This window comes from Colius striatus, chromosome 8 (genome assembly GCF_028858725.1).
Source record: "Colius striatus isolate bColStr4 chromosome 8, bColStr4.1.hap1, whole genome shotgun sequence".
Classification (NCBI taxonomy): domain Eukaryota; kingdom Metazoa; phylum Chordata; class Aves; order Coliiformes; family Coliidae; genus Colius; species Colius striatus.
The window spans coordinates 34,112,386-34,256,564 of NC_084766.1; the positions used below are offsets into that span (position 1 = coordinate 34,112,386).

The following is a 144,179-nucleotide window of genomic DNA, read 5'->3' on the forward strand; positions in this document are numbered from 1 at the left end:
ATTTTTCCATTCTCTGTGACAAATGCTTGACTACATGATTTATGATGCAGATTCATATACTGTTGCTTTAGAAACAAGGGGGTTGACCTTTTCAGTTAAGTAGTATCAATGAAATAGTAATGCTTACTTAATAGAAAAACAGCCTTGTCTCAAACTTTCTTTGCTCAAAATAGAGCAAGATGTCAGGAATGGTTCACAAACTGCATTTCAATCAAAACCTCAAGAGTTAAAATTTCAATCTAAACTGAACCTTGAGTTTTATTCAAAGAAAGGAAAAAAAAACCTCCTTATATTGTTTTTAAGATACTTCTGTCAAGCAGATCTCTGCCAAGGTCAGCTTTAAAACTGAGTTTTCAGCAGCCTCCAATCATTCTTCCCTGTGACTCTGAACCAAAATCACAAATGACTTTTCAATTTCAGCATTCAAGATCAAATCCTTGTGAAATTTAAAGGAATTCTAAAATGAGGTCTCATATCTGGTATCTGTTTATCATGATAAATTGGAGCTACATTCTGAATGCAGCAGAAAAGTCATCTGCCAAAACAGAGTAGAGTCTGGGATTGCAGGCATGGAGAATCCCACAAGGCTTTAGACAGCAGTGAGATGTTCAGAGCAGAGATTCAGCATCTTGAAAAAAAAAGAGCAACTTGAGTAACACAGTAGTAGGCTGCTGTCTGTTCATAGATGAGCTGTCAGAGGGGAGATGCACACGTGTGAGCTTGGATCCACACCCAGATCAGGCTTTTGGCTGTGGTACTGAAGATGTGCCCATATGCAGGAGTGGCTAATGATGCCCACAGTGGTGCTCTCTCTCACATGGCAAGATCAGGATCTTTAAACATGGTATTTTGCTCTTACCTCCTTCTACACGTCCCATAGGTATCATAGAACGGGTAGGGTTGGATGGGATCTTTAGAGATCTAGTCCAACCCCCAGCTATAGATACATACACACTACCTCTGGATTACCTCTGTAACCAGCCATATATGAAGTTGTGCCTTCTGAATTAATAGATTTAGCATCAGCTAGAATAAAATCTAAGACTTGAGAAAAACAATTTCAAAGCAATCAGAATTATCCAAGGAGCCAGGGATCATGTCAGTTTTGGAAATGCAAGAAGGAAAGAAGAAACATTGCAGGCTGGGGAAAAGAACAGCATGTCTGTTAGGAAAGGAAACCGTTAAAGTAAACAAGATTCTCTCATTACAAAAGTATTTGAACAATGGTTAGTTTCAGTTTAGCTGCTGAACTTTTCAAAGACTGGGTGTACTCGCAACACAAGGTGTACCAGCCCTAGAAAGCCATCCATCAAGGCAAGCCAAATGTTTTTGCACTTGCTAATTGAGCTTTTTTACTTCAGCTGCACAATTTCAAATTGGAAAGTGTCATAACTCTGCTTTTAGCCTGGGTCTGCAACCTTTAAAGTTGAATATCATTTCCTGCATCCCATCACTACCATCCCCCACACCTTTCATAATATACACTTCACTTGTTACATGGAACTGCATAAGTTTCTGGCTCCCAAGGAAAACATTAGGGAGTGGGTGTGCTTCCTTCAGATTGTATTGTGCATAAAGATAAGCCAAACAGAAAACAAAGAGCACATTATAAGCAACTGGAATTGCAGCTTCTGAGGTTTCCAACACTTAAATAAGTTAAAACTAAGGTGGATATTAATGACAAGCAGCCACTTTCTTGATTAACAATTGTACCATTGCTTTTTACTGAACTAATCAGGAGAGGATAGACCTTGTTGATAATGATGCATTTGGCCACAGCTATGCTTGTGACGTGCACTACAGCATTACTGACTTCCACCTCACTGCTTAACACCTGCTGTAGGAAATACAACCTAGAATAGAGATATATGGGTACATTTACTTCACTAAATGGGATAACAGGTTTGCCACTTCAAGAAGCTGGTTCATTGAAGTGGAAAAGGTGAGATGTGTTAGTCAAGGCATGCTTGAAATGGGTGCATGTTATGCACTCAGTTGTGTTGCATACAGCCCTCCTTTACAAGCTTTTATCAAAGAAACTCTCCCACCTCTGGTGTTTGCAGAAAGCTTTTGATGCTTGGCAAGCTGAGCATCTTTGAGTTTAAAAAAAATAACTTTTGTCTTTGTCAAATTCTTTTTTGGTTCATGTAGATATGAAATTGTTAAAAATCTCAATTTCCTTTCTCTAGCCTGCCAAAATAGTAATTAAATGGCTAATTAAAATCTCAAAGCAACACAAAGTTTGGCAGGATTTTAGCTGTAAGTGATAGTGTCTGCAGGTTAAACTATTTGCTTTAAATTCCATTATCCTGGAACATACTACCTAAGAACAGTTTGTAATCTACAGGATAGATCAAGAGCAAGGCTTTAGAAGAGAACTGTGCACCTATGAGGACTTCATCCAGACTTTGGGGTTTCTTTACAAGGAAGAAGATGGTATCATAAAGTTGTTCTCAGAACCTTACTTTACTGTGAAGGTGTGTAGAATAACTTGCCATGAACTGAATAATGGCTTGTTAAAACACTGTAGAAATTAAGGACAACATGGGGCTATTTGGAAAGGCAAAAGTTTACTCACCCTGACACAAAGGACAGTTTTTCCATATCTTCCTCCCCTCCTCCAATATTAAAGTTTGGACAATGCTAGAACTGCCACTCTGAACTATCTATTGTCTTGTCAAGGTGAGAATACCAGAACTGACCTTTGCAAACTGTCAAATGTGTCCCCTGTACAATGTCAAAGCTGTCCCCAAGTCAACATTTGCACTGCAGATGATGTAGCTTTTAGTGACAGGAACAAATCAAGTAAATATGGATGTGGAGATTTCTAGAGTTACTACAGAAATACCTCTCATCTACCAAGTAGTGCCTCCAGGATTTTAGGATCTCTTGATTCATATTTGAGTTATGTCTCTTTAGGAGCTCCGAAGTCATTTGTAAATTTAGATACACACATCTTCATAAATGAGGAGAAATAAGAACATCTCTGCATGAACCAAGTACAAGAAATTACACAAAGCCATACTTTTGCCATTGCTTTAAAAAAAGGATACGTTATTAGCAGGCACAAGATATGAGAAATCCAAAGTCATATGCTCCAGAGTAACTGTGCTGCCCCACATTCAAATACCAAGGGGGAAAAGATGAGAAGCAAAGCTAGCCCACAGCTGACTCTTCTAGTTTTGTTATGTGCTACCCTAATCCAAACCAGCATAGAAACATAAATCTCCTGGTTTGGGGCTTGTAGGGTTTTTCTTTTAAATCACCATTCATAAATGTAAGCTATAGAGAAGGACAGAGTAGGGAAAAATACCAAAGCAGTCCAATAATTCAGTTACATACCTTAAGAGTGCTCAAAGTAGATATAAAAAAAATCTTATAATTCTTGTAATTAAGCACTAGATAATCCACATAGACCCTGCTTGGGTCATATTACAGAGATAATATTGTCATGAGAACGATTGAAAACTGGCACAGTGTAACACATGTTTCTCTGCACCCTGCCGATACCCAAAAGTAGGGAAGAGACCCAAAAACGCACATTTAAAGTTGATGGTATAGGAAATTTAAAAAGGCATGGGTTTAACTGCATTAGGAAGGAAAACAAACTGTGCTTCAGAGGTCTGCTAGACTGAGACAAAAATTGACTTTCAGAAGCAAGATGTCAGAGAATACTGGGAGAAAAGGCCTAGAATTGGAGGGAAACCATTTTTTCCTAGCTCTGCAAGAACTGCTTTGTCACCAAACACTTATCATGGATAAACTAGGAAGAACCTTTCTTGCCCTCAAGTATCAATTCTCCTACAAGTTCAGGATCACTAAGATGATACAGGATGTTGGATCTATGATTTTTAGAAGGAAATCTTGAAGAAAATGCCCTTATATAAAACTCAGCTTTTCAGTTTGGTTGGGTTTTGAGCTTCTTATAATATGACTCACTTGGGTTCTTTCCATATCTGGAAATCTTTCTAATTTCACTCTTTTACATGATCTCCCATATTCCTAATTCTAGGAAGTGTTTTTGCTACTTTTTTCCTAAGGCATCAATGCTTAGTGATTGTGGGAGAATTCCAGGCTTCGTTAGAAGAAGTGTCTTCTATTGCTCATTTGTGAACATAAAGTCTAAAGGTCCAAACCACAAAAGTTTAATAAAAAGGATCTCAGATTTCAGCTGGTTTAGCATCAGGCTAAATATTAGAGACAGGGAGGACAGACATGTTTTATGTTATGGGTTAGTAATATCGAGCTGCAGACTTTATTATTATTCTCAGGTAACAGTTTAGACTTCTATACTGCACACTTTAGATTCTCATTATGCCATAACATAGTGCCCTTGCAAAATAAACAGTGCCCTTTTAAACAGTGCTCTAGTGAAAATGTCTATGGATTAAAATTGAAATTATTAGAAAGAAATTAAACATTTAAATCCAGTGTTCCAGGATTGTTTTGGCTCTGGACTTGGATCAGTAAGAGTTGTTCTGAGCTACTGAAAAAAAAAATCTGTATTAGAGATAGGATGCAGAAGAGAATTCTGCTCTGCAAACAAAAGCCACACTAGGATTTTGACACAACATGAAATGAGCTAAGAAAAGTGTCCAAGATTCACCTTGAAAGAAAATTGAGATGTCTGACATGGAAAAAGTAAAAAAACTGTTGGTCAGCTTGCTAAATGCAGCTCATACAACCCTCGCTCTATTTCCCTTTCTATTTTCATGCACCACAAGCATCAATCTAGATCCCAGATGCACCATTCTGAGTAGTAACCCTTCCCAATTGCTCCCCAGAGGGATGATTAGAGCCCCATCTACTCCAGGAGATCCATGGACAAGTTCTAGTCAATTCTCCTAACAAGTCTAGTCAAATTTGGCAGAGATTTTAAGGCATGGCATATGTGCACATCTTCTGTGGAGAAAAGGTTCTTTGCTCAAAGTTTGCCTCTCCTTCCTCTTTTCAATTACCTCCACATAGTTTTAACTTGGGATGTATGTGCTCTTTGCACATTTCCTTTCCTTAAACAAGAAACACCTCATAGCCAAAAAATCACCACTTTTATGGCCATAAGCCAGGTCTTAACCTAATAATGAGATTTGTATTGAAAACAGGAGTCTAGTACCTATGTTCCTAGTTTCTAGGGTGCTATGATGCATAGTACAGCCATAAGCTATGCTACATTTGGTTTACAATATTGTCTTATTTCACATGACAAAGATTGAATGTAACCAAGACTTCTGTGTCCTGGGGTTTCATTTTGTTTCATATTTGTTTCATGTCCCAGTATAGCACAGAAACGGTGAAAAGCAGATACAAGTATTAAACTCACAGCATGGAAGAAGGAGTTTGAAGCAGGATCAACTCCAGAGAGACATTCAGGAAGAATAAAGGAATGATCAAAGTATGCAACCTCCTCAAGACTTGGTTAGTTAATGTCATCACAAATTGGTGAACATGAGGTATTAAAACAAACAGATCCTTTCAAGTATGTGAATAGATTCCAGGCAAAAAGATCCAAGTTGAGCTTCTGCACATGGCAGGCTTTTCAGCTCCACATTGCTGCTTCTCCCACATGGATAACTCTGGGTTTTAAATCCATTTTTATAGCCTCTTCTATTGTCATTCCAAATGTTTTAAGGCTTTATGGGAGATGGATGGCATCTCTTCTTATTTTAGTTCCTCCAGAGAAAGGATCTGACTTTTGGACATGGAAAACTGTTAATTTTAGGCTTTAACAATATCTTTTGTGAAAAGCCAGGGAGAACAGGGTAGAGACTGACAGCAGAGGTGTTTTCTGTACCTTAGCAGATTATGCTTTCTCTTCTCAGCTTCCCTTGCAAGTATGCCTGCAGCAGTCCCCATCATCGTGCTCAGCTTTTCAGAGTGATGAGAAGGAGAGACAATCAAAGCTGCCCATCTCTTTTGTAGGAGAATTCAAAGAATTTAGGCAAGTATTACTCAGAAACAAGCCAGTAAGTTTCATTTGCCTCAGCTACTGGGAAGGAGAAAGGTCCCAGACCTTTGTGAGGTCCCAGCAGTTCCTGTAATTGAAATTAAAAGCTAACACCTCACACATTTTTCTATTTGCAAGCTGAAACCCTGCTTTTTCTTTGCCCAATTATGAACTGAGGCAAAAATTCTCCCTCTCTAAAAGTTGAATAAATTTGAAATGTAAGTGAATTCCTGCTTAAATATTGACACAGAACAGTATATTCTCTACTACTCACTGTTTTGGTAGCAATTAAAGTATTAGATAACAAGGCACATGTACACAGCTGGATGAAGAAACCTCAAATTTCTGAGCAGCGTTCCAGTTTCAAGAGTCAACATGGAGTCAAAACGACCTTTATCTTGCCAGTGTTAACAAATTTAGATTGAGTACACAGATATCAAATTCTTTGCATGATTTATCGACTAGGTAATGCTAATTTTTGTACCCATACAATTTGTATAGTCTCATTTTACTAGGTACCATATGAGGTAACATGTCAAGCACATACCAATATTGAAGATGAATAGAGCTGTTGGGTTTTTTCATGGGTTATTTCCCTCCCCGACAAATAACCTGTGAACAACCTGATAACTGGAAAAGCACATGTTTCCCCTTGCAGATCAGATAGGCAATGGACTCCACCAGGATGTTGCAGAGGAAACAAATTTGATCTTTGAAGCAAGTGCCCTATTGTGAGTAGGATGGAGTAGGAGTCAACAGGGGAACAAGGACTTGCCTGATGCTGCCTGCAGGCTGAGGTCTCAGGTCATGGGCATTTTTATGAGGGAGAGCGAGAGATATGACAGCTGGGAACAGTAATTTTCATTCTGCAAGTCATGAAGGAATGAGAGGCTGATATTAAAACACAAGTCTGGCCTGCTTTATATAAAGCAGTGCTCGGCACAAAATAGGCATTGAGATGGAGGCAAAAGCGAAACATTCATTTTCTCAAGTTTAAACCTCTTGTTAGAAGCCCTGTCACACCATCAGGTTTCAAAACAAACCTATCTATTTCCAAATGTCCTTCAGCAGTGGATTATAAGTGTAGATATTTACATCTTCATATTAAACGTTCTGAAATGGTTCAATTTCCATTTGTAGGGTTAGTCCAACAACCATCTCCATCATCACCTCTATCATCTCTACCTCAACTGCACCGATGCAGCAACTTGCAATGCCCTGCTAGAAACTGTATTAGTGGAGGGATAAAACTTATAAAACTGAAAGCAAAAAAATGTAGGTGTAACCAATACACAGACCTATCATTATAGAATGGATGCTCAATGAGCCCTAGCAAGGAATTAACTGATTACACACCACTCAGTGTAAAAGGACCCATTTGCCAGCTGCAGTATGAAAAAAAACCCCCCTCATATTTCACAAAAACTCATCCAAGGCCTTTTACAGTATTTAGCAATGAACAGCAGTATGTAACAATGCACTGAAGCTCTAGTTCATGGGATATTACCCCTAATAAGCAGCAGCAAAGCTGTAGTTCAGAGTAAGATATTTAATCGTACCCACAACAATAAGGAGAGGCAGTCATAAATAATGCTTGTGTCCTGGTAAAAATCAGGTTCTTTAGTAGCAGTGCTAGCTTTTTTTGCATGCTGGAACATGCTGCATCTCTGACTCCTTCCTATGAAAGCTCAGAATAATTATTTTTGAAATTAACCAAACACAGGTTTGCATAAAAGAAATCCTTGAAGTACACAATTCCCTGAATAGAGCTGGGAGGTCAGGAGGTCAGACACATGCTCCCTCTCACTTCCCCACCTATATATTGAAATATCATTAGCAAATTACACACTGAAAGGCACACACACTATGGCTTTGTAATTGTCACTTTGAGTGTTTCACCAGCATTGTTGGCTTTAATAGGTTTGCCCAAATCTAAGGATATGATGAGAAGCTCAGAGACTTGCTTAACATGCTCGTGGGCTGTGCACACGTCTAACTTATGGGATGGGGTTTAAGCAACAGGATGACTTAATGCATAGGCTTTGCTGCCTGCAGCAGAAATGCCCAGGCCTCCAGGGAACATACATTTGCCATTGCTGCTTTCCTATCCATTTGTTACAGCAAACAACAAATGCTTGCTTCTCCTTGGGCAGTTCAAAGTCGCTTCATCTGTCTGGGGTGTATTGGGGTAGCTACAATAAGTTTGGAAGCCTTTGTTTAATTTTCCAAACACTTAAAAATAGCTTGTGAGAAAGATCCACCACAAAGCAGGCAGTTAAGAGTTTACAGTCCTATTTAATGGCTATTTTTTCTTAGCCTAGACTGTGTTTCACGAAGGAGAAGATGACAAAAATAGTCAGGAACTGAGTGTAACATTGAACAGGATCCAACCCAGGTTTGCTCAGGACATTGCTAAATTTGTATTTCTAATGAGCAATGTAACTTGCAGACAGGGAGGGCTGAGAAAGCATTTGAATGGGGTTCTACAATGCAGGATACCTTACAGGAACAGATACATGGTTTGCTTCTGCCTGCCCAGGAGTCCTGAGGCTCAGGGGAGTCTTGTTCACCCTTAACCTTTGGTCAGTGTGGCAACAATGACTATTTCAATTAACTACAGTTGTCAAAGCTACACAAGCACCCAGAGAGGATCTTTTAAGGCCCCGTGTGAGCTCATTTTTGGCAAAGTGCCCCATCCTGGGACACAGGACTGAACGCTGTTTTGACTTCCCATGGAGCTCCCTAAGGTAATGGGTAAAAAACATCTTTTCACCCCTTGTCAGTGACAGAGAGGACCTGCAGAGCAGCAGAACATTGCCATCACAGGTCACGTGCCACAGCTGGCTCTTTGCAGTGGCAGAGGCCCTGCTCTGGCTCAGAGAAATTCACTCTCTGCAGAGAGAGCAGCCGTGCTAAGGAGACAGCAGCAGAGAGCTGCCAAGGAATGGGTGTCTCCTGCCCAGCTGGCCCTGGCACGAGGGCAAGCTCCTTAGACACTTAGAAAAGCACAGCCAGCAAAGTTGTGTGCAGATACATGCTACGCCAGCACAGCCCCAGCCCTCCCTGTCCCTCCTCCTTAGCCAGCCCTGCACAGTGTGGGCACTGCAACAATCACCCAAAGAATTACAGGGGAAAAAAAAATAATCAGCTACTTTCAGGCCCAGGGGCTGTAAAAAGCTGAGCTCACCCTCAGCATTCTGTCCCAGCAAGGCAAACCTCAAACCAGTGCTGGAGAAAGCCACGACAATACAGCAGCAGGACCTGTTCATCACAGTAGCATAATGAACACTGAATTAATCCCCCATCCCAGTGATGTGTAAATGGGAGTATTCAATACAAAGGGTTCAACTCTGCTTTTGCTCTTCCTTGTGCAAATCAATAGCAATTGCATTGGAGTATAATCAGGATCAGGCTGGCAGGATATATGCAGCAGAAATAAAACATAACACAACTCTTGAAATTAAATAGAGGCTACTGTTTGTAATTGCATGCCTGCTTGTCTTTGGATGGCTTATTCAACCCTAACATGTGAAAGCAAATATTTGTATGCATTCCTAGAAAGCAGGTCACAGCATTAGGTATAAGCTTATGAGAAAATACAGTCATAAATTGAAAAAAAAACCACCAAAAGCGTGATAAAATCCAACTTAGCAAAGAAATTACTCCAAACTGCCTGATTAGCAGAGCATTCTGAATAGCTTACATGATGCATGTCTGGTGACATCAACATTTACAAATGTATCCCTTAGAAATTGATCAGATGACCTTTTCTCTGAGATAATTTGTTGTCTGCACACCATGGTTTCACAGAGCAGCTTGATGACTACACTATAACTATTGCTGTTGTGTGTGTATAAAAAACTGCTTCAGAAGCCAGAGGGGCCATCAGTGACTATCACAATGTAATATTCAATCTTTCTTCAGCAGATATTAAAGTGATAAACTGATGGGAGCTTAGAAATGTAATAGCACAGATAGAAAAGACAAAGAGTTCACCTACATTTACACAATTTTCTTTAAAAAGCCAAAACATATTTACATGGCTTGCTCAAGCTCTTGATCAAGGGAAACACTTGGGCAAAGAGAGTATGGTCACTCCACCAATACAAATACACACAGGTACCAACCATCACAACTTTTAATATTCATACCCCAGAGGGCATGTTTTCCAACCCTAGGTCTCTGAAACATCTCAGTCATCATAGAAATATATGTATTCCTGAAATGCTTCGAATGTCCTTTCCAAAAAGGCACCAAAATGCCCAGAGCAAACCATCAGCCAAGCACCTCCTCAGAACTGACAAAGCAACACGGGGCCTTGGGCCAGTAGCCCATTGATAAGGGCATCCTACATCAACAGAAACAAGCCAAAATGGTCTTCCCAAGAACACAGAGACACATAGCATGCAAGGGCATGGCAACCAGCAGGTGCACTCACCTTGGCAGAGGGCTGCACATGGCCACAGCACAGGGTAGAGCCCTTCCCAGGGCAGATGTGTGTAATTGGGCCCAAAGGCCTCTCCTCACGTAACCTCCTCGGCCGGGGCTCAGGCTGCGTCCCTGCTGCCAGAAAAGGGCAATCCCTGCCCTGTTCTTCCAGCCCATGGGCCAAAGCTGTCCTGCTAAAGAGAAGAAAACAGACATGACTGATCAGCTCAAGGAGTGATCCCTGTGAAATCACAGATTCATATCAGTTGGAAGAGATCTTTAAGATTATCAAGTCCAACCACTGACCTTACTCTGCCCCGACAATAACCCCTGTCCCTCAGCACCTCTTAAATGTCTCCAGGGACAGGAACTCCACTACCTCCCTGGGCAGCCTCCACCAGTGATGTCTAACAATCTTCTCAGTGAAAAGTTCTTCCTAATCTCTGATCTAAACCCCCTCTGGTACAACTTGAGGCACAACTTTTTCTCCTGTCTAGTAGGAGGTCCTTAGCTGCTAGCAGAAGACCAGCAACCCACCCCAACCCACTGGCAGACCAAGGCAAGCCCTGCCAGGCCTCTACAAGTCACTCCCACCAACAAGGAACACCTGAGCAAGCAGGGATCAGCCACGGCACTTGTGCAAGTACCTCATCACAGAACTTCATCCACCTGGCCATGGTTAGCGCCAAAACCTCCCTTCCCTCTGAGAAGGTGCATACAGTCACACCTGAGGCACCTGCTGAGTCACCTCAGCCTCAAAGAGCTGCTTTGGACATCTCACAGCCAGCTTTTGGAGTGCAATACCAAATAATTGGAGTTACTGTAGTGTTAGGTGGAATGTGAGATCTGCTGACTGTTAATTACCCTAGAGTTACAGTAATTACTGTGACAGTTATAATAATATACTGCAAAGTATTTCTTCTGAAGAAAAAAAGGAGGTTTCTCTGCTGTTTTCTGCTATTTCAAATGCATCTTTCAGGACAAAAGAAAGGCATCAACAAAGCAACATAGAAAAGTTAGACTCCTCAACTCCTAAATATCCCTGATTTTACAATATAGAATGCTAAAGGTACAGTTACCAAGCTTTTCTTCTTGAAGTCACATCATTCTGCTTTCAGCAAATGCTTTGAGCTTTTACATCACTTTGGAGTAGAATGCCAGACAGGTGTTTCTCATTTGACTAATGGTAATTAAGGTAACAACAGCTTTAGCATGGAAAAGACATGTGCATTTGGAAGAAAAATGTAATAATGAGGTGAAATCAAAGGGTGTGGCAAGGAGTTCCCAAAATTGTAACAGAGGTTTAAAGCTCATATGGGGAATACTATCAACCACCCCATGGCAGCTATGATCTGGGAATATAAAGATTGCTTCTAAAAGAATTGTCTCAGACTGGCACTATGGCTGAGGACCCCACCTGGAAAGCATCACTACACTGGCACTTGCAGGTTTCTTTGCTTCTTCCTCCCCCACCACCTATTTAGCCAGTTCCAGGAAGGCTATCACCATAATTTTCCTTACAGGATCACGGATGCAAGAAAAGACTTTACACACAGTCCCACATCAAGAGGTGTTAGATTGCTTCTCAAACTCTGTGCTTTAAAATCTAGTGTAAAAATTACTCTTTAAAAACAATAATCTCACCTCCTGTGAACTATGCATAACCTGCAGCCTCTTGCTAGGCTGCCCTCCAACAGCAAAAGTTGAGAGTGGATTTGAAAAGCCACTATGCTCAAGGGTATATTCAACATTGTGAATAAAAGATTTGCTTATTACTTGATACCTTCAGAGCACATGAAAATCCTGAACAGTAAATATAGTGTTTGTACAAAACTATTTTGTAATCAAATGGCCATAATCAGATACCATGACAATAACTGGATAACATAGGAGCAAGCAGTTGGCAGAAAATAAAGTACAGCTCACAAACTCAGGCTCTATATAAATTGATGCAGCTTCCTTGGTTTATATCCTTCCATTTATATCCTTTTCTTCATTTACACTTGCAGATGCTCTTTGGTAATTCAAGAGTTTAAGATTTGATATGTCTTGGGGAAGAGCCCATAACCCTCAAACATGTGCACTGATAGCTAACTGATCAATACACCGATGGCATTCAGCTGTGAATTGCAGCTGAGTACAACCGAGGGCTTGTGATTTAGCTCTGGGAAATGAGTATAAAGTAAATTAGAAAAAATAATAAATCCCTCAGAAAGGTAAACCTAAACTAGTAATTTGGGATTCTGGCTACTCCAGTACAATAAAGGAAAATAGATCTTAATTTGGAATATCAGCTTTTGGCTATATGACAGTTAGCTGCTCTGGAAACTAATGCTTTTCTGGTGGTATATGTGCTTACTTAGGAGTGGAATGAACTTTCTGATTGCTCAAATGAATGCTCATGGCAATAAAGTATTTGACAGATTTAACTTCCCTGAATGCAGAGACTCCATGACAGATTACAACCTGTTTGGATGCTTTCATTATGAAAACCATGCCAGGATTTCTTTTCTTGTATTTCTTTCTCTTTTTTTTTCATCTGTTGTTCATAAAGCTGCCAAATGCTCTGTGCTAAAGCCATTTTACTTGACACTGAGCCACCCTCACATATTCAGCTATATTTTCCAGCCACTGCTACCAGTTTGTTCTGCCTCACTCCATTAGACCAATAACCTGCATTTACTCCCTTATGTAAGACAAAACAAGCACACAGAGTTCATCTACACTAACAGAAACCTTGGTGGCAGCAGAAGTCTCTTTTTCCACAAAATATCCACTTCAATCTGTGGTTTTTTTCAGATGATGCATGACAAATTTGCACTGTCTTGTCTGAAATTAGCATTTATGCAAATCATTAATAAACACCTTTTTCTTATTTTGCTTCTAAATATGTAGTTTTGGTCTCAGAAATAACATGTCAAATGATTCAAACATGAGGCAATCATGAATGTTGTTGGTTTGACAGCAAAGCTCCCCAGGCAAGGTATTTGTTCAGTGGTTTAGCTTTTTTAAGAGGTTGGACTAGATGATCTCTAAAGATCCCTTCCAACCCCTACCCTTCTATGATTCCACTGGCACACCTTCACCCAACATCTCTCTCCTTTGATACCACCTACAGACTTCAGAATGGAAGTGGCTACTCTCTGGGTAAAACGAAGCTTTCACCAAAAAGCAGGAATAAATATGTTTTTCTATACTTCCCCCAACTAATTTTCTGCAGTGCTCACAAGGTAAAATTATCAGCATTAATCCCTTCCTTGTTACCACTTCAGCAGCTGTTTTGATCAGCCAGAAGTGATGCACTCACTTTTTTCCCCATCCTTTTTGGAGAGTGGGGCAAGTATTTAAGATGCAAATACAAAACTTCTGTTGAAGCAAATGATTTTAAAGGATGTTTTTATACACAATCAGGAACAGTAAGACTGCAGTGCTCTTGGTGTACGACCTCCAAAGAAGGGGGAACAAGGCCAAGGTGAATTCAGTTCAAAACCCAAATAAATATTTGCAGAATGTTTTGGCAAATACTCACCAGGTCTAGTCTGCATCACATTTTTAATCTGTGTCCATTCCACATTGCCAAGCTGATGAGACACTCCTGCTGTCTACAGTGCTGTCCAGAAAGGCATTTTCATAACACAGAATTTGGAATGTGATTAAACAAACAAACAAACCCTCAAGAATCAGTTGTCAGCTGCTAAAAGTGATTTGGTTATATTCATTTTGGACCTGCTCCTCCTCAGGACAGCTTTGGCTTGAGCACTGCTTGCACCAACAGGGAGATGAGCCCAGAAAGGTAACTTGGGACTTTGGCATGTCCTATTTATGCTGATTGTGCACCTGTACCCAAGGAGATACCTGCTCTGTGGCCCTGTATCTGGGTCTTGCTTAGCACGGGCAGTCAAAGCACCTAAAAACCCTTTCCCACAGGCCACCTCCACCTCATTTAAGTGTAAGCCCTGATTCTGGTGCATGAGCTTGATTTCAGTGGTAATAAAGGACGTGCATGAAGCAGCTTGTTGAATTAATGCCAGGGTTTTACAGCAGAGCTGTAAGGGACAGGGAGCTTCTCCATGTAGGAGGTTCAGAAAGAGTGTGTTAAAAGGAAGAAAGCAGTTATCTCTCCAGTCACATCTCCCAAGTTTTATTCCCACAAAAATGTAATAGGAAGAAGTGAAGACTGCAGTTCTGACTATGCTAACGAGTTTCAGCCTTATCTGCAGTGTCCATGCACTTATTCAAACAATAGAGGAGTTAAAAGCCAGCAAAAATTAGCTTTTCTCTTAAATACCTGAAGCATAAACCAAGTTGCTCATAATACTGCTGAGAAAGAACAAGCAAAATTCATACATGGAGCATACTTTACCTTCTAATAAATGATATACAGTATGGTCAGGATGGAGTGACGCAGAGTATCAGGAGATAATCATTCCTCTTCTGCATTAAAACATGCATGTTCCCTCTCTCCTCTTTCTCATCCTTGTGATTACCTTAGGGTAACTTAGACTGCTTGACAGAAGTTAAAACAAGGACAACTCCTTCAAGCTGGAAGTCTGATTTCTATCCTTAACCATTTAGTTTTGAAACTACCCCCAGCTGTTAATGCCTCCTAATCTCAGGTGGGATGCCAAGTCATCAAAAAGAAAAACAAAAGAACCCAAACAAGATGACTACAGTGAAGACTGTAGTCATGGCCAAATCACTTTGAATGCCTCTTTAAACTCCCAAAAGTCCTCACTGGAGTTCTCGTATTGCTGCAGGCAGAGAGCAGGATGCTTCATCCAGGCAAGTGAGCTGGATCCTTTTAAACCTCTGAGGTTGCTGACATTCTTGATGTATTATGTGCCAAGTTTGTATTATTGTATCTGGAGTTTAAAAACTGTTTTTAGGCATCCAGATATGCTGCTGGTCACAAGTGCAATTTGAAAGTAAAGGTCCAATGAGAAGAATTTACCTAAAGCTTGCTCCAATAAGTTTGCATTAACTTAGAGGGGTTTTACACATACCTCTGACAGACTCAATGACAAAATTCCATTGATTATAAATTCATTTTCCTCTTTCTCAAAAGCAAAATGTTCTACACTGGTCAGATTGAAGAGCCAGTCTTCTCAGATACAGACAAGATGCTGCCATGCTGAGTGTGAAGATTGCTTCTACCACCAGAAGGCAACTTCTCCATGCAATTAATTCCATTCTTATCAATCAGCTCTTGTGATGGAAAGAATTTTATCTGGTAGAAGCTGGACAGAGAGCTGGTCTAAGAACTTTCAGCATCTTGCCAACTGAACACACAACACGGACACTACTGTGCATATCCAAGGTCTCAAACTATTTGACCCTTACCGACTTCTCTGACCAAGTATAGATAAAACACAACAAAAATAGTCTAGCCAGCTCAGGAATGCTTGTATTAGTTTAATTAGATCTCTGGTTTGGGACAAGTTAAGAGCCAGACTCAGTGTAATTGAAGGAGTAAGCCCTCATCCAAAATCTTTGTTCACAGTGTATTTCTCAGCAAGTGTCATTAGAGGAGCTGGGAGGAAATTAATTCCTCTACTAGAGCAAATCACTTTTCAGATACGGCAGTGATGGTGTTTTGGTGATACATGGAGTACATTGGAACCCTTCATAAGACTTAGGAAAAGACAGAAAGACTCTGTGCTCTATCTGCAAAGACAGATGTAAGAGCAGCATATGATACTGGTCAGAGAAGGCTGAACTCAAGTGGGTCCTTTTCATTGCCTGCCAAAACAGAGCAGCCTTGAAACATTCCCGTAGGAAGAGGAAGATTTAGAAGTGTCTCTGTGAATCCCGCTGTTCCAGCTGCTTCTCAGACTCACAACTTCAAACTACAATCCAGCTGCTGGTATTTTCATTCCAATTAAGTTTTGAGTGTTTTTTAAACAAAATATTTTCATAGACCAACTATTAAGAGATTTCATCATGATCTGATTTCCAACAACAAATGCTTACTGAACTGCAGAGGCTGAGGCTGAGAGATGAAGAAACGTGTGTTTGGAGATTGTAATAATGCTAAAAAGATTTAACTTGGCAAGCAGAAGCCCGAGAGCTCAATTTGCCTCAAGGGATTCCAAAGTATCGAGGGCTGTGGTAAACAGTAACCCAGACCTCCTCTGTAAGCTGTCCATTAATAAGGGACCTGAGGGACACATTATAAAATTAACAATTGGAAAATTTAAAACAAATCCAAAATCCAGCAGAGTGTGTGCTGTGTCCAGGCTATATGGCCAATGCAGCAGCTGCCTTCAGAAGATCATATCACAGAAGCACTGGAAGTGGTTTGTTGGTTCTAAAATAGAACAGAGGATCCTTTTTTAGGAGGTAAGGTGGCAGCCAGTAAGGCTGGGATGGAAGCTGCTTGCTCCTGCAGCCAGTAGTGTTGGTGTGGGTCCAGCACACATGACTTGGGGAGCTTTAACAAGGATGAGGTTCCCTTTGGGGGGAAAGATGTGGGAGAACACACTTTTACCCATCAGCTGCTTCTTCCTCTGATATGCGTGGTTGGTACTGCAACAATGGGTTCACAGAGAGAAGATAAACCTTACAAGCAACATTCCTCTCAAGGACTTGGTTTCAGAGCCATAGTACCTTTCTCCAAAGCTCCCCAGCAGCCCTTCTGGAGACAGCAAAAAGCAGCAAACTGCTCCAGGCACTGAGCACCACCGGTAGCAGTAAGTTGGTGGACTCAGTAGTCCAAGAATCTGATCCCGAATTGCAACCAGCAAACCTCCTATCATACTAAGTTTAGGATACTTCACACAGCAATTCTGCCCATATCACACCAGTTACCACAAGATCCCAGACAGTCCAACGCCTTCCTGTGAATTAAGGGAAGCAAATATCGCTGCAGCAAAGTGGGTCCTTTCTGTCACTCCTGACTGCTGCACCCGCCTGCACAGCTAAGGGCATCGGGTTTCTGTGGGATAGCTGCATGATTAAAAGTGGTCAGCATGTTCCTTTCATGTGGAGCTTCTCTGTAACTCATTACTGTCATGACATGGCCAAATACATACTGATAATTTCCTGCAGACTCATGGTCCCAGCGTTCGGAATGTCCACAGCTATCTTCATGTCACAGAATCACAGAATGGTAGGGGTTGGAAGGGACCTTTAGAGATCATCCAGTCCAACTCCCCTGCAGAAGCAGGGTCACCTAGATCAGGTCACATAGGAACATGTCCAGGCAGGGCTTGAAGATCTCCAAGGAAGGAGCCTCCACACCCTCCCTGGGCAGCCTGGGCCAGGGCTCCCTCACTGAAACAGTGAAATAGTTTTTTCTTATGTTTAAGTGGAGCTTTTTGTGTTCCAGCTTCATCCCATCACTCCTTGTCCTGTTGCTAGCTACTATAGAAAAAAGGGATGTCCCAGCCTCCTGACACTCACTCTTTAGTTATTTATAAATGTTAATAAAATCACCCCTCAGTCTCCTCTTCTCCAGACTAAACAGCCCCAGGTCCCGCAGCCTTTCCTCATAAGGAAGATGTTCCAGTCCCCTGATCATCTTGGTGCCCCTGCGTTGGACTCTCTCCAGCACTTCCCCATCCCTCTTGAGCTGAGGAGCCCAGAACTGGACACAGGACTCCAGATGAGGCCTCACCAGGGCAGAGTAGAGGGGGAGAAGAACCTCCCTTGACCTGCTGCCCACACTCTTGTTGATGCATCCCAGGATGCCATTGGCCTTCCTGGCCATGAGGGCACATTGCTGGCTCATGGTCAGTTTACTATCAATCAGGACTCCCAGGTCTGTCTCTGCAGAGCTGCACTTCAGCAGTTCGACCCCCAGCCATGTCCATGGCTATTCCACCATCAGATGATGTTCCCTGGTGCATAAGACCCCCTTTTTTTTTCAGCATGGTGTGTTAAAAGCCAGCCATTACACACTTCAAATACTCTTTGCCTTTCGAAGTATGGCATGAAGTGGTCATTTAGAGACGGAGACAGCTTCCTCGCCGTGTTACACTGGCACTGTGAGAAGTGTAACCATGTGGCTACTGGCAGAGGCCTATTTTTAACAGCATCAGATGCACATAGATTTTGCTGAGAGAGATCCTTCTTACTTTTTTATGGTGAGTCTTGGCTATTGGCTCCGTAGCAGATTCAAACTGGAAGATGTTTGGATAGAGATGGGATTGTAATGAAAAATAAACACATGAGAGTGACTACTGGCCTTTCTTGACTATCAAACACAGACAGGTGCCAGAAAAACCAAAAAGATCTCTTAAGTGACCTAACATAGAAATCAATCAAAAAGACAAATGTGGTTTTTTGATCAGTTTTGTTTATTGGTGTGAGAAGTTGAGTCCCATCTTCTTTCATTGTCAAAAAACTCTCCGATTTTTTTCCATTGGGTTAAAAAGCTCTTGGGACATCCCTATCTCAGCGTGTATAGGAATATATTGATCTTCTCTACACGAAATCAACCCAATATGTGCACTGCATGAGGAGCACAGGTACTATTCTCTAAGTATCTTTCACTTTTCATACTATATGGAGTGCACACACTAACTTACACACGCAACAGACACAGCAAGAAGCCTGACAATGCATTTCTTAATGTGTGTAACCTCCAGGGCTACTAAGCATTCCTCCTCAAAGGATATCCCATGGATGGAAGAATAAAACCTCAAAATGATTTGAACACACTACATGAATATTGCAGCTGCTTTGAGAAGAAAAATGAATTGCATTCAATAGAAAATAAACCAATGAAACTATCAAATAAACACGATTTAACTCCTTCTACCTGATGGCAGTTTCCTGGGAGCCAGTATGGATATAGATAGTGGAAATCAAGAACTCCAAAGCTGTTTGAGAAAGTGGGTTTTTATGGTATCTTTGCTATTAATTAATGAAGTGCAAATGTCTCCCCCCTCAAAAAGGAACATACTGTTCATCACTGTTGTGCCCCTCAGAGTGAAAGCAAAAATTATACCAATTTAGTGACTTACCACTGTGCCATCTGATGCTCCTTTTACCCCTCTCTCCTACCCTAGGATTAAAAGTAAACCCCTAAATTCTCGTCTTCCCCTTGGCTCTTCTTAAAAAATACATTCAGGCCTTTGGGGGTGTATTTTGAGAGCCCAAAAATGCCCGAGAAAAGCTGTCATCCTTTCCTTTGTTTTCACTTTGCTCTCCTCAAAACCTCAACTCTGATGACGTTTGAAAAGGGTTTTGTGAGCGGTGTCTGGAAACTTCAGCTGAACTGATTGATTGTGTTTAATTGCATTTCGGTTTCATCAACGCAGCACCGTAAATCTGCCGCTTGTCAAACACAGGGAGTTGATTAAGGGAGCAACGGCCGCCTGTAGGCGAGCTGCAAAGAAACCTCCACAAAATATGAAAGTCTTTGAGGATGTATATTTTTTAACCACTAATGTGGCGTGTGCTCTGGGCAGGAGGTGGAGGAGGCTCCAACAGGAAAGACAACAAACACACTGCTACAAAAAGAAAGTGACTGCTGCCTCTTCCCTTCTCATCTGTCTGCAATGAGTGAAAACAAAGCCTAGAGAAAACCACAGCAGATTTTTTCCTCCTTGTTTATGGCAAGACCAAGAATAAAGGGAGTTGAGCACATATACTATGTAACTGTTAAGCCAACTTACAGATGTGGAAAAATAGAGATTATGAGAGTCAAGTGACATCCTTCATATTTAGGGCAGTCAGTAGCGAAAGAGAGGCCAGATGTGAGATTCTGAGGTGACTTTAAGTTTTGTTGGAACCATCCTAAGTGTAACTGTAGTTTCCCTGACTCTTAAGGCAGATGAGGATCCGCAGAGTATTTGTGAACAATGGAGCAAAAAGTCAAACGAGGAGCAAGCAAAGCTCTGCCAAACACTAAGGGGAAAAAAAACCCCAGTACTTTTGACTCACAACAAAAACATTTCTCCTTCAGAATTTTTATCTGGTTAGTAACTTTTTTACTGACTCTTCCAGAACCCTGTCATGATTACATCTACTACGTGACTACTGAACATTTATATAGCATTAGCTCCACGATTTAGCAACTTGTAGGGCTGCACCTTGAACTTCTTGCACAGATCTAGTCTATACAGAGAATGAGAGGTAAAATATGCTTTTTTTTTACTGAAAAATACCTCAAAAAGTGCTATTGAACATTAAAAACCAAACCCATGGATTATACATCATTGACCAGATGATGAATATTACATCTCCTCTGACATGAATGAAGCCTTGGATTACATCATCTGAAGAAGTCCACCGTTTGTTATAACAGCTGTCAGAGAACAAGTCTTGGAAATTTTAAATGAGAGGGAAAATATGAATTTGGAAAAGTATATAGGCAGGTCTTTATTACTTACAATTCCCTAGCAGAAACCCATGGGTTGGTTGGTTGGGTTTTTTTCCCCCCCAACTCTGTGACCCAAAACATGCCAATGCTCTTTTAAAAAAAGCCTTACTTAAAAGCAAATGAAATATAGTTGAGAAAATCTGTAAGAAGAGGCAGCACTTGTGGAAGAAAACGCTTCAGAAAAGATGGATGGTGTCAGGCAAGTTACATGCTGGCAGCTTCACTTCAAACCCTCTGGCAGCTCCACGGGAGATGAGCACGCAGGCATTCCAGCGGACGTGGTGAGGAGAAAATGAAGTTTCATAAGGAAATGCCTGGAATTAGGAGCCAGTGCCAACAGCACAAGTTTCTTCTCCTCTCACCTCTTTTCTCGCAGCATGTTGCTCACTTGTGGCAGACCTCTGCTCTCCCTTCGGCTGAGGGCCTCGCCCCAGAAAAGGCCCCTCATCTCACAGCTAGTTTTGTACCATCAGAAGCTCCACGCACGGGCTCTGTCCCATCTCTGCAGAAGGCATCCTTTTGCCAGGGTGCTGAGTTGCTCTCCTCGGGACACCCTCTCACAGCCAGCCGCAGGTACGTGTGGGTAGATCCCTCAGGAAGACCACCACTAGCCTTTCCTGCTGGTGACCCCTTCTCAAGTGCTCTTGGCCCTTGGGACTTAACACATACCACTTGGAATTCAGTCATTACGTAAGAAGAGGCAACTCTGTTTTCTCCAGACGTATCACACTCACTCTTTCCAGACCAGGATGTAGCCTGCTCCTCTGAATACCCCAGCCATCAGTCCCTCTCTTACTGAATTCAGGAATGCAGCAGTACCCAGCTGTCAGTTTGTGCATCTCTGTGGCAACGAGCTTTTGGTAAAGAAAGCGCTGTATGCTGCTGAATAGCCCTAAAAAAATTATAGTTGTGCCAGGGAAACGTGTCTAGACAAAATATTCTTCTCTAGGATGTCTTTAAAACAGTCCTTGGCACTGGTTTTTTTTTTAATAGACTCTAAATCAGGTTGGTTCCAGGAGACTGGGCCATAGATTCTCCAGACAGTAGTGACACTGGGGCTCGCATGCGCTGTCTTGTTTCTCCACTCTCTGCTTATTGCCTCAGACAATTCAAAGGCACCCTGCCATAGCAGAAGAGATGAGTTGCTCCTCTGCCACAAGGAATTATTGGTTCACCCTAGGAATCCTTTGAGGCTTTAGAAAAGCTTGCCTAGTAATTCACCATTGTGGGAGGAGGCATTGGTACAAGTCAGTGGAAATGGTCTCATCACGGTCTCATCACAAACCCTCCCGAGATATGCTGGCTCCTGGCTTCACTCACAGTAGTCTTGGTTATAGGAGACAACAGTTGCTTCAGCAGGAACAAAAAAGCCTGACAAAATACTGATAGATGCCCTAAGGAATATAAACATCACTGGTACTCAGAAGTGTATTCCTCAAGAAATTCTGGCACTTGGACAAAAAGAGTATCAGCCCCAACTGGAAAGAAAACATTTTTAAAGTGCAATTATCTGCAGTACTTGGGTGTCACTTTGAGTTAGTCTAAGCCTTCTGTTTTGATAAAATCAAAACACCCCATCTGCCTGTGTATATCATTGTCTGCTATTCAACAGTTGCAACATAAAATGACTTCATTTCCTTCTGACAAGATGACTTGGATGATAGGGTCACGTCATTCTGGTAAGGTCAAATCTTTATCTTCTGCAAGACATGTGTGCTTTACAAAGCTTTTGACAAAAGTGTTTTGCACTGCAGAGGAATTCAATCAGATCTTTTTCAGCCAGCTGTGATAACCAAAAGCAAGCCAGGAATGGGCTTTTAAAATCCAAATGCCTTCATAGAGGGGATTTCTCTCTCGTTAAATGCATCACTACATTGACTTTACTGAACAGTACGTCGCAGTGACAACCTCAACATGAGCCAGTACAGCTTTCCAGAACTGCTCTGCAGACCTGAGTTACCTTTGGCCAATAACACAGATTTGCAAAATCACAGAAAAGTTTCAGCTGGCTGGGACCCCAGAGATCATCTTGGCCAACCTTGTGTTGAAAGCAGAGCCTTAGATTAGGTTATCCATGGCTCTGTCAAGTCTCTGGCTAGGCAGATTCCACTGCTTCTCTAGGCAGCTTATCCCAGTGTCAAAGTGGTGTCACAGTGAAGAAATTGTTTCTAAAATCCAGACTTAAACACTCTGAAGCAACTGGTGACTCTTGCCCCTTGTTCTGTTGCCACGCACCTCTGTGAAGACTGTCTTCATCTTCCCTCTCCTTTAGGAGTTTTATGGAAAACCTGGTTAAAAGTTATTTTGTCTAGGTAAAAGGAGATGAAAAAAATGACAACTTGCTCCACAAAGCATTTGATTTAAGCTGCTTGAACATTCAGGACTCATAGTGACAAAAGCTCAGAAGTACACAGATGTATTTAAAGGCTTGGAAGGCCTGACAGTCTTTCCAAGCACAAATTGCTGTGCTTCATCATACAGAGTTATTACACTTACTGTGGGGAAAAAACCCAATCAGTTATTTCATAATAATTAAGTCAAATTATGCAAATACAGAAGTCCCTGATTACAGAATGGACAGATGATCGTTCAAAAATGGGTGTTGGGCTTCCTCCCTCCCCAGCTTTTTTGCTCTATGAACAGCAACTCAGTTCTTTCCCCTCGAGTCTGTCAAGCTACTTAAGAAAATCCAAATGAAACTAAAGGATATTAAGGTGCCTGGAAGGTTTCCTAAAGGCCTTGTCTTCTTATCAAAGAGCTTTTATGGAAGAGAACTTTATTGTTAAAAAGAATTTTACTCTAACAGCGTTTGATTCACCCTGATCAAGACCACTCTTAACCTCCTTTTGGTTTAATTCATTAATTACATTGAGATCACTAAAAAGAAGGTCCCCAGACCGCAGGGTTTGTTGTTGCTCTTTTCTCAAGGGCTAGACATGACAAGTACTACATATTTTGTACACAGCTTTGCTCATGTTCCTTCCAGAAACAGGAACAGTAAACCTGCTTTTTGACAAGTTTGAAACTCAGAACGCAGTTCAACTCTTACTTTTGTAAAAGAACAAAAAGCCAGGTATGGAATGACATGAAATCATAGAATGGTGGGGGTTGGAAGAGACCTTTAGAGATCATCTAGTCCAACCCCCCTGCAGAAGCAGTTTCACCTAGATCAGATCACATAGGAACATGGCCAGGTGGGTCTTGAAGACCTCCAGGACATCAACAACAGCAGAAGTGACAGAACATAAGCCCTACTCTTATCCAATGTATATAGCCCACGCTGCTTGATACATTATAGTAAAAAAGTGGGGAAAAAACCCATAACAGGCAATATAAATTCATTTATGAGACCTGAGCCATAGTAAACCTGGTTCCTACATCCTTATTTTCTTATATATGACACAGAGCTGATTTGAATCAATGCTTAAATGGGGGACCAAAAGCAATCAGGTGCCACAGGGCACTGAATATACACATAATCCTCATTATCCACATTGACATAAACTCATTTCCTGAAATAATGCTGCTCTTCAATATTGCTTCTGTTACTAACAGCAACTTCAGTTTTAGATGAGACAGCAACTACAATTCCTAACCCCTTCTCATGAAAAGGACAGGCATGGCAATTCAATAAAGAATATTTCCCCTTTGGACAAATTTCAATGCCAGATTTCATTTTCTGCTGCCTAGTTTCCTCTTGCAAGCCCACACGTAGTGGATGTGCTTCTTCTGCCCCAGAAACTGAGCGCTTCTGTCCTGCTCTAGAGCCATCAAACCAGTCATCAGGCAATGAAGAAACTCTTCAGATAGCAGGAAAGAATAAAAAACACTCATCAAGGGATTACACTATATGCACAATATGCTTCAGCCAATGTTTGTGAAATGGTCTGCCTCCAAGGTGCAAAATCTTTGAGAGCCAAACAAAAAAATGAACAAAGGCAAAGCAAATAAACTGTTTAAACAAAATCAGGCTAACCAAAGAAGTTTACATTCTTTAATATCACCTTGCCATTGTGTTTCCAGGTGTTCACGTACATGATGTTGAAACCAAATCAAATATATCTTTACTGAAGATGCATGTAAATTCAAGACAAGCAGAGCAAGATGCAAGATCTTCCACCACCTTTTAGGAGAATCTTAACCCCAGACATGGGTCGTTAAGATTACTGTGGTTTCTGTCAGACAGTAGCTACCGTCGCTGCTACGAGTAATAGCCGTCGTGGGGAAAGGGAGCTGTTCCTTTTTAGCAGAGCCAGAGGGAATTTTCAATCAGATAATTCTTAGTTGGAAAACACCAGCTTCATTTCTTTTTTAGAAAGCTTCTTGGATTCATATGGGATTTCTGGTCACAGCAGAAAAAGAAACCAAAGAACAATTTGGTGTCTGGAGCGTTTTTACAGCATGTAGTGAAAAACCAGGTTCAAAAACCGCTTTCTGGCTAACCCACAGCAGTAATGTGACCATAAAGTTGCCATTTTTGTCTCAAGCACTGGCTGTTTTGGCATGTCTTCTTTCTGTTTTCAAGCAAAATACCAATTTTCTACTCTTTCCATGAAGACTCTCTCTCTGTCTGTGATGATATTTTGTTAGTCTCCTATACAAACGGTCCTCCAGCTTCTCCAGTATAAGCAAGAAACCTCATCAATTAAAGCATCCAGCCCAACTAACTCAAAAGAGAATCTATTTTCTGCCTACACTGCAAACACTTCAAACCATTTTCTCCCACAAACACCAAGGACTGTGTACATTTACTCAAATAAACCCCGTTATTCATGAGCAGACATTGTCTTTCTCCTGAAAGAATGGCTCTGTGATATGGGATGTATGAGAAGGTCAAAAGGAAGCATTTCTGGACACGTTCCATCGCTTGATGTTCAGGAAACCATTTTGTATGACACAAAGGATTAGGAAAAATAAGCTGCATGACATTTATTTTGCAATTTTAACATTAATATCTGTAGAAACATTTCATTGTCAGTACAAAAGTTAACAGATTTTAATACTTTTTACCCAATTTTTCTTTCTTTTTTAAAAAAAACCCAACCCAACCAAACCCCAAAACCAAACCCAAACAAAACAAAACACCACCACACAGAACAGTGTCATTTGCATTCATATTGCATGGCCATATCAGTGTGAGCATTCCCAAAGTAAAAACCACAAGACTCCTGTAAAAAGATACAAACAACGGGGATCTTTTAGCAGAGGTCAGTGCTACACTTACTGTTATGGAATGGATCAGAAGGAAATACCGGAGTCAGCATGAATTAATCCCTTAAAAAAGCCGCTGATATTCCTATGGCAAATTGTCATTACAAACAACTTCTCTCTTTTTAACTCAAGTTACAACAGAGGGATAGTCTAAAAGGCAAAAAAGACTCAGGCCAAAAGATCTGGAACCTATTATCCAACTCAGGGAAGAGAACTGTAGTTAATGTGATGCATGTGCAACTCAGGGTAGAAGCTCAGCTCCTTTAACGTTCTGCTATGGTCAGGGACAGCTTTGCATCTTTCCTTACTTTAGGAACCCTCTTTAAAATATTCCTGGGTGTATATGTGGAAGGCTTCTGCTTTTTGGCCACGAGAAACAAACACTGCTGAAGAGTTAAAACTGTTAGAAGTGACAGGTATGGAGAATAAAAGATTTTCTTGTTAAAGGACTTGGTTTTGAGAAGAATAATCATCTGACAGCTGCAGTTGTAAAACACAAATAAATCAACAGTTTAATTCCCCCAAATTAGTTATATACTGTAAATATTTCTTTTTTTTTTTTAAAAGATCTGAAAACTAGTAAAGTCTGAGCAATATATCTACTAGTTCTCTGTGCTGCCTGCATAGAAATGCCATTTAAATTACAAAAACACAACAACCCTATAAACGATTAACTGTTTTGTACATTACCAATTAGTTAATAAATTAATGATATACCATTTTCCCTGAAAGCAAAGTATTTTCCACCTTTGGATGGTGAAAATTAAGAAATTCTGTGTAAGAACAGCATTTAGCAAATAGCTGTTAAAAAAAGAGACTAATTTGCTAGGTGGATTGGGACATCCATTTTTTTCTTAAATCAATACAAAAAATAATTCATTGTAAATATATATAATATATATTTATACATATTTTGAATATATTTACATACATCCAGCACCTATATACTGCATTTGTGCTCTGTAAGTGTGTGCCAACATATATTTTCTCCAAATATTACAAAATAAACAAGGAAGGCAGACCCAGAGTTTGCCTCAAGTCCAACTGGTCCATTGTACAAAGTCCGTTGTGGCTTACAGGGAAGCCAGAAAACCGATAGTGACGGGTAGACACAGCTCAAAAACATTCTTCTTGGTTGGGAATATTTAAAAGTTGCAAACTGTGAGAATCTTTAGAAAGGTTCTGACCGATTTCCTCCAAGTTTTCTTTCCTTTTCACTTTCCATATTTCCTATGTACAAGCAGAAACACTAAGGTCCTGGAGAAAAGGTTGTTTATACGGTAGGTAGCTTGATGTTCCTTTCCTTTATTCCTCTGTGTGATTTCTGTTCATGTTTTAACGCTTCCATTCATGTGTTGGTACTTGGGAAGACAAGGTTCGTAAGGCATTGGATCGGGAGAGAAAACAGAGTCATCACCTGACGAACACGAACTCCTCGTGTCAGGGTAACTAGGTGAATACTGTTCCAGAGGTCCACTGAGGTCCAGATACTCCTATAACAAAAGAAATGGCATTTTTAGACAGTGAGGAGAGCTCACAAGAACATGTTAGTTACCACTGCTCTGATTTGGCTCCATTGTATAGTGGGGAAAAGAGAACAGCTTGGATACGCTGCCTGTTTCTGTAACGCGACTACATTCAGAAGTGCCCGTTGTTTAAGTGTCTCATAAAACAAGGAGCTTGAAGAGAGGAAGAAAAAAGCAAAGCAGCAACACAGTGCTTTTCTGAAGCCCAGCATCATCAGCATTAGCTGTGTCAGTGGAAATAAACATGCCAACCACATCAAAAGAAGCCTTTTGCACTCGCAATGATAAAAAAATGACATTTCATCCTAAATAGAACCATTTTTCTTCAGCACATGGTAGCAATTTGGAGAGGGAAAGATACTTCCAACTTTATATTCCTTTGGTCAGTTTGAATATCTGTTTTATATTCTGTGATATTACACTTGTGTTTAAACACGCAGTGGCATACATGTAAAAAAAGAAAGAACTGAAAGGAACACAACATTAAATCCACCAGATTTGGGGTTTTTGCTACATATTGGGGGGTGTGTGTGTGTGTGTCTGTGTCTTCCAGAGTAGCCATGACCAAAGCAGTCATTAAAAAAGGAAATAATATCTGCTGAATCCAAGCTTTGAGTTAAGGACTTTTTTTTTTGCTAGAAACAACAGTTTTGGCATGAGAAGAAAGTTATTTTTCCCCTTGAAATGTTCCTTCTCTTTCAACTTCTAAAGGCAGCTGCATTCATTTAAACGCAATCTCTTCATTTGCGAAACCACAAGTTACGATCCTACTGATGAGACAAGTCTTCCACCTCAGTCTGCATTTCATGCTGCTGTGCTTAGGTTTGGGGTAATTTAGTTCTTGGTTTAAGCTGGAAATTCAATCATTACCATATTACAGTTTAAAAAGTCGTCACCAGTTTAAAAGGGAGGAAGAGGGGGTGAAATCTAAGTTTTAAGATGCTGACAAATACAGTAGGTAGCAAGAGAAGGCAGCTTGGATCTATGATTACTGCCTAAGCTTTTAGAAGATCCACAAAGACAAGCTTAACACACATTTACACATTAGCAAACCACTCCTAAATGACCAGAAATAATCAAGCACTTTCCAGACAGACAGAAGAAGAAAGTACTCCAGTATATGAAGGTTTCATCGTGGGATATCAGGCATGGCTCATCAAATCAAAAGGCTTGATGTAATTTGGTGATGAATTCCATACTGAAAGTGGGATTCCTGATCTCCAGCCTCATCCACTGTCAAGGGTCAGTCATTAAAAGAGCGTAAGAAGTTTCCAGTATCAGGATAGCTCCTGGTGTGTTGATATAACACAGCCATGAGGCTGACTCTTGGTGACCTGTGCTCATGGGGACTGGGGAAACATTGCACACTACTCTGAAGATCATGGGGAATAGGGCCTTCTGGAGAGGAGGGAACACAACAAAATAATGCCAAGAAACCAAAACACCAACCCAACAGGTGATGATTCAGCATGGAGAACAGCATTACTATTTAGGCAGACATAAAAAACCAACCCAAAATCAAAAGGAGACATCCTTGGCTGCTCCAGCAATTGTTTGGGGTAAACCAGGCTGACCCTGTATCAACATCATCACTTTGAGGGGGGAAAGGAAAGCGCTACTGTGGAGAGGTAAAGCAGAAATACTGTCAGGATGATGCAGAAAGGACTTGTGCTTCAAGGACAACTGAGCAGAGCACAGAAAAGCAGAGGTCTCAAAAGCACAAGCTACGGAGTAAAACGGGACACGCTGGAGTTGTCGGGAGACACTGAGTGAGAACAAGAGTTTTCAGGAACATAAAGTGTGCTGCAAAGACAAGGGAAATAATTTGCTTTCTATGTCCAGAGTAAATAGGCCAAAGCAATTGCTTATGTTGAAAAATTAGAGATTAGGAAAAACTTTCAACGAGTAAAGCTAATGAAAGAAAGCAACAGCCTGTCAAGGGGTGATGTGGAAACACAGCAGTGGAGATCTTTAAGGACAAGTTACATAAACATCTGTCAGGAATGACAAACGTATAGTGGATCCTGCCGTAGGCTGAGCAGAAGGACTGGATGTGTTCCTGAGCTTTTTCCAGCCGTTTTTCCTATGATTTTAGTCTGAAGTAATTTACATAACCCTAAAGGCCTTTTCAGGTTACCTTTGAGATCATTCCAGGTCCATGAGCAGTACAAAACTGGGAACGCAGGATGGTTAAACACACTCAAAAAAGGAAAGCAACACGCTTTCCCAGGCTCGGGACTGCAGCCCACAGCCTCCCTCTTGAATTTGCAAACGCTTAGCCAGTCCAAGCCACCCAGCACTCCACAGTGGCAGCCAGCCCACCTCCAACTAGTCTTGGGAAATCATATATAATAAATCAGGCAGGAGAAGATGCAGTCAGTCCTGAACGAGGGGAAAATGGTAACGGTACGCAGATCTGTGTCGCTGACTCCGTAGGGAGCACATATTCCTGCCTCATCTCTGAGCCACCCTTGAAGGTGCCATTTCTTAGAGTAAAGCTTAGAAAACAATATCCAGATGAATCCATGGCTGCAACTGAAGCCAAAGTCCTTTTCAACTGTATCTACTGGGCAAGTGATGATCACAAAAAACGGCATCTCTTACTCAGGTTCCCCTGTCACCTCTCTAGCATACGGCCTTTCCTGATGCTGCTTTGATAATCCACCTCCCCAACAATTCCAGGAAATTAGGAAGCAACATTGAGGATCAATATAAAGCCATCCAAACTTTTGTTTCTACCCCCACCCCTTCCTTAAGAAGAAGAGTTACAATCACAGCTAATCTGAAAACTGTATCTTGAAATGGTCAAAACGAGTTGTTACAACTTTCCTCTGTCAGGCTTTTGAGGTTTGGTTGTTTTTTCCTCCTCCCATTACACATAGAATTCCTCAGAAATTATAGGCATTTGTAAATTAGTTCTAGGACACCAGGCCCTTTCTCTCAAATGAAGTTTCCATCGAAAGAATCAACATTTCCATCACTTGTGATCTTCCTCAAAGGTGCATGCGATTTAGTGGTAAGAGAACCGATCCCTGTGTGAATTCCCTAATCAGTGTGTTCCTTGCTAAAGCTAATAATATCTCAGACCTTTGAAAGGATGCTCTTCAAATAAAACGTTTCTGCATTCATATACCCCAACCTGAAGCAGTGTTAGGCAGGACCTTTGGATAATTGGATGGCTGTTTGCACGTTCCCTGTGGGTTCTCGTTCCCTCCGCTGAGAGCTCTTTCACCGAACCTAATTCACTCTCAGACTTACTATCTGAAATCTGCCACTGACAATTTCCCCTCTTCTGACCTAGATATCATGGATGGGGATCAAACTGAGCTGACAAATGAAAAACACCACAAACTCTGCATCTCTCCTTCACGTGAGACTCATGTGGCAACACAAACACTGCTTCTCAATCCACTGCGTGTAGTCCCTCGATTCTGCTATGCTAAAAGCATCACGATGCAATGAGAAATAAAGAACCACACTCTAAAATGAGGTTTTGTCTAGTTTTGTAAATCAAGGCTTAATGGCAAGAAGCCCAAGGACTTCACAGGATGCAGAGTTTTGCTGTGTGTAACTTCAGAGGACAATGACAAACAGCACGAGAAGAGAACCTGAGCAGGATTTCCTAATTGCACTTGTCTCCTGAACCATTTGTCCTGATCAGCAGCTTATGGAGGGCAACAATTTACCTACCTCATTAGTTGTGAGAGTGAGAATCCGATCCAAGTCTTCTACCAACTGTTTGAAAGTTGGCCTCTGTGAAGGCACAGCATGCCAGCAATCTCTCATCATCATATAGCTGTAAGACAGACACAGTTTTCTTGGCTTAATTAAAATCACATGTCCCTCTCGGAAACCTTTTCATACATAAGTCAATGACCTTTATCACAAGCAAGGCAGCAAGCACCCACAGCCCTACTGACTTATCCAAAATTGTGCAACACTCCCTGCCCTCAAAGGTGCCATTTCCACTCCTGTATCTCCCATGACCAGTTTCTGAATCACCTTTTTGTGGCCCTGATTCTGTAGCTTTCTGTCCCAGCAACCCCAGTGGTACTGAATTACAGATGCCTAAATATTGTTTGCATGTTAGGGACTGCAATGTTTGTGGAGAAATTAAAATGAAGGCAAAATATTAAAAATACTTAAGGGCTATAGTGCAAAATCAGAAAGGGAAAACATTCTCCCCTCATCACCAGGAGACAGTACTGGGTTAATGCAAAAGTTCCTGGATGTACTTTGATGTGACCAAAATCAGCCTGATGCACCTTACATAGGATCAGTGGAATGTGTGTCATGGGAGAATGTTCATGTTAATGACATTGAAGTAAAACAGACATGGGTGTAAACACACTGACAAAGGCTGGCTTGTAGATGAAGTCTTCTTTTTTCACTGGGACCACTTCTGTGTAAAGCAGGGACCCTGCCAAACGTTTCCCAAGTTCCTTTTTAAAACTGGAGATGTGTGTGTGTGTATAGATACATAAAGTAAAGCAATTCTGAAAGTGTTTGATTCTGCCAGGGGTAGCATTAACCATGTGAATTCAGTAGAGTTTGTTTCCTTCAATCCTGGTACAGCAAATAAAGGTCCTTACAGTTCATTGGTGCAGTTGGCAGGTTTATCCATTCGGTGACCTTCTTTAAGCAGCTTAAAAAGTTCCTCCACTGGGATTCCTGGGTAAGGCGATCCTCCTAATGTGAAGATCTCCCACATTAACACACCAAATGACCAACTACAAACCAAAGAGAAAACTGCATTAGTAGATCTGCCTTACTGCTGAAGAGAGAAGGTGTGTCTGCTGCAGGTGCAACGATTGCCAGCCCCTCTCAGGAGATGCTTAAATGAGCACCTGCTCAGCTCCAACTATCCATCCATGAAGTGCTTCAGATGCATGGGAATATAAAATAGGGATTGACACCTTCTGCCTTTCCCTGATGTGCTCTAGGCATCCCAGTCTCCAGGGATACTGCAAAGAACAGCGTCTTCACTGCTTAATTGTTTACAGAACATTCCAAGCTGAGCTGGACTGTGACTCTGTGGCAGGGTATTTTGGAAAAAGCAGACTGTTCAAAACAAAACTGTTTTGCATCATTCTGTTGGGTTTGGGTTTTTTTTTTCCCCAATTAATTTTTGTTAGGAAATGAAGGGGGATACTTTTAAGCCAGTTTTTCTCCCTGCTTTGCCACCACCTCCTCCAGAGCCTGCGACATCACACCTTGGTGTCAACCCAGGGCTCTTTGGAAGGCAGCATGGACAGGTGAGCAACAGCACACAGCTTGCAGTGGCCTTTAAGCTTCTTTGCAGCACTGTATTTTACTAAACTCCTTACACAAACTTACACTAATATTATCTTTAGCCATCTTCAAAGCCACCCTGGGGCCAAGAGTCTCCAAAGTTCCAGCACTGAAATCCTCGTGCTTTCTGGCTGCTGAGGACTCAGGCTTTCAGTTCTCAGCCAGTGAAGTAGTTTCCTTCACCTTCACTTAAATATTTTGCCAAGATGTTACTTGAAAATGAAAGTTTGATCTGCCCTTGACCTATGTATATAGTTTCCTTTTTAAATAACATAAAGATTGCAGGAAAAGCTACAGTAAATGCTTTTCTTGAGGAGACAGCAGCTTGGCAAGTGCACCCAGGTTAAAAGAAAGAATAGACACCTCTTATTTTCTCCACCCTGCCCTTTTTCTTTTTAATCCCTGCACTGACATGCATAACCTTTTACACCTGTGCTGGGATGCATCCAGCCCTTTACAGTTAACAGCTTCTCTCAGAGAAATAAAAAGCATAAGCCCTTCATCTGCATTGCATAAAAGAAGTACATGTCTACTTCAAGCACGTCAGTAACTGTAGCTGAGCCTAGGAAACTGAATAAATCCCCAGCAGTTGCATCAGCCAGCCACTCTGTGCACACATTAAAAGATTCTGAAGTGTCAGAGTCCAGTGATTTCCTACTCCATGTGAAGTACTGCTGGGAAGCAACACTCCTAACAGTCAGGAGTATATGCAGCCTGTGTTTGCAGTACACCTAATCTTAGCACAGATTTTTGTGGGGAGTTTTCAAGAGCTTTCTTTTCTTTCTTTCTTTTCTCTTTTACATTTTTAAAGAATTAAAAAAACACAACTTGAAGGAAGTCCAGAGTATGTCAAAAGCCAAGCAAATTAGATAGACTCTTTGTAGCTGCACATCCGTAAATAAGTTCAAGGGGGAAAACTTCCGCACTGACAGGAGGAGGTTAGCGTTTTCCACCTTTCATGTGCTTTGAAGCTGGGCAGATTAGTAACAGAGCACTGGTTAGCAGTCTACCATAAAATCCTCACTTTCTAAGGGTAAGTCCTTGTTCTATCTGTTAACATGTGAAACAGAACGAAAATGCTTAAAGGTAAAAGGCAGCAGGCAAATAGATCTCAAACACCCCAAAAACTTTAACAAATACACACCAAAACAACCCATCTTCCCACCCACTGAAAAAAACCCATTCAAATGAGGCCACTTACACATCACTTTGATGCGTGTAAACTCTGTCAAACAGAGCCTCTGGAGCCATCCACTTTACTGGAAGCCGTCCCTGTGAGTTTGATGGGGAAGGAAAGCAAAATTGAAACGGCAGCAATTTACAGGAGGATTTCAACACCAACATTTTTAAAAGACTAAACAATTCTCAGAGAAGGGTCTGCTAATGCAAGCCAGGACTGAATTCATTTTTAAAATGTTCAGGGAAAAACAACAGTAAAATAGGCTAAAGTTAAAGAAAAATGGATATAAACATTGAATATGAAATAAAAAGCACTAAGGGTTCCCAGAAAGTTCCCAGAGTGTTTGCTAGGAGAGGATAAGCAGATCAAAATCAAAAAGATCATTCCACTACGGCTCTTTAAAGACAAAAAAACCCCCAATCAATAATCCTCTGAAGAACAGGCCTCCCTGCAAAAACAGGTCAATCTCTAAACCCAAGAATTTCGTTGTCCTGTTGCATCTTTTGCAGCGAGCCAAAGCTCCCAGTCACAAATGCCTGTTGCTTTGAACACAAAGCCTGATCTACTCAGAGACCAGAAGTCACGTTAAATTAGACAGGAAAAAGGTTTGACTCCCTCCAGGACTGACATGCCCATAACCTGGTTGCTCATCTTGGGAAGTTGGCACATATTTCCCTCGTAATGCCATTAATGCCCCAGTGCTTTATTTTCATGGATAAGACATTTACCATGGTTGTTAATTAATAGTATTAAAACTATTAACCTCTGTAGAACTTAATGAGCTCTGCAAAGTCCCCATCAAAACCCATGGGTAGCTTGTCAGAATCTTAAAGTGATCCTCTGTGAAGGAGGTATAAACCAGGCATCAATAAATGTATTCAGAACCTTTTATCTTCTTGATTCAGTAGAAGTCAAACAATCAAATGGTGACAGAGTGGGGAGTAAAAATCAATTTTCTCAGCCTCTAACCCTACTTTGATACTACCCCTGTAACTTGTACATAACCAGCTAAGTCCAGGCAAGAGGCATAATGCTGTACATGGCGTTACCACACATAAACAGGGGGGTTATGGTTATTGTTAGCACTGTCTATACACTGCAAGATCCTAGGTTTGGTACCAAATAAGCTGCAAACAACAGCATTTCCACTTATTTCAAGTGACTGGAGTCAGGGACACACAAGAGGATTCTTGTAACTCATAGGATATACAGTCTCTTTGGGTATCATTTTGACTGTCACAGTAAGAGGAGACAGAAACACTTGTGTCCTTGATCCCTGTTTTCTGCCTGTGCAGAAAAGTTAGGCTGCTGTATGAGAAGCCCATTAAGTTTATAACCATAGTTTTGAAGTGAATCATTCAAAGAAATACTTGTTTCCAGAGAAAGAAAACCATCCACTTACATTAGTAGTCTTTTTATAATAATCTATATTGTTGATGTCTCTGGCTAAACCAAAGTCTGCTATTTTCATGACATTGTTTTCAGTTACTAAAACATTCCTTGCAGCCAAGTCTCGATGGATACACTGGGAAAAGAAAAGAGAAAAGGTCCACTAGAATCAACTGCTGTAAAAGTGAAATTATTTCTACACCAAAACTCAGTCTCCTTTACAGATTTTTAACCTAAATCACAAGGAGGGAAAGCCACACATTTACTACAAGCCTGTGAAATACAACTGTCTTAATTACTGCAATCCATCCCCTCAGCTGGTGTTTCCAAGTTGAACAATGGCCCGAAGAAGCCTCTTGGAAAAGCTTGGTTTAAGACTATTTTGCCAAGGCTCAAAAACTGAGTGGTGCCCCAACCTGTGCCATGCTGTTTGTGTTTCACTCCCTGTTAACATGTGCCTAGGAACAGGTATTGCAGCACTTTCATTACAAACACAGTTAATTAACACTTTATTAAGTTGCTTCTCTTAAATTCAAGCGTCTCACCAGAGCCAAAACCTGACAGTCTGCATCAGTGCAACCATTTTTAATACAAAATATCTTAACATGAGAGATATCCACAATATAGACCTAAAACAGATGCCTGGGGTGTGTGTATTTACTTCAGCATGAGGCTGTAGCAATTCAACTTCTTTTAAAAGCAAGCAAACCAACCAAAAACCTCAATCCAACGCAATCTGGGCTGGGCTTTTTAAACAGCTTTGATACTGAAACTAAAACTGTTATCTCCCCATAGGTTTTTTTTCCTCCTCCATGTCAGCATTATCCTGAAAACTTGCAACTGAGTGTTGTGACTGCTCTGGATACTGTTCCTGTGTTTAAGCAGCCTTACTAGGGTCGATGGCAGGAGAGTATGGTAAGAAACATTGCATTTGGAATCCCTCCAGGATATTCTACTTCTTTTCAAGTTAAATAGCCTTTTTTTTCCCCTCCTTCCTCAATTTTGGATTGCTTTTTATATTGTCCTGTTTATGTCAGCATGTGCACAGACATGCTGGACTGAACCACTACAAAAAACTGTACAACAGCCAATTTCTTTCTTGCATTATAACTTGCCCCAGCAATTTTCCAAGATCTCTTATCCTGCATGGGTAAAATGAGTCTACAAAGCTTCTGCTCCTTACTGGGTTAGTCATGGGGAACTGCCAGGAAAAACCTGCTCCAGCAAATGCCTTCATGTGCAACAGGAGCAGACAACAGTACGTGCTTTCAGCATCAAATCCAGACTTCTAATTCAGCATTGACGGTGCTACAGTAGCAGAAACAACACAGACCAGCCTTCCTACTTCCCTGTCCCCCTCCTCAAACCCTGCAAGAGCATCCTCTGAGACACTGGGAACCCAAATCAGATGCCCAAATAGAAGCACACATTGTTGTCTGAGATAGCCTGTGGTATCCCAAGGTATCTTGACGAGCCTTTCTTCCTTTTCGGTCTGAGTCATTTATTGGACTGAAATAACAAGAACACTGGCCTTCTCACAGCTCCTGCATGACAGAAGTATCACAAGAAGACCAGCTCTCTTATTATCCCAGCTCAGTAAATGGATCCCTACAGGGAGAAAAAAAAACCCACTAGTGAAATACAAACAGTAATGGTGGAGTATCTGAAGAATGAGAATGCACAGTTCTACTGTGTGCTGCCTTTGTTTTCCCTCTGTCTTGTGCAATGTCTCACATTCTGTCAAGTTCAGGACGGTGCTGACCAAGTGTTTTTGCAAAGGACCTGGACCAAGGATGAAATGGTTCTGCTGTGTGCAAACACAAGACCTTCCTGAGAGTGTCCTACAGCAGCACTTCAGAGCTTCTCAGGTGGACGCTTGTTCTCAAGATTTGCCAATCAAAAGACGTAATTTTTCTGTTCACAACAGCTGTATTTTCTTGGGACATGGCTCATTGCCAGGTAAATGCTTCATTCATCTTAGAAAGACATATCCTAAGGTGCTTTGCTTAATGCAATACTCAGGCTTACTTCGTTAGAAGATTTTGTCTTGGTGTCATGTGCATCTCCCTGTCTACCCTACTGTGCTGAGAATTACTGGTTCAAAACAGAAGGATAAAAGCAATGTTTTGCCTCCATTCCGCCTCCCTCCAACCTCTACAACTGCAGAAAAGCAGTAAGAAAATCATGACTCTACACAACAGGAATGGAGGTTTACACTCAGCTCCACCCTTGGGAGTGAATGTGACTGGAAATGGGTACAAATCCCACTACCCACTCCACACCTTGCAAGAAGCGCTTATCACCAATCTCTCCTGCTCTGGTTTAGCCATTGGGCTCAAACACCATTCAGGGTATTCAGGACTGCTTGTCCAACAAGCCACAGCCTGTTTACAGAACCAGTTATGCAGGGCTATTTAAGGTTTTATAACTGTAATTTAACCAAATTACTGGTAAAACCCCCATGTTTGAGAAATAAGTGTCTAGGGACACGACAGGATAAATAAGTTCTTTCCACAAGCTTGCCCCCCTGACAAGTATCAGCCTTAAAGCACCTAACACAAGTGACTAATTTTCTCCACCTATTTTTGCCTCTTCTCTTCACAATTTTTGCCCTGGCATCTTGTGATCTTCTCAGCTCTGCCTGTTACCATTCTGTAAATGCCCTCACCAACTAAATCCCTGCATTTCACATCACTGCATGAGCCTGTTTGGTCAATTTGACTGGAAACAGAAGGCAAATGGTGCCTGCTGCCTCAAGGGTGGAGTAATGTGACTTGTGTAAGCAAGTTGACCACCTGTGCTTGTGAATTCAAAGTGCGGATATGTCAGCAACGTTTACTTTCAACGAGCCATTCTGGGCCTCATTTTAGCAATATTATTAAACAGAGATTAAAAACATGAAGTGCACGAATTTTCCCAGTGATTTTCAAGAGCATGGCTTATGCAACTCGATTGAGAAAGGTCCTTCTCCCAGCAAATCCAAAGAACACGAATGAGCTGAGAACAAACCCACACTTTAAAAAGTGATAAAGGAACACGCACCACGCGCTTGGTGTGGTATTTGCCGAGTTCCACCTACTTTTTGTGAAGCCAGGTACTCCATGCCTCTTGCCAACTGGTATGTGCATGACACTAAGTCCTTGAAGGTCATCTGCTCTTCTGGCACCCTGTTAATATCAAAGGAATACTCCATGCCCGGCGGGCGCCGTGCTCGCAGGTACTCACGCAGGTTTCCTTTGGAAGCGTATTCCACTATCACGTACAAAGGCCCTGGGGAGAAGCAGAACCGTGTGAAAAATCCAGGGGAAGCTCGAAGGGTAGAATGTTTTCATCTAAAGAAGCTTTTGGTGTTCTGTAATAAATGAACTCAACTAAGAAATGCCTGATTGGGAAAAATCAGTAAGCACAACCTGAAAGAAAAGGAGGGCCAGATCTGGTGGAGTGAGTGGCCTGAGTCCCACAGCAGGGTAATGGCAGAGCTACAATTAGTGGCTGAAAGTACCCAAACCCTGATCCAGTGCCTGCTCCTTCCAGACCATGCCATGTACTGAGAAGCAAGCATTTTCTGACAAACAGAAAAACCATGAGAACCCAAGAAGGGGAAAGAGCTTCTTAAAGATTTTCTAATTTCCAGGATTTTGTGCCATTCTGCATCACTTTACGTGATATAATTAGCTTTTAATAAAAACACGGTGGTCTTTGAGGGTAAAAGTTCCACTAAAGCAGGACTGACAATTCACAACAACAGGCATTGATCAAACCCCTTTAAAATGGCATTTTTTCCCCTACAGCGAAGGATTAGAGAGTTTTCATGTGATACAGTACCCCTTTCTCATATTAAAGCCGCAAGTATAATGAGAGACAGGAGTTAAAATATTGCTGCTAAGCTGGGGAAATATCTCAAAATCCCATCACAGCTTGACTGTTTCCTTGAAAACTCTTGAAAAATTATGATTAATGAGAGTGCTGCAGACCTGTTGGAAGGTCCTGCCTCGCTTTCCTTTCTCTACTCACCATCCTGGGTACAGGCTCCAAGGAGATTGATGATATTTTTATGCTTCCCAATCATCTTCATCATCTCCATCTCTGACACCAGGTCAGACAGATCTTTTTCTGTGGCATCATCTGTACAAAACACAGGTTCAGTTCATATTTTCCAGCGTGCCAACCTGAACTTCACTACGGCTCAACAGTTGGTTTGCTTCAAAATGTAGAATGTGGGGTTGTTTTTTCCAGTTTCCCCTCTATGTTACACAAAGCCACATGCTATATCCTAACAAAAAGTAGTCTTAACTTCTTTGATGGACTAACCATCCATTCAGTGTTGTATGTCAAGTGGCAACACGGTAATATCACTCATAAAAATGCTGTCCTTAGCTGTCAAATCTCCAATAACTATGCCTTTCCCGCAAACTAAACTTACAATTACATTCCAAATAAATAAGCACCAACCACCTGGACTGAAGGGGCTTGGGTCTACACGTGGACAGCCATTGACACGAACTAAATCAAAAGCAGACTCACATGATGCTAATAGATCTTCTGGCTCCTAAATACTCACTGCTCAAGATAAACAGGCTGTCAAGGGCATAGATTTACACCCCAAACTGCTGAAGGCTGAGGTCAGCTATGTGCTCTTTGACCACCCCCACAATGACAAGAGTTCAGATGCCACAAAAGAAACTTTTGGTGGATGTGAACTGCCGTAATGCCCGTTCTGATCCCTAATCACCCAATTTTCTTACCTTTCAACATCTTCACTGCCACAGTCACTGCTTCTTTTGGCCTGTCTTTGTCAATCCCCACCGCTTCAGCCATGACAACTTGCCCAAAGCAACCTTCTCCCAGGGGTTTACCCAGTGTCAGCCTAGAGGTGTAAACAGGAGATTAACACACAGCATCTGGTGAAGGGATGCAGCCAGTGAAATTCCAGGGCTAAATATAAAAAACTTTCATCAACTTGCTGTAGCGTGAAGCATTTATCATATGGAACTAATGAGACTCCAGGCGTGCAACCGTTTCCACGCATGCTGCAGTGTATTTTCTTAGGGATAGTATAGCCAGTGTCTCAGAAAGGCAGATCAGTTGCTCAACCAGCTTTTGAGCTTTCCTTGCAGTAAGAGGCTGTACAAGAGGCTAGTGCTGAGACACAGCATGGAGGGGAAGAGCTTTCAAAAAGCATCAGACTGTGCCTAAAATTCAGCAGCAGCCTCCAGCACGAAAGCTTCTCCTGCCATTTTAACACAGCTGACTGTCTTCTTTTTCATATTGACTGAAGAGATGAAAGAAAAGTTTCTTTGTGCACGTTGCCACGTGGTCACTTTCAGGCAGCTGATGATTTGCGTGGTAAAGGGTGGTATTAACAGCAGGGGGGTGTTTTAAGTATTATTAACTCCTGTGATATAATGGCACAGTACAAACAGAATGGAAAAATCCAACGTGCTCTCAGGCAGCTTACTTTTTAGCTCAAAATTCAGATTCTTGCTTTCTGTCTGGGGACATGGACTGTGAACACTAGCCTAACGATCTCTTGCACTGAAGGGATTAGACAGGACAGGAACAGCAAGTCAGCAGACCCCACATTTGGGCACAGCTGTGGGTAATCACCACACTCTTTACAGTTCTCTTTGGTGGGGCTGATGAGATGGCCAGCCAGCCACTTTAATGGGGAGAAATCAGGGAGGATGAGGCCAAGAGAAGGGGAAGGGCATTGAGGCTGGCGAGGAGTGAAGGCCAGGGAGGGGTTGCTGCTGTGAGGACCCAGGTAAAGGCACTTGCCATGCTTTGAAGGACTGCCAGGAGCCTCCAGTTCCGTGCTCGTGCTCCAGCAGAGGCAATGCTCTCCTCCCCACACAAGCCAGGCACAAAGGCAGCACCCCCATGGGACACAGTCTGGCAGGTCTGAGCATTCCCTGCAAACTGCAGTCTCCAGGGCCTCCCCACCCACAGCAAGGCTGCTCCTCTGATCCTCACACAGCACCCGGCGCTTTGAGCCCTTCAGGGGTGACACTGGATGCTGTATGTACCCACAGCTGGGTCAGGCACAGAGGCTACTTCTTGGCTGTGGGCTCTTTGCTGACACAAACAACATGTATGAGGGGAGCAGAAGATGCCTCCTCTGCAGCACCTGGGCTGTGCTCAGAGAGTGGGAAGTAGAGAATGGGGGAACCTGAAACTCTCTTATAATCACAGCATCGATGTAAGAAAGCTTTGTAAAAGAGTAGTCATGAAATGCACTTTGAGGGGCAAATACCTGACTGCAGACCCTGCTCAGCTGTAATGGACTGACACACAGATGTCAATCTCAGCTTTAGGAGGATAAAGAGATAAATGAAGCAAAAACCTCAAGCCTCTGGACATTTAAGTTCCAGACTAAATGTTTAAAGGCCACATTTGGGCTCCTTTATGCACAGAAAACACCATATAACTCCGTAAGTAGCATCATGGCAGAAATCAGGGAAGGTGCTTGGCATGTTTGATGCTGCTAACATTAACCAATGTAGAGGGCAGATTTGGACAGGCGTTTTCATAACCGAGTTCTTAAGGTCTTGCCTTTCCCTGGTGAACCACAAGATTCACAGATGGGACATACATAAGGACTCAGTCTTAAGAGCATGAACCTTTGTCCATTAAATACAGGAAGAGGTTGTCACATCACCAGCAGTGTTAGGCCAGGGCTAAGTGGTTTGAAAACCCCGCTTATCTGCTCAGGCACGAGACAGAAGTGAGAGGCGGTTCCTCCCAAGAGCAGCCCACAGACCCCTTGTCAAACGCAGCCTTTGCCTCAGTGAGAATTCCTCAAGCTGTTTTGGACTGGTTTCTAAAGCAAATGTGAGTTTAAAAAGGTGCAAACACCAAAGGGCAGCATGTGCTATGCTGAGGTCATCCTGCATTTTCTCCAGAACTAAAACTGAATTTAGGATCTTGGCAGAGAACAAACATTTGCATTGGAAACTGGTTAATTTATGTGCTATTGCCCTGCTAGGACGAAAGTAACAAACCCCTCATTGTGTGCCTCCTGCCCCCCAGTCTAATAAACTGCCTCTAAATAGCCTCCTTTCATTGCAAATCTGCTCCACCTACATTTGTGCCCAACGCTGGTTTTACATGTTTAGCGCTCTAAAATTTTCCGTGTTTAGTGTATCCCCCCAGGGTATGGGCTGACAGAAGTCCACAGACAGGCCCCCACTGTTGACTAGAATACTGCAGGTGGCAATTACAGCATTTTGCACTACTTTTCAGCTACATCATTAAAATAACTTCCAGAAAAGTTGTCAGAAGGTTCAAAACTACAGCTCTTCTATCCAAAAGTCACAACCCTGAACTTTCAGAGAGAGCTGTTTGTGATAAAAGGTGGTACTTTCCTCAAAGACTTTTTAAAGTTGGTCCTAACTTTAATATAGAATCATGGTTCTACCTGTGTTAATATTACCTTTTGTATGTGTTTTTTTAATATGAAGAGGCATAAAATCATTATTCTGAAGCTCCTTTTGTCAGACTTGCAAGAAATTGTGTAGCTATATGAATTTGCATCTATGAAAATTCAGCATGCTCTGCTTGAAACCTAATACTTGTGAGCCACAGAAGCTGCACACAATATACAAAATGTCCCACTAAATCAAAACAATATCATCATCCTCCTCAATACAGGCAAATACAAAATCAACACAAAATCTTGCACAAGGTCCTGAAAGAAAGATTGTCTAGTATCACATTCTAGACTTCTTCTGTCTCCTCCATGACATTACCTATTTTATAGGTGTTAGCTGATTTAACTCATCAACTAAGAAACATGGTGCGATATACAGAGGTACTGCTTGAGGAAAATCTTGACTGTCCTTCCACACTGCAAATATGTGGATATTTCTCCCAATCTAGATCATATTTTTATAGATACATACACATAAATAACAACATGTCAGATTCACTCTTCTCCTAACAGAGGAGCTACATTTACAAAAAGCATCTGAAAACCCACGAGAAGTCTGAAAATCAAATGAGAAAGATAGGCACAGAAAATGTAGTTTCTATTTAAAGTTCATTTCAGATAATTTAACTGGACGTTGCATGCAGAGAAGCTTCAGGTAACTGAGATCTTCTTTTAACTAAAGAAACCCTGGGAGACGTTAGGAAAGACGCATTTTCCCATACTGTGCCATGCTTTTCCAGATGTGCTGAGGTAGAATTAAGGGAAACAGGCTACATACTTATCTCTTGGAAACTCCCACTTCGGGTCTTCTGGCAATTCGTATTCTGAGACTCCTGCCAGCATGGGGGCATCAGCAGTTGAGGAGAGGCGAGTAGTTATCCTCACCAGAGGCGTGTTGGAATTCATGGAGGAGCTCGAGTCAGCCGATACCTGTTGTTGCAGCACGAGATGCAAAAACAACAACAAAACGGCAGAGATGTAATCTTGACCCAAAAGCTGAAAAACAGCAGTAGCTGTTAACCAAGCCAGCTCAGAACAGTGGGATTTGAAAGTGTCTGAACCTAGACTCTTGTTTCTGGTGTGCTCTTCTCATGTATTTACCCTCTCTTGTAAGCACAATGCTGACTCCTAATTGCTGCCAAGGCTGTACATCCATCCCATAGGCCAAAGACCCGGGAAGCTTTAAATATATTCACTCAGAAGATGAAGTAAATAAGCTTTTCCTTCTTTATGTTTATGAAATTAATGTTTTTAATCAGCTGAGAGGATTTATGTCACCAATCTCAGACACCAAAGTGGGCAGCTGATACCATGAGCAGACGTTACCAATGAGCTCCCTTCTCCCACTCACTTCTAGTTGTCCGTGTCACCCTTTCCCCTCCACCCCCAAATCAGTACCCCAATTTGCTGCTTTCCTGGTGTTACAACTGAATTGAAAAATGTTATTTCTGCAAAGACACGTTTTTCATCAGTACCAATGGCCAAGACCACACGCACGTTACTGTGTGGGAAATGCTGGGCTCTCTCACGTATTTCCCAAGCAGTCAATATTGAAAGCATAAAAAGATACCACAACAATTGGGAGATACTTCAGTTTTCAGTTAACTACATTCTTAATTAAGGATTCTGCAGGCAACGTGGAGAAGAGCTCACAAAAATGATTTAGAATGTCCAATGCTTTGAAATGTAATTCACTATGGAATATGATTTCTCATCGGCCTCAACGATCACATTTTCCTTAGGGCACCAAAGATACTTAATGAATACTGCTTTGAAAAAGGAGGCAACTATTCCCATCCATGGAACAAAACCTGCTTTGGTGTGAATGGTGTATCTTCCACAAGGCTTTCTCCTCAAACCTGTAAGCAGCAACCTGCTGATCTCAAGAGTTTCAAGTGAATACAAACACGAGACAAAAATCCTTGTACTGCCACTCTGTCCCCTCCTTTCAGCGTGAATCCTCCTCTCTTCAGGCCATGAGAGTCTTGGCCCAGCCCAAGTCTAGTGGCAGGGTGCAGGTTGTTTCCCATCCTCACATCAGATGGCAGGAGGTGCTTCTTGGCAGCACTGCTGGCACCCTGCCCAAGTTGGAAACCCTGAGCATCAGAGTAACTACCCCTCTCGACCTTCATCCGCATCACCTGAAGTCAACTTCGACAGCAGGTTTGCTTCTGTCGAGTGCCACCAGGCTACAGTTTTGTTCCAGATTAAAAAAAGCAACTATAAGCAAATAGATCCTAACAGCATTAGAGCAAAAATCTACACACACAGAGCAACATGAACACAAAACACTCTTGTCTCTTTAACGTCTGACAAACACAACTTAGTGCTCAGGTATTTCAAGTCCAACTCTCAATTACAGTGTCTCAGCCCACAGAATTACTCGAGCTCCTCAGAACGGGGCTGAAAGGCTTTTGCAACCATGTCATGCTCCTACACGATATGCTTTGATAAGACAAGGCTACAGCTCTCAAAATTCCTCACCATGACTCTGACAACCTGTTTTGTTTGAGAGCGGTTTTTGCAGGTCGACATCCTCAAACCCATCTCATCAAAGGGGGATGGTTTCTTGACATGTTTCTCTAAGATCAGAGATGGAAGACTGGGAAGAGGTTTCATTAGGAAGAAAGCATTAAGGCCTGCTGTAAAAAAAAATTACCCTTGGTAATCAGTTTTGCAGCTGACTGACAGACCTTTCTAGATATAATCATTCTGCATGCAAAGTGTGGTCTCTATGGAACAAGAGAGTGCAACTGTACAAGTAGGGCTACCATTCAAATAAAAAAGGAGGACTGCTTTCTCCCTTGTCCTTCCAACCATCATTAATATTCACTTTCAGCAAATATGAGTACCTGGCACATTCCTCTAGGCTGATAAATGTGGTGACCACTTGGGATACAAACAGAAAACTACTACTGAGGCAGCCTATGTAGCTGTAGAGAAATTAGTGAATGAATATTGAACAGAGTCATTTGAGAGAGATGTTGCTGTGCTCAGTCTGGATGGGAACATGTGCTGGAGCTGAATTGCTCACTCAGAGTTGCACAGCAGGTCAGCATGAGAACCTGGGCTGGAACTGGACTTTTACCTGGGGTTTTTTTGGTCTATTCCTCGTTTTCACCATTTCATTATAGTTTACAAGTGATCATAGAATTGTTTAGGTTGGAAAAGACCTTTAAGATTATCAAGGCCAACTGTTTCCCCAGCACTGCCACGCTGACTTGTCCCTCATCCCCAAAGCTACATGGCTTTGGAATCCCTCCAGGGATGGGGACTCCACCACTTCCCTGGGCAGCCTGGTCTAGTGCTAATAAAAGCTTCACTTGATGCTAGCTCATGAAGTAGCTCAGCACTGAAACTGTGCAAATCTCCATGAACAATGCAACTCTTCTGTCCCCCATGACTTCCCCTAAAGTTCTGGTTTCCAGTTTTAATCTCCCCCATTACAAACCCACCACTTAGTAGTCTACAACCACTTCTTCCAAAATCCACACACCAGCCTTTCTACTGAGATTTTTGAGTCTTGATCTATTTGTCAATTTATTTAACACTGCTTTTACTTTCTCACCTTCCTTTGTCACTTTAGCCATTGTTTCTATGGGGTATCATGATGGCATGGAAGTGAAGCTGTAAAATTTGGATTATATCCCCTTATGAGTCAGAAACGGCCCAAAATGTTCTGGGGCCTTTTTTCATGAACACAATATTTGTATTAGATACAGTTTAGATCTCTGCCAGTTTCCTCTTTTCACTAGCTCTTACAATTCAGAAGTCTCAGCAAGGTTCAAACCTATAAATGTAAACATGCAATAAACTGAAATACTCTGGTGATGCATTTTAAACACAGAAGTTAAGTAACAATACTAATGTATAGAAAAAGCAGATGAAAGACTCTGCCAGTTTCCCTTTTAACACTATTGCACGTGTTTACTTCACGCGGTAACTGGATGATTGGCCAGAGATGCTGTAGGTAACCCAAGTGCATTAACGTGGACAGGGATGATGAGAAATCCAGAGGAACTACCCAGTGCCTGGGAGAAGAAAAATGGACTGTACTCACAGGGAATATGCTTCTGATTGATTAATTTGAGCAGCACAAGGAATTACAGGAGCTCAAGGGCTATAAAAACCTGCTCCAGAAAAGATGAAGCCAACCCAGGCTGGCTTGTAGCTGAAGGAGATTTTCTGTTTCAAAAATGGCCTTTCACCTTTTCTGCAATAGTAAAGAATTAACCTTTGAACTCATCCCTTCAGCATCTTTTTTTCATTGCCTAAAGTGCACTATAAAACAATGAGGAAAATCCTACCTACTCCAAGGTCAGTAGACATGCTCGAGTTTAATCTACATGTATACATTTAAGTAACAGCATACAGACAGCCTTTTTCCAGCTTACTACATTCAGCACTGCTCTCCAATCCTTCACCCTGCAGGTTCAAGAATCAGAGACACATTTCAGAGTGGGGAGTTGCTTTTAAGTATGTAGATGCTCTTTCTGCTTTCAGTGATGCAAAGATTCAAGGTGTCGAGAACACTCAAGGCCATACTGAGATTCTGTAGCAAGCCTGTAATTATACATGGCCAATATACAGACTGCAGGGCCACTTCTGGGTCTACCTGGTGCCAAGAAGCAGCAGCTGGACATGCAAAGTGCATGAGCATCTTGGTCAACCACCCAGCTCACACACAAGTGATTCTCAGAGATTAAGGAACAAAGGTTCTCTAAAGGTCCCTTCCAATCCCTACCATTCTATGATTCCAAAGCAGAGCCAGGGCAGAGAAGCAAGAAAAGTCACCAAGACCTCTTCAAGGTCTACTCAGTGTGTTGGTGACAGTTATTTTAAATAATGACACTACACTAAGAAGGTATTTTGAGTGCAGAATGAAAATCAAAGGAGGCAGAAGTCAGCTTAACACTTAAATACTGTGATGTGTTACCACCCTGTTGAATTAACACCATAAAATATTTTTGTGTGCTTTCTTTCTGCTTTTAAGGAGGCCAGAACCAAGGAAAGTACCAGCCTCAGACAGATCTCTAGCTCCATAAGTGCACTTCAGAAGGAGAAAAGCCCACTGTGTCCAAACCTCACAGACCAATGCATGATATTCCCCATTTTGAAACATTTTTCTTTCAGCCAACACATTGCATTTAATCAGCTCTAAGATAATGCCTTACAAGCATTTCTAAGCCTTGCAGCATTTAAAACAAACCAATCTTTGCTGGAATCTTTAAATGCCATGTGGCAAAATCAGCTGCAGAGCAGTGTGTAATTGTCTGTAATTGATTATGAAGGGTGTTTTCCTCCACTGATGATTTATGCCACGTCCCAAAGCCTCGATCTGTCAGTTCTGGCACTCATGCTGTGAGTTTTTAGCAGCCATGCAGAGATTCCCCATAATTGTCAGTCTTTTTGAAGGCTCTGCTATAAAAGTTAATTTGAAGTCATATGCATAAATGTATATAAATTAGTAAGTAATGCTATTAGCTGTTGATAGAAACAGTCCATCTGAGTGACTGGATCAAGGAACATTGAAAGTTAAATGCATTATATAAACTTAAGAATCCTCAGTTTCAAGTACTGACATTTAAAACATGCATTTCATGAAAAGCACTTCTTTTGAAACACACATACAACAGTAAAACAACAATTCAGTACTACTAGGCAAGTCAATGGTTTCCATATAGATAAACACAAGGATAAAGCAAGAAACTAGAATAGGAGTTACATTGCATGGAATTTACCTTATCCTACTGACAGTTGTGTGCTAATCTTTGTATTTCAGAGTCTCTTCCTTAAAATGAATGGTATTTTTACAGCTCAATACTATGTGAAATACTATGTTACTTTACTTGTTCCAGATTAATTGCCTTTGGTGTTTTTTAGGTTACAGCTGCCATCAGTTTGAACCAGCTACTTTGCTGGGTCTTACTTTAAGCTAATTGGTCTTTACTCATTACAAAAGCACTCATTTTAGCCTTGTGAAGGACTAGACTCCACAAAGATGGTAGATATAAATTAATGGGAATGTATTTAAAACACAAGGCATAAGAAATCATTCCTCCCTATTTAAGACACATACATATGCCCAAGTCGAGAGGGTCCAAACTCAGCTGGTTAACTGTGGCAGCACTAACGAAATGCTTTAGTGATGACAAACACTTCTCCTTGGCTTTGACTGGGCAATCACACCAGATGGGACTGTCTTCTTGTCTGTTTCAATTCTAAGTTATTTGTTAAAGGATAAGTAACTTCTACAACAAAGATGTATATCCTATTGAAGACTACACTTCACCTTTCAGCTCAGTGAGCCTGAAGCCTATACTGTAAATTGCCTCGTGACATTCAACCCTGAATATACTTTTTCCCCCTTCTCTTGCCAGCTGGTGCTTCTGCACAGAACACAACATCAACAGAGCATTGCACCTCTCTGCTTTAATGTGAAGAAGAGGGACTCCTTGCTGCATTTCCCTCTGAGCAGTTGTTCTTTGAAAAGCCAGGTACTCGGTCCTAGCGAGGCTGAGGATTGCAGGAGGAGGGAACTGATAACTCCTGACTTCATCCTGACCCTCCCTATGAATGTGAAAAGAACTGCATTTTGGCAAGAAAAAAATGCCTGCATGTGGGGAATGAGAAAATCCTGTAGTAGCTCAGACTAAATAGTGTGCAAGAATCCAGGCCTGCAAACCAAACCATATGTTACTCTGCAAGACTCTTATCCCACTTAGCCAAGATGGCATCACAGTCATGCAAACGCCTCTTTGTGAACCGGGATTATTTTCATATCCACATCCTTAGGGAGCTTGACCCAGCAGCACAGAGCTTTGAAAACAATATCAAGAATTCCCCAATCTATGGCCTCATTTCTCTGGAATTCCAACAAATCCCATCACCCAGCCCCGGATCGCTGCCCAGATCTCACAGTCTACCTGCCACAAGCATCTCCTCTGCTCACTTTCATCTGTCCTCTCAGCAACACAGACACTTTATTCCTCCCACACACAGCACAAAGGCAAAGGAGAACCTTCTGTGATCAACACACAAAGATTTAGTGACAAAACCCCACCAGGCTTTAAACAGAATCCTCTGAAATACAAACACACAGCATCAAAAAGTAAGCCTGGTGTACAACAAGAAGTTGCATAACCCAGAAACATGGAGTCATTAAATAAAACACCTCCTGGACAATTTGTTAATTCTTGAATTATTTTTTGATTCTGAATAAAAATTCTTAAGAAAAAATAATTAAGAATTACTTTTTAACTCTTGATTTGTGACAAGAAGTCTGAAATCCAAAGCCAGCTTTAAAAGACGCAGAAACTAAACAGCTAGTGAAGCCTTAGAGTCCAAGGAGAAGCCAACTAATAAATTGAGGAATATTAGCTGATGAGCAAGTCTTTAGGGACTGCTTTTCTCACCCTGCTTCTGCAAGCTAGTACAGACAGTTAGTGAAATGACCAGTGAAATCATCAAAACAGAAATACAGATTTCTCTTTACGCTTATAGTAGCTGCATTTTTCTCTGTGAAGACACAAAAGCAGAGAGCTCTCCAAGGAGAAGCTCTTGTGAACAAAAAAAAGTACTCAGGAGAAGTCAGGAGTGGAATTTTTGCTTAGGGATTGAAAAAGGATTAGCACTTCCAAGCCATATACTGCTTTTCAAAAGAAAAAGGATCAATTCCCGCTTTGAAAAGCAAAACGCTGCTTTTGCCAAGAAAATATAGAAATAAACCAAAATAAACCGACAGAACCCTATCTGGAAAGCAAGTTGTGAGACAGAGATATTTTTTTTCTTCTGTGAAAACAATGGCTTTGGAGAAGGTCCATATTGCATCATGTAATGATAAATAACTACACTGAGGGCAGCGGTTGGCACTGCTGTCACCCGCCATGAAATAACACTCTGCCCCTGAGGAACCATTTCCAACTGACACAACTGAGCTCACACCAAACCTTCGGTATTTTTATGTCGTCAACTTCTCTCTGAGTCATTATGATGCTTTTATATTCAGGCAGAAATCTAAGAAGTGTCTTTAATCTAAGCTGATTACACACTCTGGTTAAGTACAGAACATTTGAAAAGCCGTCTTTGTCCAGAAAGCTTCACAGACTTTTAGCCACAGAGATGTGTGAATTGAGCTGAGGGCTTTCTCATCATTTTTTGATATGCTCATGGATTCAAAAGTCCCTCTTCTTCCCAGGAATGTCCAGGCAAAGGAGTAAAATCATAACATTACAAAAAAACCACCCCAAAAGTGGAAAAGAAAGTCAGAAAAGGTAGTAATTAATGTTTTTGCTCATAAAAACCTGCAGCATTTTTTCATATCAAAGTTCAGATCCTCCACCTCAAGCTTTTGTAAAGCACAGCACTTTAGAGGGAGGTGGCTAAAGCATTGCTACTGTGTAGTGTTTTTATCCAAGGAGATTCAGAAAGCATGAAACAAGGGCAGGGATAGAAGTAACACTGTTCCAAATCTCAAGACTAAGCTCCACCCTGACCATGGGTGATCATGCATCTAAATTTAAAACTCTTACCCACTCTAAAGAACTGTTCTTCAGGTACATGTGTTATTCTGACAGTGATAACGCTCTGGACAAGCTGTAAAAGCAACCTGCAGGAATTCTGCACTACCCATTCATGCTGCAGAGAGACCCCAAATAAACCCTTAGATCCAAAGTCCCTGACCAGAACTGAGTTCCAACCCCTGCGGAGGGTCCCTACTCTGAATGAGGTGAACCCCAGCCTCGGATGCCAACAGCCCTCCAGCTTGCAGGTATGAAACCTGAGGGTGGATTTGTTTGGTTCTGAGGTCTATCCTGAAGAGCTACTACAAGAAAAACATATTAAACTTCAGCTTCAAAAGAAACAAGTCTTTCCAGAGAGGATAGTGTGTGGGAATGGAGGCTGTTTTGGCAAGTGATGGTCTGTGACAAAGCCAAAGTCCTGTTACTCGTTCAACTGGTTTGCTCCTCTCCAGAAATGCTCATTGCCAGCCACAAGCAATTGCAAAACCTATTTCATGCAACGCTGCTGTGTGTATTTTAAGGCTGCCATTTGCTTTTGTTCCTCCCTTAAAAGCATCAGCACCTTAATCAAGCTGTCCGAGATCTGATACAGCATCTCCTTGTTTTTACTTTACTACAGTTCTTTTTCTATTTTGGGAGTGTTTCTGGATGCTTAGCTATGAAATCCACATTCTCTCCAAATTCTTCCTGAAAAACACCTCTCTGTATCTAGTACCTAGTTACTGCAATAATAGTCACCTTAGAAACTTAAATACACAATTAAATAGGATTCTGTTCCAAAGTCCACGAGTTCCATGAGCTGTGGGATCAGGCCCCAAAACACTTTAAATACATCTTTTCCATCTGTAGACTGTTAATACAGAACATATTCCACTTTTTTAACATTGCTTTAACATCCTTACCCTGATTTCCTTGCCTGGAGACACACATTGCTGTGGCAAGATGTACTTTCTCCCCACGCCAGTCTCCTAGGCTGCCAGGCTAAATCCCTCCCCTACTGCAATTTGATGTAATGTTTATTTATCCTTCCTCTTCCAAAGCTTTCATGGGAACAATGTGCTGGCTTAGTTGCTTGGTAAAAAGGTTTTTTCAGACTCTTTATCTACTTTCTGTTACCTGTCTGCGCAGAGGGATTCGCTTTGTCAGCTTATGGACAGCGGGCTGGCTGCTGAAATCGGGCTTCTTGGTGGTGTTCTTCATGCGACACACGACGACTATCACCACCATGCAGGAAATTAAGAAGACCCCTATGCAGTAAATGGCTATTTCCAGGTAGTCTGGAGATGTTGGGTATTCCTTTTCTTTTTCAGGAGCTGGATTGGAAGTTTTTAGGAGGGAACAAGCATGCCACAGGGTTAGCACCACAGTATAAGCATAGTTCAGCACAGTGCTTGGGATAACTTGGTTAAAACATCAGCAATTCTGGCAGCGACTGTGTGACATACAGAATACTGTGAATGTTTAGGCCATCTTGCAATCTGAGCAAAATTCCTCCTTCTAGGTCATTGCTTTGACTTCTCAGTTTATCACTGAGCATGAGCTTGTGCATGTACGTGCACATACATAGACACACACGTCTGCCTATGTGGGTAGTTACATACCCATGGAATATTAGATGATCAAACATAATATTAAGGGCCAAGAACAAAAGTGTTCAAACTAGGGTCAAGTTCCTTTTGTTGCTCCAGTCAAACTTCAGAAGCACTGTACTTCCTTCTAATCACAGAGACACATCTAAAGATAAAATAGTGGATTAGCTAGCCCAAAAGAAAAGTGTGTACATTTGCAAATAGATCTTCAAGCTTGAATTTGCATTGTCTGTTTATCCAAAATTTCCACTGGGACCTCAAAATATAGAGGGGAGGCAGAACGAACTGCTCCCTCATTATGTTTCTACACTCAGGTTAGGGGCTTCAAGAGGGTTTCAAGGACTCAGCTTCCCTCGCTGTGGTTTGTGCTGGGTGCCTAATTCCCCTCAGGCCCTTTGAGGAGCCCAGAGTTGGATTAAAAAGCATAGGGCAAGCACAAGCTGAATTGCTAGCAATAGGTTAATTAACAAGTCCTCCTCTGCAAGGACTTACCTATTTCAAGTAATCTCATTGGTAGTTATTAGTCTCTGAGATTAGATTTGAATGGGAGCGGTTTGACATCACTGTTGCCCTGATTGAAACCATTTTGGAGGTATCTTTAAGATAGTTACATATGCAAACACTGCCCCTAATCCTTTATCTGGGATTCAGCCCCCCTGGATAAACAGCATTCCACAGCAATCAGTCACTCCACAAGCAATGCACCTTCAAGCTGAAATTTCCTTGTGCCTGATTGGAGGCTTCTTAAAAAGATTTCGTTCAAGAAAATCGGTTCAAACAAATGCTGTTTCAGGCACTTGCAAAACGCAAACGCTGCTAGCAGAAGCAAGCTCTGCACAAGCACTGCTTTGCCTGCTTGGTGACAGACAGCTCAGTGCTCGTGTAAGAGATGTAATAAAGTTGTCTTGGTCAATATATTTTAATAAAGGTAAGAAATTATCTGCAGAAAGTGGGAACATTTTGCTCCCATAATGTGAACCTCAGCATTTTGCACGTGCAAGTTTGGTACTTTTTTACTTAGCATTGACAATTAATAAAGCACAAGATGACCCAGCAAACCTCAGGTGGTTCATGTTCTTTCAAAGGAACTCCTAAGGCAGCTGCCAACAGTTATAAATGAGAACGTTTGACTAGTGTCAAAACCAACTACAGTTACATCCTCTAACAGCTGATAACAATTTTCAGGCAATAAAGCACATTGATGTTTGTTTCTTTTAAGGACAGAAACACCATCAACCCCAGAACAGCAAGGCATGCTTTGCAGTAAAAGCAAATGACTTTTCTTAGGGCATGCAATGTTTAAAGATGCACGGAGCCGATTCCCAAGATATGGAAGGCACTGCTTCTGTACACGACTCACTGACATCAAAATCAGACTTTCTGCAAGACATCCAGATGATACATAAAAGTGAATTTAAGCACACTGAGTGGTTCAGGTATTTTAATGAACCACCAGATGACCGTGGCCAAATTAGTCTGGAAGGTTTATGAGAAACTTTTGAATTTCCTCCTCTTGAAAAGGTTTACAATGATTAATGTGCTGGTTTTCAGTTATTTCACTGAAGTGCTAAGGAAATGCAGTTCCTTAGCATTTCTGAACATCCAACAGATGTAAAAATATTCCAAATAAGTAAAAGAGTCTTTCCCCCCCCCCTTTTTTTGTCATTGTTAGGTTTTTGGAGTTGCAAGTACAGGACAAAACAACTCGCTGGCTCGAGACAATCGTGTTTGATTAAAACAATCATTGTAAAAGTCCTTTTCTGAGACAGAAGCCGTGCTGGTTCTGCAGCAATCAACAAGGGGAAAAAACAAAAAGAGGAAAAAACCACAGAAAGAGAGCAGTGTATACCTGGCAGAACTGTCAACCATGCAGTGTGAAAGGATATCCCAATAGAATTACCCGCCAAGCATGTATACTCCCCAGCATCCTCAAAAGTTACATTCCGTATATAGAGAACCTCAATTTCTTTGTCCGTGGTGTTAACACCGGCAGCCTAGAAAAAAAACAAGAGGGAAGCAAGAGAAAAAAAAGCTAGACATTGAAGGAATTCTTGTGGATAGGGAGGTGGAGCCACAGGGCTTTGCACTTCGGAAAGGCAGAGGTGCAGAGATGCGAAGCTCCTTCCCCATCCACAAACCCTCATCCGAAAGACGTTTACCAACAGGTCCCAGCTCACCTCAGAAAGTAATCAACACCCTTCACCAGGCCTAGACTCACCACCTAAACATGCATGCAATCAAGTGACATGGAAAAATTAACCCACAGTGCTTTCTTTTTATTTTTTTTCCTTCTTTTTGAATAAGAGAAAGTTGAAAGAAAAAGAGAACACAAAGCAGGACAGGAGGCAGGATCCTTCACTCGTAGTTACCTGTTTCAGAGGAAAGAATTTACTATAAAAATACAATCTGAAAGGAGCTTTAATTTTTTTTTAAAAGGCAAATTCTGCTCCAAAAGGCACAATTTTGTAACTGTCTTAAGCAGTGGATGGTCTTTGCATCATCCACTGCCCTACATGTAAATATTGTACATTGTGCAATGTTGCCAAATCTCATTTTAATCTGAAGTCTGGTCATATTTGGTGGTGTGTTTAGAAGCAGAGTGGAAGATCTCTCAGCTGTTGTTGAAAGAAGACCAGTTATTCACAGGAAATGTTGAGAAAAATTGGACCTTAAAGGTTCAAGAACTAAGAGATGGGGGGGAAAAAAAACCCCAACATTTATTTTTTCTAAACCTTAAGAGACTGAAAAAGTATCCTGGAAGTTGTTTCTCTTCCTGATTTCCTTCCAGACTTGTTAAATCTCTGGCTTCACAAGTCATTACGCACCAAACCAATCAGTGTATCGGTGATTATCCAAAAATCACACAAATAAGAGTAAATCTTAGGCCTGGAACTTTCCAGCTGTCCCAAGGGTCTCTATGATGGAGATTCAGAGAAGTTATTGTTTGCTGCTTTTTGTCTCTGCTCCATTCAAAAACGTTACTTTGAAATAGAGGATGAGTGAATAAACACGTTATAACCTGACCATTCTAAAGCAAATTCAACTGTGTGTTGCAGTCACAGTGTTGCCAGTCTTTATTGTTATTAATGGGTTATTATCCAGTTAATAACAAGTGAACAACAACTGGAAAATTCTCCCACCCTGCAGAGTCACAGGTGCTGTGGGAAGTTGTGACTAAACTGACCTGACTTATGCTTCAGTGGCACTTATGTGAACATTTCAAATATATATACACACATGTGTGTATATATATGTGTAAGTATCTGCCAATTAGTTTGTAATTACATTGTCAAATGAGTATCCTAGATGTGAACTGCACAATATGCAGAATAAATGACCAAACTAGACATGAACACACAGACACAAAGACACCAAACGCAAGAGAGGATAAAGATAAGTGTCAGAAATCAGGGCTTATGGTACACATAGAACGTTGTGGGAATTTTTCCATGGCTGCTGGTGTAATACCAGTTGCATCACCAAAGGAGGATTACACATATACCACAAGGCCAAAGAGTTATCCTACAAGCTGCCTGCAAGTCTCCCAAAGCACCACTTTTTCCAGCTTTTACATCCAGCTTGCTTTAAAAAACATTGTTACCTTGTAGACTCGGCAGAACAGAGAGCCAGGCAGACTGGTTGGCCTCCCCTATATAATTGGAGACCTTACAAATATATTCTCCAGCGTCCGCCTCTGTCACATTGTACAGTGTCAGCACTTCAGCATTGGAACTATTTATCCCCGAATGCTAGAATAGACCAATAACACAGGAGAACAACGTCACTGCTGCCCAAAATGGACACCAATCTGTCTATGGTCCCACCACCAACACGTCATAAGAATATGCCTTCAGCTTCACACAGGTATCAGCGTCAAAACATCGAAGGTCTGGGGGTTTTGTTGTTGGTTTGTTGTTTGGGTTTGGCTTTTATTAATAAATCCGAAGCATCACACGAGGGGTTAGAAAACAGCAGTATAGGGGGGAAAAAAGCACCAGTTGCATGGAACAAGATGGTACAGAGCTGGCTGTCCTGCCTGCCAGCATGCTGAAGTTTTGGCAATGACACCCAGCTCAGAAAACTTGGGCTTTCCTTGGTCAGGGGTTGCTCAAAACATCAGCCAGCAGGAATGACACCTGCGATACGCTGGCAAAAAATGGACATCTCTGTAGGCTCAACATCCAGAAAGCCCAATCCTGCCAACAGGCTTTTGGAAGCAGGTGCCACAGCACTTAGAAATAAAGAGGCTGAAGGAATGTGAGTGAAATGGAGCAGATTGTCCCAGGTATGTTTTGGATGCGTTCTACACATGTGGAAATGCCAAGGATGTTCCTTGAGAAGGTTTTCATTTTTTTTCTGAATAAGTCATGCCTGGAAACACTGAGAGGTAAAGGACTTCGTGGAAGTAACAAAGAGCAAATAATATCTACAAGCTGCATAATTAGCATTTAAACAATCAAAAGTCTACCTAACTCATTATTTCCTTTGTAACAGAAACACTTCCATTTTGAGAAGTTGAAATCCCAGAACTCTTGAATTCGCATCAAATCAATTCAATGCTCTAAAAGTCATCACCATCATCTGTAAAGCCTCACCTTCAAAACCTGAAGATAGGGCAGTCCATCTGGTCCGTATTTACTGCCATTCTTCTCTACGTGTTTTATCCACTGGATGTGAGGTTGAGCATCGCTGTAGACTTTGCAGACAAACTCGACGTCACCTCCAACAACCGCAGAGGCATTCGCTGGAAGGCCGGCTTGGAGGATGGGCCTGTGGGGTGAGCGCTCTGTTCACGTGGGGAGGGGGAGCGAGAAGGAGAGAGAGAGAGAAATAAAGATGCATAAATAAGCCTTGCTGCCAAGAAAACTGTAAGTGAACTCGAGCCAAAAAGCCCTGTAAGCCTGTTGGCTGACTCCTCTGAAATAGCACTACAGCCAAAACGTATAACGAAAACTACAGTTCGAAGGAGATGACTTGGGCACTACACTTGTCATATAAACAGCTCTTTGTGGGGAGGGCAGAAACTGTACTTAAAAACTTTAAGCATTTTTCATAGCTCAATCCAGCAAGAACTACGTTAAACATCTTCCTTGGTTTTTTAAAGTCATTGTAATAAGTACCACTGAGTTTTTAAACATTCTAGTTGGACTAAAGCACCACACATTAAGAAGATTATTAATTCATTTTAAAACCTGAGTCATGTGTTCAGGGAATGTCTCAAGACTAGCAACAGAAGCCTCAGCACTGAGACTCCTCACATGGGACTGCACATACCAGACAGTTCAACCTTTGCAAACACTCTGACCAATACAATAGCTGCTCTCTGCTCTATCCAGACACAGCAGCGGGGACACCAGCTCCTTCTTATTCTGAGCAGGACACTGGGAAACAGAGAGTTGTCTGGAAAACTGCAGTGTATTTAATGTGAGCCAACAGAGCTTTTAATCTATAGGCTTGCTTGAGCATTTATCAAATATTCTCAGTCAAGCTCACATCACTGAATATCCTGAGTGCACTCTGTATCATCTAGGTAACCAGTGAGCCACTGCTGACAGCATTCCAGCTCAATTCTGTGGCTGTGACATACATAGTCTTGGGGGAAATCATCAATGTGAGCCTCACTCTGTTATGACAGCAAGGAAGCTTTCCATCATCATCACTAAGACTGAGACAAGGGGAAACGGCTTCAAACAAAGAAGGAAGATTTAGATTAGATTTACAGAACTTCTTCCCTGTGAGGGTGACGAAGCTGCCCACTGGCTGTGGCTGCATCATCCCTGAAAGTCTTCAAGGTCAGGTTGGAGGAGGCTTGGAGCAACCTGGACAAGTGTAAGGTGTCCCTGCCCATGGCAGGGAACTGGAACGAGTCTCTCTGATCCAAACCATTCTGTGATTCTCTCATCTGTCAGCTGCTAAAATCTGGGTGAAGAACCAGTTCCCCAGCCTCCAGGACCACCAACAGCCTTTTTTTGCTGGACAAGGCAATTGGGCTAAGCATAAAAAATAAATTCTCTTATGTGACAGTTGAATGAGTCCTCAAAATGAAATGCTCTGGTTACCAAACTGCTGTATTGTTCAGTCAGTAGGATAGACACGTACTTTCAACCTATGAATTATAAGCAAAATGCTCATTGCCTATCCCCATCTCCAGCTGCCATTCTCCCCTGCTCCAGGAATTCTTTCAAAGACTAAAAACAATGGACCTAAATATTTATTTTTAGAGGCTGCACACTGTCAAAGCTTTGCTGTTAGGAGCCAAATCAGCTGAATTTCAAATCAAGCACTCCTTAAACATACCAGCTTCCAATAAACTGTTTCATAAGCAAACATTGTGAGTATAATAGCAAATAACGATGCCCATGGAACAATGGGATCTTTGATACAGCCCAATATATTTGGCACGCAGCGAACATCTACTGGGAATTTACTTGCTGAGGCTACGCTGGCAGCATAGTACAAAGCAGCAGTCTCATTTAACCTGTGGCAAAAGTGCATTTGTGCTGCAGTTATTAAATTATTCCACAGCTATGTGTGTCATTTTCAAAGATCTAGGAACAGGTTGATATGTTTTAATTTGTAAATTACAGTAGAACATATAAATTACTATTTTACGGTTCTGGAGAGAACTTCTCGTTTCTCACCTTATACTAAATAAGCTCTAATTCCATCTCCCTCACTCCTTTATTTGGGTACAAAAACAGCAAGCAAAAATCTCTCTTTAATAGAAACCTTACACCATCTTCCAAAACTTATTACAGCTGCCTTCAGTATAAAATGAAACCTTAGAGAATGTTATTTAAAATGTTTTTTAGAAGTCAGTAGGCCTCATGTTTCATTTCTCCACATCAGGGTTTGATTTCCTTTGTGACCTTATACTCTGCCCTTAAACAAACCAGAGAATGAGGCCAGAAACATCTTGGAAAAGTTCCTACTATGCCAGCATCAAGACACAAAATGTGTTTAGTTTATTCTGATAGTCATCAATGATTTAATCTTTTATTGATGACTGTCAAACGTTTCCTCTACCAAAAAAGAGGAGGCAAAGCAAAGAAGTAAAAGCAAAGTTCTGACATTCTTGGTGCCAAATGCCTATAAAAAAAATAAATGAAGTCTGTGCAAATGTCTAAGTGCATTCACGTAGCCACTTGTGAAATTTATTCTCTAAGGGTAAATGTGTTAAAAACAAATGTTGAATGCCCCCCAATATTTGGAATAATGCTTACTGCCCATCAATTCCTCCACTCCAGCAGAAGGGAGCACTCCTATGCCCACACAGCAAACAGCACACAGAACATAACCCCATTGGTGCAAATTCAGTGGGACTTCATGACAATTCTGGAGTCCAGGGACCACAAAAAACTGACTCAGTATTAGAGAAATTCATTGAAACTAGAGAAACTTCCACTAATTACAAATGACCAAGTATAATTCTGCACAGCATCATTTCTTGGAAACAGTCATTTAGGATGACTGTCTTTCCTATTTCTCTGCAAACCACACGTTGGGACATCCCTTTTTCCTATAGTAGCTAGCAACAGGACAAGGGGTAATAAGATGAAGCTGGAGCACAAAAAGTTCCACTTAAATATAAGAAAAACCCTATTTTATTGTTGAGGTGAGGGAGCCCTGGCACAGGCTGCCCAGAGGGGTTGTGGAGGCTCCTTCCTTGGAGGTCTTCAAGACCCGCTTGGACATGTTCCTATGTGACCTGATCTAGGTGACCCTGCTTCTGCAGGGGGGTTGGACTGGATGATCTCTAAAGGTCCCTTCCAATCCCTACCATTCTGTGATTCTATGACTCTGCTTAAGCACAGGTACTGTCAAAACCATATTCATAAGCCTCACACCACTATTTGTAATTAAAATACAAGCCTTACATTTATAAACAAGTATCACCACTCAAATGGCTAAAGTAATATTAGATGGAAATCCTGTGTTCTTTTTACTAAAGATTAGCAAAGAGTCAAAGTTGCCTTTAAAAAAAAACCCAAAGGCTGGTGAAACTAATTTTATCATTAGCTTTACATAACCTAATAATTTTAATCAAGACTGTTACTAAACTACAGTGACTACATACATCTCTACTCAGACAAACAATATCTTCCAACATCAACCTCGTAAGTTCTGTAGCCCTACTGATTTCAGTATTCCACTTGCTCATTAAAATTGAATGAAATAAGAACCTCAAGAAACTCATCTTTGTTACTTGAATACTGAAGTTTCAGTATGTTATTCTCAGTGCTATCACAAGTCAAAACTAAGTCAAGAACATATGCTGTAATACAGAAAACCACCCCATAGATGAGCTGTCTTCAAGGATACTGAACAGTACATCATAAGGACAGTGAAAAAGCAATACACACTAATTTCATTACCATAAATATTAGTGAACTACACACAGATCTACAAGATTTTTCAGATATGCCCTGCTTTCTCAGACACCTTTCTTGTTCAAAGGAAATGTAACGGATGTTTAAAAGCAAGTGTAAAACATTGAGGCATACACACATTGAAAAAATACTTTCTGTACATCAATCTGAAAGCAACTGAGCCAAACTCTTAATTCCATACAAATCTTCATATGTTACATTTCAGTTTTATTCTAGTTCTTCCCAAAGTCTAAACTTATAACACTTCTAAAGAGAAGGTATGCTTAATGCTGGGTCCCACCTCAAGAGGCACATACCAGCTTGTTTCCTCCACCTTGCAATTTAGATACAAATCCACCATCATCTTCATTTGAGGAGTTAATTATCTACAAAAGGCAGATTGGAAATGACTGCTCCTTTGAGGAGGACCATATTCAAGGCTAGAGGCATCTAAATTTTACACCACCATAAAAGTGTCCAGGGCTTGAGCATTTCTGCTCAGAATTACTTATCTATAGACAAACAAACTTGCTATCCACAAAGACTGACAAAGAGACCTGCCCAATGGCTTACTTAGAAAGTGTAATTTAGCCTGTTAATGTTAAAACTTCAGAATATCTTCCTCCAAGATAGAAAATTGCAAAGAATCCAGGGAAACTAGAAAGTTCCAAGCCTTCAAAAACCTGCCACAATGGAAGGAGCTGCCCAGGAAGCTCCCAGCTCTGCAGGACACCTGGAGATGAGTGAGAGACCATCGTGACACAGATGATGGAGGACAACATGACTGGAAGGACTATCCAAGAGCCCCAACACCTCACAAGTAGTCCTGAGAACTGGCTCTTTAAGAAGTTCAAGTCCCTGAACAGGTGTTTCCTACAAAAAGACCTCATCCTTCTCCTATCCTTGGCTTTATCTCTTTCATCTTTGTTTTGCTGACCAGCTGCAGCCAACACAGGGAAATTAGAGAAGAGACAGAGAGAGAAAAGTCACCATGCAAAGGCTTAAGGTGAAGACACTGGGGTAGGGAGCTGGGTGATAGGGGTCAAAAGTTTCACAGCCAACAAGAGATCAGAAGATGCGATCCCACCACTCTGGTCCTAGGGAGAAGGTTGCAGGGATGGAAAAACTGCTGGAAGAAAGGCTGTTTGCTGGGTATGCCAGCAGAGACAAGATGTAGGGCAGGATCTACTGCTGCCAGGAGCTGGAGTGGAGTGTTATTGTGACTGAAAGAGTGGCTCTGCCATCACTGGAGTGCCTTGGCAAGGAGAGGAGACAATAACTCCGGAAGGGGTGAGCTCTGAGGCCTACCCTAAAGCCAAGTCTCCGTAGCAACGTGGCTGTGCCAGGAGCTCAGAAGAGCTCTGGTAATTGTCTACTCAAGCCTCCTTGTCACCCTAGCACAGACAGTTCAGGACCTTTCTTGAGAGCTAAAAGCCAGAACCAAAGCCCACCGAAGTCAGAGGAAAATCTCACATGGAATTCAATGGGCTTTGGACAAGGCAGCTGATTCACTTAAAGGGGGAAAAAAAAGAAAGAAAACTACTCTTATTTTCTCCTTTTGAATGTGCTTGTTTCCTCTCCTTGCAAATGTGTGATTCGAGTGTTTACTAGGAAAAAAAAATGTTGAATAACAAAGGCAAACCCGAACATGAGTTCTGAGGACAACACAGATCTCCTCAATTAAGAGGGCTGGGGGGATTGATTTTTTTCCCCTCCCACGATTTTTTGACACATTTATCACAGTTTTTAATACTAGTTTTGATATGTTACTGACTCATCAGGAGTCACCTTGACAGCTGCCACTGTGAAGTCACAGTGTGCTCCCTCAAATGATGCCTCTCAGTGCATCAGTAGCCCTTCCGAATCAATAGCCTCTAGCAGACATTTTAATCACTCATCAGTGAATAAAAAAAATGAAGTGTTTCCAGTTCCCCCTCTGCTTAACTGAAAACACAGACCTGCCATGCCCTCTTCACTTGCCCTCGTCAGCACAGCATGTTCAGCTCAAGTTGCTTATTTTGCCTGACTGCGAGCTTGGGAAGTCTCCAGCAGCAGTCTGGCTGGACAATGTTCCATTGGAAACACTGCCCATTCCCAGCCATCTTCCTTCTGATCATGCAACATCTGTTGCATTGGAAAATGCCAATTATCCTGTAAATTATGGGTCTCAAAAGCATCCTACAGCAGTTTAGGCCAGACTTGCAATCACAGTCCCTTGCTTTGGCTTTGGCTGAGCATCCCAAAGTTGCAAGACTGACTCTTCAGCCTTAAAAAAATAAAAATAGTAAGAGAAAATGCAGCAATCACAGCCTTTTCAACTTGGACTGAAATATTTCTCCCTCATGTTTCCCTTTCACCCAGCATGGAGCACTCTCCCACCATTTCACTGACACATGTACCTAACATGGGAAGTCTCAGAATGCTGCTGAGGTCCCTGAGCAACCACAGGATACCAGTCCCTATTTGGGTGAAATATCAAAAGAAAGATTTAAGTATTTATCAACTCCTCACTGCTCAGTGAGTGAAGACCTTTCAAGTTTCTGTTTTGCCCTAGCTGACAGCAAAGGAACCCATTTGCACAGAGACACACAAGGATCACTTCATGAAAGTTCCCACCTACACGAGCTGCAAATCTGGCCTTGGTTCCCAAGTACTCAAAGGCTAGATTAATTATTGCTCTCTAAATTAGAGAGCTCTTTTGAGGAGAGTTCCAGGAACAGCCAAGCATGAGGAATTGCAACTCAGATTTCTCCATAAATCCAGCATTACCCAAGTTCATACAAAGGACCCGATTTGAAACTCCTCTTGCTCTTCATACCCCTAGGTGGAGCGGCATAGGAGGGGTCTGACCAAACAGATGTCAGAGTCCCCACAGGAATTTCCTCCTTCAAGGTAGCTTTCTGCATATGGGCCAAGACAAATCTTTGCTTCCTTTCTCCAGCAATAAGCAGTTGCTTATGCGGGCCTGTACTCTATGAAATGCTGGAAGGAAAACACTGCTAATTCCACTATTTGCTTCATGGCGTGGAGGAGTAAGGTTGAGTGCTGGCTGCTCTTGCAAAAGATCAGAAACAACTGAGCAGGTGTAGGCAAAATGCCTCTACTAATTAATGTCCTACACTATATACATGAGCCAAGAGCTGAGCAGCTTATACCAGCTGCACGTCAGTTTGGTTTCCTTTCTCCGTAACATGAAGCACTGCATGTTGTTTATGGCCAATTCAGAAGTGCTGATGAACTGTCATGTTCCATTTATATGTACATACCAACACACCCCTCGAATCATTGCTTCCTAGGTAATTTATACATGCCATGGTAGCATCCACAGCAAGTTAGGGACAGTGCCCCTTTCCCAAATCCTGCAAAATCTGATGTTTTAAGGCCTCAAGGAGTAACAGAGCACTGTCATTAAACACTATGAGTAAATGGTCATCTCTGGAAGAATGCTTGATGAGGAACAGGGTTCTCTTAGGCAGACTAGAATAGCTTATGGATCAGACTAGCATATCCAGTGCTGATGAAACTATGCCAGATAAATGTTGGCATCTTTTATCAGCAGGTATTAGCCAATAAATGTGGATACTATACAATGTGCCTATACAGCAAGAGTCCTCATGCATAGCATTTCCTATTGAAACAACTCTACTTGAAGAAGTCACCTCCTTAGCCAAAAGCTCAGGGGTATGGCTGCAGCTGGAGCTTCCAGCCCTCACAAGTGAACCCAGTGAGACCTAGAGCGGCACGGGGATCTGCTCATGCAGGTAAGAGTGAGGGGCTAACCTCCATAGATCATTTTTAAACTCCCTTTGTCCTCAAATTTAGAAACCTTTTATATAAACTGGAGGCATTTCCTTCTGCTGCTGTCACACACTTCTTCATCGACAACTATTGGACCCAAGCGACCATCTCTGCTTTGGTTTGTGAACCAGTATCAGCCATCAGCATAAAGTGAGACTGTAGGGAACCAGACTCCATATGAATTTTAGTTCTAAAGATTAAAATCTTGACACAGACATCAGAAGCAAACCTATCTGCTATCTACAGCAAAGCCTTTGCCACCCCATCCAACTTCCTTGTGCCACTCAAGCCCTCCTACTTACCAAGGCCAGTCAGTAGAAGGCAATGCCTTTTAAAATCTTTACAGAAACTCATCGAGTGTATTCAAACTCTTTGTCCTTGGCTCCACCACCTTCACCTCCAATCTGAAATAATGGCACTGTTTCTACAGCAGGTAAAGCTCCCACTGATATTATCCCATCTGTCTCTTTGGATAGCTCTACAGCACAGCTTCAGTTTGCTGTCCTAGGTGTATTTTTGCTAAAATTTATCTTCTCATAACACCTTCACAGCCTAAGTTCACCTGCACACCTCTTTCTCATATAGCAGCATGCCAGCAAAGAGCAAGCAAGACTAACTTATTTGGCCTGATAGAAAGCCCACTGATGTCAGTGAAAACGAAGGAGGGGGAGAAATCACAATCAAAACTAGTTAAAAGCTCTCCTTTCAAATCACACATATATCAGAGGATTAGGAGATGGAAACACCCAGCCAGCCCAGGGCTAAGGTAGACAACGTGAACACTTTTGTTTTAAAACATGAAATTATCAACAGAGGTTTAAGACCACTTTGTCTTTAAAGCAAAGCTTTATTATCAGGCTGACATAGTATGGGTTTCATCAGCCCCATGGAGCAGAAAAGGTCATTGCAGCAAATCTTGGAGCTCACTTGCAGTATCCCTCACACACGGCACGCATAAGCAAAAGCTTCATACAAGTCTGAACAAAGCAGGGAGAGGCCTTCTTTCAGGGTGAAAAAACATGGGAAAGAACAATGAGGAACTGAAATTTTCATTTTAAATTCTTTTCAGTGTACCCTAACGGAAAAAGGCTACAAGAGGATACAAAAAACCAACTTGTGACTTCTCACAGACAAGTGGTAAAATTTTATTGTTCTGGCTGTTTCCAGAGACTGCATTAACTTTTACACATAGACATATCATCCTTTGTACTGTGCACAGCTCCCAGCACTCAGCTGCTTTATAATAACCAGAGACAACGCTGGGGTCCAGCATCATTAGACTGGACTCTTCAGTAGGCCCTGCCAAAGGTTTACTGTACGCCTGGCAAGTAGCTTCTCTCCCACAGAGATGATGTCCTCTCCCAGCTGCAGTGGGTTTAACTCACCAGGGCACCCAGTAATGCCATAAAGCACACAGTGAGAGTTATTATTGCTGTTGTTCTTGTGACCTGACTGCATAGTTTTCATCCTCTAAACTTCCCTTCCTGAAAACAGCTCTGCCTTTAAAGTAAAATGGAAAAGATTATGTAAACCTTTAAAAGCTTTCTCGTATTTCTACACTCCTCCCCATTTGTTGCACAGCACACTTGCTCTGTTTAGCAATGCAGGTGTGAAATTATCAGGACCACAGTAATCCCCCTTCGCCAGCTCCCTGCCTCCCCTTCTAGACCTGGCCACCCAGCTGCCTGACTGACCATACCCACTGCACAGGCTCCCAGGGCAGCAGGGGCGCTCCAGCACTCAAAGTTGCAATGCTGGACCATCCTGCCTCAGTCTCAAGTCATGCTATGTCAGACCTCATTCAGCCTCTGGGCTCACATGGAGTGTGAGACATCCCCCTATCTGGATCACACTCCTGCAACATTGAATCCATAACCACCAGATGCTGAAGAGGACTGCTCTTGGGAAGACCTTGATTATACACATCTGCTGTTGTATTTCTAGTACAGGTCAAGTTTGCAAGATGCAACAGACATCTTTTTTTCCAAGTAGAACAGTTTCACATTTTAGCAGACTTGTCCACACTTTGATGCTGCCAGATCTGTCACCATTTTACGTATCTGACTCTAATACCATCCCTCAAGGTTTTTTACTCTCCTGCATTGCCAACCTCTGAGAAATCCCCCCCTACCTTTTCACTCTTGCATCATCCCAGTCTCGCCCCTCCCCATCCTGAGTTCCTTACAGTCATGCACAACCCCTGATGTCTACTGTCCATCCACTTTGACCTCTGCCACACCTCTTTTAATCCTAATTTAATCCCCTAAACCAGCAGTGTGGTGGTCTCACCCAGGATTCAGCTCACCCAATTCCGTGTTTCCTCCTGTGCCTGGGGACAACATGAAGAAATGCTGGTGCAGACTCCTCATTAATAAGGCAGACATGAATTATCACCTTGTGTTTGCCTTTGACATGGTCCATTCATCCTGTCTGGATCATAGCTCATCTATGACTTTTCTGTATTTGTGATAACTTCAGTTTATCTTTTTAAGAGGACATAACATTACTGATTTACTGGCAATCACACTTCCATTTTTTCCAGTAACAAAATCATGTGCAAAGACTGAATCAGATCAAAAAGCTCCTCTTGCTAGGTAGACAGGGCTTTTGACACTTGCCAACTGCACATTTTAACAAGGCAACAGTCTTGTTAGCATCTTCAGACAACTCCTGCAAATTCCTACTTGCATTTCCACGAGTAGGGTACTGCACGAATTAGAAGGCATGATTAAAAATGATAATAACAGAGCTGAAACAATATCCTGTTCATCATTCATCAAAAGAAAGAGAAATACCTGCCTTGGGGCTGTAATAAGACAGAAAGTGGGACATGGAGACTAGTCCTCCCCCAGCACTCCACAGGAAGCATTCCAAACATGACAAATTCACTGTTCACCCAGCAGATGAAGTAATGACACTAGTATTTGTCCATGAAGTGTAATTTAGCCAGATTACTCCAATGAAATCAGAAGCTTTAATGCTATAAAACTTAGGGGTTGGAATATTTTTACCTTATTAAGGAAGAGGGGGGGTGGAAGGCCATAAGCTTTCCTTTTCCCTTAGCTGAACCATCACACTGTGGTCTTTGTTTTCGGGAGGGAACCGCACAGCCTCCAGCGCTAAACAATTTGAGCAATTTCTTCTCAGGTGCACACACCTTGCCAAAAGCTTAGTGCCAGGTGTAAAGTCCACACTTGGCCTTATCAGTACATTAAATAAGATCTTCTTCCCTCCCGGCCTAACCAAATACCTGAGGGCTTGCAATGAGTGTGGATTCCTTCATGCTTCCAGCCCGTCTCATCATGTCCCATGCCCCAAGCACTTGGGTGAAGACATCAAGCCAAAGCTTGTCCATGTAGAGACAGTCAACAACTACAAGCACATCTGCCAGAAATGCAAGTTTAGGCTTGGTTGTAATACCTGCACTTAACTCCTGCCAGACATTAATGATGCAACAGCCAAGGCATGTATTTAGTTGGTGTCAGTTTCCTTCTCGTATGTAACCTGAATCCTAAAAATAATCTTTGGAAATATAGGAACATGCTATAGTTAAGTCAAACTAATTCTGAACTTTAAAAGAAGCAAATAACAATGCACATGTGTTTATGGATTTGAGAATGACAAAATGGAAACACCTCCTTAGAAATATATATGTGTCTGTGCTATGTTTGCAGCTAAAGACTCTGAGAACACATGAAAATCCAAAGACAAAACTGACTAGAAACGAAAGCAAAGCTTTTATTCTGCCTCAGCTAAGAGAAACAGAAACAGTGAAGTACCAATAGCAAAAAGTTGATTCCATTTTAATCAGATTTTTTTAATAACGCCCTGTAAAAAGCAAGAGTGACACTCATTCTAAACCCGTCTAAAACTTCCAAGAGTTCACCATAAAAGTGTTTTTCTGCATGTTCGTCAGCAAAACCACTCATATGTGAGATTTCTGGGGCACAAGCTTTAAACTGAGAGCCATTTAAAATGCTTCCTGGATGAGAAGTTCCTCTCACACTGTTTTTGTATGAAAATACGAATGTCTGTTAAGGGAAAGCTGTGTGGTGCTCTGCCACCTCTGGAGTTCACTGCTCAGAAACAAGAACCAAAGGCTGCCTATTAGGCAAATTAGAAACTGGTCCAAGTACAGCAAAACCCTCTGCAAAAGGACTTCTCAAATAAAATACATTTGTGCCAAGTTACGTTCCCTTATATTGTAAACAGCAGGGTCTTCTTGGACGATGTCGTGCTATATAGTGGCTGCTTGCAAAACCCAGTGCATGAGGTAATGTGCCAAACTTCATCTGAAACCAAACCATCTTTTGTTTCCCTGGTTGATGACATTAAATAGGACAGAAATGGCTACCTGCTACCTTTCCTTCTGCTGTTCAAGTATAAATTCAATTAGCTACTTCCACGCTTAAAGAGAAGTGCCGCTGCTGAAATTGTACTCTAGTGATAATTGCAATCCAAGAGTGATCTAATTATATACAAGTCTCAGTGGCTGCATTCCCACGTTGCTTCCTACAACCCGGATTCACTACAATCCAAGTCGTAAGTGAAAGCCACATCGTTTTCATTCGTTCTCCCTCAAGACTGTGACTTTACATAGGTTTAATGAGAACTGAGTTAGTCTATTAGTAAGCTTATCATTAAAAAATGATAAGCCAGTTTCTACCTACTGCTAAATACAAAAGACCAGAAAGGCACTTCAGCTGCATGCAACTAAACCAGCTGATGGGCCAAAACGTACAAGGGAAAGAACATTCTTTTAATTAAGGTACTGGATTAGGATTCAAGCACCAGCTTTACTTTTTGGCTCTGCCACCAGTTTCCTGTGTGACCCAGGGCAAGAAATTTCAGCGCTCCACAGCTCGGTTTTTCATCTCTCAAATGGACAGTGACATTTCCTTCTCCCGGCCTCTCCTCATGTCGGTTGTAAGCTATTACTGCACACTGGCACGTTGCCTTGGACAATGAGTGTCCGATATTAATTGAAGCCTCTGGGTAGTGCTGCAATAAGAAGCTAAAACTCTCTTGCCTCCCTCGCACAGGATCCTCACACTTTTGTATTGCCACCGCTGCTCCCGTCAAACACATTTGCATCCCCGAGTAAAGCCCTGCATGCAGAGTGCTTTAATTCGCCCTTGTTTGGAAACAAAGGAGGAGGAGAGAGGAAAAGGCAGGCAACTGGGGTATCCCAAACATTCAAAGAGTAACTTTGTCCAACACAGAATATCCTGGCCAACTCCACTGGACAGATTTCCCACTAACAGTGTCAATGGACACAAGTATCCTGTGCAATACAGAGGGGCTGCCAATGACTTGCTGCTTTTTTCTTCAGTATTTTCTCTTCCCATTGTAAAAAAATTCAGTGCAATGGTTTTGCCAGGTTTGTAAATTTGAATGAGACCATCTGAGCTGAATGGGCTGTTTTAAGAAAGTCCTTTCAAGTAATTACAAGGTAAAAACTTGTGAGAATACTTCACACCTACGTTCTATCTGAAAACTACCCAGCCCTGCTGGCTCCAGGCTTTTAATTGTCAAAAGAGTTCAAGGTTTGGAAAGTTATTGGCATAAAATAAGACTGGATATTCCTAACCAGCATTGTGTCATTATTTGGCACGATTTTTGCTGGGATACCTCCCAAATCTGTGACATAATCAGAGGGTTCTCTACATACTACCATATAGTCAGATGCCTGTGTTAGTGTAATACGTTACCATGTTTAATACCATTTGCTATTACTTACACTTAATCAGCTCTGGAACCAGTTATACCATATAGGAAAAGCAATTTCAGAGGCTTTCAACTGACAGTTTTCCACACACAACTTAACCTAAAATTACAACCTGGAGTTTGTAAGATGCAGTCTACACATGCAATTGCCTCTAAACAAACATCCGTAACTCTCCACAATCACATGGGAACTGAAAATTCATAAGAAAACAGGAAAGGGGAAAAAAAAGGGCATGAAATTAACTTCTGTAGAACTGTCTTAACCAGCAAACTGTCAGAGTTTCCCCTTCTGGCCAGCCTTAATTTACTGCTTCAGCAATTTTATGCTCAACCTCCACAATCACTGCAAGCTTTCAGCAACAGAGAAACATCTGAGCTCTTTAACATCAATTCCCCTTTTAGGCTCAAGTCCCAATGCAGTATCTCTTGGAACACTCACAATAAATTCAACACAGGTATCTTAGGGTGTGTGCATTCACATACATATGTTTCCAAAGTAAACTATCACTTACACCCTTTAACTCATCAAATTAGAGTGCAAAAAGGAAGCAAAATAATTAAGTACACAGAACTCCAAAGTGCAGGTTGTGACTTGCAGAAGTCACACTTGGGTTTCTGCTTTCACCTCTCACAGGGCTATAGCATCAGAAAATGCTGAATACTCACCCCTGGAAAACCAGGGCTCCTTTTGGGTGCCATTGACTGGGTACCCAGCACCCCAAATCACTAGTCACTTTTGAAAAACCTCACTATTTACTTTAATGCGTCTCTATAGGGAAGGAATAGACATTTAAATAAATGACATAATCCTTATTACCATTCCCCTCATTCATGCAGGTCACTATAATTTACTGCCAGGAAAAATAAAACTTCTGCATAATATTCCTAATGTAAGACATTCAAAAAACTCAGAGGGGGAGAGGAGGTGAGAGGGTTTCTGACAAATATTTGCTCAAGTGACTGCAACACCCATAAATGCATTTGCTAGGAAAAAAAATAGGTGAAGGAATTTATGGTCAACATGAAACATGACAGATTGGGACTGGGTGGCATGAGGAAAAGGAGCAGGGGACAGAGTAGGAAAGGGGAATTTTTAACCAGTTTTGTTTTGGAAAGGAAAACATCCAGTATTGCAAAACTTTTTCCTCAGAGGTAGCCCACTAAACAACAGTTTTAAGCAAAACCAAAGTTGAGTCAGTCTTAAGCTCCCTAAAGGATTAAAACAAACAAACAAAAGTCCTTTAAGAACTCCCACAACTCATCATCTGCTTACATTCTTCCTGGGACAGGCTCTGTAAATCCAGCCTTGTCCCTGGCCAGCCCACGCAAGACACCCACGCCCTCCAGCAAGGTAATCAGCAGAGGACAGAGGCACCCAAAACATCATTTAATACCAACTTCTGGCAGCCGTTGCTGCTGCACCCTTCATAAACTTTGTTTAAACAAGTGTTCAAACACAAATGGCTTTACCAGTCGCTTGGTTCACCTCAACGACACCCATCGCTCACTCTGCCGAGGATGACAAAATATTCCCAAGGCTATAAAAATCCTCTTTAAAGAAAAGACCTTATGTGTTGATGACATAATACCAAGTACAGGTGAGCTGAAGGGTTCAAAAGCTGGCTTTGATGACTGAAACGTATTGGGATTGGTGGCAGGGCTTCAGTCTGCCAGCATCCTCATCACAAAATTCTCTTTATCCTCCTCTGCTCCACAAAGGCTGAGCTCTCGCTGGCATTTGTGGTGGTAATGTTTTCATTTCTTGCTGCCTGTGTAGCTCTCATTCATTTTCAGGTCTTCAAGACCCACCTGGACGTGTTCCTATGTGACCTGACCTAGGCAAACCTGCTTCTGCAGGAGGGTTGGACTAGATGATCTCTAAAGGTCCCTTCCAACCCCTACCATTCTATGATTCTATGATTTTCTTTTGGATTGAAGGCCTTCTGCAGATTTAAGTGGTCTCAGACAAAATAAAGACACTACTTTTAAAGACCATCCAAAAACAGTGTGAGGGATGCATATTTACTCATGTAAAAACCAATCAAGAAATAGGGAAACTTTGTCACTGTTTTGGTCCTGTAAACTCAATCTCAGTGGGGTTCTCCACAGCAAGTAAGTTGGGCTGTCAGTCACTAGCCAAAAGTAGCTTACAATTATCAAATTCACATTTGTTTTCAATACTGATTGATCAAAAATGTTTTATCCACAGAGCTTGTGGTGATCTGATCACCTCACAAGACTGGAGAGAGCAAAGCCCGTGCAAGACATACTTCACAGAATGGTTTGGGTTGCAAGGGACCTTTAAAGATTATCTAGTTCCAATCCCACTGCCATAGGCAGGGACACCTTCCACTAAAGCAGGTTCTTCAGCAAATGCAGCTCAGGTCTCCAAAGGCAGTACCAGTAGATCCTATTCGAACACCTAAATTGATTACTTTTGGCCAGCTTTGCCTTCAGAGTCAGTAAAACTGCTCACACCCATCCAGGCTAATCAGCAAGAGTATGGGTGAACAGAACTGGTTCCTGAGATTTCAAGCCCTAATTTAGCTAAGCACTTAAATAAATATCTGTAAGCCTTATTCAAGTCAACAGGATTTTTGTATTATTAAGTTAACATTATTAAGCATGTCCTTAATGGTCCTGCTGAACCACAGCTCTTTGCTACTACAAAGAACTCACACAGCTTTTTACATTCTGTCCTCAGCTAAAATACTTCTTCAAAATTTGTGTCATCTGTGCTTCAGGGACTGCTTGGAGCCCACACAACAGGCTAGGGTCAGATCCCTGTTATACTGCTGTGAATCCAAAGTACCTTTCCTCAAGCTACAGATCTGCACTACCTTCAAAGCTTTTCATTGCTGAATAAAAAAAGAGTTAACAGCAATCTCAAGGATCACTTGACAGTTTTCCTACCTGCAGTTATTAAAATGTGTGTTAACATAATTGTAGAAGTAATAATTAAATTGTAATACTAATGATTAAAATTGCATCAGTGTTTATTATTTGGTCGTCATGGTAAGCTTGTATGTGTATCACAGCAACAGGAATTCACTTGCACACATGGATATTACACCTTTGCCAAGACATGGGTAGATTAGTCTTACAGACATGAGCGAGACAGACGAACACACAAAAGTTGAGCAGCAATTGGTTATAGAGTTAAATCTTATCCTCACTGTAAAATCATCTCCAAAAGCAAGCCAAAAATCTATCAGCTTAGTTCTAAATGTAACAATACTGAAACTCATCCATTAAAAACATTGCTTTCCATGTGGCAGAGCTTTACTTACCAACAACATCGAGATGGTACGTGTGGTTGATGGATCCATACTGGTTTTCAACTATGCACGTGTAATTTCCTTTGTCAGACGGGACCACGCTCTCCATGATGAGGCTCCAGTGCTGGTTGCGGACCTGGTGGGTTGGAACCAGAGAGGTTGGCAACTTGACCAGCATAGTTTCACCCTCTCCTCCTCCAAAAGAGTTGTTCCTTGGATAGCTAACCTTCTGTAATCCCTGTTTAAAAGTCTGTTCTGTGCTCATTTAACACAGCAGTACTTTACTTAGGCCTGTTCCACTCCAGCAGGGCTGCAGCAGTGAAAGCTTTCACGCATTCTGCCATCATCCATTTACCTCATCCTCAATCAGTGCACACTCAGTCCTACCAGCCTCACAAGGATGGCACCAATTAACAGCAGATGTCTTACCAGGCTTTACCTCTCAATCCACTCTAAAGTTAATTCACACCCTCAGGATATTCCCCATCTGTCTCCAAACAATCATCCGACAATATTAACTACCCACCAGCAATGCAAGATGGATATGATCCCCTAATATCCAGGTCTGTGTCTTTAATAGCTCAATTACACAGCCCATGTTTTGGAGAAACAAAGCAGAGAAGGGCAATGGTTTGGGATCCCTCCCACAGACACCTTGAACAGCCACATCTCTTGCTGCCCTGGGGTATCATAAGAAAGAAACGAAGATACTGCCTCATGAAAAAAAGTCTGGAAAATCCTCACAGAAGCAGAGCATAAGGATATACACTTATTTCATGTACAAGCCTTCTTGGACAGAATGTATCAAAGGTGCTGATTCTGTTCCCATTTGAACTCCAAAGGAGCGTTGGCATTGGTCTTGTAGAAAATAGAATCCAGACCCATCCTGGAAGGATATAAAGTCATCCGGTACACATGTATATTTCCTGCATCGTATGTTGGCTCCCAAAATGACCTTTTGCTGGCTATCCACTAATCCCTTGTTTTAGCATTACATTTTTTGACAAAGAGCTCAGAAACCTTAACGTTATGTAGCTGTAATGTACGACTTTTAAACTGCAAAGTACGTACTTCAGCAAATGGAATAAAAATACAGTCTGTTACAGTCATTTTAATCAGCCAAATGGAAAGTAGTAATTCAGTGCAGTACACCAGAAAAATTTATGGACCATCTAGTGACACTTCCAGTAACCATACATTCTTAAAAGATCATTACAACTGTAGGTCTGAAATTCTGCTTTGTGCCTGATGGTTATGTGAGTCCTTATCCATCAGGAAAAGGCTGCACAGGGCTGCATCCCTAGGGCCAAGAGCTTAGCCCTTGACACTTGCTGGAGGTATAAATGCCTGCAGCTCAAAGCTTGGAAGAAGAGCCCTCTCTGTAAGGAGCTCCTGGTTTTCCAGCTAATAATCAGCTCATTAGCTAGATATAACTATTACTGTCCAGTTCTGGGCTAATTGTATTAGCTGATAAGTAGCCACGTGCACTTTGAAAAATAAAGCAAGCATAGAAGAGGCTTCAACAGCAGAGGAAGGGCATGAATGCTTGCATAATGTCACACAAATGTGTGACACAACCTCAACATCTCCAGCCCAAACTTCCAGCCAACACTCTCCAGCCCCTGCTCTCGATAGTATACATCAAAACCATACACTGATGGGGGTTTTTTCACCCCTCACACTAAGAACAGCCAAGAAATAAGTTTATAAAGCCAGAAAGAGTTCATTAGTGTTATTTAATTGTCTCATTGTTCTGCTAAGCAACCTTGAAAGTCAAAGTTTGGGTCAGGAAAACCCAATCTCATAAACCATTGGCAACTAACAAATACAACAGCTGCATATTTTGAATATTTTACTTTTTTATGAGCTATTTCGAAGGACACTTGGGTCAAAGCGACCTAAAATTTTTGCCATCACAAGTTACATCATACTTGTCAGAGTCAGAGCAAGTGTTTTTAACCAATTTGACTGCAAACAGGAAGAAAAGATCATGGTTCCACTAAAGTTAAAATAAAATAAAAACTGGTAAGAAGCTGTAAGTAATTAATTTGATAGGGAAGCACAAGAAATTGTTTAGCATTCAACAAGAAAACATAACTAACTTACAGCCAGAAGTGGATATACTGGATGGCAATATTATAAAGTATTCATTCAATTTCCCTTCTTGTAACGCCAATGAGAAGAGATAATATCTTCACAATAAAACAACAGCTTAAACTGAAGAAGCTTGAGCTAAACAACTGCTGTAGGGGCCCAAAGCATTTATGACACATCGTCACACCATTGCATTTATGTCAGGGATCTGGATACAACTAGATTCAGCATGCTGGTTGCTTTCTGGTTACAAGTGCATCACTGCAAAGCCCAGAAATCTCCCCTTTGCTGGGGATGACAGTATCTTCTCCTGCTGAAGACTCCAAAATTGAACCTTTTGTTCTCAGACAGGCCACAGTCCTGCCTCATCCCTGCAACACCCTGATCACAACAGGCTTGTGTGGTCTTTAGGGCCCCTAGAGCCAAAAAAGGGTGACTGTGGGCCTCAGAACTGGTGCCATTGCTGACAACCAGTACCAAAATCACACCAGTTTATATAAAGCTAGTTTCAGAAGCAGTTCCAAGTGCTTCCACAGGACACAGGCCTTACACTGACCTCCTGCGTATGGATGAACTGCAACAGTGACATTCATTTGGGGGGGAAAAACACACAAAATGAACCAAACTGAACCAAAAAGAAGCAGCCCACCTTTGTAACTGAAGTTGCAAACAGATGGTCTCTTTGGCAATGGAGGTTTAAGCCACTAGTTCTTGGTTTCTCACTAAGGCTGTTTTAACTCAGGACACCAGTACTACAGCTCTCCAAATATTCCCTAATAAGCTTCCCTGGGAAATATCAACTGAGTCCACTTAAACTGTTTAAATATGACCTGAGCTCATTTGGCAGACAGAACATATTAGGGAGCTCATGTGAACTAATCCACTAAGAAAAAACTCCACAAGAGTAGCAACGAGCCGACAAGGATGGGAGCATCCTCAGCAGGCACATGGCGTCCAGCACAAGTGTCCAAAGACAGATATTCTTCAGTTGTAGGAAACCTTTCCAGCTCTCCAACTTGACCAGGTCCTTGCCTGCTATTATGCTGCTATTTCTACTGGTTTTTTTTCCTCTGAAGCTCTACTTCATATTGAGTTCTTTCAACATCCTGGAGAATACTCACACAGTTCCACTCACTCCATCACTGGGTGTTCAGGGTACCCTTTTCTTGGTATAGGGAAATTCAGGGAGAAACTGCATTCCACGGATGCTAAACCACAGCTTGACCCCTCAGATAATTTGTCACCACAGTTTAGTAACTGCTTTTGCCCTCTTTTAATTGCTTTGCTATTTACATGTTTTATCTGCATTCCACACATAAAAATGGTGCTTCATTGAGATTAAAAGAACATATAACATCAACATGGCTTTTTTCTGACAACAAATAGATACTTCTAGCAAGTTACTGAGGTGTTTTTTTTGGGCCATCTTCTCCAACAAATTTTTAACCAATTCTTCCAAACAGTCTCTCTAAACAACTCAACTTTGAAAATATCAACAGCCAATGCATACAACTCTACCCTTAAGATATGGCTTGAAGGTAACAAACTGGAACCCAAGTGCCAAGAAATATTGGTCAGAAATCTAGGAAAGGATTCTTTGAATGTTTCAAAGAAATGTTTTGCTTTTGAAGTATCATACAAAAAATTGGGGACAGTTCTGTTTAGTTTACAAATACATGTCTTCAGTGAACAGATACATCAGGGAAAGTTGTCACTTAGCAAAAAGTAATGGGAAAAAAGGGTCAATTTTAAATGAATTTCAAAAGAATCATACTTTGGTTTGTAATCTTTCCTTCCCCACTAAAATAATCACAGTTCATACAAATACTGTTAGTCCTCAAACAGAGAGAACAAGTGCAGAACAACCATGCAGGAGCCATAGGCTTTTGCAGTTCCTATAGAGGCAGAACTCTTTTTTTACTCTGTATTTACCTGGCTGGATTTAAGTGTGTTTAAGACAACTGTAGTGATGAAGCTTATCAAAATGCATATGTGAAAACACACACCTGTTAATACTTAAACAGTAACAACTGATAGAAGTACATTTGCTTTCTGGGTGGTGTACAGAAATGTAAAGGCTCCTGTGGTGTCAAAAGGATTGAGATTATTCAAAGAACTTACAGAATGTCTTTAAATGCACAACCAAGAGTGATCATCACTTTCGAAACAGATTAAAAAAAGAGACTAAAAAGGATTTAGACATTCAATATCTAATCCCTTATTCCTTGCTGTAGGAACTTTGTGGATACCTTGAAAAAAAATCTTTAAAGGTTTGATTTTGAAATTCACCACCTAGAATTAGTCACAGTAGAGGAATTTCACTCTGGAAGCTATCTTGGCCAGCACATACTCCCTTCTGCTAGAGTGCAAATTGACTCAAGACATTCCCCAGTCAGAAGGACAAAGCCTTACAGGTCACTATCTGATTTTGATAAAGAGAACACAAAGAAGAGATTTCTTAGCTCAAGGCAGTGGGAGAGGGCTGGCTGGAGGATTATTGGAAAGCTTCACATGTTCCTTCCCCTTGCTTTGCTCTTAAACATCCTCAAGTGATGATTGTCTCATCCGGATGGATGGTGCTACATCAACTGGTGATGGCAGATGCAGGCTTGGTTCCAGCTATTCTAGTTGCTCAAAGTGTTATGAATATGGAGAAGTCCAGCACAAATGCTTTACATACAGCAATACCCAGATCCCAGACAAGCTAGCAGAGAAGAACTAGGAGCTGCTGTGATCTCTGGCTGAACACAGACCAATGTGGAAAGGCTCAGTCCTTTCTGAGGATTCCTTCATTCCGTTTGTCAGTGTAAAAGCATCAAGAAAATATAACTTGGGAATAATTTTGAGTAATCCCACAGTGACCTCATCCTGCCTCTAACAAAAAGAGGACACAGACTCCAGCAGCTCTGGAAGTCTCATTCTTTAACAATCATCCACTGAAACCAAGCTTCCAGTTTAAAACAACCGTTATTCAAAACACTGACATAATCTAGAATATATATAGATTTGGTAAAGCAGAATGCCAATAAGTAAATGCTACCAGATCATTTAAATGGGATGTATTTCTGAGCAACAACAAAATTAAAATCCATAGCTGTCTCCTCTCATTTTTCCTTTAGACTAAAGAGATGTAAGAAGTTAGCTTTAAAACTACAGATGTATTATTCACATACCCAGCTGGATTAAGAACAGGTATCTGTGGTTTCTTCCCAGAGTACATCCCTACCTAGGAAATGGTATACTTTTAACACATGAGTAAAAATCTAATTTGTGCCACAAGTCTAAGTGAACTCACCCAGACCCCTAACACAAGCTAGCAGTGTCAGCACAGAGCCCAGCATGGACTGATTTCACCCTCCCAAACCAGAGATCATCAGGTTGCAAGACACATTTTCCTTCACAGTTTTCAAGACTGATACCTGCATTTCCCCTTCATGAGACATAAAGGGCTCAAATAATATCTCTGTTAGTACTGAAACAGTTACTATTATTTTCCAAGATAGGACTAGTTTGGTTTGTTTGTTAGGTATTTTTGTAAAAGAAAAGAAGAGGTTGAAAATCACCTTCGTTAACACTCCTTAGCCTCATGAAAGGCAGAAGGTGTTGCCAGGTATACATTCATAAGCAACAGTAATTTATGGTGTAAGCAAACATAGATGGAAAAGTCTACTTAGATAATTAATGTTCATGCAGGGAGACTTTCTGGGCTTTGCTCTCTGCTAACAAAAATGCTGGAAAAATTGACACTTTCTACAGTAAATCTAGCTAGAGAGGAAAGGAGACTACAGCTTGTCCTCCTCTGCACTGGAAAACATTTTTTTGTATCAAGCAGGTTCTGAGTCAACAGCACATGAAGAAATATACACACTGGCTCCATCGTGGCATCACAAATCACAGCACCCCAAAAATACTGCAGTTGCTGGGGTAAGGCAGTGGTATGTTACTAGGGGAGGCAGCCCCCAAGACTCAGCCTTGAGCTCACTGCTGAAAAAGTCAGTTAACTCCTGCCTTAATTATCAATGCAAATTGCTCTGAGCTCCTCAGCAGAGGTTCTAGGCTGGGGCTTACAACCCTGTGACACACTAACTCAGAAACTTGTCATCTTTGGATACGCAGGGAAGCCCCAGACTGCAGAAGAGTTTAGGGTAACTCAGAAATGCAGGGCAGAATGGCAATGCCTGAACAGCAATTTGGCATCAAAATCACTTACTTCCACTCCCTGTGAGAAGCAGGATAAGATGACCGAATCCTGACTTCTGACCTGACCTAAGCAGATACCAGGAGGTTAAAGGTCCGTGCACTAACACACAGACTCCCTAAAATTCTCCCTTAATCAGTAACCACCAATCTAGAATGAAACATCTAATCTGAAGCTGTTTAAAATTCAAACAAACCCTTCTAAGTAATTGCTGTAACTTTCCCTCAAATTCTGCTTCCCATGGTTTCACAGACCATAAACTCTATAGAAAATAATAACTTTTGACTTCCAACCTTTCCTTTATTAAATTGCCTACAGTCACCAGACTGGATGGTCGTGTTTTTAACAACGCAGATAAAAAACAACAGAGTAAAATCAGTCTTATTCTGCTTTGAAAAGTCACTCTTTCGTTCTAAAAGTCAGTCTTGATTAAAAAAAAAACCCTTAGCTGCAGTGCTATGCTATAAGCTTGAATTTGAGTTAAAAAAAGTAGAATTAATGCTCAGTAAGTACCAAAGAAACCACCCAGTTCCCAAGAAGAAAACACACACCATTATTTTTGCTTCTATGCTTGATCCAAGGACTTTGTTGACTTCAGCAAGTGTTTAGAGTTGTTTAAAAAAACCCAAGTTTGGTCAAGACCAGAAAATGCAAAATCAGACCATGAGATCTTACCTTATATCCACCAATACGATGCTCTTGTTTAAACTCCTTCCCATTTTTCAGCCATCGCATGGTCGGTGTTGGGTTTCCCATCGCTGGACAACGAAACTTGACGGTGTTTGCAGCCGGCACTGCGTGAAGCCTCTTCTCCATTTTGTCTGTATGTGTCCAATAAGGTGCCCCTGGTTCAGAGAGACACATCCAGAAAGATCAGCTTTTGGAAACATGAGGTCCTTTTCCAGCCCCTTCCACAGATTTGGTTTAAGTATGATTTAAAAAGAGTACATGACTGGAAATTGTGTGTTGCAAGTGTTGACCAGAATTTTGCAAACGGCTCAGTCTGCAGCTTTGAATACATAATTTATGACAGAATTCCAATAATTAGCCACACACAGATACCCTTTGTTTTGTGTATGTCAAGTCAGACAGAGGGACCAAGTCTGAGACAGATTCAAACGATCAGACGCTTTTGTCCTCAAGTTACTTTGTCCTTCAGTTTCAGCCCTTGAGTTACAGTGAGCACTCAGCAAACTTTGAATTCTTGGACCTTGATTGTGAAGCCAGACAGACCATGTCAGAAAACTTGTTAGAAGCATCAGTCTTAACCTTCTCTCATCTGTTAGGAGGAGGATAACATACATACCTACCTGTGACAGTGCACTAAAACTCACAGCATATGACAAAGTCAACTGTGCTGTTACAATCTTAGAAACCACCCAAATGTATCTACAAATGGAAAATATTTCTGAAAGCTTAACCAAAGAGGAAGAAACCAAATGAGCAAATGTGGATTGGCAAAACTCAGCAATAGCATTGATCATTTTGCAGAGATTTCCCACTCTCACGAGTCTGCCAAAGCCCAAATGTTCAGTGATGTCCAACATTGTGGCACAAACCCAGAGTGTATGTCTTGGCTGTATTCACTGAAGTGATTGTTTTTACCAGCTCCTAACAAGCTTATCCTGGCTCCCACTGCCCCTTGCCATGCCCTGGACCAGCCTGCTCCCACATGAGAAGAGTATAGAACACCACTCTCTCATCCAGGTTCTCAATCATCTGTCATATACCAATGTGGGAAACACAAGCAGATCAAAACATTCAACTATCCATCTGCTTTTATCCTCCAAGAACTAGTAGATAGATCCATACACAGGGTTATGCTCTCAATTGCTGCACCACTTCAGCCTACATTACACAGTGTCTTCATGGCACCGCTTCATTTGTCTCACCATAACAGCTTCTTAAAAGTTAAAGATTCATGATCTGTTTAATAGTAGGAAACGTTAATTTCTTTTACAATGGAGTTTTCCTGAAGCAAATCAGATTAGTGTGGAATTTTTAGGACTAGAGGGGTCCAGAAAAATAACTCCATTTCTCTCAGCCCTGTTTCATTTCCTTCATTAGCAGCCTAACACCCCACTATAAATAAACTCTTCCGTTCCTCAAATATTTATAGCAGTCCTTACAATTGGTGCAAACTCAGAAATCCTGCCATCCCCCTCTCTAAAAAAAAATACAGCTGCATAGAAAATACATGAAATAAATCCTTTAACAACATCTCTCTCAGTATAAAGAAACCATTCTAAAATCAAGTCTCATAATGATGTTAAGAACGATAAGCGATTTGCCTTATTTTTTTTTGCCCGAAGTGGCAATTAAGTGTTAAAATTAATGAAGTAGAAAAGCAAAGCATATTTGTGCATGTAATCAAAAGAGAAAAATCAGGTAACTATCGAAAATGTAATGGCAACACTAAGAAATTGTTACCCAGGCTGAAGTGAATTAGACATGCGAGGAAAATCACTCTTAACATTATTTGCTAAAACCAGGAACACATTAAAACAACAGAAGACTTTAAACAAAGCCAGCCAGAGGAATTAATCACTACATGCAAAGACCAAATTACATTACAAGCACACCCAGGGAAGGCAGAATTGCATTTTGGTATTGATATATTAAAAGGATATTTTCTCTGGACCACTAAGGCAACATAAGGTGACCACTATTGGGGCCTATTCACAGCTCCCACAAAGTCAAAGCAAACCATGGCAGGACAAAGCTAATCAGCCATCCAAACCAGTTATACTGGTATCTCAGAGAGAGCAGAGTGCCTAGATTTGATCCCAAATGGGCAATGCCAACTCAGCAATCCAGCAGCCACTATGGTCACTTCTCATCACGTCCATCACACACACCTTCTCACAGGTACAGAGCATGAAAAGCTTGGATGCAGTCACTGGCAAGCACAACCTTTGAACCCCAGGCTGGATGGACCAAGCCCTGCAGAAGCTCTCACCAGGGTGTATAAGTTGGTCAGGATCCAGCCACCAACTGTTGCCCAAACAAGGCTGCTTCATGTAGCTAGGTTTCTCCTGCATTACAGTGCAGCTCATCCTTTAGTTTTCTTGTATTTAACCACCCCTCACCCTTTAAAAAACTTTGCTTCTGGAAGACTTGTATACAACAAATGCATAGTAAGGAAAAGCTTGGCTCTATAGAAAAAATGGGAGCAGAGAAGAGGCCAGGAGGATGCAGGCAGGAGAGGCAGCTCAGTTCCATGCCACAGAGGGAGCAAGACAAGGAAACTCCCTGGGCTGGGAGAAAGGACTCTGCTTGAAAATCCTCCCGTTGCACGACCCTCAGCATAACCTGCAATGCTCCTGAATTACAGGTGAGCTTGGAGAAAAACATGAGGATGTCACACGTTGAATGCAACATCTCAAAATGCTTGGAGACTTCCTACCCTATTTCACTGGGTAGCAGCAGTGTATATTGCCATAGCCTCAGTATCTTCAAGGGAAAAGAGAAAAAGGCAGCAACACCCACAAACCCCTAACGCTCACCTTCATTTTGTGCTTTCATACCGTGACTGACCCAATTGTGACGTGGCACTTCTCTTAATATATTCAACTATCACAACCTAAAAGCACTTTTTACTGCTTCTGTTTGTCTTGAGAGGAAAAACATCCATATTCACCCAAATCAATAATGGTTAGCAGTAAAACAAGCATATACCATGAAGTGTCAAGCCCTCTTACAGACCGTGTCCATCGCATCCCACCCCATCTTTGCTGACAGGACAGGTGGAAGCGGGCAGCACCGCTGTTAAAAGCTCACAGTAACAACAGGACAGGCTCTGGCACGTAGCAGCAAGAAGCAGCAGGGGAACGGGTGGGAATTCCTGATTGCTTTTCGAGCTCTCATTAGTGAAGAAAATATCCTGCTGACCCACACTGCACTCCAGTGCAAATACATTACATCTAATCAGGCAAATCTCCTGCATGTGAAATTGAAATTAGGCAGCCCATGGGACCACTTCACTTCAAGACTCCTCGATTTTTACTTGGACTTATCCAATACAAAGATACACGAAAGTAGTGAACTCTAAGCCTGCCTGACACACACCTCGAGCAGGCAACAGCATGCCTGAAGTGACCACATCAAACCCCCACAATGTTTCCAGTACTATTGTGTTTGACCTTTAATTAAAAAACACTTCGAGGCAACATCCAATTTTTGCTGCTCCCTTGAGTAGGTTTCCACCCCACAGGATTTGATGGCTTTGAACCTTCTTTCATCCTTTCTGAAATTCTTCAAGCCATGAACAGCATATTTTAACTTGTTCTGACCAGTTCCAACTGGCTTTGACTGGTTCAAATCAATTCTGACTGGGTTTGACCTGTTTCAACCACCTCCAGCTTGTTCAAATCAGTTCCGACAGATTTTGGACAGTTCCAACTGGTTCAGACCAATTCAAACTGGTTCTGACCGTTTCTAAACGGAACGTTCCAACCAGTTTCAACAGGTTTTGACCAGCTCTAACAGGTGTCAGTCAGCTTCAATCAGTTCCAACTGGCTCCTACCAGTCCTGACCTGTTGCAACTGTTTCTGGTTGGCTTTGACCGGTTGCCAGCCCCCTGAGCAGGACAGGCTGGGGTTGACGTGCAGAAGAGCAGCTCTGCAGACATGGACCTGAGAGTGCTGGTGGGCTGCAAACTAAACACAAGCCAGCAATGTGGCCTCATGGCCAAGAAGGCCAGTGGCCCAGGCTGCCCAGGGCAGATGTGGAGGTTCTCAAACCCACCTGGACACATTCCTGTACCCCCTGATCAAGGGGAAGCTGCTGTAGCAGGGGGTTGGGCTGGGTGAGCTCTGGAGATCCCTTCCAACTCCCACAATTCCATCATTCTATGATTACATTTAGATACTTCTTGTTCGTGGTGCAAATTTATCATTGCTTGGCCTAGAATAAATAGTTTAAAGAGTAGTAAGGAAAAAGAGGCATAAAGCTGACTAAAATTCCGGGCTACCCAGGGGTCTCCAGAGTAAATTACTGCTAGTGGATCTCAGTGCCACCATCATGATAACTGCTGCCTTGCCAGCACCAAGTCAGGATTATAGAAATCCCTTACCTGCTACCTCTCAAACTGATGACAATGAGTCAATAAGTACCAACAATGTCTTCTCCACTGTTGCCAATAGGAACTGATGCTAATCAGCCCTTTGTTATACAAAGCTAAGTCTCAGGTCAACATCTCTGGAAGTAGCCTTCTAGAACTAAGCTAAGGCACTTCTTTAGGGTAATGGAGGGAAAAACTGAGTTGTCAATGAAGTCATTTTGTGGAGAGATGACTATTTTTCAGTGGAACCCATCCTGCACCTTCCCCACAAGCACTAATCCCTTCAACAAAAGCTGGAAGTAATAAAAAGCTATTCAGGATGCAGTCTGGAACAAATCTACCACAGCGTTTTTTCAGACAGTTAAAATATCTGTCAAGCTCAAAGGACACCAAACACAGAGAGAGATCTGCTCTGCCTGCCTTTCACTTCAAAATACACACAGGGCAAGTGGCCAAATACACGTGTGTACACTTGAGTGCCCTCCTCTCCCAAGAACTCCTCACAGCTACAGCCTCTGCTGACTTCCAGAGCTGTTGCATTTTTCTGGATGGCCTTCAAAACGGCACAGATTTCCTCAGCAGTCTCTCTGACTGAGACTGAAAACCTTGGCCCCTGCGAAATATATTTGTAACAGAGGCAAAGAAAATAAAACAGCTTAAAAGAACGCTTACCATCGTAAATAAAACAGCTCTAAAAGGTTTGCTTTAGTTTTAAACATGCAGGAATGAGAATGCCAAGGTTGAGTTTCCTGGGGAAGGCACTGCAGCCATTTCCTGCCTCATCACATCATAATTAACATGCCAGGACAGCTGGACTTTATCAGAATTGTTTCATCAAAAAGGAACAACCTTTGAAGACTATGGCCTTTTGTTTCCAGTAAGGCATAACCAGGCCAATTTCCATTGCTTATCCTTAATGATCCCAGCTGTAATTTATATGTAAATTATCAGTTAAATTGTTTTAGGTCTGTGAAGCTCAAACCTTGATTCAGGAAACACAAGACTCCTACTCTTAAAAAAGCAGCAACCAAGGTCTCTTCTGAGGTCCTGGACTTGCCCAGGTTCTGCTTGATGTAGGCAGGAGAAGGTGGCAAAGGCTACTCGACCAGTGCCCACCATGTGGCATGCTCAGAGGGCAGACTTAGAGTAACCCTCAACTCCCTATTTGTTTTTCAGTCTGTTTTGCAACAGGGTATCTTCAATTAGATGTAGTCTTTGGGAGGTGATTGGAAATCCAGAAGATTCCATGGGACTCATGGGAGGGCTTAGAAGGCACCAGACACGTCAGCTTCAGCACCGCACCAAGTCCCACGCCCAGCTTTCATACAGCTCTGATCATGCCAAATCACCTTTCAGCAACCTTGTGTTAATCCAGTTACTGTGATGCAACTTTTCATTGTAAACAGCCACTTGCAGGGATGCAGTGCCATGACCATTCTTCATTTCCAGCTCTTCCCACAAAGCGCTCAGACACCGGGAGGAAGGCTGCAGCTTGCAAGAAGCCCCAGCGGTGTATGGGCACCTTCTAAGAGGCCATCTCATGGGAACTTGTTTGTGCAACGCTTAGCTCAGGAGCAATCTGGCTTCTTGCAGTTTCCTCCCTTCTGCACCGTGAGAGTTTGCACTCTCCTGAGCACTGGAGACATTTAAAGGTTTGTGCTCCAGAGGCATCTTTCATGCCGAGCAGGGAAAGTGCGACTGGCCCCTGCTGAAGTGCACAGCCCACCCCTGGCAGACGGAAATTGTCAATGGCCTTTCACCAGCTCCTGAATCAAGATTGATTAACAGTAGCTTAAAATGACATCTCACATTACAAGAACATCACTAGTGTTACAGGGGACACCGTTGGGTAGTTCTCTCTCCTATGTGAAAGGGCAGGAATCATTACCACAACCTTACAGAGTACAGTTGCTTTGAGATCAAGCCCTTTTCCTTTCCTTTTTTCTCCTCACTATACACACTTCCAGAAGCCATTTGTGCTCATGCCAAATCACCAGAGTCATCAGCACACATCAGAAGCACAACTGTCTTTGTTAACACACCAAAAATATTGCAAGCCTTTTTCTGACCACCACCAATAAAGCTCCAAAGCAATAACAGACATAGAGATGCTTCCTAAATGGAATTTCTCCCCACGAGTCCCTTTCAGGTGAATGCTAACATTGCCTAGCTTGGTGGGTTTTGCCCAGACAACTTCTTTCAAAAGCAGTGTCCCTTTTTCAAAGTCCTCAATTATCTTTGCCACCACATTCCTTTGTCAGAGCAGCCTCCAGCTGCTTAATCTCAGCCACTTCAAGCTGCACCTGTGAATCAGACCGGGTTAATCACACTAACAGATGGCAGGGGCCAAACAGGCAGCTAAGACCTTATATCATTTTAAATAGCATCTAATGTTTCACAGCTTCAGACCAGGGGCATATACAACAGCAACTAACTAGGGGAGCTGAAACCGGCGCTCGTACTTTATCATCTGAACAAGGGTTTCAAGCATACAGTGGAGCTGCCAGTTACCAATCAGGCTGAGAAGCAAATATACTACCTGGCTACTGCCTTCGCTAACTAGCTGACATCTCCCATGAAGGATTTCTGTGTTCTGCCTGTTATTGACCTTACCAGGCACGAGCGACAGCACACTAGCAGTCACCACACGGATTTTGCAACAGTGCAGAGGGGCATAAGGAACCAATATGAATTTTACTATTTTTTTTCCCCTGCTCTATTTTGAGCCTATTAATAGCTTTCCAAACTCTCTAAAGGGACTGAAGTTTAACATCCAGATAGGTTTAAGACTCTTAGCCCATTTTCAGCAGGCATATGTAACTGTAAATGTGGTTTTAGTGCTCGATTGCTTTATTTGCAGCAAACCTTGCAGAGAAAAGAACCTCATTGTCTCCCCAGGGAGATTTCTGCCAAGATTAAGGATTGAAGGATTTGCCTCATTAAAACTTAAAGTTCCTGTACCACCTTTAAATAAAAGGAGCCAGATCCTTGCTTCTTCTCTTAGATTTCAGCTCAGGTTCAGAGAAAGTTAGTTTATCTGTGAGAGTCTAGACTCTCATAGACTGAACTTCAATTGAGGAAGAAAGTGCAGAAGAGCTAGCACAAAGGGAGAAAGAAAGTACAGACCAGTAAAGCGTGTTTAGAAGAATATTAGTTTATTTTTCTTTTCCAAGTTATGAACTACGTGAAACAGAAAATGGAGAAGGACAAAGACACCACTATTTGACAGCCCATGCAGTTAACAATCAAGAAGCTCTGAAGGCAGGAGTGCGAGAGATGAGACATTATTTTCCACGTAGATCTTGCTAGTGACTTCTGGCAGTTTGCTGTTACTTACTCATCTGGTTCTGGTTGCTGTCATTCACAAAGTCCTCAGACCCATCATTGTCGTCTTCATCATCCCCAGATGAAAGAGCATCTGCACATTAAAAATAATCAAGTCTTTAAACCAGCCTATTTTGCAGACAGATAGACCAATATGCTACATCTAGATTATCTATCAAGGAGATCAGATGTTATGTGAGTTGTGCAGAAGCTATGGAAAAAGAAAATCCAGCTACAAAAACGTGTGTTACTCTTACTGAACTCTAACAAAACTAATAATCCTGAAATGCTCCACAGCTGCCAGAGGAAGCTTTCTAACTCCAAAAAACTTCTTTATGCCTACAATTCTTATTTCTCTTAAAGACACTCAGTTGAACAGAACCAAGAGTCTCCTGAATAAATTCTCTCTAAAGTTACAGGATGTAGGACACCCCATTTCCTCTTCTGATGAAGGGGGCAAAAAACTTGTGTTGATTCTACCAGCTTTGTCATCATCACAGCGACTCTGTATAAGTTAATCCTGTCATAGTGGCATAAACCAGAGAGCTATTCAGCAGCTGTTAATCACTAGAGATCCCATGGAGTAAAAGGAGTATATACAAACTTAGTCTCTTTCAGGGTCAGGACAAGGGAGAAAATACCTGAAATAACTACAGAACTCAGCTTAACTCACTGTGCCCAGTGGACTGTTTTGCATTATATCACAACGTGTCTTTATAGCACATTCTACAGCTTCTACATGCAAGAAAACCTATGTTGAACTCACTCACCTGTAACATTTACAATGAAGTACAGAGTATCACTGTCTAGGGTCCTAACAGCAGTGCAAGCATAGAGGCCCGAATCTCTGGGTGTAGCATCCTTAATTTGTAAGTACTCCCCAATAATGATTGTCCTATTGTCAGGCCCCAAAGGGACCCCATCCTTAGTCCAACTGATCATGACGGCGTCTTTCAATTGACAGCGCAACTCAAGCGGCTCTCCTGGAAGTGCTGAATATACATCTGGCTGAGAGATTTGGTATTTGGTTGGTGGCTCTGCGAAGGTGGAAGGAAAGGAGGGAAAAAAAAGAAGAAAGAGAAGGGAAAGGAGAGAATTTCCAACAACAGTCAGTGAAGGCCTTTTTCATCCACAGTAATCAAGTTACGTTCAATAAGTTGCATCCAGATTAGCCCAGCAATCTGTCTCGTAAAACCGAACCATACGCAGGTATGGGACAGGCTTTATTTTCAAGAAGTTGACCACAAAGCAAGCTCATTCCCTTTTGATCATGTCTCAGCAAGTGCCTCATTCCATGTGCCACAGCCCTTCTGGCTGGTCACAGCGAGCTGCCTCTGGGGAGGTGAGTGCTGCTGTACCAGGGGGCTTCGAAGAATTTGGAGGTGCCAGCAGGAATCCAAAAAGCAGATTCAGTTTTGTATCTGAGTACTCGTGGCCACGATTCAAACAAGTATTTCTCTTTCCCCATGGGATTTTGTAAGGGTTTTTTTTAAAAAATCAAAAAGACCTGAGAGAACTGCATTGGAAGAAAAGGATGGCCAAAAATCCCCTTCACTACCTAAGCTGCTAAACACGAGTTCTTCTACACGACATATATGATGTCCCACATTTTTCTCCCTGTGCCCTTCCTACAGTCTCTATATTTGCCTTCTACACTGCCAACTCTGCTCCCAGTGACAGTAAATTTTTCCCTTTTCTTCTGTTTCCTTTCTTATTTCACAGACTCTTCTGAGCAGAATACAGCAGAAATCCAGGGAACTTTCAACGTCACAGTGTATGCAGCAGCTCAAAACAAAATGGATCCCTTTCAAACCAAATTAACGAGAAGAAAGCCAAGCCACAGCCTTTTTACAGAAATTAAAAATCCTTGGAAAACTACATCTGCCTCTACTTCCCAGGGCTTCATCGCCCCTTTCCAAGATCGCTCTCAGCAAGGAGAAGGGAATCACAGCCCCAGGCACTGGGGACCATCTCCACAGGGATGCTTTTCTAACTGGTTTCTCCCTACAACCACAGCATCCCTCTCCCACAAGCCTCTTGGCCTCACCAAAACCATCATGAACAGTACATAAAGGAAAGAAGCACAAAGGCATCTTCTGTTTGCCCACAAGGAAGGTGATATCACACCTTGGCACAAATCCTTCCCACTCCAGAGGGTCTAGGATTCGAGGAGTACCAGAAGTGGCCACCACAGTGGGACACTCACGCATTTATATATTGGGTTATACTACTGCCCTTGAAAGTAGTGTGCCAGATTCCTCCTCCCACTCCTCCTGGAATCATGTCATCTCGAGGAGTTCAGCAGGAGCCTGCCTGAAGCAAAGGGGGAACCCTTGCAGGTAAGCAAAGCTTCTCCTGGCTTTTTCCTTCGGGCAAACATGGTTTTTGTCCAAACAGATTTGACACAGGCATCACACTAAGATGGTGGCCAGGAGAAGTACATAAAATCATTTAAACAAGACCAATTACGGAGACTGTAAAAATTCTTGGATTTAGATTCTATAATGAGGTCTCAACTTTCTAGCATGCAAAGTTCCATCTCAAAGTCTAAGACAGGCTACAATACAGCTTTATACTCCTTATAAATTAATTCAGTCTTGCTGATACGGTCACAAACCCACAGATCTGCAACGCAGGTGTTTCACTGAGTACTACGCTACGCTGATCAAAATCTAGTTTCCAGAAGCATGGGCTCCTTTCTGCATATATTTTGTAACAGTAATGAGTAGATTTGAGTCTGCTTGAGATATTTTTCAAATTCAGATTGTGCTGTCAAATTAAAAGGGGGAAAAAAAACAAGAGGGTAGCTGAAGCCAGCTAGCTGATTCACTTTGAAGTTTTTAAGACTTCTTTGTAATGCTCTACCTGCGGAGAAAATTTCCTTTAAAGAGTTTACATTGTGCCAACAATGGACTGGAGTCTAAAGATGTCTTTGTTGAGACTTTTTAAAAGCCACCATGAGTGAAAATAACTCAACCCTCCTTAAAGAGGCTTTTTGCTGAAGAATGCCAGGGAACTCACGGGATGGTCATGCAGGTTGCAGTGTCCTCCTGGGCACATCAGTTGTTGGCATACAATTACAAGGGAAACAATTTTCTACCTCTCATTCTTGATTTCATCTCTTTCTAAACTCCCATCCCCAAATTTACACAGTCTCTCAACACAAATCCAAATGCAAACTCAACAGCAGCAATTTCTTTCAAAATCACCAGAAAAAGAATCCTTTTACAATGCAAGTTACCAGTATACTGAAAAAAACCCAAGTTTCAAATAGGTATTAACATTTGGTAAATATTATCTTCCTTCATTTCTTTCTTTCTAGAGTATCAGTGAAGATACAGCACCGAGTGTTGTCATGAAATAATGAAGTCATGTTTGGAAATAGTGAGTTATTTCAGGTAAGCCTTTTTGTTGCCAAACTCGAATGTAGCAGCACTTAAGACTGTCACTTTTTATAATGTTTGCCTATAAACTTTTTCCAGTGTGGGTTTGAAATGGTGCCCAAAAGCAAACAGAGAACAGGTGGGATTCTGAGGCAGGAGTCCGCCCAACAGCTTCACTGCAAAAAAAGAATATCAACCAGTTTAAACAGTTCAGAAATTTCCAGCAGCACATAAACAACCAATGCTGCAAAGTTCACTGTCTCTCCAAGACACTGCATAAGAGTTTTTACAGCACTCTGAAATGTAGGGACGAATTTTGAACTCGTGTACACGCTGTGTCATCAAATCAATGGGTCCCCTGAGGCTGGCATCAGGATAACAATGAGAAATAAGGCTGCACGTTTACTTGGCTCTCTCACTTGTACCCATCCTCTGGAGACTTCAGCAGCATCCTCCTGAGTTTTCCCTTAGTAAAAAGAACTAGACGGGAAGAGGAGGAGGAGATAACCCTGCAGAGCCTGCAGCATCAAGCAAGGCTTGATGATCTGATATCACCTCCATGCTCCTGCAGCCCTCTCTGAAGCTCTGCCTTGAAGCTGCATCCTTCAGCCATCATCAGAAGGCTGTAAATCATCCCTTTGCCGGGCAAGCTCTGCACAGCCACGGCACAGTGGCACGAGGTTCCTTACTAAGCAAGTTCTCTTGCAAATCCTCTAATTGTGGCATTAGTTCCTACTGCAAATGTGCATTACCTGATGTGAATAACATCTGTCTATCACTCCTTAAAAAACAAACAAGCAAGCAACAAAGGCATGTGCAAAATTTCTGGTGGTGTTCTTAAACACCGGGGGGATGAGGGAGGGCATGTTGCTTCTGCTATTGTCTGCTCTGGGCTACATCCTTATTTGTAATAGTGGTGCACACAATGTATTTAAACTTTATAGGTGGAGCTGTGGAACAATACTGCCTTGGAAAACCAAGCTGCTGTTAAATAAACAGACGTGAACTGTTTTTTCTTTGCCTGCTCACACAGTCTCACAGCATGGTTTATGCCATCCAGCCATCAAATGGACTAAATACTGTTTATATAAAACCATGACCACAATAGAGGACCAGGGACATTCTGAATGCTCCGTTTCAGATTATTATGATAGGCAATGATATCCCAAAATCATGCTTCTGTTCAAGATTCAGTCACTGAAACGAGAGACTTAAACTTCCTTAGGTTTTAAATTATTATTATTATTTGTCTCCATTTATTACTAGCTTAACAAAGAGCTGCTTATCTTAAGCTCAAGGCATTTAGTTACTTAGTTACAGAGCCAAATAATTAAACAATCAGCTAATAGCTAACCCCAGCAAAGATTCTCACACAACTTTCCACAACACAAAAGCCTCAGACCCCATCAAGCCACTTTCACTTCAAAAGGCTTTAGTAAATAACTAAACACTCACTATAGCGTGCCCAGAAGGGTCAACAGACCTGACCTGTCAAGAATCCAAGAGGTTCATTGCAAAACTGAATGTCCCCACAGGGAACACCAGGCTGCCAACCACCACCACCACTCCTCCTCCTTCTCCTACCCCTTCTCCTCTTTATCCTGTCATTGAGGAACATCCAGCAAGACCACACTGGATGAGCAACGTGAAATGGGGGTGTCAAATGACACCTGAAGCAAAGTTTGACACGTGCCTCACAACTGCATGTCAAACCCAAGCCTTTATGCCCTTCTCCAAGAAGGAGTCACTGCAGGGCCAGGAAGCCCAGGTATCATCAGTCAGGTTTGCAACCTTCCTTCCCACCTCCCTGGTACAAGCTTCTCCCTCAATGTAAGTTGGCATGCTAATATTAAGAGTAGCTCCGTGTCCTTGCTGGGATGATCGACAGTAAACTCAGCCTACAAGAGAAATGGCCACTGGATTAAGCATGCCAAGAGTACTTCCTGGCCACAGAGACCATCTCCCACTAGCTAACAGCAAACCAAAGCCACAAAGGCTAAGCACGTCTCTTCATACAAAGGGGGACAAAATACCGTTTGCAATTCATCCATTTGCTTCTCCAAAGTTGCAGGATTCCTGCTGTCTTATTTGTACTGTGTTTCCGTCAGCAGGCTGCCAGCTATGCCCTGCTCTGCCTCCGCCAGGCATAATCAGGAAGTCTCTCTGTTCTGATAAAATACTTCACTTTCCAAGTTACTAAAAAACAAACACACAAAACCCCCACTAAAATAAATAAATAAATGAAATCCCTTGTCACTGAACAACACTCCAAAGAGTAGGAATCATTTCCCTTCTCTCTAACGTATATAAACGTTAATCGTTCAAACCTGAGGGAAAAAAATCTAGGCCTTGTAGAAAAACTTTGATGCTTTGTGTTTGATGAAGAGTTGTCCGTGGTAGTTACAAACATAAATACCTGGTAGATTCTAAGTCTTCACTTGTTCCTTTAAAGCAAGCTGCCAGGCTGATGTATTTCAAAGCAATGACTTCCACAAGATGTTAAGCATCAGACTACTGAGATGTTTTTTCCTAACCTGTTCTCTAACCCCGTTATTCTGTAAGGATAATCTACTCATCTGATGGGTAGAAGAGATGAAGTCAGACCAAAAGAAAACTTATCTGAGGAACAGGAAGAATCCTTCTGTCTTGGAAGTATTTGCAAAATACTAAGTGTTGCCACGTAGCACACGCCTGGTACTCTAATAGCAAGGGTAAAGCTTCCAGCCACACTGACCTGCTGGAGCATGAACCTCCAGCATCATGTCAACTCCTATTGAGTGCTACATATACTAAGATCGTTAAAAGCAAATCTCCTCCAATGGAAATACTTGCCAATGTCATCACGGGTAAGGGAAAATATTACACTGCACTAACTTGTTTTCCTAAGCTTTGGGGACTTACTTAGAAAAATAATGTGAGCAGCAAAGAACTTCACCACTCACAAGACCCTCTGGCCAAGAGAAAAAGCTCTGCACATGCACCTAAAAGTTATTCCTTTATTTGAGATTACACCTATCTGCCCTGTGGAATGCTCTGTGGCTGGTGACCAATTATTGAACTGCAACTGCTTGAGGTAACTACCCCCAAGAAGCATTTAGCCCTGGCTACAGACACAAGGGTCTTGCCGTACTCCAGAAGATAAAGCAATGGAGGCGAATCTCATGAGGTTCCCCCCTATGTTGGTGTGTTGCCTGACACAGGATGAGGCGAGTGAACCATTTCAGCACAGCTTTAATGGCTGCTAAGCAGTTGGGTTGATATGTCTCACCCTGTGGTTAAAGAAAGAAGATTCCTTCTCAAAAGCAAAAAGATATTGTTCTTGTCTAGGCTTCATGCAGATTAAAAATTCCTACAACTTGTAGCCTGCCTGCTCCTACCCGTCTTTATGGCTGTGATCGTTGAGTTACGGTTGCACAACCACGCAACGTGCGTCAAAAACGCCAAGCATCACATGCTCACGGGCTTGGCTGTGTGCTTTATGCTTTTGGAAGCCAAGCCAGGGAAGACTTGGAGCACGCCAAGTTCTAAGTAAACAGCAGAGAGACCAGCAAGGCCACCTCCTGCTGCTGGGAACTGCCCTCCACTTTCTTCCTGTTTGTCCCCATTCTTCGTGGTCTGCTCCTTACAGGATGAAGGCTTCTCTCTACTACAGTCACTGAAGGAATCATCTCCAGATACAGGACAGAGCAAGAAATAGCAAAAGCATCTATATGCCTTCTGCACAAAGTCTTGGTAATCAGGGATGGAGAAAACATCTCCAACCTTGAGCAGTCACACCAAAAGCCCCGAAATCATTGTGGTGCCTGTTTTAATTTCATCAGTACGATGAGAAACTACAGGTCATCTTTGGGATTTAAACCTTTGGCTGAACCTTGACCATTTCTGTTCAAGCCATAAGCTTCATCAACTGCCTAAAGTAAAAGGGTGAGAGTCTCAGTGCTGAGTATACTGGGGAGTACAATATAAACCTAACACACATGTAACGTAATCTCAAACATAATTAACTACTGTTCAAACTCATTACAGAAGAGTCTTCTCGTGTAATCTATTATACAATACAAAGGGGAAATATATCACCTTTTGACAAAACCTCAAATGAAACGATGAAAAAATTAACCTTCTCTCTCTCTCAAAAGCAGAATCCAAGACTAGGATCATTTTCTCATTGTTTCTGCAACAGCAGAACATCAAATCTTCCTGACCATATTCTGCACATAATCGAGTGGCAAAGCAATTTAATTAACTCCCCCTGTCCAACTTAGCATCACAGTCTGCTTGGGAAAGGCTCCATGTAAGATCTACAGCCTTGGGAAAGGTATGAAGCATGTGTATTTAGTCACAAAGGAGTTTTCTTGAATTTAACATTTCCTTGCATCTATTCCAAATTGTAGGGGCTTTTTCAGGTTATTTGCATTGCAAGAGCAACATAAAAACATTAGAGGACATTGCATAAATCCAAACAGAAAAACACAGCCCCTTTCTTCCAGGTTTGCCAAAGGCCATGCTTGAGACCATCACTATTCAACATGCAAAAGAAGGGAATTACAACCGTGAGGTTAAAAATTGCACCATTTCATGTTGGAGCACTAGTTCTGGAAGCAGAGAACATCTATTCACATCCCCTAGAAGCAAGCCAGCAGTTGTTTCTTTTGTGCACAGGCCCATTTTCACTTGACTATACAAATCCTCTTAATTTTAGCAGCCTGTCTGGAAGTCTCATCTTGCCTGCTCCCCCTAAATTCATCTCCCTCCAATTCCTAAAGTGGGATTTGAAAAAAGTGGCTGGAAACAATATCCCCAAAACATCCCCTCAGTCCTTCTGACTGTCCTATCCACAAAACACATATTCACCAAACACTTCAAAGCTTCAAGCCATACCAGGCTCCCTTTTAAGTCAGGGCAATGTTTAGTCAAAAGACATTGGGGCCAATATAATTCCAGCTCCACACACACACCAGTCCCCAGCAGTACCTGGGAACAAGGAAGGAGCATCAGAACAAGCCCTGAAGTTAAAAGCTAGGCTGGCTATCTGCACTCCCAGGTGGCCCACAACCATCTCCATGGCTAGGGTTATTTTTAACTTGCAGACACCTCCGTCACTCCTTACTGTAGCAGTGGTTCCTGGGCACCTGGCCATACTAATGGAGAAGGAGGATGGTTCAAATGCTTCTGAGTTGTTAGAAGGGCTATTACTGAGCAGTGGTGTGCTGCAGATTTATTTCAGAGCCTGTTAATCCTGCACATCTGAAATACCTGTGCTGTCCTGGTGAATAAACAGCATCTGATAAATCTGTGTACTTCAACATTGTAATATCTAAACAGGATTACTTTTCATGATTAAACTATGTTTAATAGACTCAAGCTGAAAAACCACTGAAAAAATTAAGCTAGGGTTTTGAAATGATTTTTAAGAACTGTTGGGTGGCATCCAGAATTGTAAATCACATTACTTTCCTTGAAACAAATTAAACATTGCAACACGAAGACAGTGAGCAGGACACTTTGCAAACCAGCAAAGCAAGTCTCACAAAAGCCCAGCAGCTGGTCCTGCCAGCAGCTCACCAGCACCCTGCACACCCAAAAGGGCCAACCTAAAGAAAGGGTAGCATGAACCTTATGTCGTTTTTCTACACCAAAACTAAGTTGCAGCACGGTGCTCTCATCAAGCTCTGTTCCAACACATTTAACCTCCTACAGACTTTTCCTGGTCAGCACAGCCTGTTAAAGCATGCCAAGACACAGCATCCAGCTCCAAACCCCGCCTCAGAGGGGCCACAAGTCCTCTGGGAGAAAGCCTGAGGTGATAACTACCACATCACAAAACCCCTTCGAAATAAAAACTCATAGAAAGCTAGGAGGAAAAAAAAAGCCCAAACAACAAAAAGCCCTTAAAATGCAACCAAAATCTGGTTTCTTTTTCCTCCTTCCAGTCTCCCAGCACACTGCCCTTCCCAGTAAACCCTCACAATCACAAGCCACTTCCTTGGTACAAAGAAATCTTCCCCCTCCTCTCAGTTCTTGTGGCTTTGCTACCGTCAGGCGCTTGGCTTTGCGAGGCTGCTCAACATCGGTTCGAGTCCCAAACTGATGAGCCAGTTCTTTTGCAGGGAAGGAAAAGCAATAATTATACACAACCTGCAACGGCATGTGAGATGGGGAATGAAAAGTAGGTCAGATCTCACAACTCCTCAGCTTTGCTGAGGTTCACCAAATGCTTTCACTTAGCAGCACTTTTTAAGATACAATTAAAATCACAATAGAGTGACGAGCGAAGGAAGAGGCACAGCAGAACTCAGGTAAGATGCACTCTGTCTTTCTGCTCCTCTCTTTGATACAGATAATATCATTTGTATGGTGGCAAACAGCAAAAGGACTTGAACTAGCAGATGGAGAAGCCCAGGAGACATCTCTATACCAGGTGCTCACTACTCCGATACTCAGAAGCAAATCAAACCCCTTGGAAGGGAAAAATCAAACCCCTTAAAAAAAGAAACAGCCCGAACGGACACAAAACCCAGCTGTGGTAATGGGGAGATGGCAGAGTGTAACCTGCAAATGTACATAACTGGCACACGAATTGGTACATGGTATTAAAGGTATAAACAGAAAATCCACGTGAATATTTGCCCCTCTTACAGAACAGCTTCTTTTGCAACAGTCCTCAAGCAGTAAATGCCGACAGTTTCGCCGACGCTTTCGCCTCCAACTGAAACCCAAAGGGCCAAACTTCCACAACAGCTCAGCGCTCCCAGCACACGTTTCGTAATTACAACAGGAGCTGTTGGCTGCTGCACTCTTGCAAATCTGGTCTTTATTTAAGATTTGCCTCTATTCAAAGTTCCTCCCATTTCTCTTTCAATCAGTTTGAAAGCCACTTTAGTCCCCAGCACTACAAAGTGGCATTTCTGACTTTGGGGGCAATGCTGTGCCAAATCCTCCCCACCCCACACACCCCCCAAACAGAAACCACTGCAGACACACAACATGATGTGCTGAATCTCATTGCAAAGGTCTGGTTCCCAAATTGCCATAAGGATATTTTTACCCTGGCAGGCTCAATGCCAAATCAACGTCCAGTTTCCCACAGCCACCACCAATGCAAATCAGTGTGTCCTGACCGACTCAGCACAGGATACTCCCATCTGATGAGCTGGGATGAGGAGCACGGCACGTCCAGCCTTTGCACCTCGGTTACACTGGTGCCAAACTCCAGACTCTTCATCATTTCAGACATATATTGGGTTCCTGATGTCTTTTCAGCACGAATTTCACCCTTGTTGAACTACACCGAAATACATTTTCTCTTCTAGTTAAACCAGGTGCACTATTACAAACAGACAAGACACAACTCGCCTAAGTAGGGGATGGTTCTTTTAAAAACACAGATTTATACTGCTAAAGAGTGCTTCTTCAAGGAAAGTCTCTGCTTTCACTCTAAAGCTTCAACCTTCAGGACTCACAAATGCTCAACACTTTGACTTCAGATCTTTCCTGTAAGGAATTTTTCTCTCTTAATGGTAGAAAAGGGGGTGGTTGAGTATTTTTCTCACACTCCCATCTGTTCATAAACTCAATATTCATTCTGAGAAAATAATAAGCTTTGAATGTGTTTGTATAAAGGCAAGTGATCATTTCTACTGAAGGCCAGAAGCTGGCTATAGCAATATGCTCATTAAGAGCCATGCTATGGTTGTTATTAAAACACCACAAGTCTCATGTGTACACAACCTCACCTAACTGGATCTGTCAGCCTTTTGATTGTAAATTCTGCTTTCAAAGCTTTGTAAGTTTCCTGTAAATGTTAGTATGGCCTGAAATTTGTTGCAAGTTCTCTCACAAGAAAGAGTTATTATGAAATGAGAAAACGATGCATCCATTGGAGTGAGATGCTGCTTTGGAGTTTTAGCTACAGAAGTGGTTTAAAAATGTATTTTAAATCCCCACAACTCAGCATCATTTAAAATCTTTCCGGCTCCAAAAAAAAATGAATCACTAAAGGAATCAAACTGCTAAAAGTTAATATTTTCTCCCCCTTCAGAAAGCTGCAATTGTACAGATAAACCTGAATTGTACAGATAAGCCTGAAATGCACAATTATTTGTGCTGCTTTGCAAAGTATTTGCCATGCTGACACACTACCAACTCCATGTCTCGTCAACAGTGACTGTAAGTAACAGCCCTATACCCATGCCCAATTAGTTTGCAGCTCAAGTTTGTGTCCCTGTTCAAGGACTGTGGATTTTAAATGCAGAATGGACACATTAAGACTGATTTAATCTGGCTGCTTGTACAATTCCCCAGAATCTCAGCTAGTAATTCCTGTACTGGGCCAAATAACTTACTGAACCAGATCCCTGAAAGGGCATCCAACCCTCACCCACTGCTGTGGGGATGTCACATTCCTCCATAATGAGCTGTGATAATTGCCCTTCCTTAAAAAAAAAACCCCAAAAAACCAACCTCCAATTTAACTCCTCGCATTGAGCTGTTGATCAGAGCTTGCAGATATCAATGCTCCTATAAAAAAATTAAAAGGTAACAACCCTGAGTGAACTTTTAGCTTTAATTTTCCTACCCCCAGGTGGTGTTTCTCCATCACCTCTGCCCCAGGAAGATGACCACCAGCCGTGCAACATCACAGCAAGGTGGCATGAGAACAGAGGGGACCCGTGGGGGCACCCCAGGATGGCGAGCATATGCCTTCCCGTGGACCACAGGACATCCCACCACTGCAGCATCCCTCCTCACTCCCTGGGAGCCCAAGAAGCACCTCACAAGACCCCACATCCTGATCTGGGCAGGTTGTGGCAGCTGATGAAGGATCTCTGAGTGAACTGTGGCAGCCACCGTGACCACAGGTGATGATAGCGTTTAAGCACTGCCAACACATTTACAAGAGGGAAGGAATGCTCTGGGTACTGCACGGAACTTGTTTGTATTTGTACATTGTTTAGTGCCAGTAAATAGCTGTGACTGAGTTAAAAACACCACCACCAACTCATTGCACACTTCAGAGCCCATCATAAGCACACATCACCCATTAAAGAAGGTCCTTCTCCCTCACTGCTGCCCCTAGGAAACATCCCAAGCGCACATTTAAGGCCATTTGGAACTCCTGTGTTTTTCACAGGACACGGAATTAGACTGTCCCTTGTGAAAAGCTTAAATTAGTCCTTTGAAATCTGACCTAAATTAAAAGAACTGAAACACACTGTTAGTGCACCAGCCAAGGGCTGTGAGTGGGTGCTCCAAGGACAGCGTCAAGGCGTTGCATGTGGGGAAGAGACTAAATTAGCTACCCAGCAGAACGATAACACACAGCTTGGGCAAGGGAAGGTCAAGGGAGAGTTTGCTATTTATCAAATATATGTCTAAACTAATTATTCAGTTCACAACGTAACCCTTCAACCTATGTGTGCGGTCAGAGCCCTTGTGAAGTGTTGGCTATCATCAAAGGCCTTCATAGCCTGGGTACACAGAAAGAGAATGGCTCCTTTGTACACACTGGGGTAGACTTAGTTCTAAATATTTAAAAGCAGAAAGTCTTTACGCTCCCCAGGATAAAACACACGTAAACATTTGATGCAAGATGTAATTCAATAGCTGACAGACCCCAAATTAACTTCTACCAGTCCTGCTTCTGCTCACACTGCCTAACAGCCTCAGACCTTACCAATCCCAGCTTAAGGAAAAAAGCACCACAACCAGGAACAACCAGGATCCAGCCCTTAATGAGCACCCGTGACATCAATATTGACATTATCATGTACAATGGCTGAAGATACCATCTTCAGTGTCAATATTTTTGTATGGACCAGAGTAGTAGCTAATGGCTATAGATGAAACACACAGAGTTGGCTACACTGTTTAACAACTCTGAGGTTTTCTAAGAAAGCCTGAGAGCAACATGCTACCAAAGAGACCAGACAGACTGCAGACAACCAAAAGTAGGGTACCTTGATGCATGATTACTTCTGGCATGTACCCTGTACTCATCCATGCAGTCAATGACCCTATCAGATAAATACTGCTGGTATTAAAGTACATACTTAACCAGACACACTGAAGAAAATGGTTGCAATGTCTCTAAAGTTCTGTTTAGCTCACAGTATCTTCTGTTCCAGAAGAACAAAAAAGCCCCAGCCCGAATTCCTGTTAACATTGCATACAGCTTTTTGAATATTCTGAGTCACTAAGACAATAAATAGCAACAATAAAAGCACCTAACATCATAAAAGAGAGCCAACATTTAAGGCATGTCCATGAAGGAAGACTAAGGAACAGATCTACACGTGTCACCAAAGGTCACGGCCCCGTCGACCTTCTCAGCTGGTATGAAATGTCATCGCTGTAATGACGGCACAGTCAGCACTCCCTCCGAAAACTTGCATTATTACAGCATCTAACCCCCTCTCCAAGTGAGCTGTGGCCAAAATGCTTGGTATTTACTCAATTAAAAGAGAACTCTGCTTTATATTTGAAGACATTTCTTGGAAGGGTTTGTTTTCGGCTCAGAGAGCTTGTGGGTGGCAGTGATAGAACCCAGAGAAGGTGACTGTATAAAAACTTGGTATTCTTTTTTAAAGGGATTTAATGAAGTACATAAAGGAGGTTTTATTTCCCAAATCTCAGATATAAACTCCACACAATTCCCTGTATTCTGCAGCATAAAAATTCTTATTATACCATCAATGTAGAAGTATTTTCAAGATATTATTTCTGCCCCCCTAATTTCTGGTAATGATTCAGGTTCTTGCATCTAAAATTGTTTCATGTCAGTAACATTCCTGGCCAGGAGAGAAGTTTTAAATCCTTTTCAACAATTTACTCTTTGATAAAACCCAGATTATATCCCCTGGATAGTCATTGTGGAAGAAACATGTTTTTAAACTGTACTTTTTAAAATAACAAGCTATTCTTTCCCTAAAAAGCTAAAGAAAAATAATTATTAGGTATCATTCAAAGAAATCTTACTCTTCTCTCCATAAAATATTCCACCAATCATGCAATCACACTCCTTCTGATTTTAACCATAAAACTGGGAAATCTCACTACAAACCACTGAGCTGAAACCAGAATTCTTCATGATTTTGCTACTCTTCTGGAGAGCCAGAAAGGCACCAGCCGTGCAACTCCCAAATCACACGGTAAGTGGCTGATGCGAGTTGGGCATTTTTTTATTGTCGAGTTAGCTTCAAAAGATTAAAAACAAAACAAAAAAACCCCACAATCTTTGCTGTCAACAATCTCTATGGCTGACAGATGCCAATATTGCTGTGCTCTTGTTCATTTTTTGGAGGAATGCTTGCTCTAAAGAGTTCATCCCCTGTCACCAATAAAATATGTACTTGGAGCAGATACTGAAAATGTGTGAGCTGGTGATGCCTGCTTTTAGGGGCAGTGGAGGGAAACAAATAAGTTTTGCATGAAAATGCATTAAATAAAAACAAAGCTGTATCTGTGGACAGGAGGAGTAAAATGTGTAAAAGTCAAATTCTGTCCAGCAAGCTGGCTGGATCACAAATGCTACACGGACGATTACATTAGTTTGACAGTTGAGTTATTAGAAGTGTAATCACTTACGAAGGAAGCCTCGCTTTCCCCTAAAGGTGCTCAGAGAGAAGGAATGATCCCACACAACACAGGAAAGTCATTTATAAATACAATCAGCAGTAAAAAACACAGCCCCTCTTAGCTCTTCAGAGAAAACCACTTTGCAATGCCTGAGGAATGGATACACCTAAAAGAACACACCAACAGGTGCAGGCTCAAAATAGGAGATTTTTATCAAAGCACCTCTTCCAACATAAAGGTCTCAACTAGCCTTTGCTTTCACAGTAATAAACTGTAGCCCTTGCTATTCAGATCTCAACAACTGCACTTCCAGAACTTGCAATCCAGGCACTACACCAATTGTTCTTGGGTATTAACAGTAAAAAGGAGACTAACTACGTGGGAACACCAATCAAGCCACAACTGTGCTTTTGCAGAATGCCTGGCAAAATGAAACAGTAAGGCCACACGACTCGAAACTCTTGGGATTTCTTTTCCTGGGAACTTCTCAGCTTAAGACAATCACAGAGCCATGCAGCTCTACAGCCATTTCATTCCTTGAGACAGCAACACGTAGGTAACTGCGACAGACTGTTTTCCTTAAAGGCCCGTTCCTGAAAACTTTCCTCCGAACACCTCGATTATACAACATGATGACAGTCCCAAGTGAAATCACCGACACCACTTGCTTGCATAAGATTAAATAATCGTGTGCTGGCATGAACACAGCACATGTGTGAGCAGGAAAAGTCAGAAACACACCATTCTTGAGGGCTAATCTGTTACTTGCCTGAGATTTACTAAAGTACAGCAAGACGTTGACTTTGTTATTTCAGACATCCAGGCTTTTAAAATGAACTTCTTTTCCAGAATTAAGAATTCTAGAGTGATTTACCTTCAGGTTCCAGCGTGGTGTCTTCAACAACTAAGTTAAACGAAGGTCGAGCCAGGGAAAGTCCAGCCATGGTGACCACCACCAGGCAGATAAGGCAACCCGAATCCCAGCTGACCATCTTTTTAGAGTAAATTCCGGGTCCATTTCCATATCTCCATGTGGACTTTAATCCCATCTGAACACCTCTAGAGAAGCATGGAGAGAAAGCAGCGCCTTCAGCCAGGGTAGTACCTCCTCCCTTGGGACGACGACGGCTGCTGCTGTGGGGAGGAGAGAGATTTAACACTGTCAGTGAAAACATCTTGGAACACAAACCAAAAAACTTCAGAAAGCCCTGAACAGAGCTGAGGTGAGAGGGAGGGGAGGAGAAGGATGGGAAAAATAGTTTTCCAGCTTCAAGAATATGTGAAAAGTGAGTGACTTTTCATTTTCTGTTAGCAGTTTCCATCATCACCCGAGGCGTAACCAAGTCGTCCTTGTTTTCACAAAAATCACTTCTCAGCACATATTTAGAGAGCTATTTTACTGACAGGAAAATATACAGCTTTTAAAAAACCAGAGGCACACACATGTGCAGGCACATCACCTGTAATACTACAAAATTACCACAATTATACAAATTATATTCTTGTTATTGTTTGAAGGTTTATGTAAGTTTGCCTTGTTTTTCATTCCTTCACCTAGGCAGCTCTGCAGCCTGCTGAATTTGCAAGACTTCGATTCACTTTCCACAAGAAAAACAACTGAAAAACACTCTTTAGACTTGGATAATCTATAGAACTTCAGTTCACTTCAGCTCCCCTTCTGTTTATACCTGATGGACCTTCTGATTCAGTTTCGCGTCCTTCTAAAGCCCAAGAATCCTGTACAGGTGAAAGGCTCCAGTCTTTGCAGGGATACTGGTTGGCTACTTTGCATGATAGGCAACTAAAATCTGTATAAAGTGTGGTACAGGTCAGCTTCACAGGAGTCCTCCCCCAGCATCATTTTCCATTCATATATGCTAAACTGCATGTGCACACACGTTTCTCTCTCTCTCTCACTGATGATTATCAATACCTATTTTTCAGAGGGGGGAAAAAAATGTTTACTACCACAATAAAATCCAGTTTACCCACAGTAAAACTCATTTTAATGGATGCAGTTAACTGGTAAACCAGGCATGGCCTGACAGAAGAGAGAAGTTAAATGGTACCAAAGTACGCGGCTCTCCCCTTCAGAGGACCCTCTTGTCACCACACTAGGATGCCAGGTGAGGGTCAGAAGAGCATCATCACAGGGTGATTGAACAGCTCAACCAGAAAATTAGACCCGATTTTCCGCTTCAAAAATGAAAGATGGCAAACCTCAGTAAATGGATAAAAGAAGTAAGTGCAGCAATTGTTCTAGGCTGGCCAATGATTCATCTTGGATGTGATGAAACCCCACTGAAGCTTTCAGAGCATTCATCATGAAGGGGAAAATAATACTAAACTTCTTCCCTCCTGCCCTCACTCTTAAAAAGAAAAAAAAGGCAGGGAGAGCAGAAATAAAGGCACATTTCTCAAAACTGCTTGTCATTTGGATGTGCTGTGGTGTCTCAGCATACAGTACACAGAAACGTGCACAAATATTCTCCCTTTACAAAGCCAAACATTATAAAGTTTATTCAGACTTTATGAGCCTTTTGCTACCTGCTACATACAAACCAAGTTCAGAGTGCCGAGGACAGAAACACTGTTGAGGCATCTTTTACCTTCGGTACGATGTACCAGCTCAATGCTCTGTCCCTCCTTTAGACATTTAGGCACAGCATAAGGATCCCAGACCACAAGCAAGCAACTACTATTAAATCTCCAGTGAAAACACCACCAGACCACTGCAAAAATATTTGCAAAGAGCTCGCTGAGCACTTCTCCAAATAAGCCCAGAGCAGGTGTAGGAATGAAGAGAGCTCTGTCTCTGGGACTCGGCTGCATTTGGTAAATAAAGGACCACAGCAAGCCCCCCTGGACACCACCACCCAGGTCAACCTCCTGACTGACTCACTGTCTGACAGCCAGAGCTCTGCAGCTCAATTTAGCCAGCTGTAAAGCGAGTAAGAACCCTAATTAACAGACTGGATGTAATGCTAATTTGATTTCCATAAATCATCCCGTGAAGCCCGATTAAAGGCTGTGTATCTAAATGCAAAATTGAATCATAAAACAAACCAGAACGCTGGCACGTATTCCAGGCTCTCTCCAAGAGCATTAATTCCCCTCACATTTCAGCTGGTTCAGATTTTTAGGCTACACTAAATGCCACCGAAAGCGTGTCTGTGGGTCACGTCATCCTAAATCCCAGAGCACAAGGCTTCTTGACCACACGTCTGCTCACCTGAAGATTTTGGCTGGGTTCTGAACATCTGCCAGTGGAAAGATGGGACTCTGCATCCACGGGGCAGTAGAAAATTCAAACCCGAGCCTCGCAAAGGTGCAGCAAAGCAAAGACGAGAGCTCCAGAGCCATCCGTGGAGCCAAATCACTTCTTTACCACCAGGACAAGGAGTGGGGTTTCTGGACAGCCCTTTCCCAAAAGAAGATGAAACGAAACCGAATTCTTTTCATAGTTTAATCGCCACAGTTGCTGGGGGACAAGTCCCTGGAAAGACCTCCTGTGCTGGATAATTATGTACCTCTATCTCAATGTTTGGAACACAGCCTCAGCATGCTTTTTGGCCTCCACAATTCTGGCTTCCTGACTACAATACCATAATCCCTCCTGGAGTCTCAGACTCAGTGAAAGCCACACGTAGTGTTTATTTTTCCCCTTGAAAGGGAACTCTGTCTCTCTTCTCAGCCTACACTTTGGGGAGGAGTTGTCAGCCCCCAATGATTGATGGCTCTCCTTGCCACTCGCTCATCAAGTCAATTTTCACCTCGTCACATACCTGCCCAAATTTCTTTGCCAAACTGACAAGCATGGGAAAGCACACTGGTTTGGGAGCCCAACCAAATTCCTCCAAGCCGTACTTCGGCTTAAAAAACACACTCTGCACACACAAACAAGTAGTACTTGTTCAGCAGTTGCATTAATTAAATTCAACGCTCGGTGTTCTTTTTAATCTACTTCCATTGTTGTTTATAAGATGTTTATCACTCCCCAGGGAGAGCGCAATTTGTACAGTATGTTAACCAGATCAATACACTGCTCGTCGTGTAACTCTCCAGCATCTCTCTCTATTAGGCAGGGAATAGCTGAATGGAACACGGATCCTCCTCCCACAAAGAAGTCTCGAGTCCCCTAAACGCTCAGGAAAATCCAGGTGTGTGAAGCTCTAAAGCCAACAGTGTTGCATACAAACACATACATACGCATCTATACACATACACACGGAGCTAACAAAACTCTTCATCGTGCTTCCATCTCCAAGCAAATCTGAGTATCGCGGCTATTAAACATTAATTCCTGAGGACTAATGGGAACCGGCTGGCAGCGCCGGTACTTTTGCATTGTTTGAACTTCTTTCATTTGCTTTCTAGGACTATCCTGTTTTTCTCAAGTCTTTCGCCACTAAGAGATCAGGGAGGGGGGAAAGAAAAAAAAATCTGCATTTTAATTGACATTCCAGAGAGAGGGAGAAGTCCAGAGGCTGCTGATTGCTGTCTATTCAGCCCAAACAGGCTTTTCAGATGAAAATGAGTAAAGGCTAGTGGAAGATTTACAGGGATTTGGTACAAAGGAGACAATGAAGTTTTAAATGTTGATAGCGTTTCACACCAACGTATAATGGGTCCCTGCCTCAACGGGCCGTTTTGCATTTAAATATCATTTCATTGAGGATTTCTTTTCGCCCTTCTCTGGGGCTGGGGCAGCTCCTCGCCGCCGGCCCCGCACCGCGGCGGGGGGATCCAGTGCCCGGCTGCCGGTGGCCCGTCGGGGCGGTCCCGGCCCCCGACCCGCGGGGCTGCTCCCCCGAGCCTAAACCACTCCGTCTCACCTCCCTCGCTACCCGCCCCGCTGTCACCGCTGGAAACCGTCCCCAAAGGCATCCGTGCATCCAACGGCCGGGAGTGGAGGGAACCGGCACGGACCCGGGGTGGAAACACAGCGGTGTTGCTCCGGCTTTCCCCACCGCACCGCGGAGACGGCCAAGTGACAGAAAGCCCGATCCGTGGTCCCTCCGGGGAGCATGGGGGGACGGAGCCCCTCGCCGCATCCCACCGCGGGGGCTGCCCGAGCGCCGAGCCCCGGCAGCGGGCACACGGCGCCGGCGAAGCACCGCGGCTAGGAGCCCTTCCCCACCTTGCGCCCGCCCCGGCCAGCCCGCAGCCCGGCGCGGTTACCTGCAGCGAGGAAGCTCCGCAGGAAGAGTGCGCTGCCCCGCACCGGGCGGGCTGAGGCGCGGGGCCGAGCGGCGGCTGCTCGGGACGGGGCGAAACTCCTCGGCGGCCGCGGTCAGTCCGCGGGCAGCCCCGGCGGGGCCGGCTGGCAATCCCGCGGCGGCGCAGCCGGGCGCATCCCCCGCGGGACGCGGCTCGAGGCGGAGAGGCAAGGCGGGAGGGAGGGAGGCGAGGCGAGGCAGGAGCCGGCCCGGCGTCCCGTCCCGTCCCCTCGCTCGGCTGCAGCGGCTACCGCCTCAGAGGGGCGAGCCCGCCGTGCCCGGCGCCAGCAGCCTCCTCCCCCGCGCGGGCATCGCCGAGCAGAGCGCCGCGGGTCCCGCTCCGCTCCATCCAGCCGCCCTCCTCGAACCGCCGCAGCTTTGTCGAGCCGACAACCCCCCTCGGGTGGGTGGGTGGTGTTTGGTGGGGTTTTTTTCCCCTCTCCTCTCTCTCTCGGCGCACTTCTCCGGCTGCCTTCCTCCCGCCCCTGGTCACTCCCCCCGCTGCAACCCGAGCCGTTTCCTGGACGGCGCTGCTCGCTCTGCCAATCGCGGCGGCCGCGGCGCGGAGCCCCTTCCCCCGCCCGGCACGGCCCGGCACGGCACGGCCCTGCTCCCGTGTAACGGCTGAGCCCAGCGCCAGCCCGGCCGGGGGTCGGGGGTGTCCGGCAGAACCGAAGCGGGCAGGTGGCCGTTCAGCAGCAGCGTTCAAGGGGGGCGCAGGAGTCCCCTCGCTGCGTCCGCAGGCGAGCGGGGAAGAGCATCCCACAGCGGTCACAGGGATGGAGGGGAAGAAGTCCCGCTTGGGTCGCTCCACTCAAAGTTTCCCAGCGGGTGGGAAAGGGAAGATGCGGAGCGCGGCGCGTCCCAGCGGGCCGATTCGCTTCGAGCCTGGCCCCGGGCACCGCCAGCCCGGCCCGAGCCCCCCGCTCGGCGGGCGGCAGCCGGAGCCCCGCCAAGAGACCGTACAGAGCTCGACAGCTTTCCCCAGAAACCTCTCCAGAACTGTGCTCGGCGCAGAAGCTGCCGCTGGCCTTGAGAGGACGGTTGGATAACACCAGCTAACAACATCACCTCGGTTTAGGAGCGTTTCAGTGCAAAGCCCGATATCAGCTGCCTTGTGAATTTGCCTGATGGTCCACCTGTAATAACTGGGGTGTGTGCTGCCCAAACAGAGAAAGCTGTCAAATAGTTACACAAACAGCACTTGCCTGGACACAGATTTAAAACTGCATGATCTTGTTCAAAATCCAGTATAACCTGATACTTGCTTAATAAAACATTTGCTTTAGATACCATTAACTGAAGGGTTGGTAACACAGAGCCCGTGTAACGCTTGCCTTGTGGAATCGGCTTGACAACAAAATCAATAAGTGCTGGTTGCCTCAAATTAAATCAGCGTTGATCAATTTAATGCTACCTTATTTAAGCATAGCCCCACTGTACCTTTTATATGTTGCGTGCAATATTGATCCAAGGGGATTTTCAAGGGCTGTGTCTGCACAGCATAGTGCAACTATCCCTTTGCATACATCCAACCTTGAAAGCAAGTTTTCTGTAGAATATATACTTTGCCTTCCAGAAAGCCCTTTCCCACCATCACCAGCCCTAACACGGGCTTTTTATAAGGAATGGCAGACAAATCTGTAACTGATTAGAAACACAGGTTTAATATTTATTTTATTTCCCCTTGTTCCTAAAGCAACAGCCATCTGAATGTTCTAATTGAGAAGCTGAGATGTCACAGTCAAGATGCAATTTTCCCAGCTCCGGGCATGTCCGCTGCCCATTGAACACGTTGTTAATGCATTCTCACATAAATTATTGTCTGGCACAGGAAGCTGCCATACCTTTCCCCATTCATTGATATCTTTGCATGCTCTGAAAGAAAAGGAAGCATTCCACTAAAAAGAAAAAATGACAAATCAGAACACCTATTTGCAATGTCTGGAAGCACTTGTCAGAGTTTATTCTCATTCGGGATGAAAAGATAGCAGTCTATCAATAGCAGCCTTTTCTCTTAAATGAGCCACATTCTCCTAAAGTGGCCCACAGCAGCCCAGCTCCTCAATCTGGGAACAGCAGAAGCATGTTTGGAATTAAAGGGGGGGGGGGGATCAATTCTGTCATCATATTTAGGCTTCAAGAGATCTCAGTGGGCCCAGGGAGCCTTTCATAGCAGTTGGGCTGCTGAATGAGAGCATAATCTCTTTGCAGTTTTTCCCTCCTCCCCTCAAAGTGGCTGGGATCTTTTCTGTGAGCCCTCCTGCACGTGAATGGTGTGGCTAATAAGCCTATTAATGAGGTTCCACAGCAGAGTGTGAATAGGTAAATAAGCCCCAATCTGTTGAGGTTCAGGAGCAAGGGCAGTAAAGCCATCACGAATTAAAGGTGACAGTTTGAACTGAAATAGGAACAACAGCTCCAGGTTTCAAGCGAGAGAAAGGACAGACAAGGCACACATTCAGCCTCCTTCTACCCCCTACCGAGTCCTATTTTCTTTCCCATTCTTCCTCCTTTACAAAATGTCTTGAGTAGTCACCCAGTTTTTCAAAAGCTCTTGAGACGTCCTTTTTCATCCTGGCAATGATACATCAATAGGGAGGAAGGAAAATGAGGACACCAATGCTCCTTTGCACCACAAGTTTCAAAAGCAGGAGCAGTGCTGTGTCCCCTCTGCATATGGAAGCTGGGGGAGGAGAAAGAAAGTTAAATTGAATCTTTCAGCCCTGCCAGCTCTTTGTCACCGGTGTCAGCTGGACCCTGGTCCCCCCTCTGCACGCAGGCAGGGATACAGTTAATGTTCAACAGGGCAGGGGACAAGCCAGGGGCTCCAGCTGCAGGGAAGGCACAGCTGGGCTCAGCCAGAGGAGCAGACAGAGGTGTGGAGGTGAATTCACTTCCACCTGGCATCTCTCCTACCTGGCAGGGTAAAGACGTGCCTGGCTTGAGGCTGCTCCTGGGCTGGATCCACAAGAGCCCAACTCAAGAGCTTTTAGGGATGAAGGTAGAAGGTTAGGCAGAAGACAAAGAGCGTGTGTCTACAGAGAGATGAGGTGAGACGGGCAGGCAGCGCCTTGGAGGAACGTGTGAAAAGTCACCTTAGAAAAAAAACATATCACAGAGCTTCTGAGCACTCCTCAGTTCTAATCCTCACAGGGTGTCTGACATTTCTTTTAAGTGCTGGAGATATCAGTGTAGTCGGGGCTCCACAGACACAGGTTGCTCCGTGGGAGCCCAGCGAGATGCAGACAGATGGTGAGGGAGGCCACGGGTACCTGTGGGAAGCAAATTCTCCAGTACCGGTCTCTTCTCCAGGTGCCAGACCTGCTAACCTGTCACATTTCTATCTATCTGAAGAAGATAGGAAACATAACACAGACATTTTAATTCTTTTTTTTCAAAAGGCTCCCACACGTCAAAGTTTGAGAGAGCTCTGGGGGAGATCCTCTGGGTCCTAATTCAGCTGCACGCATCACCGAGGGTTTATCTTCCCATGGAAGACAACGAGAAGCAACATCACTTCCTTGTTAGTCAAGCTGTCCTGTCCAAAATGTTTGCTTGACCACGTTGGATACAATTAAATACTTGTCCAAGGTTTTATTATTGCAGGTTTCTTTTGTAAGTTCCTCTAAAGCCAAGTGCCTAAACCCAAACTCTGGCAGCTAAAATATTTACCTGGTTTCCAAAATATTTATGGCTCCTTTTCCAGACAGCTTTGAACTTGTTTTTGAGAGTGCCCAAGCAGCAAAGCATAGGGACCCACTTCTGAAAACCTTTTTCTTTCAAAGATAGGCAAAGTTGCTCTGTGTGTTTGTCAGGGTCCTAGGGGAAGGTCACTTCATATTCCTATAAACCTGAACCTTTGCCAACACATCAAGTGCTACCGAGAGGCTTCCATCACTAGTCCTCACCATGTATTACTTCAAGATGCTGTTAAACTGAAAAATCGAGATAGGAATGTCTTTATTTTAGTGCCAGTAGAGCCAATAATTATCCATAACAATGTGAAGGGCTACCAAGTTTTTTTGGCAGCAAAATGTGTATGGTGGGGGGGTGGAGGGGAGTGGGGAGGCTGCTGTTCCCAGCCCAGAAAAGGGTGGTTTTTATTTGGTGTTTATCCAAAAACAAAACCCATCTCATTTTGGTGAAGCTACAGAATGTGGCAAATTACTTTTGCTTATCATTTTTTTGATCTCTCTCTGCATCACTCGGGGCAGAATCTTCTGAGAGAGACTTCTTCAGGCAGTGGGGTCAAGCAGCTGGAAAAATGGGATGATTTGCAGCACTATCCTTTCAATGTCTTGTGGTGGCATTTGGAGTATCGACACTCCCTCCAGACTGTTATGCCTCGTAGCCATGTAACCTTTCTGCTGCTCCTCTCATTTTGTACGTCTTAAGGAAGAGATTAAAAAAAATGTATCTGTTGTTATTAGTCTGCTGTTGCAAGATAAACAGGAAATGTGGTGTGTTATGAGCAGGGTATTACACTGGGACGCTGCACATTTGATGCTTTCTGCCCTTCTGCGTCAGCTTTCTTACACAGTCCTGGGAAAGGCACTTCATTTGTCTGTGTCCCAGCTCTCCAGCTATGAAATGAGAATAATAGATGCTTCCTGTCTCCCACCCTTTATCCAGTTCATCTATTTAGATGGTAAGCTCCTCATCTCTGACCGTGTTTTTATGCATGGCTTAGAACAATAGGACACTGATCTCAGCTGGAACCTCCAGGCACTTCCATCATGCAAATATTGAATACTAAATAATCAAAATAAAAGAAAATCCTCAATTTATTATGGATCTTCTCCTAAAGAATTTGTCACACGCTGTCCTGGTAGAGCACCTCTGGCTCTCAGGGAAGAGTGTCTTCTCTGAAGGGGTGGAAAGCAGCAGGCACTAGAGATCTTTGAACAGTGAGCTCCCCTAAAGCAGGCCTCAGAGAAACCATGTGAATAAACCCCTTTTTAGCGCTGAGCAGGGCACAGCAAGGCAGAGCCAGACTTATAAAAATGAGAAGACAAAGGCTGCAGAGACAATTTGTCTTTCTGTAACAGATCTTGGATATATTTGGCTTGTTGGCCCATGCACTTCTTGTTTCTGTTTCCAGTTGATCAATACACGCTGGTTCGTTTTACTGAAGCTCTGTTGTCTAACAAGACCAACTGGTGGTTGTGGCAGCTTCCCCTGATATGTTACATCAGATCAGATTCTTCTCTGGTGACACCACAGGGTTCAGCAAGCGTGCTCTGACTTCCAGGCACATCTCAGAGCAGAAGGTGTGAAGTCAGACTTACAGCAGGGTTTGTGTTGCAGTTTAAACCCTGGAACGGGCAGATAACTCTACAGCAGGGATCCACAGTGTAGACACAGTTTGTTCTTTCTGAGCAGGCTGCTGTGACTCAGCCACCCCACACCACCAAGTCCCTGCAGAACCCTTCAGCCTCCCACATCCTTCATTGCAGTCCCAGGCTCTCCATTTCCAGCTCACTCTGTCAGAGGCCCAGCTGCAGACACCGACGGGCACAGTCAGTGCAGCAGTTCAATACCATAAAATACAAGTCCTTTTTTTGTTGTTTGACTTTCCACAGCCCTGGGTAATAAAGCACAAACTGCCCACAACTCTTTCCCTGCCTCATTCTTGTCATCCCTCAAACTTCTTTAAGACAGCATTCCCCAAGCAGTTCATATTGTTTCTTCTCTCCCCATCCCTTGCACTTAATTTCACGTCTCTATCTCCTACCATAGTTTTCAGAGGAATTTCCTTCTTCCTGTGTGTCTCTCTCCCAGTGAAAGCCATGTCTTTTATCAGCTCCAGTCCTCACTGTAAAATGACCTCCTCCTCCACTTTGCCAGGTGATTTAAGGTACCCAAACTTCACTTGAGAAAGTGGATTGCCTTGGAGGGAAGCCAGTGACCTGCCCAAGAAAGCCTCCATGTAAACAGAAATGCAGCGAAGTTTAACGTCCCTCATTTATTAACTCTGTAACCCTGATCGCAACCTGCAGTCCAAAAAATGGGATCAAAAGGTAATGGTCAGGCAGGTTAAGCCCAAACACAAATAAGGATTTGCTATTTGATACAGGCAAGTGGAGTTCCTTAGACAAAAGTCATAGGTTTACCATAGAAATGTTTCCCAAGTCACCACCCAGACCCAAACCATCCTCTGTCCCTGCTCAGACAGACCCAGAAGCACACTTTTCTCCTCCTTTCTTTTGTGTTTTAAAGGAAGGGTTACAGGGAAGCTCATTTTGCAGGGAACCTAGCCTTGCACTACTGAATATTCATATGCATGTCGATGAATATGCCTGGGTGTATGCATAGACAGCAATATTTCAGGGCTTGAAGAGATGGACTGCCTTTCATTTAAATAGCCACATTGAGGTCCCAAAGATCCCTTCCATCTCCTAAAGGTTATCAAAGGTCTTATCAGTGATTGTTGGATGAGAAAAAAAACCCTTCTCTCTTCTGGCTCTTCTGATGCCAACTGAGCAGAGAAGCAGATACTGCTGGAGACTCCCAGAGCTGCTGAATGCAATGGATCAGGAAACGTTCTACACCGTGGATACAAGTAAGGAGACCAGAAACTTGATTACAGGGGAGACTTAGTTAAATATTCACGGGGATTCATTATGTGGAAACCACTAGAAAGGAACATGTTTCTACAGGAAGGTAGGGCTGTTTTATTCTTGCTTCTCTTGTAAAATGCTACTGATGGCTGCGTGCACCAGCTGCTGTCCTCTAGTGGGAGGAACACAGCAGGTCTGGGGGGTTGTGCAGGGATGCTTTTGCTGGTCATTCACGTTAGCTGGAGGTAGTGCTCCTTTAATTTGCCAAGGAGAGCCTTGTAGAGCCAAGGGAACTTGATTATCTGATCACCTTGTATTTGACAAGCAGCTAACACAAGTGTTTTGAGGAGGGCTACAAGCAAAGCTTATAGAGTCTTAGGTCTGTTGCCCGTTCAGTCTGAAATGAGTGTGAGTGCAAAGACTGAGAGTGAGCTCCACAAAAACTCAGAGGAGAAAAGTGCACAGCCCTCAGTCGACCCTTGCTATGGAAAGGTGATGACTGGCTCCCAGATGACACCCCAGCCAGCACTGATTTGCCCAGCTGCTAGAGAAGCTGCCACACTGCTTATCCCACCTTGCAGCACACGCTCTCCCCTCGGCTGCAGAGTGTTGAGCACTTGGGGACCTCTCTTGGTGCTGCCTTCCAGCTGGCCACACACAACAAATAGTGCTTCCTGGCCTCGGCCCTCAGCTGTTTGGGAAGACCAGGTCCTGAGAGCATAAACACAGGCAAAAAATAAAAGCAAACCATCCCAGCAGATCCCCCACGATGCTTCCTGTGAGGAGGCGGCGTGGTGGGGGAAGGATGGGGGGGCTGCGGAGCTGTGCCCTGTCCCACACACTGCTCCTCACCCTGGGCATGGACAGGCAGCCCTGGCTCCTGCTTGGGCACAGGGGGCTCACAGGAGATGGCTTCTTACAAGCCATCTCCTCTCCCCATCTCCCCAGGTTGGATAGGTCCCAAAATGTGTCACGTCGTTTGAGAAGGGCTGTAATGATGATGGGTGACAGATGATAACATCTCCCAAATGAAGCTTTTAAAACTGGGCTCCAGTTTTTACTGGCAAATTCAGCCTCATTACATGCAAATAAGAGCAATTCAGCAACAAGTCTGAAAGAAACCATTTTCATTTTCACCACAGAGGATAAAAAAAGGTGTAGTAAGGAGACAGGGGAAAAAAGCAAAAGCACTACCAAGAGCTTCTCACGGCATGCAAAGGGTGAAATACCGTGTTGGCCAGCGAGACAGCCCTATGTTAAAAACATACCAGGCAATTTCTGTCCTGTAAAGTTTATTCCCTGAAGCCTTACATTCAGCAATCTGCTCTCTGAGGAGAAAACTTCCCCCAGGAATCGTCAGTCCCACCCCGCTCAGCGTGTAGCAACAGGCTCCAGGTGAGATTCTGGAAAGCAGAGGAGCTGAAACCTTTTAAACAGAAACTGCTGTGATCTCCAGCGTACAACCAAGAGAGTAAGGGGGAAAGGAAGAGGTGAAAAATCGAGCTAAAAGCAAAGGAGGTGCATTTATAATTGTGCTCAACAGGGAAAACATCATTTTCAGGTAAGAAATAACACGGTGTTTGTCTCCACAAACAAAAAGGCTGCAGCAGCTACAAGTGATTGGTCTCCTCTCATGCCCCAGTGAGGGTCAGGTGCTCACAAGGTGCTCCCACTAAAAGTATCATGAAGCTAGGATATGATGTGGAAATCCAAGGTTTCTCTGGCCTGCCTCAAATCCCCAGGTTTAGGGATAAGGAGCAGACCAGGAGCATTTTCCAAAGAGATGTGAAACTCCCACCTTTCTCAGGAAATAACTTGCAAAAGATCCCAGAGGAAAATCAGACTGTGATTCCACCTGGTTAGAGACATCCAGTTGCTTTGTCCTCCAGGAAAAGCTGTCAGGTCCTTGGCTATGTCACATCCAGGGTTTAGTACTGAGGCCTCCTTTTCTTGGATGCCAAGATCACCAAATGGGCCCAGAAGAAAAATCCCTTCCTCATGCCTTGCATCCAAAAATCTGACAGATCTGTCACCCGTTTGGAGCTCTTTTCTTAACAGAGAGAATGGTGGGAGAAGAAAATTAACTTCACCAGAGGAAAAAACAGCTTTCCAAAATCCATGTGTCCATGTTAGAATCATAGAATGGTTTGGATTGGAAAGGACCTTTAAAGGTCATCTAGTCCAACCCTCCCTGCAAAGAGCTGGGACATCTTCCACCAGATTAGGTTGCTCAGAGCCTCATCCAACCTGACCTTGAATGTTTCCAGAGACAGGGCATCTGCCACCTTTCTGGGCAGCCTCTGCTAGTGTTTCATCACCCTCATGGTAAAAAAGTCTTTCTTATGTCTACTCTGAATCAATTCTTCCTTTAGTTTAAAACCATTACCCCGTGTCTTATTGCTACAGACCCTACTAAAAAGCCTGTTTGCATCTTTCTTATAAGGCCCCTTTAAGTATTGAAAGGCCACAATGAGGTCTCCTTGGAGCCTTCTCTTCTCCAGGCTGAACAACCCCCAACTGTGCCAGGTCCTGCTCGTGGACAACAACCCCAGGCAATGCTACAGGCTTGAGGCAGAGGGGCTGGAAAGCTGCCTGGCAGAAAAAGACTTGGAGCTGTTGGTCGACAGCAGCTGAATATGAGCCATCAGTGTGACCAGGTGGCCAATAAGGCCAGATCTGGCATGTATCAGCAATAGTGTGGCAGCAGGAGCAGGGCAGTGCCTGTGCCCCTGTGCTGGGCCCTGGGGAGGCTGCAGCTCCAGGGCTGTGTCAGTGCTGGGCCCCTCACTCACTGCCACAGGGACACTGAGGGGCTGCAGCGTGGCCAGAGCCGGGCACAGAGCTGGGGAAGGGGCTGGAGCACAAGGGTGCTGGGGAGGGGCTGAGGGAATGGGAGTGTTCAGCCTGGAGAAGAGGAGCCTGAGGGGAGACAGGAGCACCCTCTGACACTCCCTGACAGGAGTCTCGACTAAGGTGGGGGTCAGTCTCCCCAGTAATGAATGACAGAAGGCAAAACGGCCTCAAGTTGCTCGGGAGAGGTTTAGATTGGAGCTGAGGAGGAACTTTTTCCCTGAGAGGGCTGTCAGCCCCTGTGCCAGGCTGCCCAGGGAGGTGGGAGAGTCCCCATCCTGTATTTAAAAGCTGTGCTGAGGGACACGGTTCAGTGGTGGACTTGGCTGGGGTAATGGTTGGAATGAATGATCTTTCCAGCCCAAATGCTTCTAGGGTTCTATGATTCTAACTCCCTCAGCCTTTCCTCATAGAAGTGCCCCATCCACCTGATGATTTTTGTGGCCTCCTCTGAACCCTCTCCAATGGTTCCATGACTTCCCTGTGCTCAGAGCCCTAGAGCTGGACACAGCACCAAAGGTGGGATCTTGCCAAAGTGGAGTGAAAGGAGAGAATCCCCTTCCTCACTCTGCTGGCCACGCTTCTTTGGATGCAGCTCAGGATACTATTGGCTTTTTGGGCTGTGAGGACATGTTGCCAGGTCATGTCCAGTTTTTCATCCACTTTTCAGCCTTCTGCACAGAGCCCCAGCTCCAGCAGCTGGTGAGCCCAACAGGATGATCCTTGCTGGAGAAGAGGCAGCAGGGTCCCAGCTCTCAGAAGGCTGAGCTCCTCTCCCAGCTGGGTCGGGTGGTCTGACAGGGCAGGAGTTGGATTGTATCTACAGAGCAGTGAGGAGAGGCAGTTCACAGCTGTTTGCATGATACATATCTCACGAATAAATAAACCTCATCTCCAGTGCTGCCTCTCTCTAAACATCTGTAGAGACGTGCATTCGCTCAGAACACTCCGAAAATAAACAGAGAGAGTGCTGCTCAACAGAGCCCTCCTCTAGCCAAAACCCACTGCTCTCACAGGGTCACCTTTCAGCAGAGTCACAAGTCCCAGCAGCCCCCAAAATTTCCCTTCTCAAGGAACGCTGTGTGTCCATTTTCTGATGCAGACCCCTCAGAGGCCCATAGGGTAGGGGTTCCACAGCCTAATGCACGTTTTGCTGTGCATAAGAGGAGGCAGGAGGAGGTACAGAATAGTTAAATGCAGCACAATCGAAAATTAGCTCAAAATGCCACAAGCTACAATTCAGATGGATTACCAGATAACCTCAGTAGTTTCAAGAATGTAACAAGAACAGCCTTAAATCAACATAAGTCCTTGCTCAGCCTTTTTTTTCAGCTCAGGATTACTGTCAGCCTTCTTTTTTTGTTGTTTTTCTTCTGTCCTGTGGCAGTAAAACCATTTTCCAGCTTCTTTAGGGAAGGCATTTGTGATTACCAGGAAAGGGGATGAGAATGGTGATGGAAGTGAGACTTTGGGAGGAGAGGGAATGGAGTCCTGACAGTGTGGGAGAGTTTCTGGGCAGGGAAGGATTGATGCTGGTGGGTGCACCTGGGGGGGAGGTTACAGTGCTCTGAAATGCCAGGGTTTGCCAGAATTCAGTGGGGAATTTCTCTGCTTGCTTGCTTGGACTAAAAGGCAGCTATGACCATTTTCAGTGCTTTTTCAAAGTACCTTTTTTAAGCTGTCATGGATGTCACAAGGCAATTGTGACATGTCCCACGCTACATTCCCACTGACACTCGGCAGCACCTCAGGCCAAGTGCCAGCCTCAGGATGCAGCCCTTTATTTGGTGGGGGGAGCTCTGAAGGTTACCAGAGAGGTAAAATAAATCCCCAGAGAGGCACCTGTGTCCTTTGGGATAGATTTCTGCATTGTGGTTGCCTGCAAGCTGGCCAGGAGACACACCCCTGCTTGCCCCAGTACAGATAAGCTCCCAAGGACTTCAAAGGGATTGCTGAACCAGACTGCAATGAATTTGTGCAGCAGTGTAATGCACAGCATGTGTCTGAGGGGATGGAGAAGAGCTGGGGTGGTTTAGATTAGATAGCACTGTTTGGCTTTTGAGGGGCTTGAGGAAGTGAAGGGCACGTAATTGTCTTTTAAAGTGTAATATTTTACTTCATTTCACCCCCACTGCAGAGGGGCTTGCAGATAAGCAGTGGAAATGATTTCCCTGTGAGGGCTGGGTGCTGCTTTCATACAACTAATCTCCCTGAGATTAGTTTTCCCTTCAAAGTATCCTCATGCTAGGGTAAGGCTCAGCTACACACACTTGGTTGTGCCTGCTCCCACCAGTTTAGTATCAAGAGGACCCTGTTGCTAGGGAGCACCTCAGGGCTGCATCTCCCTTTGCTCTTATGGTATCACAGTTACCACTGAGAGCACCATTGCACAGGCAGGTTATGTGTGATGAGCTCTTCATCACAGAGAAACCCACATCCCAAAAGGGTCACACCTGATGCCCCAGTTGGTGACCATCCTTCACACGTCAGGAGCACTCCTCTCAGTTAAAACATGAATGCGTTACTACCCCCTGGACTACAGCCCGAAATGGGAAATCCTTTTGTCAGAAGGGCAGCAGAGGGAAGAAAAAATTGTATGCTAATGACACTTTCAGTTAATGTTCATGCATACAGGAAAAAAAAAGCTTCAGTCAGCCTGGAATCCTTTTTACAACCAGGCAAAAATGTCTGGACACGACGTGGGGTCTCATGGCAGCTCTCCTGCTATCTGTCCTGGGGACACTATAAACCCATTTGAGTTGAGGCAGTCTCTTACACTGTGTTTGATGTACCCAGCATGCCAGATCCTCCACATCTTAAAATAACATCCAAGACAACCCCAGAGGTATAAGCAGCTAGTTGGCAATACCATCTGATTTGTCTATGGTGAGGGTTTCTGGCCATTACTCATGTGCCTCATCTGATGGTCTTTACCCATTGTTTGGTACCACTGCTCTGTGAAAGAGCACACATGTACAGGCTTTTACATATTTGGCAGGACCTTACCATGTGCTCTCTGTATTGTTAAAAAGATGCTTTTTTCTTTCTGTTTGAAGTCAATAAGATCTTTCAAGATTTAAACTTAAGGGTGAGTTTCTTCTTCTGGTGGAAGATGCCCCCAAAGGACCAGGCTTTATCCAATTAGGTGAATAGTTCCCTTTTGATATCAAAATCAGTTTTTCTTGAAGAAATATGCCAGACCACACCAACAACATGAAATATCCCTGTGAATTTGTCAGCAGAGACATTTACTCTAGGGGAGGTACAAGCTTGTAGAGCAGAGCCAGAGTCAAGGCTAGGACACCAAAGATTTAACTGTTTGTTCCATTCAATAATTTACTGACCAAACAGCACGAAGCATTTTAAAATACAGTGTGTGTCAGGCCAATAAAGAAACATCTGCCCAGCAAAAGTTATCTACATATAGCTCTCAATGGCATGCTTTGAAATTCCTTGTATAAATCTCACTGCCTTGCCTGTCTAGAGGGTATTCTTCCCAGCTTGGTGCATAGTCTCCCAGTGAGCTACAACCTTAAAATGCCACCCTGCACTTCTCTGCTGATGAAAGCCATGAAGAAGGAAGAACAGAGAATTTTCCCAGCTGCCAGCTCAAAACCCAGCAGAGTTTTTCAGGTCCTCTCCTCATTGCCAGTAAAGGGAGCTTCTGTAGGGACAATTCATCTGTCTGTCTATTCGCAGTAAGCACGGGGAGATGAACTCATGCAGTTTCCCCCAAAACACTCTTCAGTAAATTCTTCTTTTTCCCTTGTTAGTAAATATATCTTTTTCCCCTAAAGTGTGCCATTTCTGACATGAAAGCATGAATGTTTCTGTTGGTTTCAATAGCTGCTAGGCAATAAGCTATTGTACACAAGGAAGAATAACTTAGCACTGGCAAAAAGGATGGATCCTGGCTTTAGCACCATAACAAATGAAAGAATCCTTTTCCAGGACTTTATCCCTTGGGCATTACCTGCTTTTCAGAAGACCTTCACGTGAAGTGGATTTGTCATTCAGTTCTCCTCTAGCCCTGCTCTCTTCACAGTGAAATAAGTGCAAATAACTGACATTGTTGATGAGATTTGGCACTCCCTGCATCCACACATTCACCCCTGTCTGTCGTGGCAGAGAAGATTCAAGTAGGCCTCATGGACAGGTCTGCCTTTTTTCTTGAGGGTTATTGCAGAGAAACAGCTGAAATAAGTTCAAGGCAACTACAGGAAGAGTAGAAAAATATACTTAATGGTTCCAAGTCACTACCACCACTTTTGTGTTCCTTAAATATCTCAGCACATGGACTGTTTTCACAGGAAAATGAGTAGAAAGAGTGTGCAGTTCATTGCTTGGACTGGGGTATTTCCTGGTGAATTATCCGTGGTGGGTTGACCTTGGCTGGATGCCAAGGTGCCCACCAAGCCACTCCATCAGTCTCCTCCTCAGCAGGACAGGGAGAACATGAGATGGAAAAAACCCCTTAATGAGTCAAGGTAAAGGCAGTTTAATAAAGCCAGAGCAAAGGCTGTATGTGGAAGCAGAGGAAAACAAAAGGTTTATTCTCTACTTCCCCTCAGCAAGTGGTGTCCAGCCACATCTCAGGAAGCAGAGCTTCAGCACACATAGTGGTTGCTCAGAAGACAAATGTCATAACAGCAACTGGTGTTTCCCCCCTGCCTCCTCCTTTCTCTTGGCTTTTATTGCTGAGCAGACATCGTATGATATTGAACATCTCTTTGGTCAGTTGGGATCAGCCACCCTGGCTGTGCCTTTTCCTAGGATCTTGCCCACTCTCAACCTACAGGTGAGGGGAGTGTGTTGGGGAGACAGCCTTGGTCCTGTGGAACACTGCTGAGCAGCAGCCAAAGTGCTGGTGTGTTACCAACACCTTTCTAGCTACCGATACAAAGCACAGCATGATGAGGGCTGCCATGGGGAAAACTCCATCTCAGCTACCCAGTATTTGAGCAGCCAGGCACTAACCCATTCCCCGGGACAAGAAAAGAGATAAAGGAGCTGTACCATTCCTTCTAGGTCATGCACATTTAATGCCAGTGAGAAATTACTGGAGGAGTAGATAAAGAAGTAAAAATACATCACAGAAGAAACAGTTCAGAAAATGTCATTTGTTCTCACTTTCCCCCCCCGTTTCTTCACACAAAGGAGTTTGAGTTGAGATTCAAAACATGAGGGTAAGCAGTGCTTTAATATACTGTTCAAAACAGTTTATTTCACCCAAGTGGAGACTTGCAGGGTCTGGTCTGAGCTCTGGGTCATATGCTGGCTCCCAGTACCTCCAGCACTGAGACCATAACTTCTGGTTAAACCAGATTGTGTAGAAAAAAAATATATAACCCCATCTTAAATTAAGTTTTCAAAGAGAGAATTCATCATGTCCCTAGGCAAATTGTTTCAGATATTAAATTCTCCAGTGGCCAAGAATCCACACCTTATTACTGGTCTGATGAATTCTTCAGCTTCAGCTTTCAGCCACAGAACCTCATTATAAACCTTTGCTTCATTACAGAGCCCTTTCCCCACACCAGTACCCTTGCACTGATGGGTTGTGCACACATAGAAGTCAAGGGCTGACACACACACACACAGTCAGAGCTCGCACAGAATAGCCAGCAAACTCAGTGTAAATGTACTGTACAGGAACTTCCCATGTAACCTAAATTAAAGTTGGTTATCCAATCTTTTCTTTAGAGCAATTTAATACTGGGAAGATTGCACGGTGTGGTTGGTGTGATGGGCTGCAGGGACGGCATGTCCCAGGTTTGCTGGTGGCTCCAAGCAAGAAGGAGCCTTTGGAGCCACAGAGCACTCCTGTTTCCCCATTTCCCTCTCCAGTCCCCACACTGCAGCCAAAGGCACCATCCTGAAGCCAGACACAGCCTCAGGCACCCCCAGTCCTAAGCACACACAGGGCTGTGCTTATGGGGATCTTGTGCCCACCACCAAGGTTTCCTTGTGCAACCTCAGAGGTTACCCTCCTATGCCATGATGCTGCCCATCTCCCTCTGCCAAGCCTGTGGTTACACACCTGGAACACTCCTGTAACTATTTTCTTTTTCAATACCCCAACAGTGTAGAGGAAAGATTTGCAACCAAGGGGTTATGGAAGAAGACACACAGAGTGTCAGCAGCACCAGTGGCCCCTCTTGAGGTGATGCTGTGTCTCAGCAGCTCCTGGCTCTCTGGGACATGCTCAGACCATCCCAGCTCATGCAAAAGGGCATGAGCCCCTCTCTCAGAGCCCAAGCAGACCACATTGCATCATTAAACTGCAATATTAGCACAGAACCAAAGCATCCAATTGCAGCACACTCAGGGCCACAGCTGCAGTTGTCCAGGTACAAAACAAGCCATAGCAGTGCAGAGTCACAGGAACAGCTTGCTTGCAGGGCACTTTCCTGCTGGTTTGTGACTGCACAGCACTGGGGACTTTTATTGTGTTTGGCACAGAAAATTTGAAAACAAACAATACACTACCTGAGTGTTATTTTCCATTCAACTTTTGCAGGCTAAAGCAAGGAAAGGCGAAGGGGGAGGCAGAGCACTCTTCCAAGAGGTGTGTCTGTCTCCAGCATGTTGCAGCTTGACAGTTCTCCCAGTTTCATGCAAAGAGGCTGACTTGTGACTCCAAGCAACAGTGCAGCACCAGGTTAACTCGTTGAGTGCCTTACAGCTCACTGCACAGGGTGAAATAACCACCAGCACAATCCTACTGTCCCCTCTTTCAGATGTTTTGGCTCTGAGACAGCACCAGCTTCAAGAGTTCTATGTTTTCTCATCATCTTCCTTTTAAAAACATGTACATCTTTGCCTTGCACTACACAGTGAGAGTGTTTCTTGCATGTCAAAGTGTGGAAGAGGCTTGCAGCACATTTCAGCTGCCTCAGGAGACTATAAAACGCAGCAGCATTGCAGAGCTTAGCTTACCCAGGTCATCTCCCTCCTTCACCTGTCTCCAGGCTGCTTTCAAGTTCCTTGGGCACAGCCTCTGGAGCCAACAGTTGGGTACTTTTCTCATTTCTATTCTAAAAGACTCCTTGCTAGAGAAATTGTGACTTTTTAGGAAGTTATGACTTCTTAGGGCTTATTTCATGGTGTTTTGTATAGCACAGCAATTGAAACACAAATCAAACCCTTTGCCTTTCAGTCTGGTGACCCCCCTTTCAGTGGCTGTTCAGTATCTAGCAGGGTACACAGCTCAAAGGAAGGAGGATTGTGCTGGAGCAGAGCCTCTCTTGCCCTGATGAACAAGCCAGCAGTCTCATACCAGGTTATGAAGTCCTTCCCCAGCTTTTGAGCAGAAGAGTGAGTAGAGCCCATCATTTGTGGCAGCTCTTTCACCAGAGGGACAGAGAGAATTTCTTAGGGAAGCCAGAGACATCATCTGAAACAGAAAGATGGGCAGTCACATTGGAGGAGAGCTCCCACAAGTTTGATCTTGAGGCTGAATATCTTAGATATTTTCATGAACATTCCTAGCACAGGACATCAGAGCTTGTTGATGAATTTTGCTGATAGCATAATGCTGGGAAGGAATGTCAAATAGAGGAAGATGGGAACATCGGTTCTGGGAGAATGGGATCAGAACAGACCAGAATAAAATAGTACACTGAATTTATTAGTACCATGAATAGAGTTGTGCTGCTTGGGATTAGCAATGACAACTTAGGCCAAGCTTGTCAGCTGGCCATGACAAGAAAATGTAGAGGACATGGAAGTTAGCTGGAAGCTAGAAAGTTTGTAGTTCTTGGGAGAGACTCTGAAATATCTCTCCAGTTGAGGTCAAATTCCTACCTGACCTTAGTGTGGAGCTAGACAGGTATGCAGGGGATGACACAAGGTGGTCACCTGTGAGAGCTGATGCTGGGGCTCAGTATCTGTGGCAGAGGTGGGAACTTTGCATTGCAGCTGCTCTCAGCTGTCCCACAAAAATCACTCCATGCTTTCACCAACTAAACCCTTTTTATGATGACTATCTCCACTACCACGTGCTGCCTATTTTTTCCAGGGTTGATGCTGAACACCATTGCACCATAGCTACAGTCCTTTGTAAAAATCTTTATTCAGAAGCAATCAAAGCAGATGCTGCAGCATCCTTTTTTCCCCCCTGACAGCAGGATCTTCCTCACTCTCAGCAGCTAACTGAGCAGACTTTTCTCTACAAACAGAGCGTTTGTGGAGGTGCTGGCCTTTGTGTATATAAAACACTGCTACCCCAAACACCTCACACACTTCAGAGGGAAAAGGCAAGGTACATCAGGTCACTGACTTCTGAAGTTCCTGCAGTATGGCTAGATGAAAGTAAAAGGCACCCACAACAAGGTGCTGGGATACTGAGCACACCAAAGGAGAAACACTCGAAGTAAAGCTGGAGCACAAGCAAAGACAAGAATATGCTTTAGCACACACTAAGCAAGTTGTTACACTCATACATGAAGGCTTTATTTCTCCTCTAAGTAGTAAGATGTTTCCAACAAAACCTAGGTTAGAAATAGAGATATTTGCAATGCTTTTATTGCCATTATAGTTCATCCAAGATGATGTGTCTGGTTTGAAAGTCACAAAAAAAACCCCATATTCTTGTTAAAAATGCTGCCAAAAAGCTAAATGAAAACAGCCCACTGCTGAATCCTGTGTTTGCAGCATTACCAGTGGGGTTTTTTTCCAAGGGTGTTTATATAGACTGAGTTTCATTTAACAAGGCAAAAGCCGGAGCTCTCACATACTCCATTATTTCTCTGCAGGTCCTTCTCACCAGGGTTAAGTCTTTACACTACTTCCAAGCAAAGCAGCCAAGAAAAAGAAGAAACAAATGCTACTACTACTGAGCACAGAGGCCTCCTTTGCAAGAAATGTGATTTAGGGAATGAAGCTGCTGGCGTGTCTGCCGCGGGCTGTCACAACGTGTGCCTAAACTCCCAGGCTGAAATACGATCCCCTCCCAGGCTCCTTCCAAGGCGCGTTGTGGCTTCTAGCAAGTTCTTCTCAAAGGGCAAGCAGCTCCTTTCCTGGGGAGCTGGGCTCTTGCTGAGTGTCACCGTGCCTTCATCAGCCTTTGCCCGAGTGCTGTTTGGAGGTGAGGAGCCTCCTGGTCTCCTCCAGAGCTGGGGGGAGGGAGCTTTGCTTTGTTGAAAGTTCTGGAAACCTTTTTTCGTGTAGTTTGGAGAGTTGATGCACTTGGAGAGACAGAGCAAAGCTTGTCCTGGTACCCAGGGTGAGAGTGTGTGTTTGTACTGTGTCCAGCTCTCCACTGCTCACACTTGCACCTCAGACACCTAATTGCTGAGACATGAGCCACCTTGGAGATCTTTGGCCATAGTTACACAAGATGGCAAGCAGACAAGAGCAGCCTGAGGGCTTTCTGGCCTTTGCTGGCCCTGAACTGTTGATGTAGAAGACATTTTTGCCCTCTTTCTCAAGTCATTTAGGTGGTCCTTTCCTCTACGTGAAGCAAATGCCTTTTCAGCATCGAGCTTTTCCTCAGATGCATTTCAAACCCAGATAATATTTTACCCCTGCTGAAAATTCCTCCTCATTTTGCTGCAGCCTTTACAAGTGGTGTGACAGCAGCATTTGTGCAGCACCATGGTCTACCTCTCCTCCCCATAACAAATGTCCCAGCCTTGTAAGACCCCTTTTTACCAGCCTCTCCTCAGGCTGCAAGGTGACCTAGCCCTTGCTCACAGCCTCTTATTTGCTGGCTGATCCTATGGGAGACACTTCTGAGAGTGCCTGAGAGCAGAGGTCACGAGCTCCTGATAAACTTCACCAGTGAGGACTGCAAACACACTAATAAACTCCCCTCTGCTTATGATTTTGGCTAAAATCCAGTTGATCAGTTGTAGGAAGGAGAAATGTTATCATGTATTATCTGCACCCTGACCAGGTATTTTCCAAGAGCAGTAGCTAATGAACTGACAAAGTTTCCTGCAAGAGAAAGACAGATGAAAGAGTCAAAGAAAGTCAGCCTGACCACTGGCTTTGTCTTTGCTTCAGCAGGTTTTGGCCCCAGCCCCACTTGAGCCACAGAGTTTTGAAATTCATGCATTTCTTCATTCTCATCTTTCAGCTTTACAGTAGAAGTTCTTTCCCACAAATGTCTCCGAGGCCGTGTGGGACGTGGTCCAGCTCCCATTAAGGTCAGTGGGAGTGCTGCCACCGCCTTCCCCGTGGGTCTCAGCCCTCTCCCATTGTATTACATTTCCAACTGCAATTGGAGACAGCTTATTTCAATTTTTCCCCCTCTCCTAGTGCCCACAATGGGCAAAGTATTTTCCAAACAGAAAAGAAGGTCCCACTGAATGTCCTTAAATTCTCTAGAGAGACTGGAAAAATCCTTATAATTAAATACATTTGACATGCAAGATCACAACTGTTCTCTAATAATATTGGTTTTTAAAGGCTCCTCTCCCATGCAGCTTCAGTGTAAAACAGAGGAGATTAAATCCTGCTTCTGCTGAAGTTTATGGGGCTTTTTCCAATTAGCTTCATTGGGGCCATATTGTCTTTCTCCATCTCCTTCTTGAACGCTACTGGATCACTACTGAAAATGTCCTGACAGGAAGCAGTGGTGGCACACAGGGCAGTTTGTCATTGCCAGTCACACCCTTGTTTGACACATGATCCAAATGCACTAAGAGAAAAATATATATATCCATAAAAGGAATGGAAATGTGTACAAACTGTATCAGTTTATCTTCAGAAAACCAGAAGCCAGAACTCATTTCACCCCAGGAGTGGTGAACACAGACAAACAGCTGACAGGAGAAATGGCAGGGCAGTAGCTCCCTGCTCTTACCCAGAGACTAAACACATCACACCATCAGAAACTATTAGGAAGGCCATGGGGAGGACTTAAGAAACACAGCAGTGCTTAGAAGCACTTGGAAGTGGGACCATTAAACATAACTCTGTTTACACAGGACTTCATCCTCATATTAATGACTGTTCTGGATGACCTGATTAATCTTCAGGAAGAAAAACCTAGCAAAAAAAGTTTCCCCCTCAGACAGCAAACTAATAAACAGTGAAATGTCAGTTATACTGTCTGAAGTGTTAAGGAAAACTCCTATAGCAGGTACTAACCTTGAACCTTTATATAAAGACAGTTTAAAGACATCCCAAAGTGGGGAGTTAGTGAAGGAAACATGAATTTACAGTGAGGAAAAGCAATCTTTATGTACATAAGGCTCTGTTTCTTCTCCATAACAAATTGATTAGGGGGCATGTATTTGGGACTCAATCTAGTTAGCTAGGAAAATTCAAGTGATAGCTGCCAGCCACCCAAAAAGCAACTGACAGTGACTGAGGGCCCCTGGTGCTGCAATGATCTGTGACACGTTGTTCTAGTTCCTAAAGTAAAACCAACCCAGTTCCATTTTGTGTTCACAAATGTAGGAGTCGCTTCACAGATGTTCCCAGCCACTCAACTTGCTCCCTAATTTGGGGGAGAGGTGTGGATTTGTTGCTGTGCATACACTGCAGTACCCCAGATGAATTACATCACCCAGCAGTGCCGTTTGGCCAGCAGTATGCTCCTCCTCACCTGGAGTTTTTATTGGTTATCCCTATTGTTTGGCATATTGGGACTTTGCCTTCAGAAGAGAGGTCACCTGGGCATGGAAGGTCAGAGGAAGCCTCAACAGGGCTCCAGCAGAGCCAGCAGCAAGGGTGTGTGCTGGAGGCCACTGCTGCACACTGATTCTGGTCTGCCATTTACATTGGCCTTTAGGCTGGTTAACTAACTGATGTGGCAAAAAAAAAAACCAACCCAATGCTGTGCATACCTAAAGACACAGAAACAATTCCATTAAGTAAGACAGATACATGAGCAATGCCTGGAGCTCACACAGCTGAAGCAACGAATACCCCATTGTGATATTGATCTGTAGCAACTTCTGTCCTAGTCACAACTTAAAAGCCATGATGAGTTCCTGTCAGAGAGTTTAGGTTCTGCTAATGACCTAGCTGAGGATTTGGAGGGTGTATTAGATCACTTCCCTCTTTCAGATAGAATGGTGGGGGTTGGAAGAGGCCTCCAGAATCATCCAATCCAACTCCCTACTAAAGCAGGTTCACCTAGATCGGGTTACACAGGAACACATCCAGGTGGGTTTGGAAACCTCCACAGAAAGAGACTCCACACCCTCCCTGGGCAGCCTGTGCCAGGGCTCCCCCACAGCAAAGAAGATTTCCTTATGTTCAAGTGGACGTTTTTGTGTTCCAGCTTGTGTCCATTACCCCTCATCCTGTCGCTGCAGACAACAGAAAGAAGTGTCTCCCCATCCTCCCAACATCCACACTTTAAGTACTTGTCTTAACAAAGTCCTCCCTCAGCCTTCTCTTGTCCAGGCTGAACAGCCCCAGTTCCCGCAGCCTTTCCTCATAAGGAAGATGTTCCATTCCCCTGATCATCTTGGTGGCCCTGCACTGTCCTCTCCCCAGAAATTCCCTGTCCCTCTTGAGCTGGGGAGCCCAGAACTGGGCACAGGACTCCAGATGATGGCTTTATCTCCCTTTTCTCTGCCCTGCATTTGGGTGGGTGAGGAATGGAGAAACAAAGCCCATACCCATGGTGCAAATGCCCCAAGTGGGAGCTGCCTGTTGCTCAGTGCCCTGCCAAGGGCTCCTGGCTGAGTTACAGTAGCACCAAAAACCTTGGAAGAGCTACCCTGCTTTTGAGAGTCTTGTTCTTCACAGCTGTAGGAAGAGATGCCCCTGTGATCAGTTTCCTGGGACATTAGCAAGAGAGAGAGAGTTTACATTTGTAGGAAATCAGTCTGCTCCCATTTTGGTCAGACCCCAATAACCCCAATATCTAGCTGGTGGCTTCTCAGCAACATCAGTGAAATGCCACTTTCTACTGGAGCTTGGACTGAGAATTGGAAACTGAGCATCCTGGGTTCAAAGAGCTTCACATTCCAAAGAGAGCTGGAGGTCTTTGAAGTAACATCATACTTCAAGGTGATGTGCTGAGAAGCACCAACAAGGATGGCAAATCATTGATGGAAGGAGAGAGGCATCTCCAGGGAGTCTGAGAGGGGAAAAGACACTCTATTTCTTTAATATTTTTAAGCATGGATAACACTACTTTGAACACAGAGAGTGGTTTTATCTATGACCTAAAAGAGCAAACCTGGAGCCCCAAGTCAGCAGAGCGTTTATCATACCTTGTTATTGAACACATGTGTAAGCCCCACTGAAGCTGATAAGACTTGAAGATAGACTCACATAATTTGTTCAACAGGTATCAGCTCAGGGATGTACTTAAAGTGCTTCCAGGGTTCAAGGAACCGAGCTAAAGTCACTGTTCCTGGTCTGTCTTCTGTTCTCATTAGGTATATATTGATTAAGAAAGTTCTTCACTCTTCCTCCATCACCTTTGATGATAAAGGCTCTCCACAGCAGCTGTAGACAAGACTGCACTCCCCTTTGAGGGCATATAATCCTTAGCATGGGCAATATAAACAGGCTCAGCCACATCAAACAAATATGGATTTTGCTAGTATTTTCTCCATATCTAAGAAAACCTACACTGCCTCTTTTTAAACATCAAAACCATTTGGCTGCACGTAGAGCCAACAGTGGTTATATACTTGGTAAGTTTATTAAAAGGCAGAATTGTTGTTGATGAACACACTGAATGGATTTTACTAGTTTCCCATAATGGAGCCTGGGCTGGCATTGCTTTAGACATTTTACAGAGAAAGAAATGTCAAGCATGCACTCATCCCCCTGACTGCAGTTCAACTCAAACAAACGAGGCTAGACATCTAATAACAAGCTTTGTTCACTCCAGGATGGCAGCTATGGAAATATGCCTTGTTTTATATGTTCTTATATGCATGATCTGAAAAGGACACCACAAAAGTTACAAGCACTGCTCTTTCTTTATTAAATGTTCAGCTCCAAGCTACTTACTTAACCAAAAAAACACCCCCAACCTCACACAGGGCTTTCAGCATGAAACTCTTTATCATTCAGTTTTCCCTGTCATGAATTAGGATTCTTATAACTAGACTGTTTTTGTACTAGAAACTGGGGACATATATGGAAACTAACATCACCAAAACTGGAAGTAAAGTCAAGCTAATTGGGGTTCATTTAGGAAGGTAATGTGACATGCTTTCTTTGCAGCTCTGCTGCCAACACAAAGAACAAGCACCATTTATAGCTTGCTTCTTATATAAAAGGTAACATTTAAGCTTTGATTGAAGCCACGTTTAAGAGATGGCCTGAAGACAGAACAACACTTTGTGAGGTCTGCTGCTCTGTCTTCAGGGTGGTTTGCTATTTCCCCATTCTAAGCCAAAAGCCCCTTTTCAGTTGGCATCAGCCAAGTTTGCAGGGCTCCCCAGCAAAGATGGGAGGAAGGTACATTCCCATCCACATGCATCTCTCTGCTCTGTTGGAAATTGAGTTGAAGCACTCCCAGCATGGTTGGGGATGTCTCTGTAATGGGACCCTCAAAATCAGCAATGCAGTGCCTTGAAGAAGAATCCACTTTGCTCTCTTCATTTCAAATTCCTGTGCCTAAACATTTATCTTAACAAATATTAAGAGCATTGCACCTCCCTCCACTTAGATGGGCTTAAGGCCTTTGCTAAGGCTCCTGAGCATCCAAAAAGCAACACAACCACTTTCCTCAAAACAGCTTCTTATGGTAGCAACACAAAAGGTCACAGTCACAGTTTGCAGCCTCTCTCTGCAAAGGGAATAAATGTGCAAACAAAGCCATTAACAGTTTCCAAAACAAACTCCTATAGCCAGTTGCCAGAACCACAGTGTGCCACATATGCACTGCACAGAAACACTTGCTCCCATGGCAGCTGAGCGGCTGCAGCGAGCTGGGAGCCACATGAGCACTCTCCATTTGACCACAGAAATGCCACCTTAATTCCTTATTGTGATACCCTAAGCTTAAAAGCATTAGAGAGAAGCACAGGGAGATCAAGTGAAGGATTTTCATCTGTCAGCACACTTCTTCATGGCTTTCACCAATTAATACACACATCAAACAGGTGTCACTTAAAACAGATTTCAGGAGAGCTGCCCTGGAGGGGCACATTATTCCTGACAGGCCTTGCACTCAAACCACCAAATCTGGGCCACAGCAAATTCAGCAGAGACACAGCAGCCAGAAATGAAGAAAATCAACAGCAATAAAAGCAAACATTCCCATTTAAGATATGGCAAAAATGTTTGAGTCAGCTCTAATAAACATGTTGCCTGGTTGTTATTTTCCTTATGGGGCTGGGAGGAACAGTTCCCGCTCCTGCCCTTCCCCAGCACTCTGGGGTGGGTGACCCTGTCTCCTCTCTGCCATCCGTACTGAGCTCCCCACTCCCCAGGGCTGTCTCATTTGTCTGTCCTCTCTCCTGGAGTCTGGCTTCCCGCTGCTATAGGTCTCCCATTGCTGGTATAAACAGGAGGGGAAGTTTCCTGCATGACTCAGGCTCCATTTGCTTTTTGGTGGGAGTCACTTCTGTGGGACTTAAATCAAGCTCTCCAAACACCAACCCTTTCAAACAAGGGCTTGCCTTCGCCTTAGAAAACTCCCACAGGTTTTGTAGCATCAAACCAGAAATGTATCAGCACACTTTCCTCACTGTCTTTCTCAAGTCTCCCATTTAATCTCTTACCTTCAGGTTACAGAGCTCATGAGGCAGCAAACACATCTTCTGGTTTGAAAAGCTCCTGATATCTTCTGGCAGTGCTAGAAACTAATAAATGCATGTAAAGCCTGGTTTGAAACAAGCCTTCAAAGACCTGAGAAGGAATGAAATAACTGATAGTGACAGGTATTAATGGGGCAAACAAATTTAGAGGGGCTGCAATTATACCCAGGTTGTATTTGTCTGAGAAGTTAACTGTCTGATGAGACTTAACACCCAGCTAATTAGCTTTAAAAAGTGATTTCCACGTGCCACCACCTTCATTTACTCACAGAAGGGAAGCAGAGTGCCTGGCAATTGCCACAGCCATCAATCCAGGAGTAGCAGCTAATCCTGCTTTATTACCATCATTAGCCAAATACACAGAACCACCACAGAGCAGCTGTTTGCTCTTCTCCCTGCTCTTCTTCTCCCTTCCTGCTCTCCAGCCTTCACACACCAGATCCTGCTTCTCACTCCACTCAAGTTGCCATCTCCAAGCACTCCTTTTCTCTCCTGTACCCACCTGTATGTGGTGTTTGTGTTCCACAGATGGCCTGAGAGATCCAGCACTGCCTTGCAAGCACACCTTCTCCCACCTGCAGCTCCAGGAGGGGCTTCCCCACAGCTGCACTTAGTTCTGAAAACTAAACTCCCTTTCCTAAGGCTGGATGGGTCCAATCCTTCCCCAGAATGGTTCCTCTGTAAAGCAGCTGCTCCCTGGGCTCTGTTCACCCATCTTCACTACTGCTCTTGTACTTTGCCCTCTCCTTTGTGCCCTACGAGAGGAAACCATTAAGCTTTCAGTAAAAGGGTCTAAGCTGTCTAAGGCCAAAAAGTATGTATGAAAAATTCCTTACAAGGTTTAAAATGCAAAAGACTTACCTAACCAAGAAGAGAGCATGTCAAGAGTCTGCAGGCAGGGGGGGCAGAGAAGATATGAGCCATCTGAGAGGTGAAAGTGTGCAAAGGTCTATGCCAGGAAGTAAAACTTGGGAGAGTAATCTATGAATGTTCAAAATCTAGCTCATTTCAGGGAGAGGTGGGGACATTCAACAAAAATGGTTGTTACAGCTTTGCACAAAAGAGGCTGTGGATCTGCTTGTAGCTGGTCCCTGGGCTGCATTTTCCAAAAGGCACAGCTTCAGAGAATATGCTTCAGTCCTCGAGTTATTTTACCTGCCTGACAAGGAGCAGGAAAGCTTTCTTCCAGCCTGCAGAAAGAAAGAATGAACTCACACCTGCACCTCATGCCAAAGTAAGTAAACAAATGCACTGTGAGTTGTGAGACCTTCATCTCCCAGCTGCATTCGCTTCTTTGCTCGCCTGACTCCTTTTCTTCATGGCATTGGGGCATTTAAAAAATCCTTTATCTGCTCCTGTTTGCATTGAGATTTCTGGTTTATGAAGTTTGTCACAGAGAGCACAAATCATCTTGAGGCCCATGTGCCTCATGTTGGGTTTCTCAATGTGTACTCACCCTCCTGAGCAGAACTGCCCCTGTTCTCTGAGTACAAAACTTCACCAGACCTTTGCCTTTTTTCTCAATTGTTAGTTACCTTTTCTCCTTTACATATGCCCCAGGCCAGACACCCAGGTTTTGATGTATCCAAAGCCTGCCCAAACTGCAGAATCTCTGTGTGTATGGATCCCTGGCTCTGCCACAGGAGGATTCCCACGGCTGCGTTGCTGCCTGGGGACATCACAGATGAAAGGAGAAGAGGAATGGCTCAAGGGGACAGAAGAAGGGAAGGGAGCAGAAAAGGCCTGATAGTAACCTTACCAACATCATTTGCTAATTTAGCTGACTAAAAGCACTTTCTTTCTGCATTCTACACCCAGCATCAAGTGACAGAAGCAATAATGTTATCATGTGCCAGCCCGCACAAGCCAAGCCTTGCTAGTCTTGCCTCATTCATTCTTTCTGCCCTCAGTACACCATCCCAAGGAGCTGAATTGTCTCTTTGTTATTTCAAGCACAGTCACTAGCCCTGGTACAAGCCCATTCCTCCTCCTTAGAGCCCCCATTGTCCCCAGTTGTTTACAGCTGGTGACTTGAAGCACTGAGCATGGCCCCAACAGCCTCAGCGAGGCACTGGAACAAAGCTCAGCACTTTCCCTTTGTGTACCAACATCTCAGATGAGAAGGGACCAGATGAATGAGGCTTCTGAAGCAGTGGCTTATCTTTCCCTTGGTTTCCTTGGTGGTATTGGGATCCTGGATAGGGAAGAGAGCAGTCTGAGTCACAATGTGTAAAGGCACCGTGTAGGCAACTGATGGCCACAGAATAGCTTTGTGTTGTGTTTGCAGTGCACGTTCTCATGCCACATCATGTAATTCACTGATCCCAGGCCAAAACCCTCCTCCAAAGCGACCAGTGGGTGGGAGGTTTTCAAAGCAAAGGAGAGCAGTGGGAAGAGTTTTCAGACACTCAGCATTGACCCCGTTGCTTGTTGAAGCTCAGTTTGACCAGGAGGGTCTGTAACAAGGGCCTAAGCCAGGACCAAGCGCTTTGGAAAGGCCCAATCAATTTGCCTGCTCGGTGGAAAGGACTTGTGCAGCATTTACCATCCACTGAGAGGAGGAGACTAAGGAACAAGGGAGAGGTGGAGTGTATGGGGTTGGAATGGGAGAAAGTAGAAGCGAATGAATAAAGCTACTGTACTTTTTGTAGCTGCATGAGGCAACCTTACAGAAAGACACAGTCATAGCCCTGGGGAGCAAGCAAACAAAACTGATCATGGCAGAGCAGGAGAAAGGCACCACTAGGCAGAATGGAGGAAAGGAGAGATTAGAAAGCTAAAGTTCTGGGTCATTGCATCAGTAAGGCAAACCTTTACCTTAAATTGATGGCACTTATCCAGTTTGTAACAGTGTGGAATTCTGTTTTGTAGCTGTTTCACTCCTTTTGGGCAGCGTGATTGAAAAGCACCTAACAGTGACTCCAAGTCAGATCCATCCCACTTCCCAGAGGACCAACAGCATGTGCCCTCACAGCTCTATTTGTTAATAGAAATTAAACAAATAATTTCTATTGCTGCCCTTCAGACCATCCTGTGGCAATGAGTCCCACAGTTAATTTTGTGGAGGACCATACTTTCCTTTACTTGTCTTACCCGCTGCTTGATCTTCTCACTGCCTACACCCAGTTTGTTTTTATTGTGAGCAACAGTGTGCTCCAGTTGTGTTGGCTTATGGACTTGACCAAGTTTCCCTCTCTCCTCTAGATCAGTAAGAGGATTGTTCAGCAAACAGCTTTGGAGAGAGCATGTTTCCTCAATGAGTGGGCAGCAAGGAAGAAGGCAGAAAAGAGACATTAAGACTAATGTAACGGAAAGAAAAAGGCTGTGGGAATTGCAAAGGTGTGAGGCACGGCTTGGGGTTGAGTGATTGATGTGAGGTCTTAAAGCAAAGCCCAGAATGTGATGAGTTTCATTTTCATAAGAAACACTGCAGTCATTATGTGGTGGCCAGAACGCTGTACAGCACTAAATATTGCTGATGTTTAAGAGCTTCTTTTTAAGAGCTCGGATCTTAAAATATCTTGTGTGGGCACCAGCAAGCAGTTATTTGTGGTAAGTGGTTACCAACGGACAGAGAACCCAGCTGCTATAAACATTGCAACTTTATTTTCTTCCTTTGTACCGCTACTCCTCAAATGTGCCAAATAAAACACATTCTTCTAAACAGACCCGCTATTCTTTTATGGCCTCACCATGCTGGGTTAGAAATTGCAGTGTCATGAAAACATCCTTTAAATAAATAATAAAACCTGATATTCCTAACACAGGGTCTTTCATCTGGAAGGAGCCTGCAATGGCCTCAGAACTCCCCTCCCATTTCCCACCACTGGGACAGGTAATGGCATTCAGCAGCGCTGCTCGGCAGTTACAGCCAGCAAATGTGGAGTAAACCCCATGTGGTGTTTAGCAAGCAGGGGAAATGCAAGTAGAAAAAAAAGAGACAGCACCTAATTCTCACTGCTGGGAAGTGGGCCAAGAGGCTGCAGTGAGCATCCCTCTGTGGAAACGGCAGCGGGCTGCGAGAGATCAGAGTCCTGTTGCGACAGCTCCTCGGGGACATGGGTACCTCCAGCACTTGGTCACTCCCAGCAAGCTGATGAACATTAGGTTTAACGTTATGTACACCCAAATCCTGGAGTTTTTGTGAGTCATTTTCCACCTAGCGACTGCCTGTATTGATACCTGACGTTGTCTTGGTGATGCTGTGAGTGTGACAAAGCGCATGAAGTAATTAACCTCTGCGACTTTATCACCCAGATGCAAATTCCACTCTTTTTCCATGCTGTTTGTCCATCTGCAAAAAGAGTTTTTCCTGAAAAACACACTGGTAGCCCATGAAAATGCACAATGTGCCTTCTGCATTATTGTTTGTATGCTCCCGTGGGCGTGCTTTGCACACACAAGCAAAACTTCTACCCCATGGGTTTGACAGTCTAAATTACAAAGAAGTAGGGTAGTCACAGAATCACAGGGGTTAGAAGGGACCTTTAGAGATCATCCAGTCCAACCCTCTTGCTAAAGCAGGTCCACCTAGATCAGGTCACACAGGAACGTGTCCAGGCGGGTTTTGAAAACCTCCAGAGAAGGAGCCTCCACACCCTCCCTGGGCAGCCTGTGCCAGGGCTCCCTCACCTCACAGGGAAAGAGTTTTTCTATTCCAGCTTCATCCCATTACTCCTTGTCCTGTTGCTAGATACCATAGAAAAAAGTGCTGCCCCAACCTCCTGACACCCACCCTTTAGATATTAGTAAATGTTAATAAGATCTCCCCTCAGTCTCCTCTTCTCCAGCCCCAGTTCCTGCAGCCTTTCCTCATATGAAAGATGTTCCAGTCCCCTGATCATCTTGGTGGCCCTGTGCTAGACTCTCTCCAGCACTTCCCTGTCCCTCTTGAGCTGAGGAGCCCAGAACTGGACACAGGAATCCAGATGAGGCCTCACCAGGGCAGAGTAGAGGGGGAGCAGAACCTCCCTTGACCTGCTGCCCACACACTTCTTGATGCCATTGGCCTTCTTGGCCACGAGGGCACATTGCTGGCTCATGTTTAGTTTATTACCAACCAGCACTCCCAGGTCTCTCTCTGCAGAGCTGCTCTTCAGCAGTTTGACCCCCAGCCTGTGCTGGTGCAGGGGGTTGTTCCTCCCCAGATGCAGGACTCTGCACTTGTCCTTGTTGAACCTCATGAGGTTCCTCTCTGCCCAACTCTCAAGCCGGTCGAGATCCCACTGACTGGCAGCACAGCCTCTGGGGAATCAGCCAGTCCTCCCAGTTTTGTGCCATCAGGGAACTTACTGTGGGTCCCTCTGTCCCCTCATCCAAGTCGTTGATGAAGATGTTGAACAAGACTGACCTCAAAACCCATCCCTTTAGAACTCCACTGGCCACAGGCCTCCAGCTTGCTTCTGAAATGAATGCAAAAAGATGGAAAGGAGAAAATTAATCTCAAGGCACAGAAAGATGTATGTGCTTATGACTAATACACGTGCTGCAAGCTCCAGAATGAGAGGCAAGATGGAGAGGAAAATCAGAAGCTCAACAGAAAGGACACACGATAAGAGATTTACAGAGCGTTTCCAGGGGAGGAAAAAGGCTTTGCCTGACACTGGTTCAAATGAGCCAGGAAACAGAAAAAGCAAATTCAATGCTCAATTACAAAATAAATCTACACTTTTAGCCTGGACACAGCATTCATCATGATCCAGACTGAGGAACACAGCTGAGACCACAGCCTCAGAGCAAAATGTGACTCCCATCCAATGACTTCATTGTAAGGGATGTCTTCCTGGCATTGGCTGGCTTCTCTGGTGAAGTTTCCAGCCACCATGCACAGCTGGTGTGTTTGGACATCGGGATCACACCCAGACAACATTCACTTCCAGATGGAAATCAGTCAGATGGTCGAGATCATTCTCCCACAGGAGAGGTGAGCTGCCATGCAAAACCCCATGAGGCATCGGTTGCTTCTGTGCAGAGACTTCAATTTTGCTGTATAAAATAATACAGGACTTGTGAAAATCACCTGCTTCAAGGTACAGCAAATCCTTTTCCTCCACTGGACCTCCTTGTGTGAGTGAAGCCCACCGTTCTGCAAAGGAAGTCGTTTAAATACGTCATCTGGCAGCAAAGGCAACTTTGGGTGATTGCTGCAATTAGAGCCCCAGCTAAAATCCACCTTCCCCTTCCATACTTGTTACATTCTCTTAGGAAAGAAATGAAAAAACACTTCTCTTTTTTTCCATCTTACTTCCCTTGCTTTTTGTTTCAGGTGGGGAGTGACATTCCAAGAAAGGAAGCAGACCAGAGGATCATTTTCCCCAGCATTAAGCACAGGACAGAGGATGCAGTTTTTTTAAGTTAACAGGGTTTTACAGCTTAACTGTTTAACAGTTAACAACCAGTCCATGCCATCAGCCTCCCATGCCCTCCTCCAGATTCTGCTGCAGCAGGGATGCCAGTAAAGATGACAATTTTCTGCCAGGCTGTGTGGAGCAGCGTTTCCCTGGAAGCGATGCTGAGGCTCTGGCTGCCCACAGGCACAGCCCCGAGCCATGGCTGCTGCCTCTGCTGCATGGGGAATGTTCTTCAAGGTTGGATCTGGAAAAGGAAAGAGTACAAATATGTTTTAAAGCATCTCCTCAATATTAAGGCTCATTTTGAGAAGTGTGTGGGTTTGGCTTTTTAAATAATGAGAATTATATCATTCCATTTGGAGCAGCGTGTCAGAGGGTTCCTCTTGGGAAAGCAGCCTGGAGTAAATAGGAGAGCTGCAGGGAGCACTTACAGGCACTGAGTGAGTGGCCAGGAGATAAGGGGTCCAGGACTCTCTTTACCCAGGGCCTCTGCAAAGGACCTGATGCCTTTTAATTCTCTATTCACAGCTAGTGGTGGGAAAACCTAAAGACATTTAGACGTTGAAATATCTAACTGATCTTTTGGATTGGGCAGGCAATGTGCACAGTGATGGCATTAGGGCTGCAGCAGAGGAGATCTGCAGATCCAAGCTCACATCTGATCACGGGTTCAAATCTGTGGGTGCAAAATTAAAGGCTGAATTTCAACCAGTTTTCTAAAGTTGCCTTTCAAGTGGTGAAACAAGAGCCACCACCCTTTCCCCAGCTGCCTGTGATTTATCTGGGCTGTAAGCTTGCCCAGCACCGTTGGCAGGTAGAGAGGCCCTCCAGCCTGGTATTCAGGGCTAGAGAGTTAAGGGTACTTTTCCATGTAAAGTGCCTTTGGGAAAGGAATGCCTTGAATTTTGATGATATTGGCCTGGTTCTCAGCTACACGGCGGCTGTAATGCAGCTACACGGCGGCTGTAATGCAAAGCAGTGCTACTGCATTCCTCTTGCAATGCTGAGGAGCAAGTATTAGCCACAAGTGAGCAGTAAAGGCAAGTGATTAAACAGCAGGGCTGCCTTCCATGTCCCTGGATGAAGAGTGATGCAGCAAATAATAGGAAGGTTGCAACAGTCAGGCAGAAGCTGAAATGGTTTTCCAAAAAATACAGAAGCAGCCTCTTTTTGTTTCTTGTCTGGCAGACACAGACAAAAGCTGTTCCCTTCACATTTGAGCTGACTTCTGCAGGATCACCTCTGTAGTAGATCGTTTCAGTGGCATGCTGCTATCAACCAGCTTTCCCAAAGCTGGACACATACCCTAATACTAATTATGAACTGCTTACAATTAGGAGCAGAAAGTGGGAGAGTTTTGCACTACATTCTGGGAAAGCTGGGCACGGCTGAGAGTTGGCACAGGAGACACAGCTTCTGGGCAGAAAGCTGCAAGGAGCTTCACTCCATGGTGTGCAGAGCTCAGTCTTTCCGTTCAGAGATCCAGGCCTGGACGCAGCACTCAGATCCTCTCGCCGTGCACAGAGCCACACGATTGTTTTTCTAGGGGGAAAATAATAGCAGAGGCACTGGGATGACCACAGTCCCTCTGACTCAGCAGCTCAGATGCTGTCCCCTGCGCAGGGCTGGTGCTGGAGGAAGGGAGGAGCTGTCTCTAATCAACTCTAGGACTACATTCCAGTTTTTAAAACATAGGTGAGACCCAGAGGGAATTCTGTCCCAGCCTCACATAATTTCCTCACGTCTCTCAGCAGTTCTGCTGCTCCACTCCCCTTCTCCTCTGCTGGCACTCACACTAGGCAAGTGCTTGTTCATCATGCTGGCATGCCAGGGAGAAGCAAAACAGATAAAACTGTTGCTGGTGCCAAAAGGAGAGAGACGTCTCTCATCGCTCTGCCAGCATCCAGCCATGAAGTTCCAACTGACTTGTCCCACCGGCAGCCTTCAGACGAAGGCCTTGCTATGACACAGCACTGCAGCAGACCCCGCTCTGCTGCAGCCCTGTAGCCTGGCTCCAACCCATGGGAGCCTGGCTTCCCCCTGCTCACTGCCCCAGGGCCAAGAGCAGCACATGTCCCTGCAGCCACACCAGGGACACTCCTCTGGAAGGCCCATCCCATTTGATGACATTCACATCTTTACAGAGGACGGTCTGGATGCTGCTGAGAATCCCAAGGTAGCATTTGGCTCCTCAGACTGCAGACAGAGCAGCAAGTAGTGGGTACCACAGACCCACAACAGTCAATATATGTTTTATGCTCGGGGAGCAAAGGACTGGACCATTCACTGTCTCTGCCTTGTGAAGATACTCAGCTGTCCACCCCACAAATGCTCTCCAACCCTCTGATACCACTGATGAACCCTTTTGCTTGTTTAAACATAGATGCTGCAAATGCCAGACTTCTGGAAACCCAGGAATTGTGCTAAGATGCTCCCTTAGATCTGTCAGGTTTCTGTGCTGGGATACCCAGGCAAGGCAATGAATTCTACAGTGAAAATCTGTAATCTGAAGTGTTTTCACTTGATAAGGTCTCACAGGCACTGGTCACAACACAGAAAGCTGAAGTGTAGCATTTATAGCAGGAGCAGTACTTCTAGCAATCATTTCTGTTTTGCACAAAGCACCATGATGCCATCAAAGTCCCTGGAGTGACATGGGCATACTCAGCTTTTTAAATCTCCAAGTGAGGTACTCCAGAAGGATAGAATTTTCCCTTTCCTCTTTCTCCTGTTAGCATTACCACTTCAGGCAGAGGACACAGTCTTTTAGGAACCAGCTTCTTCTTAAAGCTTGACTCTGATGACTCTTCAGTCCTCAGTAGCTTGAGACAGTCCTTGGAAAGCCTCACTCCCAAATCCTCTCTTCATATTGTGATAATATTATCGTCATAGAATCACAGAGTCATTTTGGTTGGAAAAGACCTTTAAGATCACATCAAGTCCAATCATTGACCTCACCCTGCCAAGCCCACCACTAACCCACAGCCCTCAGCACCTCAGCTTCGTGGCTTTGCAGTATCTCCAGAGATGGGGACCCCAACACCTCCCTGGGCAGCCTGGCACAGAGTTTAATGAATCTCTTGTACCAACGGTCCTTCAGTTTTCCAGGTAGACACCTACCCTGGGCTGCCAGCAGGGAGGAGAAGGCGATGACAGAGGCTGTAGGGAGAGAACTGTGTCTGGACAGGAGAGGAATCAGGAAGAGGAGTGGTCCCTCTGAGTCATTGCTTCCACTTGGCAGGACCGATTTATCCCCAAAACAAGCTCCAAAGGCAGCGCTGCAGTCCAACACAACCTCTCCTCCTTTTGTACCCAAGCTGTTTGCCACACCCCTAGTTGGATCTGCACTATGCCCAGCTGGTCACATCACCCTTCCTCGTGGCCCAGAGATGCTGAAGGGCAGCCCATGCCCTGGTGCTCGCGGTGGGCTGGTGCTGAGCTGGGCTCATGAGTGGTGCATGGCTGCAGAGTTCACTGGCCATTGCCTTGACAGCAATTATAGCTTTGGTGGCACTTTATAATTCCAAATCCTAACCTAGAGTACATTGGGGGGCGGATGTTTCTTTCTCCTTTCTCTTTCCTGCCTAGGTTACTCTAGATGGACTGAACAGCCAAACTCCAAAATTAGTTCCAGTTTCCAAGTTACCTTTCACACTTGCTGTTAATACCATTAGTATTTCACGTTATTCCCATAGATACATTACCAGGCAAACATACACAGTCCATGCCCCGAAGAAATGATGATGGAGAGACTGAAGATGTGAGAAGGAGCAAGCGCTGAGAGCACGGGGGCTGGAAGGAGTGAGGTAATGAGCGTGCTCGCGGCAGGCACGCGCACGGCTCGGTGGGCTTCTGCTCAGAGA

The 144,179-nt window shown here is 43.5% G+C and overlaps 1 protein-coding gene across 10 annotated transcripts; it reads right to left on the reverse strand.

Annotated features, from left to right (window-relative positions):
- Nucleotides 1–25,603: 25,603 nt before the first annotated feature.
- On the reverse strand, nt 25,604–109,114 carry FGFR2 (fibroblast growth factor receptor 2). 10 transcript variants are annotated; one of them, XM_062001649.1, is made up of 18 exons: nt 108,827–109,114; nt 104,520–104,779; nt 89,459–89,725; nt 88,702–88,782; nt 80,977–81,146; nt 74,022–74,145; nt 57,433–57,623; nt 56,439–56,586; nt 52,358–52,561; nt 43,505–43,655; nt 40,043–40,164; nt 39,312–39,422; nt 38,377–38,567; nt 35,311–35,433; nt 33,930–34,000; nt 32,029–32,166; nt 31,127–31,232; nt 25,604–27,403 (listed from the first exon to the last, which is right to left on the reverse strand). In XM_062001649.1, exons 2-18 carry the CDS (start codon nt 104,692–104,694, stop codon nt 27,239–27,241), a joined length of 2,538 nt encoding a protein of 845 aa, XP_061857633.1. In that variant the 5' UTR covers nt 104,695–104,779; nt 108,827–109,114; the 3' UTR covers nt 25,604–27,238. The 10 variants fall into 10 exon arrangements, with proteins under 10 accessions (XP_061857633.1, XP_061857636.1, XP_010198162.2 ...); XM_062001652.1 differs by lacking the exons at nt 56,439–56,586; nt 89,459–89,725 and adding an exon at nt 54,687–54,831; XM_010199860.2 differs by lacking the exons at nt 56,439–56,586; nt 108,827–109,114 and adding an exon at nt 54,687–54,831 and having other exon boundaries at nt 43,505–43,656; nt 52,365–52,561; nt 104,520–104,776.
- Between the last annotated feature and the right edge of the window lie 35,065 nt (nt 109,115–144,179).

Coding starts and splice junctions, on each gene's coding strand:
- FGFR2 (XM_062001649.1), bottom strand. CDS start 104,694: ATGGGATTAAAGTCCACATGGAGATATGGAAATGGACCCGGAATTTAC. Junction 88,783..89,458: donor CTTCATTGTAAATGTTACAG/GTGAGTGAGTTC, acceptor TTTAATGTGCAG/ATGCTCTTTCATCTGGGGAT. Junction 40,165..43,504: donor TGGGAGTTTCCAAGAGATAA/GTATGTAGCCTG, acceptor TTACACCTCTAG/GCTGACACTGGGTAAACCCC.